The sequence below is a fragment of the Halichoerus grypus genome, chromosome 4 (genome assembly GCF_964656455.1).
Source record: "Halichoerus grypus chromosome 4, mHalGry1.hap1.1, whole genome shotgun sequence".
Lineage (NCBI taxonomy): Eukaryota > Metazoa > Chordata > Mammalia > Carnivora > Phocidae > Halichoerus > Halichoerus grypus.
In genome coordinates, this window is record NC_135715.1 from 46,870,444 (window position 1) to 47,014,622 (window position 144,179).

The window sequence follows — 144,179 nt, forward strand, 5'->3', positions numbered from 1 at the left end:
CTCATTTAGAAAGTCAATCTGACATTTTTTGGCATTCCACATATTACTTTGAAAGAATTAAAATCAGTATTTACGGTAGGAAGATGCCTAAGAGATCAATGGAAGCATTCATTCCACAGCATCCGGGCATATTTATGGTCACCTAGCTTCTGCTTGAACATTGCCATTCTTTGATCCGCCTCCCACCATCATCACCTTTTCTAGTATCTGGCTCCCCCAAACTCCCAGTGTCATGGTAGAGACAGATTCTACATACACATTAAGGAGAGATGACTTGAGGTTGGAGGCTAAGTTGGTCATGCCAATTGACCTATAAGGCACCAAGAGACAAGACTCTCAAGATGGTCCCAGAGGCATCTCTCTTCCCTCCCTATACAGCTGGGGGATTTTGTTTTAGCTGCCCTTCTTAGGAAATCAGTTTCCGAACGCTTCAAAGAAGGAAAGCAAATGGCCCTCCCAAGCAACACCTTTTCTTTTCATTCCATGGAGATTCCTCCAATTATCTGTGTTGTTGGTATTGATTGGAGTCTGAGATGGTATTTGCAGCTGCAGGAAGGCACCCTGCCCACCTCCCCGAGCAGACTGTTCTGAAGAAGCTGAGCATAAGCCCTATGCTCAGTAACTTAGAAGACTTTCCAGGACTTTTCTCAAAACTATGGAAGAAGATATGTCAATCCACTTAGTATTCAATGCCCATTATTCAAGGCCCAGTGTTGTTCACTCTTCTTTTCTTAACTCCGTCCTTTCTCTCCGAGGCAGGATTTCTCAACCTGGGCATTTTGGACATTTCGGATGGGGTAAGTCTTTGTTGCAGAGGTCTGTACTGTGAATTGCAGGACGTTTAGTAGCTTGCTAGGTGCTAGTAGCAAACCAACTCCCTTACCTTTGACAACCAAAATTGTCTCTAGATACTGCCAAATAACCCTCGGAGGCAAAACTGTCCCCCAGGTGGAAATCACTAATCTAAGTCATTATTCCCTATTTCAGTGTCCAAATAATCAGTAACTATAAGCTCCTCTACTGATATGCATAGAACATCATGGAAGCAATAAGACAGGATACCTCTGTCAGCCTGGGGGTTCCTGGGACAGCAGACATAGACAAAAATTCTTAGGAATAGAATTATTCTGCCCAACAGAATTCACACAGCAGATAGCCAGAAGATGCTTGGAGAATCTGAAAATGTTAAAAAACCATTTTTCCAGGGATGAAAATCATCCATGCTTTTGATCTTTGTCTTTCTCTGCTGTCTCTCTTTGTCTCCCAAAACATCCAACATGATTACAGATTTCAAAGGAAGAATTATTTCTGGGAAGTTGGAAATATACACATAAATACTCTGCTGAGGGCTTGAAGCTGAGAATTGCAAGATTCAGCAAAGCTGGCACTGCCTCTGGATAGTTGGATCTGCCCCAAGAACAAGGTGCTATTAGCCAGCATCTTATAAAGAATGGATCACCAGGCAGCAGCAAGCTGTCCCAATGTTTTCCTAAATTCGCATTCCCCTTGGCAAAACTTTCACAGAGCTCTCCCAGCTTGTGAACCTAATTCAGGTGTCCTCGAGCCTCCTCTTCCTTGGACTAGGCATTCAAGTGGTATCTCCTAAGCTCAGCATTCACTATAATTCCCAGCTTGACCTAACCCACCTTTCTGACCCTTCCTAACTTTCTAATCAGAAAATATTCCGACTTCATTTCGATGTTTTTGCACACACTGCCTGTCTTCTTCCAGAATGCATTTCCTGTACATCCCCACTGCCAAAATCCTGTCCCACCTTGCTCAATCCGAATGCTGTTTTCTCCAAGAAGCTGCAACGATTCCTTCCCTCCATGGCTCGAATTTTCCTCAGCTGAAAGTACTTGTTCTCTCTCTCTCCCTCTCTCTTTTTTTTGTCCACTGCAACTTGCACTTCTCTCATGGTACCAACTACAATCTGTATTTGGGTAAACATCTTCATTTCCCAGTATATTTTAAATTCTACAGAGACAAAGACCACATTTTATTAATATGTGTATGCTCCATTGTATTCAAAAACACGATACATGCTCCACAAATTAGTGTTGAATTGAATTGGGACATCACATTCTAAGGAGGAAAATCACCAGAGAAGCCACATTTGACCCATTCATTTATTTCTTTTCCTCCTCTGGACTATGAACAGAAAGTGAATATTAGTAGTCATCCAAAATGAAAGAAATGATGAAATATGTATAGTAGTTGAATTTCAGAGGTGTTTGGGGAATAAAGGCAGATTGAGAAATCATAAGCACATAATCTCAGAGGTAAGGGTCTTTTCTTATCTTCAATCAAAGCCAACCATTTCACATGAGATACTAAAATGAGAATTTCTTAGCGTATAGGAATTAATAATAATTGAGTGAGATGATTCACTTTCTCTTTTTCAACCTTTCAATGAAATAGCTAGGCAGTCTCACATAAAGCTTTTTAACTAAGATCCTGCATCTTAACCTGTTTACTACTTTACATATATCTGTTATATTTTACTATGCATTTTGTCCATTTTAACACTCCATGTAGGTTACATCTAAAAAATATTATCAGTTTTCTTATAAGTTCACTCTTGGCCCAAGCAGCTTGGACACTTTTCACATTGATATAATTATTAGGAACACATCACATCACTATTTCCATAGTTGATCCATAACCATGAAGACATATATATATATATATATATATATATATATATATATATATATATATATAAACCCTTTTAATGTGGAAATAATAGATGATTTTGAGAGAAAATTATGAAATAAGGATGAAAATAAGAGAATAGCCACATGCAAGACAGCTATTTGATACTATAATATTTGACACTACAAATATTGACAAAAATCAAATTTTAATAAGGAAAGGATAACAGTTTAAAAATCTTAGAACAAATTATTATATTGAAGACAGTCTCTCAACTTCAGTGTAAGAAAGAATATTATCAAAATATGATTTAATATTGCTAAAGAGGTAATACTGAGATAGTCAGCAGATCAATAAAACGAATGAATATTATACCCCACTTATTTGAATTTAGATTTTCAAAATATAAAATAGCTGATTAGTGTTAAAGGGCTATTAAAATTTATTTCTGGACCTCTTGAAAATAAAGCTGGTTTTCTGTAAATTGTAGAGAAATATTAAACATTTTAGTAAGTTAAATTCAGGCAGAATCAGAACAACTTCACTTTTGATTAACCAGCCTGAAAATGACTCTGATAGCAACTGCAAGCTCTCTTTTTCATCTGATCACATCCAGTGTGGATGTGGCAAGTCATAGATTAAAAAAGAAACGTGTTGTTCAACACTTAGCCATATTGCTACTGCTTAAATTCCCTCTCACCTTTATTTTGTGATACTGGCTTTTGAAAGTAGTCAACTCTCATGCCTTTATATGTGTATATTAATCCATATATATAGGTGTAATATTTTAAATGTCCCCTTAGTATTATTAGAGTTTATGTGATTATTTAAAAGAAACCAATTATTTTTCTCATTAGTTCAGTATATGCCAAACTTCATGATTCAAGGGATTCAATATAGTCTGTATCATTGTTTTTATATACCAAGTTGACAGAAAAACTAATATCCCATAATATTAGTTTAGAATATTTTGGAGAGGGGTGCCTGGGTGGCTCAGTCGTTAAGCGTCTGCCTTTGGCTCAGGTCATGATCTCAGGGTCCTGGGATCGAGCCCCACATCGGGCTCCCTGCTCAGCGGGAAGCCTGCTTCTCCCTCTCCCACTCCCCCTGCTTGTGTTCCCTCTCTCGCTGTGTCTCTCTCTGTCAAATAAATAAATAAAATCTTTTAAAAAAAAAAAGAATATTTTGGAGAACTTACCACCAATGTTGTGAAACATTTTTATAGATAGCAACAAAAACTTGAGAGCAATCTTAAGAGAGGCATGATTCTTATGATGTCTTTTACTTGGAGACTACAATCCCTATTCTCTGCTTTTCAAATCATTTAATACTGTTATGAACTATTAACATAGAGACTATCTAAATTACATGCCTGTCAACTTAAAGGGGAAGGTATATTACTGGAATAGTTTTATTTTTTCAGATAATAAATTTAAGATACTAAAGATGTAAGATATTAAATAGGGCAGGACTGCAGAAATCACAAAATCTGGAACAAGCAGAAGCACTGAACTTTTAGTTCAAGTGTGGGTTTAAAACTTCCTAGCTAATTGCCCTTGGGTAAGTCCTTTTACCATTTTGAGTTTTAGAATCCTTAATTCTTTAATGTCTTGTAAATTTGTGAAAGTGCTCTGTGAATTGGAAAGTTCTCTACAAACAGAACTTATCAGTATTAATTTAGGTTTGTGTAATCGTTCTTTTATTTGATTGGCCTGATCCTGTAAACCCTTAGGGAAGCAAGCACAATTTTCATATAATTAGTGCTGAATACCAATATTTAAAAATATATATGTAATGATAATCTGTATAAGGGAAACAAAGACTTCTAAATTTGGTTTTGTTTGTTATTAGTGATCTTTGAAAAATATGAAATAATTTGACTGAAGTTATGTCAAATTCAGGAAAGTAACTTCAGGAAAGTAGATTTTAAAATATAAGTCTTAATCAAAATTTAGTTTATAAAAATGCTATCAATAATGTAATATGTATAAGAAAAAAGGGAGTGGAACAAGTAATAAGTTGTTCCTCTCAAAGTGAAATGTTTCACTTGTAAGACAAAAACCAGAATACCTATCTTGACCTAATGGGTGATAAGTCAACCTCTGTGATACAAAATTTGTAAAAGTTCACTGAAACCTTCCCTCTCTCAATCAGTCCTTGTAAGATACTCATTACCATTTAAAGTAGTTCGAAAAAAATAAAGTTATTTTTTGATAACTCTTTCTGAAATATTTGATAACTCTTTCTGAAACAGTAACAGAAGCTGCACCCTCTTTGAAAAATACTGAGAATTTAATCCCTAGTGTACAATGGGTTGTTCAATACTATTAGTGTCTAAAATGAACAGAAAATGATATATTTCCTTGGCGAACCATGTGCAACCATCTCCAAAAGCACATAATAAAGAGTTTGAGGATGGTCCATTAACTTGCTGATCAATTTCTGTGTGCTGTATTGATGTTATAGTGACCTTTAAGAATTCATTCTCTTCATATCCTACAAAGAATCGTTCTCTACCATTGTCAAATAATTGTATTTTGTGGGCATATCTACTTAAAAAAGTGTAATTTGAGGGACTTAATAGCTTATTGACATGACGTAAGCCTGTAATATATGTCCCATTCATGACTTCCTTCTAATTGCAGCACTGCCTCATTTGAATGACTCGGTGTTCCCTCACCCCTCGTCAGATGGTTCAGGTGAGCCAATTAACGACTTGCTCTACCCTCACCCTTGAAAGCGATGAATGGCATGGTAGGCATATGGCTTTTGCTATTCTTAAAAGAAATTATTTTTGTTATGAAAAGATAATAGTGTACAAAAAAAGATAATGTTAGTGTATATCACCTGGGCACAAACTACAGGTACTCTGAGGGCAACGTGATCGTAATTGGCTTAGTTCTTTGTAACTTAGGATCCTTATATAGCACCTAAGTGGTGTTCAATAAAAAAGAAACAGAGAATTCAACAAATAAATGAGCAAAAGAATAAATATATAAGCCATTTAGTCTATCCCGATAAGCCTAAACCGTAAAGATCTGAAATGTGGAAAAGCCTTGCATGCTTCTTGATATATATTATGCTGTTAGAAGAAAATTAAAATAAAGAAAAATCCAAATGGGCAGATTGTTATGTTTTGTTCTGTTTTGTTTTTTAATTTAGGAGATGCCATTCACTGAGAATGAGACAGTGAAATAGGGATATATGGAGAAACTAAGGAAAGATGCAAACAACCCAATCCAATTTATATAAAGAGCAAGGTGTATTAGAACTTACCTATTTGTTTCTCCCACAAGACTGTGACCCAGGGACCACTGCTTTGTTTACTGTCTACTTCTGGGGCATAGTAGACAAGGGCAAACACACTAGCAATTCAGTAGATATTTGTTGAATGACTAGGAAGAGAGGCTTATTATTTTAAGATACCATGATAAATATGTATTTACTTTAAAATTCTATTTATAAATATGTGTTTTCATCAATCACGTGTGAGAAAGCTTTAAAAAAGGACTTTCCTGAAGTCCTTTCGGTCCTTATACCAAATTATTTTCAAACCAACTGTAGCTATTAGAAGTCACAAGTGTCGGGGCGCCTGGGTGGCTCAGTCGTTAAGCGTCTGCCTTCGGCTCAGGTCATGATCCCAGGGTCCTGGGATCGAGCCCCGCATCGGGCTCCCTGCTCTGCGGGAAGCCTGCTTCTCCCTCTCCCATTCCCCCTGCTTGTATTCCCTCTCTCGCTGTGTCTCTCTCTGTCAAATAAATAAATAAAATCTTTAAAAAAAAAAAAAAAAAAGAAGTCACAAGTGTCTAGGTCATGACTCCATGGTAATTATTTGACTAGCCAACTTATCGAAGCTATCTGAAAGACTGTTAACCCATTCTTGTTGAGAATCTAGTGACATTACTGTTAAACAAATTTTTAAGAAATCTTATTTTACCGGTAAACAAATAACTAGCAGAACTGTCGTGATGCCACAGTTGCTTTCCAAAATAATTATGACGAGGGTCCCTGTGGTACACAGTGCGTAACACACCACGTCTGTGTTAATGAATTCAAGGGAAGGCAACACCACTATTAGTAATAGCTTTTTATTCGGAGTCCTCATTTTCCAGATAGGTCACATTAAACACAGCCATTAAACAATAGCGTTGAGATAAATCCATACAATGTATGCTGCTTTTGTTGTTGTTGTCCTTGTTCACCAATTGCTTGGTGCAGCAGCTAAGAACCTTATAGAATGATGGGGCTGATACATGGGAATAGCCAACCTGCAAAACACTGGGGCCAGGAAAGTCAGACTTTAATCAGGTCTCATTCAATTATGTTTCAAATGAACACATCTTGATAGCCAAAACTCTCATTTGAATTAATGCTGTGATAAATGCTGTCTGTTGTCAAAAGAATATAATTAGACAATAATGAGTGGGCATATATATGCCAGACCTCAGTCTACTTGTTGACCTCAACAACTTCTACTCCATTAGGAAACAAACAGCTTTTAACCTAGTTCTAATAAAGCATACTGCTCTATTACTACATGACTTTATTTTTTATGGTGTTATTTTTTAAATTGAGCACTGCCTAGATCCTTTAAAGGGAAGTCATGTTTTACAAGATCTTGGGAAAATGAAACAAAGTCAATTTCCCAACCAGGAATTCAATTAATTCATGGAGTAGTGAGCCAATCCTTGTATATTGCCTGCAATAAAGATAAGTATGTAAGGTTAAGAAATAATATGAAAGCATTCCTTAAAATTGCATGATATGTCTCTTTAATGTTTACTTTGGTATAGGTATAACTAACACTGATTCTCACTACTTTTAACTTCGATGAAAAGATCTTTCATTAACATTTAATGAAAAGATTGTTGTGTAACTGATTATTTTTAATTCACCAGTAAATGATTTTTAGAACTTTTTGATTTTCTTACAAAAATGTCTATAAATTCTTATTCTGTGCTTGACTTCAGTTATTGAAGGACCTAAAAGACAAAGTATTATCAAATTATTCTTTTTTGAATGTGTGGGGTTTTCTGAGTGGTTAGTATTTGGAGGATGTGAATTAAGACAATTTTTCCACATTCTGAATTATGCTGAAACCCCCTGAAATATCACTGTTTGATCATGCATCACCCCTCAGAGCAAGTTGCTCCTTAGAGGGGTGATTTTGGCATCTCATAGACTTCCTCGGAAGCCAAGCACCAGAGGTCTGTGATAAAGTCAGTCGCCAGCCAAATGAATAAAGGCGAGATTCCCTCAACTCAACTATAAAAGCTCGGAGTCCTGACTGCTGAATTACCACCAACTTGTAAATAAATAATCACTACTAAATACAGATAATGTGTTAAACAGCTAACGCTAGTAAATCACCGGCGACAGAGAGCCTAAAGGTAAATCCCTCACACATTGGCACAACCAATTCTTAAAATCTTATAGTGTTTTAATGTCTTCAGACACATATAGTAAATTGAACAACTGGTTACTCAGTGTTAAGAATGTTTTAAAAATAAAACCTACTCTCTTTGTTGATTTCATTTACATACTGCCTTAGATTGTATCTGTCTAGTCAGAGAGAGGCAACACTTGGTAAGACTCAATGGAAATTAGTTTTCCATCAAATTTCAGCTATCAAGCTAAATCAACCTGTAGTCTCCTGGCAAAAAAAAAAATAAAAATAAAAATAACATCATATAACAGAGACAACACATTTCAGATACATAAATTGTCCAAAATATAGAGAGTCAATTAGGTTTCACGTGTACAAGATCCCTTCTTTTCTAATTTAAACATTGATGAGTAATAAAAACCAAGAGTAGAGCTTTGGAAAGGCTGTTACTAGGAACCAAATAGAGTTCTCAAGAGAATAAGGCTGATGGGAGTTGTCCACTCTTCCCTTTCAAAGCAGTTTTGCAAACGAGGTACAGTCTAAAATCTTGACGGCATTTGACGGAAATACTTTCGGTTGAATTTTTTGAGGTTTAGAATTACAAAACAATTCTAAAAGTTCAGTGTTTGTTTTTGCTTTTGCCTTTGTTTTTAATATAATGATTTTATGACATTTACGCTGTTTCTACACTGGTTTGGTGGCCAGAAAAGAAGGCACAGAATTCTCCACCAGTTTGCAAATAACGCATTTTTTCTGCTCCAGTGCACAAACAGCCTTTATTTAACTCAGCACCACATTTTCTAAGGTATGGGCTGGAAACTGTTTGTCATGAAGCTGTAAAATGCCAAAAATTTTAAACGCTGAAGGAAAACGTCAATCAAGGCATTTTCCCATCTGCTGCTACTTCTGCAAGTGCTAATTTTGTTTTCCCCAATTCCTGAAATTTGAGGTTTCCTAGCCTCATACGGAAGTAAGTTTGAAACTTGCTAAATGTCACAAGTAAAGGTGTAACCAAATGAAGGAAGAGAAGGTGTATTGTTCTCAAAGGACACCAATAAAAAGAGGCAGAAGAGTATTGAGAAAAAGGAAAAACATTTTGTTAAGACCCAGACCTCTTGAAACACACTACACAATGCAAGGAACCGGTGCTGGTACCACACATGCATTAAAGCATTTCTCATGGTTTTGAAATATAATGGGGGCACACATCTTGAACCACTTAAGATACTTTTGAGAAATCAATCAACATCATGATATCTACATAGGCAGAAGCTGGATGTTATTGAAAAAACGTGAACAAGTTTCAGGTATCGGTACAAATGTAACTCTTGTGATTTAGCGTGACTTTAATGAAAGCTTCTACAAGGACTTGCACATAACCATGACTGACGGATGTCTTTTTTGACCTTTCAGTTAGCTCCATCAGCTCACTCAAACACATTTTGAACAGATTATGTACTGTAGTACTTGGTAGACTATACATTAAACAAGAGACTCTGCTCTGAGGCGCTGCTTCCCACGCTCCATGGGGAAAAGGAAGCAGGAAAAAACAAAACTCATAGAGTTCGACAGCTACTGAGGCAACACTTGCCATTTACAATATAAGCCCAAATATTTTTGCAACACAACTATATATTAATTTAATAAAATACACAATATAGCTCTTATACACTCAACAATTTGGCTCATATGCACTGAATCTGCAATAAATCAATAAAAATATGTCATTTGATGTAAACACATTGAATCTTCTTACATTTGCACATTTAAATGGTCATGTGATTGGTGTATGTCTAAGACATTTTCACTTTCCTGAGCTATTTTAGTGTCCACAAATGAATAAAACATATTAATCATGTTAATTTCCTCTGCATATTATCATTCCATGGTAACTATTTTTCAGGTCAAATTTAAAACATATCCATCGTTATTTATATGTTTGTTGGACACTAAAACGCTGAAGAGGCATTTTAAACCTTTTTAAAATTTCTTCTCCTTTAATGAAGTGAATTAGTCTATGTGTGTGCAGGACAAAATGGACTATATCTTTTTACATTTAACTTTTATACGACATGAAGTGTCTTACAAATGACCAAGTTTTTTTTTTTTTTTTCAACTAATGATATGGAATGTTCTTTATGTTTATATGTGTGGCAGGTAACTTTATACAGAAATGTTTACCACAAATATGTGTTAATGTTTGGTGTAGCTTGGACTACTGCAAGGTCTTTTCGGGACTTTAAGTAGAAGCCTGTGATGACTGCTAGAAATCCACCACAGATCACAAATTATGACCCTGCTTTGTATGGGGTTTATAGGTAAACAGTTAAGTCAGCATAAATCACGGAGGACAGTCTTAGAGTGATCAGAAATACTTCAATTCTCACACTGCATACCTTCCTAACAGATTGTCAAAAGGTAACTCGCCTCCTCATCCTCCTTTTTCTTCTTTCTTTTCTCTTTTCTCTTTTTCTTTTCTCTTTCAGCATCGTTAATTCTGTCCTAATAGAAGTTTGGTCAAAACAAAACCATTGTTATCTCTGAAAAAGAAACAGCAGTGAAAAGAACATACTTGTGGGCACTTCAGATGTTCACTAAAAGCCTTAAAGCAGCATTGGTCTTTCTTCATCCCTGTAAAATGGGTTGTCACCAGGAGGGATCATTTTTAAATCAACAAAAGAGACAAGAAAATGCCAATGCTTTTTTTTTTTTTTTTTCACTTTCTCACAGCCACGGGGTCATTTCCCCGGCAGTCCTGCAAAAGCTTATCAATTTCTCTCACGACTTCCTCCGCATCCACCGATTCTCTGGCCAGATCCCTGTTGGGGTGGTCAAGCTGCTCAAGAACAGCGCCCATCTCGCTGGAATCCCGGCTGGCTCTGGAATGCACATCTGCAAAGACCCTTGCCATTGGATCGGAAGCCATGAATGGAGGGTCTCTCGGTTGCTTACTGGGTGACAGATACTGACTGTCAGTGGGCAAGTATTGGCTGCTTGCTTCGGCCAGGGCTCCTGGTTTTGCTTCGCAACCATCCAGAGAGCCTTTTGTTGAGGGGCAAGGCTCCATGCATGCCTTGGTTGGGCTGCTTGATGCTGAGGGGACCTCTTGGAGGAGAGGGCTCAGGGCACGTTTGGCTTTTAAATAAGGTTTAACATTGGCAATGAGAATAGTGTGCTCTCGCTTGTCTTTTCCAAATGTACAAAAAGTCTTTTTCCCAGTGGGATTCACAGTTTCGTAAGTCTCAGTCTCAACATTAGCTTCAACTGTGGGTACAAAGAGATTTGTGCGGTAATCTGCATTTTCAGCCTGATTGGCTGCAGGGAACTGCGGCATCCAACACCTGTCAGAATGACCAAGCACTCGGCATTCATCTGTGCAATTAATGCACTCTTCTGGTTCTGTAAAACAAAAAAGAAAACAGCAAATCCAATCATTAGGGTTGCTTTTAAATTTCTACTGAGGCTGCGATCAGCTCTCAGTGGGCTTGTTTGACCTCTGGTCTCTTAATTAAAAAGGAAAAGAAAACAATAATTAAAACATTTCAGGATGGTTGCATAAACCTGCTGGTTGAGACAATGGTTTTATTTAAGTCTATTCTCTAGATATTAATGAATTCCCATAGCCTGGGAAGAAGTAAAAAGTGGCCATTGGAGAATCATTCTCAGTAGAATAGAACATCACTGTAAACTAATCTCCTGCGGATATCAGTTAGTCTTTGTTCTGTACAACCCATCCTGGAAACAGTGAACTTCAAAAAGGATTACCAGGATTAATTTTTCAAATCAAATAACGGGGTAAAAACTAGATCGTGTACTTCCATAACAAGTCCTAAGCTGCTGCTTTTTTTTTTTTTTTTTTTTATGTTTTATCCCTATTTTGCTTGTAATTGTTATTTTGGTGACAGTCATGAAATAAAAGGTTTCCTTTAAAAGCCCACTTTTCCTACTGAGAGGAGCAAATGGAATTTTCTATCAGAATGTGTTATGAATAAACTTGTCAAAAAGTGCACATTCCTATTTTATTAGGTATGGGTATGGATCATGTAATCAGTTTTCTTCACTCCAGCTTTTTGTTTTTGGTGTAAGTAGGTGAAAATGGATTTAGTCAACAGATACAGTTCAGATGAATGACAACTCATGATTTCCTATTTTAAATGATAATGTTTTCTGTGAGAATGTTTGCTTCTCTCTTTTGCCAATAGGCATACAGAGAATCTAAATAAAGCATTCTTTAATGATCCCTATTTCAAAGATGCTGAACAGAAAATATGAAAGAAAATTCCTTCATTATGACAACAGCTGCATAATTCCACCACACCAATATTTTAAACTATAACTTTTAACTACATCTTCCCACTTGGCCCTTTCATCTACAAATGATTGTTTCCCTTTATGTTTAATGGTTCTTTTTAAATCAGGGACTTTTTTTTTCCAGGAGAGGATATTTACAATTTACCTCTGTGTGATGGGAATAGAATTCCCTACACATTTAGGAACCCTTGGGATAGCCATTTAATTGATGTGAGAGGATCCCTACAAATTCATAGTGTCCTGTGCAAGCCCCACCCCAAAAAAATACATGAGAGATATTTAAAATAGAAAGAACTGAATTTAACAGCAATTTATATAGTAAATTTATATAGTTACTTTGTAAAGTCAGATATAAAATCTGAGTTCATATTTAAAACACATAAATAATTCCTTATCCAAAAAAGAAAAAAAATAAACCACAACTTGATTTATCTCAAAAGGTTTTAGGATAAAAGAATTTCTTATGAGATTAAAATTTTTTTAGAAAGAAATCAGAATGGTGTCTTGACAGAACAAAAATACTGTGGTATTTCACACCATGTGTCATTCATATCTGTGAAATGTTAAAAATGTATTCAGGTAGCTCACCTCTATTTTAATTTTGTCATGTTTTCAAAAAAAATATATTTACAATGAATGAAATATGTTAAATTTATTATGTAATACAGGTAAGAATGGTGACAGGCAGTCTCAAGCTGAACTCAAATACTCACACCCAGAGACACAAATATTATCTGTGCCTTGGAAGATTGTTAGGCAGATGGACATAAAGAGTGGCAGAAAAATCTAGACATAGAAATTTTCTCAGAGGCTTTCCTGTGCGGATTTAAGGTCGAGCAGATATTTAAAAAACAAACAGATATAAGAAAATTTTAATATCAGGTATTTGTTTTCTCTACCTATTCTGAATGGGAATCATAAATATAACCTCTACAACTGTGTCAGTCTGAGTTAGAAAAGAAATATGTATCATTTCATTCAACCAATTTTATCCTCCAAAAATACAGTAGAAAACTTCACTATCTGTTTCATTTGATAATAATTTTGTGTCTTTTAAAGTCATGAGTTTTAAAAAACTTATTTACAACGCGTACACTCTCTTTGAAATATGCTAACATAGTTTTATATTCCAATATTGACTGGCCTTCAATTTCAGCAATTTGGGGAGCCTAGCACTGCATGAATTCAATATGAATTTAAGAAGAGAGTGAAAGAGATAGAATAATGCAGATGTATGAAAGTATAAATCGACCCTGAATTTGAAACCATCAATATGAAATGATTGTTTGCATTTCACAGCTGAAAATCTGCAGCTTTTTACTTGACTCCTTTATGTCACAACCTAGGGAGCAAATTCTACGTATTGATTATGATACATTTTAAGCTGTTCACCTTCTGATTACACTGTAATTTCGATGGTAGCAATTCCCAGACAGTGAAGAAAATCTAATGGATACTTTTGTACAAGCAGCAGAAACTATGAGCAAAAGGTGAACTATTACTGCCAAGGGTCAAATAAGAATTTATGAGAAAGTGAAATTATTTCTGGAGGAACATAAATAAACAGATGAATAGGTAGGTACGAAAAAGGGACTTAGGTAGTATATAATGAATGACCATCCAGACATAAAAATAAACAAAATGAGAAACATAGAAGAAAAAATAAGAGGGAAGACGGAAAGCTAAGTGAAGGGGGGGTAGCTGCGCAGGAGGGTTTCTCTCGTGTGTACCTTCTACTATATATGTTTAAGATCCCCTCAATAAACTAAGTATGTATCATAAAAATAATAGTGTGGAGTATTTTCTCAAGACCTAGAGCTACAAGGTAAATAATCAAACTTCTTCCTGTACCTTAGGCACAATGGACTCAGAATAGATATGTTGAATTATATGCCACAGAAATGAAAATGAAGCAAATTATATAGACACCCACTATTAACACAGATTAGATATTTGTATCAGAAAACAAATTCAGAGACCCTGGATAGAAGAAATCAAGGTAAACATAATTGATCCGAGATTCACTTTTTTCTTCCGGACCAATCTGGGATTACAAAGAAATTATTTATGCCCATTTTCACCCTTCCCTCATTATAACATGATTACCCTTTCACAGAATGCACCCTTTGCCAAAAAAGAGGGCATAATCCAAACGGTATGCAGATGAGAAACTGAGAGATAAGCATGCTTACATTGCAAAGAGAAAACTATCCTGAAGGCCAACAGCTGGGACTCTGGGCAGTTCTGCTTATAGGGAAAGTTTACAGTGTCTCATTTTTAAAATGTATGATTCCTTGAAGAATCATGTGACAATCTGATAAATTTAAATACTTGGTTAGTATTAAGAATTTTCTATACTCCTATTGCCATGTCTGACTATTACACAAGCTCTCAAAGAGAGGGATCTAAACACAGTCATCTTAATTATTTTAATTTGTAATCTTAATTTATATGATATTTTTGCAAAAGACATAAAGTCACTCAAATGACTATAGTGCTTGCAATTCAGCTGCATAATAAACCACACACACACACACAGACCTGTGTGTGGGGGTGGGCGGTAAAAAATTGAGCTTTCAGGCACCTGGGTGGCTCAGTCGGTTGAGCGTCTGCCTTCAGTTCAGGTCATGATCCCAGGGTCCTAGGATGAAGCCCCACATCTGGCTCCCTGCTCAGCAGAGAGCCTGCTTCTCCCTTTCCCACTCCCCCTACTTGTGCTCTCTCTCTCTGTGTCAAATAAATAAAATCTTAAAAAAAATTTTTGAGTTTTCACCAGGACATAGTCCAAACAAAATTTTAAAACTCAAATGTATAACCAATGCATTCCTGAAAATTTACTATCAGTAATTGTCATAAGAGAAATACAGATGAATCAATAAAATGCAAAGGAAAGTTCTATATTCATAGTTTAGGAGATAACATAAATACATATAAAACACACATATGTATACACATTTTATATATAGAACATTACATATATAATGTACATATATAGGTATAAGTCTTTTTATTTCAAATATCCAATGACATTTTAATCCTTCCCTTTGCCCTACTGTAGGTATGAAATCCATGACTGGATCAACAACTTGACTACCCCTGATTTTAGAATTTTATGTAATTCAAATTGATTAGACATAAAGATGTCTGAAATCTGCATATTTATATTTGCTGACATATCTGAAAGCTCTCTCTTTTTAACCTAGACTAAGCAGTTTAATAACTTAATCTTAGCGATATTAGGCAAGCAATCGTTTGGTGCCAAAATACACCTTCAAAGGAACTGTCATTGTGGAAGGTACATCTCTGTGAGGAAAGAAAATATTTAGGTAAAACATCAAACTCCCTACTCTTACATTATTGGGTTTTAACAATCTTCCACAAAGGTGTCCATAACTTAATGTTTACAATGTGATTTTCACCTTGTAATGTCACTGTATCATTAGGGGCGCATAGCCATCTCAACGACGGGTAAAAGGTGCCAAAGATTACTATGTGTAAGATTAAAATTTGAAGCCAAAGCACTATTTAAACCAGCAAGGACTAATAAAGATTAAGGGAGCCTTAGCTAAACATGATTATTTTGGGAAAAGTCAGGGGAAACAATCCTTGTGCGTTATGATTCAGTGGTGTTCACTGCAAAGGGAACATGTCAAGGAGCCAGTCCCCATAAAATTTCTTAGTCCAGAGTAAATCTACCTATTTATTCTATTCTCTCTCTCACTCAGGCAGGAATTTATCACAGATCAGAAATTAAGCTTATTTTCCCTGTCTTCAAAGCCCCATGCCACACTACCCAAAGAGAGATACTTGGCAACTAATTTGTTACTACTTAGGGGAGATATTAGAAAACATAAAAGGATTCCCTCCCCCTAGTTTCAACTTGCTTGCGGCCTCTGGAGCCCACATATTTGTACAAAAACATGCATATAGTTTCTAGCATAAGAGTTTCACATATGCATCTGATTTAATTTTTTATAGTGAAGAAATAAACGTCTGTGTCATAGAAATCCGAAAACCAAAATCCACAAGTCAGGGCATCAATGAGGAGGTTCTAAAATACTGTGGTTATGAGGGAGGGGCATTTGAGAGACAGAGTTTGCTCTGCTTTTTGACTGTCAACAAAATGGTTTTATTTCTGCTTTGTAAACAGCTTTAAATAGGAATAGTTTTATTCTCTTAGTGTGGTGGTTGCTACTGTTTCTAACAGCATCTTAAAATTAGAGTTGTTTCCAAGTAGACAACTCTATAAATGGAAGTCCATTTTTTATTCGTTCTCATTTTTCTTTTTTATTTCTAATTTACTTTCTTTCACCAGCGTAAGCTTTCATAACACCTAATTAGCTGTCTGGAAAAGCAAAGAGCAGGCACCCATCTCTATTTATGGCTGGCACTGGTGTTTTGGAGATTAACTCTACAGAATCTAAACTAGGTACCCATCACAGATTATCCACCAGCAAACAATGACAAGCCAAGACCTTCGACTGGCAGTTTCTGGGTACCAGTTTTCTACTGAAAGGTTTCACTGGTATAAGAACAGTTTGTTTTCGCTGTCTTTTTCTGTTCTTCAGCACACACACTCAGTTTCACACATGTACACATACTCCCTTATGATTGTGGCAAATTACAATTTAATCCAAATATATTCTAACATATCAGATAAAAAGTATTGATGCTAAAATAGAAATCTCATCAGAATACAGTCCAACAGATCTCTAGTAAAATTTTCCTTGCAGTGAGTTGATATAATTTGCACAATCCTGTGAACTGACACTTTTCTAATGTAAACAACTCTTTCTTTTTTTGGCGGTTGATTATAATTCACTTACTTTCCTTTACCATCCAATAAACTCCTTACACTTGTTATGATGATGGAGTGAATCATTCCATATAAATGACACCTTAATCTATATTCATTCAAATAATTTCCATTTATGATTTCTATGTCCCATTTACTAGCCCATTAGTTAAAAATAAACCTTTTGATTTCGCTCTATGAGAGGGGTAAAAATTTCACTTTCAATATTATTTCTAGATACAGTGTTGGAAAGTTGTCTCAAACTTTTTTCCCCTGTGTCAGAATAAGAAAGAAAGGAATACATTACAATTTTATCACATGCTTTTTTTCCTGCTAGTGTTCACATGACTGCCAGGCTTAATTTTAGCACAATTTTTAATAAGCTTGGTGCATCCCTCGTGCAGGGAAGGAAAAGGAAAGGGTTAGGGAAAATGTGGCATCAGAGAACCAACCACTTTACTTGAGCTAAGTGATCTTTCGTCTATTGCATTGTATTTCCCGTGCTTCTTGTGCACAGGAACCTAATTGTTTTTACTAATCGAGTAACTGATACACAAATACACACATGTAGGATGTGTTTTTGCTTCCTTTATTTTTTTAACGTAAGAGGGACCGTGAATCTTGTGATAATATGCTGATGTGCTCATCTTATGAGGATGCCTATTTACATGTTGGCAGCGATACAGTGAGTAAACACTAGGTATACAACTCCAGAAACTTAAAATTATTTCCTAATAATTGGCCATAAGGAATCAGAATTTGGAAACATAGTTCTCATAATAAAAAAACTCTGAGAGAAACGTATATATTTTTAGGTTGATCCACTGCCAATCAGGCTTGCAGATTTTACTTCAGTTGTGAAATACCATTCTGTCTGCTTTTGATAGGTGGAAAGCACATTTTGAAGAGGAAGTTATTATAATACCATCAAATAGTCAAACCGTGGCAGCTTTGAAGTAGCAATCCTCTAGCGTGCACTTGCATTGCACAATGCTTCCCAATGTCCTGCCACGGCTGCATTCAGACACAGGAACCACTGGCCTATATCATATTCAACTGCATCCAATTGCAGCTGGGTATTTGGAGCACTGGGAGCGTTTGCACTTACTATTCAGTGCACCTGCACGCCTTCAGGGATGGTTTTAAGTGTTTGTGACCCTTTGGACATAATAACATGTCTACCAGAGTGAATTTTCTGGCATATATATTAACAACATATAGATAATGCTCTGAGATGAAGAAAACTTAAATTAAATGGAAACTTATGTTAAGGAATGAAAGCAAAAGGATATAAGGAGATTTTATATGCAGGCATCAAGAATATTTAAAAAATGAGAATCCAAACCATGCATTGGGAATTTTTGCACAAATATAATTGCTTCTCCTGGTATACTTCTCTGGAATTAAGATTCAATTTTTATTTTTAGCCGCCCCTTCCCCACCAATCCCATACTGTAGGTGCAGCCATCACTGGGGGCTTACTATACTAATGAAACAAACTGTATTTTTTTTTTTTTTTTGAGAAAAGGACTCTGACAGAGCCTCTCAAGGAAAAACAATACAGCTCAAATGCGTCACCCGAGGAAAGATAGCTCAAATTCAGTGACAATATTAGATGTGTACAGTTCAGTAGCTAGTTTAAAGAAGTTATACTCAAGCATTCACAAGGTAAGAATGAATAAAACACCAACTTTGTGCTTCAGGCATGGGAAGGCAAACAAAGGCATCTTGAATAGAATGTTGTAGAATAGCAAGGTTGTGTCAAGGAAAGGTTTGTAGTAAATAAACCTATGTCTATCCACTTCTAAAATTCTCCAGCCTGTAAGATTTTATCTCTTCACTAAGGCATTTGCACTTTGACTAGAAATTAGAAAGTAGGATTAAAACCATCTAGGGGAAATAATTCATGATCAGTTACATTTTGAACTATGTCAAATGAGTGTCAAGGAACAGAAATACAGAGAAAAGTGTAGACTATAATATTGTGAAAGGCTTTGTACAAGAAGGGGTGCTTGATTTGCAATTCAAAGGATGATCAGAGTTTCAATAAATAGTGGAGAGCAGGAAAGGGATGATCCAGGTGAAGGGATTAGAAAGTGAAATAATAACCACACAGGACTGTGCATTTCACAGGGTAGTAAAAGACCAGCTTTAATAAATAAAATATTAAAAAAAAAAAAAAAAAGGGCGCCTGGGTGGCTCAGATGGTTAAGCATCTGCCTTCGGCTCAGGTCATGATCCCAGGGTCCTGGAATCGAGTCCCACATCGGGCTCCCTGCTCCGCGGGAAGCCTGCTTCTCCCTCTGCCTCTCTCTCTCTCTCTCTCATGAATAAATAAATAAAATATTTTTAAAAAGACCAGCTTTATAAGTCAAAGGACATATGCTGTAAAGCCAAAAAATAAAATAATAATGTACACAAAATTCACTAGGATTTACAAGAGAATGAAAAAGCTCTGAATAAAAACAAATGTAATGAAGCAGGCCATGAAGCACTATTATAGGTATTTGAGCAGTGTATTGTATGTCTCAGAAGATTCTTGAAATATTTAGGTGCTTGATTGAAAAGATATTAGACAACATGTATGAACACACAAAACTGAGATGAGCCACATGGCAAGCAGCATTCAAATCAGCATTATTTCTGGAAACAGATAGCTAGAGTTTTGGCCCCAACCAGGATAGCTCCAGTGGAGCACAATAGGACACGACAGGAATCACTGACATAGTCATTCTGACCTCACTGTGACCCCATTCTGCTCGCATCTCATCCTACTCCTTCTAAACTAAAGAAAGTTTTAATATATGTTGATTCAACTGGTATTTTATATTAACTGTATAAGTCCTGTATTTTATAATTCTGTATTAGAATAATATTTCTTCTTCCTACATCTATTTATCTGTCTTCACTCTTTCTCTAATTTGCTATTATTATTGACCAACTATAAAATTGCATATGATCACATATCTGAAAGATAAAATGATTCTTTGAGAAGGTCAAAGGGGAAAGGTTTGGAAGAAAGAAGATCCTTTGGTAACTAGGAAAGAGGTAATAAATACTCCTACAAGGCAAGGAGAAGAGCCGCAAATAAGGTAGATGTTGAATGTCAGAAACTGTTCAAAGTTGATTCTGGATATCATAAAGAATAAATTACTGCAGGAAATTCCTGAAAACGTTGTCCAAAATAAGCATTTCTATTTTTGAATGAAGATAATGCCACCATTTTCCCACTAAACTATATATTCTAGCATTAGCTCCCTAACTCTTATTCTTTTTTCATCTGTCTCAATGAGATCTTTATACCCCTTGAGGATCAAGATACTGATACCATGGTATATTCTTTTGTGCTCCATTCCTTGAGCACACAGAACACACTCATTAGTCACACCTGAATGCTGTCATTGATGTAAAGAAAGACTACATTAAAAAGATTTCAAATACTATTGATTATAATAAGCAAGACCATTCCTTACAAATTACTTATTTCAAAACCACTGAAACTAGAATTGTAAATAAAAACTTGAAACCAAACAATAAAAACCCCTCTCATTTATGAAGCTGTGATGTCGGCTTTCAGAATGATCCCAGGACCTAAACAAAGTTATGCATAGACGGGCGCCTGGGTGGCTCAGATGGTTAAGCGTCTGCCTTCGGCTCAGGTCATGATCCCGGGGTCCTGGGATCGAGTCCCGCATCGGGCTCCCTGCTAGGTGGGGAGCCTGCTTCTCCCTCTGCCTCTGCTTCTCTCTCTCTCTCTCTGACTCTCATGAATAAATAAATAAAACATTAAAAAAAAAAAGTTATGCATAGTGGCTCTCTCTTGCTATGAGATATATAGGATTTAAAGTCACATCAGCTCTGGGGCACCTGGCTGGCTCAGTTGGTAGAGCATGTGACTCTTGATCTCAGGGTCATGAGTTCAAGTTCCACATTGGGCCTAGAGCTTACTTAAAAAAAATAAAGTCACATCTCATCTGTCTGTTCAGTACCACATTTACATAAAAATTCAAAGTTCTCTAGTTATTATTGAGAACTTAAAAAGTTCTATATTTATTATTTATTTATTACAATTTTTAATAAGATAAACATCTGCCTGGAATACATCCACTGAAGCACAGTGGTCAGAATATTTTTTCCTTGGGGACTTTTTAAAAATCAGCGACTCCTTTATTGAAATCAAAGTCTATATTTAAATAATCACCTCTTTATACTTTTAAATTACAGAAAACAGTGAGTGTCCTAAAAACCTACATCTTAGCATCTATAGGGTTTTTTTTCACTCCTACGTTTCTCCTTTTGTTCTTTTTTGATTCTACTGCATTGTGTCAAATGTGCCAGTTTCTCTCTTTTAGTTTAAGTTAGCTGTGTCTGTCTCTCATTCTTTATCTGACAGCTACCATCACAGATGAAATAATTAATGAGTCCTTGTAATTTTAGAGTCTTGAAAGGGTTAATGCAGCTTCCCAAAGAACCTGATTTATATGCAGCGATAAACTTATGCTCCGGCCTGCAATAGTTAGGGAAAGCATGCAATAGTTAGTGAAAGCTGTTTGGTTTACAAGGACAAATTTAAAATTATAGCAACTTGAAAAATACTCTGAATTTCAGACCCAAGACTATTTAAATACGCTATTCTTCATCTTTATAGAGGATGTTTTCTTATGCTTTTATTGCCTGTGTTAGCTAACCCCATCTCAGATAATGACACCATTTTTGATGACATGGATGAATACATCTAAAATTCAAGTCATCCTCCCAGCAAAGTGGTAATCCTGTAAGGAAGGTCAATGAAAACATGCCTATTAAGCCGAACTCTTTGCAACAAGCAAGCAAGATAGTCTTATTAGCGTTTTTCTCTCAGGCTTGCTATCTGATTTCTATTGGGATGTATATCTACTTACCAGTTTAAATCCCATTGTTCATCTTATTTCTAGCACTTGTTTGTTTCCAATTGCTAGAGACAAGTACACAGAATCGGGTGTCATTTTTAGCATTCTCAGAAAATAGAGTTAATTCAGATGCAACTAATCCTCTCTTGCTTATTATTTAGTAATCAATACCTGCCAATAGGATTTGGGAGTCCCACAAGATAGATTTTTCAGAAAGATTTTTATATTTTTATGTTTTCAATGACATTCTAATCTCCAAAAGCTTTTCGTTAAATTCATAGAACTCTACTCTTCAGAGATAGATCCAAAGTTTCAGTTCAGTTACCTTAAATTAGATGGACATGGTTCCGAAAGAACAGAGGGGTACCTTGCTCAGATCAGTAGTTTTAAAAACATAATGTTTTTAAAGAAAGAAACAGTACAGAATACACAGATGGAAATGTATTATATGAGTTGGAAATATATATGAAACTATACTTCTCCATAAGTGATTCCTACAAAAATTTACTTATATTACGATTTAAAAAATAAACCAAAGCTAGAGGTCCTTGATGTGCATGCATGCACACACACAGATGACAATAAATATGTATTTTCACCAAAAATGCTTCTGTGAAATGAAGTTTGTCTGAAAGAACTATTAAAATTGATAGTGTCCCAGAGGTAACTTTAGAATGAAATAGAGATAGTTTGAACCTAAACAATTTGGCCTTGATCTTACTAAAACAACTCCCACCATCAAGCTGCTAATATTGCCACAATTATTGCTACCATTATTATGGATAGTTTTAAAATACATAAATAGTAGGAAAGGAAAGATAACTGACATTTTAAATAAAGCCTGTTCTTGGAATTACTTCTCTAAAACCATTCTGTTCTTGTTACCTTTAGTGTGCTGTAAGTTTATTGGAAGCTGATGTTTTTTATCCTGTATGATTGGGTCATCCTAAGAATGAAAATTTAAGCAAAATCAATATACTCAATATCATGTTCTAGAGTAAATACACAAAAGTGTTTCTTGTAATGGATTTTACTGGCAATGACAAGCTATTTTTTATGTAACAGCTTTAATATTTTGTAATCATTAAAGCATACTGAAGCAATGGAGAAATTGGGAAAAGAGGTCAGGAAATTCATATATAGAAAGATAGGAGGGACGTCTGGGTGGCTCAGTTGGTTGGGCGTCTGCCTTTGGCTCAGGTCGTGATCCCAGGGTCCTGGGATCGAGTCCTGCATCGGGCTCCTTGTTCGGCGAGGAGCCTGCTTCTCCCTCTGCCTGGTCCCCCTGCTTGTGCTCTCTCTCTCTCTGATAAATTAAAAAAAAAAAAAAATCTTAAAAAAAAAAAAAATAGGAGATGTGTCCCTCTGTATCACCTTGCTATGTAATCAAACCAAGAGTCAAAAAGCTATTGGAGAATGCTACCCTTCAATCAGAGCAAAGATAAAAATGTGTTTCTAAAGGATATGAAAGCTTATCCATACATAATGCAGTATAAACATCAAAAGGTGTCTACAGTGATGTTTTAAATACTTTCTTATCTTGGAGAGTACTTTCTGTGATTTAATTGATAATCAACCATACTTGGAGCGAAGAACAGATGATAAAAAAGTGTATTCCCCATGAGTAATACTAACAGGAAAATAAATATATGAAAACTTATTTTATTTTCAGACTTGTAGTCTAAATCCAATCTAAGAGGAAATTCATATTGACATCACAAGGAGAATTTGTTGAGACAGTCGTTTTTAATTTCAGGCATGTTATATTTGAATTTTCCCCCCTAAAAAATATGTATGCTCAATCCTAGAAGAAGATATTTTTGAGTAGCTGCCTAACAATTTCCATGGTCATTACTGAAAAATGTTATACAGTGGTCCTCCCTTTTCTACAGGGATACGTTCCAAGATCCCCAGTGGATGCCTGAAATCATGGATAGCAATGAACCCTATATACTATACGCTGTGTTTTTTCCTATACATACATACCTATGATAAAGTTTATTTTAAAAAAAAGTTTATTTTGTAAATCAGGTACACTAAGAGATTAACAACAATATCTGATAATAATATAATGCAATTATAACAATATATGGTAATAAAAATTATATCAAATGTGGTCTTTCTCTCAAAATATTTTATTATATTGTACGCATCCTTCTTGCGATAATGTGAGATGATAAAATACCTATGTGATGAGATGAAGTGAGGGGAGGGACTTAGGCACTGTGATGTAAAGTAAGGCTACTATTGACCACCTGGTTATATGTTAGAGAAAGATCATCTGCTTCCAGACTGCGCAGTTGACTTCAGGTAACCGAAACCATGGAAAATAAAACTGTGGATAAGGGACACTGCTATAATCAGAACTACTCAGTTTAATGTTCAAAACCCTCCATAATGTGGCCCAATTAAATTATTTAGGCAGTTCTGGCATATAAAAAATAATAAACTTAAATTTGAACGAGTCAAATTTGTACACTTTCTTTCACAGTAAATCTCTTTGCAATCCTTAGGAAAATGGCAGCAACCTTCTAAATGAACCCTGAAATTCCTTTAGGATGGTGTAATTACTTGAGTCAATTAGAGAATGTGGAACCTGCTAGTGGCCACATGGTTGGGATCACAAAACGTCTGCCCAAAAGAGAGAACAACTTGAATTTGAGAGAGTGTCATCCTAATCTTAAATTTTTAGGTGACTTATTTTAATTTTACTGGCTCAGATGAGTATGTTCCTTCATCTAAAATTAACTAGTATTAAAACCCAAGGTCCAATAAAAAAATGGAATAAAATTTAACTATTTGATTTGGCAAATTTTTAATAAAAGAGGTATTTTAGTGTTTATTTACTGAATTGATAAAAACGTACATGACCATAAAAGAAAATTACCTAGTTAATTATTATTGTAAATAAGGTCATTGTAATAAGTATTATAGCAAAATAGAAAAATTATTAAGTTAGAAGTACTCGGCAAATAAAAACTTCTTATTTATTGGGAATGATGCTTTTATGATTAAAAACATATATATCTGCACATAATTTTACATAAAATTCCAAATATAAATGATTCATTGTAATATTAATCATTTATTTTAAAATTTATAAATATAATAACTCATTGATCTACTTATCCATAAACATAAAGGTGGTATCTATGTGAACCATATATTTGAGAGATAACAGTGATTTAAACCAAAAAATACAGTTAGTATGATTACAAAATTATAACACACACATAAAATGATTATATTACATATAATCATTCTAGTATGTTAAAATTCCAAGAAATATATATGTGCAAAAATAGGAGAAGATTATGTTCAGTGAACTCCAGTAATTGAGTTTTAAACTGAAGAGTTTTATTGTAGTATATATGTGGATGGAAAATAGTCACAAGCTTCACTATCTTAATATTTTAAGTGAAGAAAATGTAAGTCTTGAAATGATAAGATAACTTATAATATGTCAGATAACTATCAACAAAGAACTACAACTAAAAAGGCAAGCATACACATTCTTATATATGCACCCTTTGTACCCATGATGAAAAAACACTTTCCCATACCAAATGGAAATGAATGGAAGGAGCCTTACCTAAGGACCAAAATCTTCTGGAACTATTTAGTGGATGTAAAAATAAAGGCCTAATCCGCCTTACAACAAACAGCCTTTGGGTTTCCTGATACTCAGTCCTAGTTCCCAGAGCTCTGTGTTTCCCGTTAGTAGACAGTCATGGTGAAGTACAGGTGCGTGCACCGGTGAGTACGTGCACCGGAAGCACACAAGTGCACATGAGCAGAGAGTCGATGGCAGATTAAGAGAAAGAGATTTTTAAGAACACACAAAATAATGTGCAGAAATATATATTTTAAAAGCCAAAATGTTTCTTTGGTATAAGGTTATCCTTAAATTTAAGTTTTACAGAATTGAAAAATAAAACTTTTTCCCAACTGATTTTAATTTAATGAACGTGAAATCACAACTATTTAAGGATAACAGGGATGACTGTATATAAATGTGTCAGTGTACGTATGTGTACATGAACTCATGTTGTCAAAATTTCTCCTCACTCCCCCAAATCAGAAATAAGTAAAACTCCTTCATTGTAACACAATCTGTTTAAGGACTTTACTTGTATTTTCCCTCCAATTTCCATTCATTTCCACACAGAAATAATGCAACCTCTTCCCTTTTTCTGGCATGAGTAAAGCAACACAAATAAATATAACAGTAACTGTTAGATTGCTATTACATACATGTATATTTTTCAAGCACCACAAAAACCTGATGTAATAATTTTCTCCACTGGCTTGTTTCCTTTGTGTAGAAATTAAACTGCTCAGAAACCAATCAAATCTCTCAAAAGCATTCAAATGACTCAGGCTTGGACAATATACAATCCAGACATAGAAAAATATAATGTGATGAACTAAAATTTCACCTGAGAGAGATATTTCTTTCTGTCTTTCACTTAATCCATCCAGTTATTTCATATTTCAATGTGTTTTCCCAGATCATCTGAGTCACATCCAGAGCATACTTCAAAATTAAAAGATATTGACAAAATTTATCAAGCTCAGGGGATTTTAATTTTGAGCTTCACTAGCTGTTGCAATTGATAGGAACTTGGTTCTGCCCTGCCTTTAGGAATCTGTATTAGGCTGATGTGTACAGATTTTACAAAGTAATGTACAAAGAAGCCTTTGATATATTTCCATAAAATAACACTTCTAATATGGAGTGTAATTGCCTGTCCAAAGTGAAAGAAGAATTTGGGGACCCAGTTTCTCAGGTGAAACACAGTTTCTTCTTTAGGCTGCACAGTCATACAGCTTGCTCTATACCCACAACCAACATCCAAGGAAAGTAATATTCCCCTTTCCTATACCAGCTTTCTCTCCAGTCCACCAATTTCTTCCCTAGCATTTCCTACATTCACTCCAAAGTGAAATTTGTGTCAGTGGTGATTTTTTTACAGTAAATAATTAAGAATTGGACCACTTAAACTCACTGAAGAACAATAAACATGAAAAACCTTGATATAAATGAATAAATATTTAGATTCTCTCTTCAACTCTTAATGTTACACATCTTTTCCTGAAATACTAATAGTAGTGATGCAGAGATAATAGAATAAATTACTTATTTACTATGCTACTTTCCTTTAAAGAAATAAAGTCTACAAGTTCTGCATTTATGTGTGTAGAGTCTTACAAGTGCCATCATCTAACAAGTAAAATTCGGATCACAGAGAAGAAAGCTAGCAGATGAAGAAATTGCTCACCTGGAGGAAGCAGATCAACAGACTGAAGTCTAGTTGTGATGGTGTGTAGGGTGAGGATAGCAAAGGAAAGCAAAGTCGGGAATGCTTGAAAAATAAAATATTTTTAGTTAACAAATAGAAAAACCAAGTGGGAAAAAAGGGCCAATTGAATCACGACTCCTCTATTGATTGCAATTTTTATATTAAAATCAGTTAGATTGATCAATCCCTAAAAGATACGGTCATTGGTATTTCCCCAGATATGTAAAACTTAGTGTTATTGGAAGAAAATTACTTTGGGGGAGTATTTCAGTTTAGATGAGAGAGAAACAATGCAAAGTAACTATATGAATGCCTAGGTCAATGGGAAAAATACTCTTGTGATGATGGATTCATTTATCCTACATAAAATAGAAACTTCCCTGTAATACTTGGTAGAAGATGTACATATGCATGCCACCAAATCAGCTGCAGACTCTCTGTTCTTTAATATCTCCAGAGAATAAGGCTTTAATAAAGACGTTCACTTCTAGTGAAATTTTGATGTGTTTTGTCTGGAACTTGAAACAACAGACTACTTGAAACTTAGCTCTTTACTCAGTCACTGGAAACCCTCAATTTTTAAAAGCATATTGACTTCCCTAAAAAGGTGAATTTTATGATTTGTGAATTGTATCTCAGTGAAGCTATTATTAAATAAATAGTGAATAAAAAATTAAAAAATAAAGGCATATTGACTTTAGTAATGAGAAATACATATATTTCTGTAACAATTTCAACTTTTTTTCACCCAACATATAAATGTTATTTTTATAAAATTAAAAGAAATGCTGCATTTTGTTTTTGTTTTGCTTTTTAAGCACCTCTAACTTAGGCATATATGGATGTATAATTGATCAGTTTCTCAGACAAAAAAAGAGAACACTTTGTTTGCATCTAAATGCACAGTGAATATATGAAATCGATTGCTATCTAAAAGTCCTGCCCAAAAAAAAAAAAAAAAAAAAAAATGCCTGTTGGTGAGCAAAGTAGCTTTATTTTTTAAATAGTCTCATTTTCTTATTTTCAACCTTTATTCAACATCTGTTGTTTGCCCCTCCCCTGGAATGTAATTATGCAGGATTCCAATGTAAAACAGGTTGAGTAGTTAATAACAGGCAGCTCAAACATTTTTCCACACTGTTGCCCTGCAGATGTTTTCTTTCATTTTTTTCTTTTCTCCCCGGCTTTGTGTTTAATTTGTGTATGTTTCTCTCCTATTCTTAAAGTATATTCCCACAACAGATGGAAACATCTGAAAATAAGTCTGCCTCATGCACATGTTTAAATGATGCCTATTGTGATATTTAACACAGAAAAGAGAATACAGAATATTGGTTTACAGAAAAAAATAATCAATCTGTAAGTCACCTTGTTACTGTTCAATTTAAAATTCTGAAGAGACAATCTAGTTTTTGCCAAAGACATATGAACAAAAGTTTATAGTCTACAACCTTCATTTATTCTTATTTTGTCACCAGACTCATTTGTCTTTTTTGCATTTGACATGATTCTCTTAAGTTCTCAGTCCTACCATAAATTGGACTTTTTTTCTATCCACTGACCATTTTACTATGCAAAAGGCACTTTACATTCACTTGATAATAATCCAAACTCAGTAATCAATATCTAACATATTTTAGATATGTTCAAAGTATAGCATATATTTTTAAAATAATATAACAAGAATCATATAAGGTATAGACCTCTTTTGTTCAGAAAAATACATTTCATTGAAATTAGAGGGGGGAAAAAAAACAGGTATAGGATGTTCCCTGGGTTGGATATTGTCCCCCTGTAGTCATATCCACCCGGAACATTAGAATATGACCTTATTTGGAAAGAGGGTCCTTGCAAATGTAATTACTTAAGATGAAGGCATACTGGATTAGAATGGGCCCTAATCCGAAGTATGATGTTCTTAAAAGAAAACTGAGGCACAGAGACAGTCATACAGAGGAAATGCCATGTGAAGACAGAAGGACAGACTGGATTATTATGTCGAGCATCACTGCAACCACCAGAAGTAGCTAGAGGCAAGGAAGGATCCTCTTCTAGAGCCATTAGAGAGCATGGCCCTGATGATACCTTGATTTTGGTATCTGTAAGTGATATGCTGTTGGAACAAATACCCAAAAATATGGAAGTGACTTTGGAACTGAGTAATGGTAATAAGCTGGAAGAGTTTTGAGATGCATGATTTTTAAAAGCCTAGATTGCCTTGAGGAAACTATTGGAAGAAATATAGACATCAAAAAACTTAATGACTCATCTCAGAGCTCAGTAGGAAGTGAGGCAAGCTAGAGAGGAAGTTTCTATCATCTCTGAGGATATACATGTGGCTTTATCATCAAGAACAGAAAGTACATAGACATATGGATGTTAAAGGTGTTTCTCATAAGGTCTCAGATGGAAATGTTATTGGACAGTAGAAAGCAATCCTTGTTCTAAAGGGGCAGGAAACCTGGCCACATTGTTGGGTGAAAAGGAGAAATTGTAACTGATGAATTTGGATATTTAGCTAAAGAGATTTCTGAGCAAAGTGTAGTAGATGCGGCCTGATTTCTCCTTTCTGGCTATAGTAAAATGTGAGAGCAAAGAGATCAATTAAGGAATAAACTTTCAAGCAAAAAGAAACCAACACCTGATTTGGAAAATTTTCTGCCTATCCAGATAACATGCTCTGGAAACAAGGACAAGGGTGTGGCTAGACAGCTGTTTGCTATAGAGATTAGGGTGTGATTTATGGATCCAATCATCCATCATCATAAGAGAAGTCAGGATTAGAGATGAGGTTACTGAGGAAGGATCTGTGGAGAGCACGGCTTGTCTAATGGTGTGGATCCCCTCAACCTCCACAGAAGGCAAATAGTCATTGAGAATTTTATGTAACACTGCTAATGTGGACTGAAAAGGACAGAGATGAGACAAAATGAAGGAAAAATTACTTTAAAGTACAGTCACAGATACAGGGACCAGGAAAGGTGGGTTACTGCCCCAGAGGGTCAAGAGGGCTTAGAGCACAGAGCACCAGGACAGAGAGAATTACTCTCAGTCCTTGAAACCTAATAAAATTTGCCCTGCTGCATTGTCAACTTCTTTTAGATTAGTAACCCCTTTATGCCTTCCATTTTCTCCCATTTAGAATGAGAAAGTCTACCCTATGCTTGTTCCACCACTATATTTTGGAAGCAGGTAATTTCTTTTCCAGTTTGATAGGTCTGTGAAAGGAGAGTAATGTTGCCCAGAGAGGACCATACCCAGAGTCTCACCTACACCTGATTTAGATGCTGAGATGTGAGACTTTTTTAGTTGATATTTAGATGAGATACAGGACTTAGAGTTATGCTAGAAAGGGTTAAGACGTTTGGATGATACTGGGAGGGGGTAGATGGATTTTGTAAATGGGACAGATGTGAATTTGGGGGTCCAGAGGGTAGACTGGGTTGAATACTGCTCCTCCAAAATTCATGTCCACCTAGAAAACCAGGTGACCTTATTTAGAAATAGGGTCTTTGCAGACATAATTACTTCAGATGAAGTCAGTTAATATTAGGGTGGGTCTAAATCCTACGACTGCCCTCCTTATAAGAAGAGAAACAAGAGACACAGAGACAGTCATACAAGAACACCATTATGACCATGGAAGTAGAAATGGGAGTGATTTGTCTACAATTGCTGGCAACCACAAAAAGCTAGGGACATGAAAAGAATCCTTGTCTAGAGTTGTGAGAGTATAGCCCTGCTCATACTTTTATTTTGGACTTCTAGTCTCTAGAACTGTGAGAGAATAAATTTGTTTTTTTTTTTTTAAGCCATCCAATTAGTAGTATTTTGTTACAGCTGCCCTAGGAAACTAATACAGATTGACAAAAAACAAAACAAAAATAAAAACAAACAACCTTCAAAATATAAAATACCCAGATGGCAAAACAAATTGCTGTGGAGAATGACAATGGGGCAAATTAAAAAGTAGGTTCTAGAAAAGTAAAACAAGATTGATATGAATGAATTAAAATGTTGTCTTCTATATTATGGTTCATAAATAAACTAAATTTGGCATAAGAGATGCGTCCATATGCCAGTAAAATTGATGCTGCTGAGTATAAGTCTTAACTGAAAATCACCTAGGAAAAATATATCTCGTGTGTATGTGTGTGTGTGTGTGTGTGTGTGTGTGTAAGATTATCCAAGTCCTATGAAGTACTTCAAAATAGAGTATTTTCTTTTTTTTTTTTTTCAAAAAGATTTTATTTATTTGAGAGAGAGAGTGAGAGAGAGCATGAGCAGGGGGGAGAGGGAGAAGCAGACTCCTGTCCGAGCAGGGAGCCGGATGCAGGGCTCGATCCCAGGACACTAAGATCACTACCTGAGGCAAAGGCAGACGCTCAACCAACTGAGCCACCCAGGCATCCCCAAATAGAGTATTTTCCTAAAATGAGTGCAAATTAATAGCTCTCTGTGCTTATTTTCTAAGATTGCTGAGACTTCTCTCTTTAGTTTCTATTTCTTTTGATTTTTATGTATACCAATCACATTTTCAGTATCATGTGTATGCAACTTTGCTTAAAATTTCCACACACACTAGTGGGGCTCTTAGACTGCAGGTATGGACACATACGTGCATGAGTATTTGGATTAACAAATAAGAAAAAGTCTCTTGTAAGGAGAAAACATATTTCCATATATGTAAATATGGCTTCAAATACATGTATGTTTCTAGTCAGAAACTAACTTAGCGTTATCTGAAGGCATATATTAATAAATTTTTCCACTCTTTGGGAGAGCGAATGCATAAACATTTAAATAGTCAATTTTTATACTTGTATGGGCAGCATTTGACTTGATTTTTCATTTAAGTGGAAAAAAATAAGGCAGAAATATATTTCCCTTAAGAAATATGATACTAGGGGTGCCTGGGTGGCTCAGTCAGTTAAGCGTCTGCCTTCAGCTCAGGTCATGATCTTGGGGTCCTGGGGTCGAGCCCTGCATCAGGCTCCCTGTTCAGTGGGGATTCTACTTCTCCCTCTGCCTTTCTCCCCTGCTTATACTCTCTCTCTGTCAAATAAATAAATAAAATCTTAAAAAAAGAAATATGATACTAAATTTCACCAAAATATACTGTTCATTAGCAAAAGTTATATGCATTAATAGCAAAAACATTTCTTTTTAAGTTAGTTTAGTATATACACATATAAACATTGTGTTTCTTTGGGGTTTTATGTCCCAGCATATTAATATTAAATCATCTTTTTTTCTGTAAACACTTACCTTAGTCCTTTTGGACTATTATAACAAACTACCATAGACTGGGAGATTATAAACAACAGAGATTTAGTTTTCACAGTTCTGGAGGCTAAGAAAAAGTCCAAAATCCAGCCACCTGCAGGCTCGGTGTTTGGAGAGGACCCACTTCTCGGTTCATGGAAGGCGATCTTCTCTGTGTCCTCACATGGTGGAAGGGGGCCTCTTTTATAAGGCCATGAATCCCATTCTGAGGACTTCACCCTCATGACCTAATCTTCTCCCCAAAGCATCATACTCAAGAGTAGGTTTCAGCACATGAACTTTGGAAGGACACAGCTATTCAGTCTATAGCAGCACTCTACTTCACAAAAGTATCCAGTATATACATAATATATTATACATAATATATTATATCTCAGTATATGTTAGTTACTGAGTATTCATGTGCCCTTTGCAAGTGCAAAGCCTAAGAATTGATCCAAGTTACATATCTCTCAAAGTGATTGAATCTAATGGTGTGTAAAAACTGACATTAGTATCTTTACACATAAATACAAGAAATTTATCTGTTATTGTTTTGTTATATCTTTCACAGTAGAATATTTCTGCCATGTTATTTCAGTTTCTTTAAATAAAAAAATCAATGCGTGCTTTATTGCAGCAGAGCAAATTACCCCCTGTCACTTTTTTTCAAATAATGTCTTCTAAGTACCATGCCTACACCTTAGGTTTCAGTGGGTTCTTGGTAGAGATTTGAGTCGCCGAGCTGGGCTCTACAATAGCAAAGAGCTATTAAATTAATTTTTCCTTGCTATCTGGCTCTCAATCATTATGCTGACCCAGAAAAAGAATGCAAAGTTAAATTTTAAAAACTGACTTTTATTATCAGAACTATAATCAAAGGGAAACAATACTTGATATACTTTGGGTTTCCTACAAAAGTTCAGCTGACTATTAGACTGCTTTAGTGAGCAGATTTTATAATCTGTAATGCTTACCAAAAAGCCATGAAGGCATAACAGGCCATGTTATCATCACTGTCTTTAATGATGGCTACAGAGAGGAGGAAATCATTTAATCCATGTTACTATGATGTCAAAACAAAATGGTACACCGAGAGGTACGGGCTGGGTTATGATCAAATTTCAGAGATTACAAACTACGTAGCTGAATTCTCAATCATTTTAATCTTGAAATCAGAGGATAGGTATCTAAGAATATTAAAACATCCAACTCAGTCAGAAGAAAATCTTATCTGAAAATTCTCTGTGAATATCCTTACTTCAATACCAATAACAATGACAGTAAAAAGTAAAAGGTAAGTCAACATTCTTATTACGACAGAAAGCAAACGTCACTAGAGCGCTGTGCACGCAAAATTACTGAGCTTACGCATATGCCATGAGTACAAATGAGTTACATTCTGAGAGTTTATTCCTTATTCTGACTTTGGAATTCAAAATGTATTTTATTACATAAAAAAGCCATAGTAAAATAGATTCTTAGTTTAGTTTACAAAAACCTGCTTAACTCGTAGGGTGTCTGACTCTAGTACTAAGAATACTAATTCTGGCTCTAATTTGAAGTCCTAGCAACAAGGAACAATAAAACATAATGGGCAGTAGAGGAGGAACAGAGCTGGTTCCCTCCATCCCAGACACTGGAGTGATTCTATGAGGATATATGAGTAAGACTTTGTTTTCTTCCCATTTCCTTTGTTCTCTCTTCTGCATTTTCCCTCCACTTAAAACACTTTCTCCCACCCTTCAATTTATTAGACGTCCCTTGTTTTCCCAATTGAGAAATATCACATTGGTTTATTTACTACCTCAATAAGTTTGCTATGCTCCCAAATTACCTAAAGATTTCTCCTCCCTCAAGAAAACTCTCTTTCCTGCCATGCAGTCATAGTGGGTATAGGTTGCGCATACAAACACGAAAGCAACCTGATTAAATTTATCCAGATCCATGTGACTCGATACACCCCTAAATCTCTCAAAATTTAGAGAAAAATAAGGCGCCTTTTATGACCTATCTTAATGAATTTCTTGGCCGAGGAGTCCATGTCTTTACAAAAATAGTAACCTTTACAAAACTAGTTAACGGTCTCATCTGTGAAAATTGATCAAAGTAAACTGGGGACAAAAAACACGACCGGGGTGGAACACACCCATGCACACGTGCACCTGCCTTCACACAGATGCATGCACACTTCTGCAGAGGGACAGAAAGGCTAGTGTCACATGCCCGCCTTCCTGGCTGTGCCCGCTTCTCATAGCTATTTCCTTTTCCCACTTTTTGAAGGCACAAACAGCAGCAGGGTCCAGAATGTGGCAAAGACAATGAGGAAGGGAGAGTGTCCTTCTGTGTATGTGGGTCATTTGTAAATCAGGCCCTGCCTGTCTTGCTACATGCAGCTGCGCATGACACTGCCGAGTTCTCTCACTACCCGGAGAGCACAATGCAGGCAAGGCGAGAACAGCCCGGCCAGCTTTGACTCGAGCTACCTGCTCTGGGTGGGGAGTTGAAAATTTCCATCTTTAAGACTGCATTCTCCCAAAATGTAAATAATATTTGGCAGTTAGAATAACGAGGAAGGGCAGAGACTGAATTTGGCAAACCCCGTGGCTGGATCTGACGTCTTATTGCATTGGTTCTGGATCTAATTGCCGAACCTCTGCGTTCTTTCCCTTCCTCATCTGCAAAATGGGGATATCCTCATTGGGCTGTTGTGAAGATGAAAGGAGCACGTGCATGCAAGGCACTTAGAACAGTTGACAAAAACCACTCCGTGAATGCTGCCATTAAGTTATAATGCTGGGGCAGTAATGGCAAGTCAAAGAAAGTATAATACAATTTGTACACAAACTCAGTGTGAATGTGGAGCCTGCTGGAAGTGAAAGCCACTCATCTTGGGACTCAATGTTGGAGCATTACAGAGCAAAACATACCATTACTGTTGTCGCTTTTATTTTTAATATGCTCAGTATAATACTTCTCACCGCAAATTCAAGCGTATAATGAATAAAACACATAATCTTTTGGGGGCGGTATTAATTTACCGTTGTGGTGAAAAGGCCATAAATATATGATTCTTTCCCTCTAGGGCATTTTTGGAGTGAATGGAATCAGAATTCCAGAAACACTGATGCTCTGTCTCTATGCTTCTCTAAGAGGAAAATGTATTCAAGATACACAAAAATAGATAAGATGCATTTTCCTGAAGAATAAGATGACTAGATGGAAAACAATTTAAATCATGAATTCCCTGTTAAAACAAACATTTTAAAACAGAAAGCAAAATTATGGGTATTTTAAAATTAGAACATGAGAATCCAATACCTCTAGCCGTTGTGAGAGGTAGGTATGCATTTCCTGTCCTCTGCCTTTAGGGATTCTTTAGTGGAAAAATCTGATAAATACAAGAAAGGTAAAGGATTTGACCTGGGCCACACACAAACTAGAAGCAGAATGAAGGTTGGAACGATGTCCCATGTCTACCATATAGGTTTTTTTTCACGCTCTACTTCTATATTTATGCAAAAAAATCAGGGATTCAAAGTAGTACTGTCACAAGGTAATTTGATTAAATATGAAAAGTGATGCTAGTTTTTGTTTTTCTTTGATTTTTTAATTAATTAAGTTCCATTTTTAACAATTCTTTCCATCATATCTTAATGCTGGGAGGAAATAATGAAGAAGGTTTATTTTTTGTTTGGCCTTCTTATTTTTAAGAGTTTATTTTTAAGTAATCTCTATACCCTCTGTGGGGCTCCAACTCACAACCCCAACCAAGATCAAGAGTTGCCTACTCTACCAACTAAACCAGCCAAGTGCCCGTTTGGCCTTCTATTCATTATTTACATATGGTTTATTAACATTCAAAGAAATGATGACTCAAAAAATATATCTTATTTAACTCTTAATTGAACATTGTGGAAAGAACCTCATTTTCAGAATTGTTTGCCTGAACTTTTCTTAGAGTCTTTTTCAGGTCTCCATGTATATGACTTACTGCTCACATACAGAATAATAGTTACATTGTTACACTTAGTTTATATTTTTCCAAAGATATTTGGATAATATCAATATAACTCCAAAGAAAAGAAAGCAAGTATCCCCTTCCACAATCAGGCCATCTCTTAAATCAAGCATCTAAACTTCTTTCCTTGCAACTATTATTTATATACATACACAGTCTTTGTGTAGTTTGAATCTCAAGGGAAATGTAATTATGTGTGGTAATTTATATTTTAAGGATGAGAGTTTTAGAGATCATGCAATAAAATGTCTTTATTTTCCAGGCAAGAAAATTGAAATTCAGAATAGTTAGTAGCAAAATAAAAATAACTCTCCTGATCCCAAGTATAGTTCTTTTCCCTCACTCTATATATCTCTATATTTTTCTTTTTATGTTGTGTTTTTGTAGTAGTCACCCATAAATAACAGGTGACCACAAACATATTGTCTAAGCAAGGGTATTTCTGAAAGTGATAGAGACCACTATTAATGATTATGTCTGGACAACAGGTATAAACAGAGATTTTTCTGGGTAAATCATGACAAATGATAATCTATCCAGAAAATAAAGGAAAACCAGGTTTAACATCCTGTGATTTGTTTCTGAAAAGTCATTTAAAAAATAAAACAAATAAAAATCTTATTTGAGATCAATAATCTTAACATTTTTTTCTAGAAACTAATATGAATTTTTATTCTTTAAAATTGGAGAACAATCATATATTTATTGACTGAATCAAAATATGTTTCATCTACATACATAGAAAAATGCAGTAGAAAATATTTACTGCTTGGGGCGCTTGGATGGCTCAGTTGGTTGTGCATTCGACTCTTGATTTCAGCTTCGATCATGATTTCAGGGTCGTGAGATGGGGCCCCGTGTCGGGCTCCGTGCCGGGTGTGGAGTCTGTTGCTTAAGATTCTCCCTCTCTCCCTCTCCTTCTGCCCCACCCCCTCTCTCTTTCAGAAAAGGAAGAAGAAGAAGAAGAAGAAAAAGAAGAAGAAAGAAGAAAAGAAAAGGAAAAAAGAAAAGGAAAGGAAAGGAAAAGAAAAGAAAAGTGAAAAAAAGAAAATCTTTACTGTTTTTGTGAGAAAAATCCACACTGCCACAAACAAAAATCAGGGACTGTTAGGGAAATCCATACAAAATATTAAGCTAATCAAAAACCTTCAAACCAAATTAAGAGTTATAAAAAGTAGTGATAAAAACATGCCTTGTAAAAAAAAATCTATAAATAAAACAGCTAGTAAAAAACAAATATAAAAATAAAAGATGAATAAAAAGGCATTAGATCTGGAATAAAAATGCAAGTATGCAGAGACTGTATGAATTAATCATACAAAACAGAAGGGAGAAATATAATGTGCAAATTTGATGAAGCGATTCTGGTGGTGCTCACTTGAGTAATCAAAGAATGACAGATCAATAATTAAAATTAGAAAGATAACTGAAGGAATAAGAATAGTTTCTTTAAAATTCAGGAAATTAATAGAAAGGAAACCTCACCTCTTTTTTTTTAATTTGGGGAAGAAATAAACCAGAGATATGAATTATTTCACACACACACAAACTTTAAAAACACAAATCAATGAAACATAACTAAATATAGACTCTAATATCTCTTTTGACACAACATCAATGCCTACAAGGGAATGCACACATTACAATAATGCACGCCGAAACCATTCAAATGTACCATGGCTAGTAATTATCTAGGACACTAAAAGATCCTGGCAAAAGTTAATCTAATAAATCTGCCATTATCTTTAATACTTCAAATCTGCGCCTTGAGCTAAACAGTTGTCAAAATGGAGCTCTGTTTACATAGAACTGAATCAGAGTGGGGAAATAAAGATGTTAAGGCTTTTCTATTTTTTTTCCCTTTCAGTTGTTGACATGAAATGATTAGCTGGTACATTTTATTCTGACTTTCCACACTGTGCCAAAGATCACTTTTTTCCCCCCATAAATATATGCTACATAACGTGAAGGTGACTGCTTATTTGATTTCTTTAGCTCTGAAAACTGGTTTTGGCAGTGTTCAAGGCCATTTTACAAGACAACATCTCTGATTATTATATCTCTATGACCTGAATGAATCAGCTTCAGAGTGAGAGACAATATGTTAGAATATTTTTTGAGGGGTTCACATTATTTAATGATTTCTATAAAACAGGTGAATTCATTTCACTAGTTAATACTCAAAATTAGTATTGTAAATTGTTCAAAACAAAATATGGTGCTCTTTGGTGTTTTCAGTAACATAAGCAGAAATAATTGCCTGCTGTTTCCCAGGAAGATTGAGAGAAAGCAGTATGATCTTTATAAAACACGAAAGACCAATGTTGGAACCCTGATTTTCCTTCACAATTGTGCCTCCTCACAGGTAAATGTTCTGTAACCTCAATTTCTCTATCAGGTCAACAAGAAAAGTTGGTTCCCATAAGTATCTCTCAGTAATGGTACTTAAAATAAGCATATGAATGATCCTATGTTATTTAAAAAATAAGCAAAACAAACAAACAAAAAACCCTCTCCTCTTATATGTATCTTTTTATACACTTTTCATATTTATACATATATATAGAAATATAACCAATTCAATCAATTCAGAACATTTTATAGGTCAATGATGCCACAAAATATATCAGATTAAGGTAAAAATCCACTTGATGAAATTTCTGTGTACACTGTTAACACCAAAATACACATTTTACTACTTTATCAAGGTTATGGATGTTCACTGTCGTGGAATTTAAATGTCCCATTGTTATGACTTGATTATTCATGGAAGAAACTGAAGAATATCTGGAATACTAAAGTATGTTTTAATATATTTGAAAGAATAATGGAAAGATATATAGGATTATGATCTATTTGATTTCAAATAACAAACATAACTTAAATTCATTTAATGTGAAGTATGGCAGACTTGTAGTCTGTTTTGTTTCTGACCCCCCTTCCAACTATCTTGGCAGCCTTAAAAAAATTCACTTTTGTTTTCAGCTGTAGGATGAGGATGCTAAACATATAGACTCTGTGTTTTATTTCATTATTAGTATTCTATGATCTTAAAAAAACATTCTAGGATATTTGACTTTTGATTCTACATAGAGAACATATAAAGATGGTCATTCTTATCCAAGCAGTGTGATTTGGTAACAAGTGGTTCATAGTTCACTTTTGGTAGAAATGTGTTTATAATAAACCTAAATAGCAGATAACATGGTAACAGAGCTATTCATGTTGGATATAAGAGACGGTTGGCTTCTTAACATTTTCTCTATTCTGCTTATTTGGCGAAATCTTTGCTTTTTTTTTTTTCTGTATGAGTAGTATATAATACATGTTACATTCACATAAATCTGAGAAGATAGCTTATAAAACTAATATCCCATCAGGAATAAGGAAAATCATCTTAGATTTCTAGCACGAAACACTCATGCAAAAACTTGCTAAAATGCTGTTCTGCAACATGGCTAATATGCATAAAAATAATTTTATTTTATGAATAAATAAGAACTACTCTGCTTAGCCATGAAGGTCTAGAAAGAGTAGAAAACCAACCTGAATTCATGGGTTTTCAACTTAATGAAAACAAGTGCATGCAGCTCAATGGAGAGGGGGCCTCTGCAAATGTGAGCGGGCGCCTAAATGAATGGAAGATTGTCTCCAGAAAAAATGGATTCTCTACCATAAAAAAAGCAAATAATTGCTCTAAAAAAGTAGTCTTAATAATGAATAAATAAATAAGGGATAAACGACAAAAGCCACACAAATGATCCCGCTTGATGCAAGTATTTCCTGATGATTTAAGTCTACTTAAAAATCCCCAAAACTTGAGAATTATTTAAAAAAAATCAAGTGGGCAATGATCAATTTGTTGAGTGTCAATCAACTGTGGATGTGGGAGGAATTTAAGTAGATGAGAACATTGCCAACCTTCATATTTGACTCCTTTCCTCTACTGACACAGATAAAAACTTTGGCAGTTTCACTGCCATTTAGAAGGCAAACTTTTTTTTCCTCATTGTGAATTTCAATTTATAATTCTTTTCTAATCTCTATTGTTAATACTCAAAATGCATAAAATCTTATACCTTATTTAAAAAAGAGAACCACTAACTTCCTTCATCTAACGTAAATGATAACAATAAATTTAAATCTCACTATTAATGCTTTGAAATATGTAAGACTAAGTGCAAGAATTAATTCTAAAACATTTAAAAACTGTCAAATTATTTCCCTTATTTTTTTGTTTTCAAAAAAGTATATACCTGTATTTTCTTCTGTTCAAGTAATCTGAAGTAACACTGACATTTTCTAATGATATTCTATTTTCATATGTTTTTCTATTCAATTAATATGATTTTCTTTCTTAAAGTGTTAGGACTAAATAAATTAGTTTATATGAAATTATAAACACACTCTTGAAAATTTACAAAATAAGAAGAATTTAGCCCTCAAAAACTGAGGATTTAAATAATTTTATACCATCTGCAGTTTTCTTTTTGTGTTCTAGAATGAAATAGTATTTTCATAAAGTGTTGTCTGTTGGAAGTTAAAAGTAACGGGTTTAGAAAACCAAGGTAATAGTTACAAATAAAATATAAAGATCAACCACCAATCCTTATTTCTTGGTAAGAACAATTGTTATAGTATCGTATATGTATAGAGTTTACAAGCTGTGTTCACATTTATCAATACACTTGAACTTCATCTCTCAAGAAGGTGGGGCATTGCTATTCCTTCAACAGGATCCTGAAATCCGGTGTTAAAGGGACAAGTGGCAAAAATAAACCGGAATCCAGGTTTTCGTCTTCACTGTCTACTTCTACATGAACCAAGATATCCTGAGCAGACTTAAAGTACAAGAATCCTAAAGTCATAATCCCTTTTTTAGTAATGTGGGAATAACATCTAAATTACAGAGGCTTCATCTGTGAGGGCAATGATGATATATGTAAAGAGTTTAATGCAAAGTAGAGATGTGATAAATGGCAAAGTATTCTACTGCATTGGTCAATAATTCTTAAATTTGGCCCAATTTTCCTATCCAAAATTAACTTAACTTCAGAAAAGCTTAGTTGGGGGAGGGGACTGATAATCAGCAGGCTGTAACTTAAAAATGGGTTGATTTTTACTAAAATGATTGGAATAAATACAATTTCCCCTGAAGACATAACTTATCTTTAGAAACCAGTCTTTTCCCTTCCTTCCTTCCCTCTTTATCCCTTCCTTCCTTCCTTCCTTTTTTCTTTCTTTCTCATTTGCAATCTTACTTTTATCTTGTATGTTTATAAATGACAGACTTGTTTCTGGCAGCATCTCAAAACGAAGGAGCTAAGCTAGTATTGATATTAAGAGGCGAAAATTTACAAAGTGAATGTGATCGTGCCCCTCCTTTTTGAGAATTACCTAATTTTTTAAGGTGTAAATTATCAACATATTTGGAGCCATTTTTTTTCTAAGATTTATTTATTTATTTTGAGAGAGAGAGGGTGCACGTGAAAGAGTATGGGAAGGGGCAGAGGGAGAGTCTTAACCAGACTCTGGGCTGAGTACAGAGCCCGATGCAGGGCTCAATCTCAGGACCCTGATTTCATGACCTGAGCTGAAACCAAGAGTCCACTGCTTAACCGACTTTGCCACCCAGGTGCCCCTGGAACCATTGTTTTATACCAGATACCTCACAACAGAGAAAAGGCAATTCAACTTCCCCTTCCGCATCCACTCAATTTTAACTTATTTGGAAAAGAAAAACATAGTTGATTTCATTTCTTGCAGGCAGTAACAACCTCTTCTAAAAATTATATTCAATTGGAGAATTGAGGCCTTCACCTACTGGAACAAAAGTGTGTCCTACTTAGCAGGTATGCTGAGCAGCAATCAACTGGTTAATAACATACAAAACACTAAAGTCTATATGGCATAAAGGCCAATATCTTTCTACTCCTCATCAGGGAATTATAGAAACATTCTGACCCAGCTCTCTGGACACACAGGAGCTGCCATCCTGATTCAGATCCTTGATTAATATACTCTAGAATGATACATCTGGCAATGGCCTACATAGGATCTCTCTGAGGACTAGGGAAAAAATAGACTCTATTAAAATGGAACAATTATACTACCCTATACTGTGACTGTATTTCGGTTTGCAGCAAAACAAAATGAAAAAAAAAAAAAAAGCTAAAAACCTTAAAATAATCACATGCAGATCTCAGGAGACTCCAGGATAATATAAAACAAAATAAAATTTACCTTTATATTGTTTAATATGGAGACTAAAACTCCTGCTTAGTGTGTTTATTCAACAATAAATAAATTCACATAGATATCACTTTGAAGGTTGTAAATTTGCTTTTAACTTCTGAATTAGCTAATGCTTCATGACACTTTTCTTAATAATACAGAACATTCAGTTCGACAGGGAATCCCTGCCTGGAAGAGGAAGACTGACACCAGGATAGTCCTTCGATCTTATTGACACCTTTTCATATTCATTACTTTTTGAATTCTAACAACTGCTTTCTATGATGGTAAGTATACAAGGAATTGCTGAACATGATTTTACACATAAAAAAGTAGCTATTATAATGTAGGAATTACATTGTGCTCCAAAAATATTGCAGAAAGAACCCTTCTCCAACAGGCATTGTTAGTAATAAATACCTTTGGCTGAGAAAACATAGCATGAAGAGTCATACACTCGGACTGTTTTACCTACTTCTAGATTTTACATCTTAATAACTGAGTCAAGATACAACTTTTGAAACATCAAAGTGGGATTGATTTCATTCGCATCTAACTTGACCCAGAAAAAATATATAGAACTTGGCTATGAAATATCCAGAACATGTTGCCATCAATTATCTACACCTTCCTGATATGCCATTCTTTGTGTAGATCGACTAAAAAATATACTTCACTGAGTGCTGCAATATGGTCTCTAAAATTTATGTATCTACAGTTTATAAATTGGAAGTATTCTTACAAACTCTTTTGACTTTAATTGGTCTCTGAAGACATGGCTTAAATTATTGCAAAAGAATATAGAATATGAAACTGTAAAAACATAATAGGTTTTTAGATTTTCTTCTTAAATCAGGGATTTATAAAACTGTGTTTTTTTTGCAATATATATATTCTCCAAAGACAATAAAAGATCATAAAATGTGAGAAAGTAGCATAAAAAGAAATATAATTAAGGAAACAATTATTTGATTGAAGTGAAGGGTTGTGTAATAATTTAATCCTTCTTATAACAGATATTGCTGTGTAGTTGAAAATTAAAAAAAATAAAGTGATCATCAGTGTTAAATTATTGTATTGCCACAATAATATTTGAAATAAGATACAGATGATTTTAAGCAATTTAATTCACCATTGCCATATAAAGTATATATATAGGATCCATCTCTACTCTGATCAACCTGTAATTCCTCTAATAATATGCCCAGACTTTAAAAAGATAAAATATGAAAGAGCAATGCAAAATTTTTTCAGTATACCTGAATTTGAGAATTTGAGTATTATTTGAGAAAATATATTTTGTGTCCTAACTCCTTGATATACTTATAAAAGTAAGAGAACATATCAGGTTCCTTTAAAAATGTTTTTCTTCCTCAAATACTATTTTAATTCACAATGAGTTTATCACACTGAAACAGAAAAAATTATTGATCTGTATTCAAGTGCTCCCTTTTTCTTATAACAGCAGTAATTTCCTTGGTATTTGAAAATTGTGGCCATATCGTAAGGTGGAAGTCCTGACAATAGTTATATCACTTGAAATGACGAATCAGGAACTATACCCTCTAATCGAAGCTGTGTCATGGATTTCCTTTGGCTATGGAAAAGCTGGGAAATTCTATTGCCTCTATTTCTTGAATTGAAGAAATCCTTAAACCTCTTAAGAGCTTATTTATTAGAGAAATGGACATGAAATGCTTTGATTGTAAAACAAGTTCAAATACATATAAAATCAGATATTGTATCATATAGATTATCTTCCCGCTGAATATGTATGTTTATACATACACAATGTTTGTTTTCTAATTGAAGTGGTAATTCGGAGAATGAGGTTTACTTTTATAAAATGAGCTAGAAAAATTAAATAAGCATTTTTTTCCCTCCCCTTTGAAAGGAACAGCATGAACAGGAGATTTAAAAAAAATAAAAAGAAAGAGGGGCGCCTGGTGGCTCAGCTGTTGGGCGTCTGCCTTCGGCTCAGGTCATGATCTCAGGGTCCTGGGATCGAGCCCCACATTGGGCTCCCTGCTCGGTGGGAAGCCTGCTTCTCCCTCTCCCACTCCCCCTGCTTGTGTTCCCTCTCTCGCTGTGTCTCTCTCTCTGTCAAATAAATAAATAAAATCTTTAAAAAAAATAAAAAATAAAAAATAAAAATAAAAAAAATAAAAATAAAAAAATAAAAAGAAAGAAAAGAGAAAAGAGAAACAAAGCAAGAAAAGTACTAATCTAGAATAAGTGAATATGAAAATAAAAATTAGTGTTCTTCCCTTCTGTTCTAGATTATATTAATTCATCGACCATTGTCACTTTTAGAGATGAATTCCCATAAACGGGTATGAAATACATACAACATTGTAGAATTCCCAGATGTAACTATTTTACATTAAATAAAATATTTAAATTATTATGGAAGAAACTAGCTGAACTAGTTTATGGTACATCTTAACTCATTTTAATAAAAGGCTTTGAAAGTTTTATTTCATTGTAAATAAGATTGCCAAAAATCAGCCTAGTTAACTTCAAAACATATTAACAATATTACAAAAGTAAAAAGTAAAAGTAAACTAATACAGATAAAATTAACTGTTGATAAATGAAGAGGGCAGCTAGTTAAAGTAATATTCAATCCTTGTGTAGAAATGAAAGCTTGCAGTATCCTTCTTGGACATGGCTGAGAAATGGAGAATTTCTCATTTATTTATCCATAAAATTGCAGACAATCTAATAATAAGCATAGAACTGTTATTCAAAGCATGAAAATGCTAAATATCAATGTCTGGATACCAGAAAATAGAGGATGAAAAGAAATAGTAACAAATTTTTATCAGTCTGCACCATGAAATATTATCAAGTTGAAATTATCTTCCTGAATTTTATAAGCCTTTTAACTTCCTATTCTCACTGGCATTTATTAAACCATAAGTCACCTTAAATTGGTTTACTTGTATTAAAATTTAATAAGCTCTAGTACACATTCAAAATAGAAAGTCATAGTCTCATATGCATTCAAATATAGTTTTGCCTTTAACTTAAAAATAAATACCTTTGTTAGTTGGCATAATATTAACATGTTTATTGACTTAGGAAAAAGTAAAATATGTAAGGATGATATATTTCACTTTGTAGAAACTAAAATTATTCTAGATTGGCTGTCTTATCTATGAATTAAATTTTAAACAATTTTTTTTCTTATGGATTCTCTTTCAAACTAAGCATTTCCACTTCAAATACACAAGGGAGGTGAGTAAAGCTATTTGTAAAGCTATTAAACTTTTAATTGATGTGTACACACTCCATCTATGAATAACAAAAATAGCTTGTATTCTTTTTAAAAATTAAAATGCAAATGTTAAAAGCTTTAACATTAAAAAATAATCACAGAGGAGCCAACTAGAACAATATTAGTTTTTATGTTTTGCTTTTTTTTGGTTTCACTTTTTATCTCTCCATTGTTTTTATATTTGTTTTCCTGCACAATCACTGCTTATTTTATTATATTTAAAACCTCTTTATAAGAAGCTTTGATTTGCCCTGAAAGATCAGTCTCAGAGAAAGTACTAAAGGTACCACTTTTACCCTAAAAAAGGAGCCACTTTGGATAATAAATCATATGGTCATCTGACTAAATTCTGTCACTAAGTGGTATTAAGATGGTTATGAGTTAATGAGTGAATGAAGTTTATTTTTTTGAATGAAGTTAATTTAAAATGAACAAAAAATGTGTTGCATTACTCTATATATTTTTTATTTAATAGAATTTTGGCTAAAATAATTAAATGTCTATAATTTCTTCATACCCAATGTTGGGAAACACTTTTGACTAATGAATTGGTAAATAGTCACCAAGAATTAATACCTTATACTTCCAGTGAGCAAGAGCAGATGAAAAAAAGTATATTGCAGACATTTTTCAGAAGATATAATTTTTAACTCAAATGCATATAACTTAAATGCCCGCAAAATGATTCTGCCAAAATGTTGATGCTGCATTTAAAAATCACAAGGGATACCATTTTCAAAGGTTATATAGTTATACTGTCAAATGAGGGCCATACAATATAGCCAGGTAGAGTAATGCAATTAGTGAACATGCTGTGGTTAGATTATTTTGAAAATTGTACCTGGCACAAAGTAAACACTACACAATTTACACATCATACATCATCAAACATAAATGATACTATAAAGGATTTGTAATATGGCTCATGCATTGAATCATTTTTTTTTACCCATGAGAATTTTCAGTTTTATTCAGAAATCATATTCTCTGATCATAGCTACATACTAAATATATTATTCCACCTACTAAAAATTCATGATTTTGCTCATTTTTGTCTTTTCCATTCAGTTTCAGTTGCATAATTTGATAAAACAAGGTATATTTCTGTGTGAATATTATGGTAATAATTTTAGGTTTTCTAAACTGCTGTATCTAAAACCTGAACTCTCTTACTTCATTAAATGATCTCTTTACATTCTAATTGGATAAAGAACCTTTGAGCACAATCCCCTAAACTCTTTTTTTTTTTTTTGCCCAAATAATGCCAATAGTATAATAAAAACCTAGTATGAATATGGTTAGGGTGTTGGACTAAAAATTAAGATAATTATTTTTTTCATATATGATTTCTGAAACCTAAGTATGAATATGAAAAACCAATTATATTTCCTTCTTAAGAATATCCCCTTTATGGATACTGGGCTAGTTATCCATGTGAAAATTTTGAGGAATCTATAGTCTATTAATTTTTTTTAAATTCCTGTGGAATTTATTTTATTAATCTGTATGCCTTCTTTGGAAAAATACCTATTTGCAATGACGTGGATGAAGCTAGAGAGTATTATGCTAAGTGAAATAAATCAGTCACAGAAAGACAAATACCATATGATTTCAGTCATATGTGGAATTTAAGAAAGAAAACAAATGAGCAAAAGGAAAAGAGAGAGAGAGATAAACCAAGAAACCTACTTTTTTTTTTTTTTTTTTAATTCATTCGAGACACAGAGATACAGAGAGAGAGCACAAGCAGGGGGGAGAGGCAGAGGGAGAAGCAGGCTCCCCGCTGAGCCAGGAGCCGGACATGGGGCTCGATCCCAGGACCCTGGGATCATGACCCGAGCTGAAGGCAGATGCTTAACCATCTGAGCCACCCAGGCCCCAAGAAACCTATGTTTAAGTATAGAGGATAAACTAATGGTTAGCAGAGGGGAGGCAAGTGGGGGGATGGATTAAATAGGTGATGGGGATTAGAGGACACTTGTGAGGAGCACTGAGTATTGTATGAAATGTTGAATTACTATATTGTACACCTGAAACTAATAATACACTAATGTTAGCTAACTAGAACTCAAATAAAAACTTAAAAAAATTCCTGTGGAGTTTTAGTTTTTATTAGGTACCTTAAAAAACATTCATGTTCTTTGAAACATTAGCAATTTGCTTCTAGGATCAATTCTTAAAGAAATAATAAGATATTTTCTTATAAATTCAAGAGTGCATTATTTGTAAGAGTAAAGTAAAACAGCCCATTGTTTATAAAAGTAATTATAAAGTATATGTATATGTGTATGATACAGAATTTTCCCCAAATAGAGGCATGCATCAATAAAGACTTATTCAACTACAGTTTTGAATACTGAGTTGAATGCAACCAATGCTTTTGAAGATTTACAGGTTGGGGATTTGCTCAAGATACAATGCTAAGTGTCAAGGGAAATGCACAAATTATATATTTGGGATGAATCCAATTGCAATATATGTATGTGTGTGTATACACCCATGCATGCTCACACACAATACACACACACACACAAACACGCACACAAAATACACCCAGAGGCACTAAAGAAACATACAAACATGTTTACAAAGGTTGTCTCCAGGGAATTACAATTTAGAATTCCCACAAAGTTGGATATTTTAATGTAAGAGAACCCAATTTAGATGATTCTTTCAATAAACAGATCACAAGCATCACCAGTAAGATAATTAACCAAAAATTGTGTCCTTTCAATTTTCTATGACTATATGGTGCTATACTACCTATCTACCCCTTTTCTCTGCCCTAATGCATTCTTCTACCTAAAACTCACCTCCTCTGCCCCCGAGCCATGCTGGAAGTTGTGCTTTTATTCCCCTCACTACTTCCACTGCCATTTATTTATTTATTTATTATGTTCAATTGGCCAGCATATAGTACATCATTAGTTTTTGATGTAGTGTTCAACAATTCATTAGTTGCTTATAACACCCAGTGCTCATCACCACAGGTGCCCTCCTCCTTAATACCCATCACCTGGTTACCCCATTCCCCCAATCCCCTCCCTTCTGTAACCCTCAGTTTGGTTCTTGAAGTCCAGAGTCTTGTGCTTTTCATTTAATATGCCAGATAAGCAGGGAGCACTGGTCATTCACTGCTTGGAACTCTCTTCCCCAGAGAGCAATCTGGCTGAACCTCCTCACTACCTTCATGGCTCTCCCGCTCATGACTTCATGTTGACTAGAATGCATATTCTCCATGAGGAATCCTGTCTCCCCTTTCTACAATGTATCTGGCTTAGTGTAGACAGTCAGTGAAAAAGTACTAAGTGAATGAACATTATTGCCCAGAAATATTTTTAATTATTAATATATCATCATCCATTCTTATTATGAGCAACAACAGGACTGCTGAAAATTTGGGACAGCACAAATGAATTCCCTTTCAATGAATTTTTAGTTATTGATATTACATGTATAGAATTAATCATATTTCTATACTGAGGAAATAATTGGTAGAATTTGCGTAGAGGCTGAAAAATCAGTCTTACAGTGGCAAAACCTTTCAGAGTCCATATGTCTGTATACATACAGCGTTATAAAGGGTAAGGCATGATAGAGATAACCTAGTTTGGTCCTTTCATTTACAGGTAAGGTACTTAAGACCTAGCAAGTTAAGGTCCTAGTAAAAGACAGAGATAATTACTGGTATTACTTACAGAGCAACTGGACTCTGGACTCCAAGAGCCAATACCAGAAATGAATCTACAAATTCCAGATCTGACGTTCACTACAATGATGTAAAAAGTTTCAAGTCTTCTTCCATGTATCTGATGATACATGAAAGCAACTTTATAATGTATAGCATTTCTACAAGTACTCATGCAACCACCTCTGATACTTAAGTATCAGTAGGTGTTTGTGAAACAACAAAACAAAAACAAATCTTGTATTAAAGAGAGATCAGCCTATATATAATAGTCACTAGCCTTGCTTTTATTCTCACCAAGAAATAAGACAAAATAAAAAATGCATTAGTATGTGCCGATTAGTATAAAATATAAGTTTTATTATACTTGCTATACCAAACACAATTTTTCCTAAAGAATTTTTAAATGGACTAACAATCCAAAGAGAAAAGCCCATGACCTCTAAAAATTTCAGAGAAAATGGATTGGAGATGGGAGATGATTGTATTAAGCTTTTTTCAGCAGAGAAAAAATTTCCAAAGATGCTTGTAGTATGCATTGCAGTATGGGTAATCTGAATGAGCAGTCAACCTCTACACGGTTTATCCCGACCAAAATACTCTCACAGGATTCCAACCACCCTGAAAATATTGTACCTGATCGGAAAAAATAAATCTATCATGTTCCAGGACTTCACACCCCTGAGGGAGCTCCCTCCTCAGTGTCAGCCTTAGACAACAATGACAGTGGGATTTGAGAGAACAGTTCATCACAGGAGAGTTTGTGGTATCTGTCCCCTTGTGTGACAAAAACTCCATTATCATTTTCTGGTACCCATGGCAAGTTGGTGGTCAAATATATACATCTTTATCTATTTTAATCACAAAATTATAAGTCACACTTTACTGAATCCAAAGAAAAGCATTGTACAAATCAACAATGAACGTGAGTTCCCTCTCTCCCACCCAGAGAACTATTTCATAGCAATTCTTTTGATGATGCAATGTTAGACTTTTTTTTTTTTTTAATGAAAGGTGGTTTCTTTAATAAGAATGACCCTAAAGAGCTGGTCACATCTATAAAATGAAAATTTAACTCCAATTGAGACTGTGTTTAATCTAATAGTTATTTCTAATTTGAACATTTCAAATTGCCTACAAAAACGTTCTTAGGAAAATCCATTGACATCAAGGGGACTGTTCCACACAATGGGAACAAATTCAGCTCTCTCTCATTACTGGTATTTTGTGGGTCACTTTCAAATTTGATAGTTTCAACCATTTACACTTCTTTAAAAGTTTCAGAAGTAATTTATTTCGCACTTGTGAGATATGGAACATAAAATTACTTTTAATAATCAAAAGTAGAAATGTAAATGAGAATAAAATAAAAATTAACTACCTAAAATTTCATTTTATCAAATGAATTTGGAATTGTAGCCATGTGCCATTTTTAGACTTCTATTAAAACTATTAATTAATATTCTGAATACATATTAAAGATTACTGATTAAGTGGTAGCCTGGCAGCTAGAAATTTTCCTATTTTACTCCCAATTCTTAGTTTATGCATTGAGAGTATGACTCACTGTGCACTTAACGAGAAAATATTAATATTTCAAATAAGAATACAATCATCATTACAAAGATTGTGAAACAGACCACAGTGACATTCTAGAGGTTTCAAGAGAAACATTCTAGACTATCCAAGAGGTTTCAAATTATTTAAACACAGGACATTCCTGGAGGAAATGATTAAACTTCATTTAGCCTTGGGAACTCAAATATATCTTCTTTTACCCTACATAACAGCAACTGTAGTTTCTATGTCTAAAATTATATGTTACTTTCCTATTCTATATCCAGTTTATTATGTTATAAATCTCTTTTCGAAATCACCCAGACTGTGTTTCTCTGATAGACTTCATGTCCAATAAATTGCCAAATATTGTTAATTACTTTATCTGTACTGTGTCCAATCTTTGACTTTCCTTCACACCGACCACCATATGAATTCTGGTCTTTATCACTTTGCACGAAAGTACTGAACCCAACTGGTCTCCCCGATGCCACCTTTCCCTTTCTATAGTTTGTGCAGTTACAGAGAAATTTTCCCTACGTAGCTGCATTACTTTTGGTATGCTCCCACCCACATATTTTTAATGGCTTCCTACTGATCATTAAAAATGCCCAAATTCTTAGGTTAACATCTAACATTCTGTACAATTTTGTCTCCTCAATTTTTTCTACCAAAGTTAATAACATTTTAAACAAATATTTAAATTTCAGAATCATTTTAGATTTACAGAAAAATTGCTAATACAGAGAGTTCCATGTACCTCACACCTAACTGGCCCTATTATTAACATGTTATATTGATATAGTACATTTGTCACAATTAATGAACCAATATTGATGCATTATTGTTAACTTAAGTCCATATTATATTAAATTTCCTTAGTTTTCACTGTTATGTCCTTATTTTGTTCAGGAATTCCATGCAAGATATTGTTCCTCAATAATTTTATCTACAGGAAAGAGATGAAAATTCCATCCTACAGCTTTCACAGCTGCAGAGAAGATAACATTTACCCCTCCCAATTTTTTTTTTTTTTTAAAGATTTTATTTATTTATTTGACAGAGAGAGACACAGCGAGAGAGGGAACACAAGCAGGGGGAGTGGGAGAGGGAGAAGCAGGCTTCCTGCGGAGCAGGGAGCCCGATGCGGGGCTCGATCCCAGGACCCTGGGATCATGACCTGAGCCGAAGGCAGACGCTTAACGACTGAGCCACCCAGGCGCCCCCTACCCCTCCCAATTTTTAAAGTCAACTCATATATTTGTTGATTTCACATGGTAGATCTAAGGTGTGTTTTTCAGACTTGCATGCTTCAATAACAAAAAGTCAAACTAGATGTTGCTCCAAGAGCTTTGATTGGCATAGACATTTACTGGGGTAAACTACCAGAGATCAGTACTTAGGTTTGTTTTGTGCATGATTTTATTCCTTAGTGTCTATACAGTGTCTGGCATAAATAAATGTTGAATCATCTATTGCAAACTATATTTGAGAAGATAAAAAAGAATGTATGCCACTTTGAAATATCACTAATGCTTTATACATCAGTATAATTATTACTAGTAGATTTTTTTACTTTTTCCAATATTTTTAACAGATATTGCACATTAAGAACACAAACATAATTTTAAGGGAATATGTATAGCACCAAGGGAACAAACTACTTTTAGTCTCCTCAAATAAATTAGAAGCAAATTATAGATAACATACTAATTACTATCTGTAATATCTATTCATCATTGAAGATTTCAATAAGGATTTATACGGCAACATACTATTGGCTCAATTTGAATTTCAGTTGTCTCAGAATCAAAGCAAAATAGAAATCTGACATATTTTTAAAGCAATTTGTGATGTAGATAGGTCCCCCCGGATAGAATTAATGACTGTGCTGCATTATTAAAGTGAATTTGAGCAGTTTAACACTATTGAGCTGATATCAGAGAAAGATTGGTTACATCTGAAGAAAATAAGAGCATATCACTCAAACATTGATAGTATTAATAAATGTATACAGAGTGTTTAAATGAACTGATGACATGTGAGTAGTACATATACTGAAATGAATGTACATATTTATATTCATTAACACCATAGTTCCAAAAAAACAAATTAGACAAAATGTGTAACCTTTGTTTATAAAGCATATTGCTCATAATCTAAAACAAATAACTTTCCTTATAGCTGTTACAATGCTGTTTCTTTCACTCTTTTCAACATTCAAAAATTTTGTAAATGATCGTTAATAAAATATTGTCATGTGAACATGAAAATTATTAGATTGTTAATGGGTTTTCAATATTCTTATGCTAGTAAATCTATGTGAAAATGTATTATTATATATTGTTTAAACATTTTGTAATTTCAAGGAAAAGTGTGTAGTAACCTGGCAGAATTTCCAGGCACAATTACAATATATTTCAGAAGTTTATGATATTCTGATGGATGTAGGCTAAGTGTAATTTAAAAAGCTTTGCCATTCAAATTTTGAAGATAAATAATATATGTATGTAAACTCACAGATGTTTCCATACACATATGTGTGGGTATAAAACAGAAAATAAGTTTAGCAATCAAACATATAGAAAATCAAAATATCTAAAATAAATCTAGATGTATTTTCTAAACTCTGAAGTTCTATGTAGCCTAGTTTTTAAAAATCTCAATATTTTATAGAAGGAAAGAGGAGCAGAAATAGTATCCTCTGTAAAATGCAAGGAAGAGGGCGCCTGGGTGGTTCAGATGGTTAAGCGTCTGCCTTCGGCTCAGGTCATGATCCCAGGGTCCTGGGATCGAGTCCCACATCAGGCTCTCTGCTCCTTGGGAGCCTGCTTCTCCCTCTGCTCTCTCTCTCTCTCTCTCTGTCTCTCATGAATAAATAAATAAAATCTTTAAAAAATAAAATAAAATAAAATGCAAGGAAGAAATCCGGAAAACTCTGGCCTCTAGACGGTTGTTTCTTTAATCCTTACTATTTTAAATATAAGTTCTTATTAAAGTGTAAACTCAAGAGGATTTCACATCATGTTCTGGAGAGGTCCACTTACACTTTTCTTTGGAAACTCTTCAATATAGGAGTACTTTCCTGCTCTTCCTTTTCTTAGTGTTGTCTATTACTCCTTCTGACAAATCTTTCATTTTCACCATTATTTTCCCCGCTCCTCTTTCACTTTAAATAGACTTATCTAATTATTGAGGTTTTTTTTTAAATCAGTACATGGATATGGCCAACTGTATCACTATTTCTCACAAATAAATGATACCACTTTCCTGGGTATTCAAACCTAATTATTTTATTGCAAAAATGGCTTCTGGGTCTAGTAATAGGAAGGACCACTTCTGAGCTCTGTGGAATCTTGACCTGACTCATCTAAGGTTCAAGATAAGTTTTCATTTTACTAATTTGTCTCCTGTGTTTCCTAGTGACAATTCACTTCACTCTTTACCTGAACATGTCAGCTTATCCACATGCTTTAATTTTTGTGTATACTTTAGAGTTCAATATTAGTAACAGACACTCAAAAGATAACACTTAGGTCACTAAGTCACCTACTGGGATGCTGGAGAGAAAGAAAAGGAGTCCCTTTACCTGTTTCTGACTAGGGTGAGTAGATAGATGGTGAGAACCCTTACTGAAATTAGAAGGCTGTTGGCTGGGCAGAGATTATGAAAGTAGATAGAAAATATTGACAGGTTTGGAATGGAGGGGAAAAAATGAGGTAAATGGAATTTATTCAAACTTTTTTGCTCCGTTTTAATTGTGCAAAACCTTCGATCAAATACCTAGAGAACTGTGAAATGTCTTACTACATAGGGACTACAGTGTCTTACAAATTGTAGATCATTAATAAAGTGGAATTAAATTTGTGTGTGTAATTTCGATATCTCCGAGTCATCTGTCATAGTTCTAAAAGTAACACGGATGCTAGAGCTTCATCCATGCAGCATAACTGCCTTGGGGATTCTTCTTTGCACATGATTATTGAAGACTAAATAAGCAGAACGGACTAGAGTGGAAAGGGCACAGACATGCCATCAGACAGAGAGCTGCTACACTGCTAAGGGCCTCCACTGTGGGCAAGTTCCTGCAGTTCTCTGACACATAAGCTTCTCATTTATTATAGGAGATAAGAGATCTCATCAGCCTGCCATTAGGACAAATTTGTTTAGAAGTGCTTGGTGTGGTGCAGGAGCACCTGGGAGGCTCAGTCTGTTAAGCACTGGACTTCTGATTTCAGCTCAGTTCATGATCTCAGGGTCGTGAGATCCAGCCCGTGTGGGGCTCAGTGCTGGGCTGTGGAGCCTGCTTAAGATCCTCTCTTTCCCTCTCCCTCTGCCCCTCCCCCTGCTCTCTCTATCTCAAAAAAAAAAAAAAAGAAAAGTGCTTGGTACAGTGCTTGCCATATATAGGTGATCCATAAGTTTTTCTTTCTTTTTAATTCCTTATTACTAGTAGCTGATCTTTTGTTATCTGAAAAGTTCACGTAGTCAGTCAAATACCTATAATCTTTTAATGGTTTTGTTAGGATTTATATTTAAGATAGGGTTGCCAGCTCTGCTGTAAAACAAAAGGGAAAGGGCAAAATCAACTTTGCTTATAATCAACAAATATAAATAGATAGTACTTTGAATTGAGTAATCTTCCTTTTGAATTATATTGCTCAGAATGATTTCAATGAAATTTTGTGGGCACAGCAATTAAATTGCATGGCATGATATATAAAAACTAGAAAGTATTAAACATGCCCCTGCCTTTTTGAAAAGTGATGATTGATCGGTTTGGCCATTGGGCTCCTTTAATTTCCAACTCTCCTCTGGTTTATTGTTAATTGATCACTCTAAAACAAAAATGTGATCAGTTAACTCCACTCAGAGTTTTCAATTGCCTGTAGGATATGATTCAAACTCATTAGTATGGCATTCGAGGTCTTTCAAAATCTGATCCTAACCTATTCATCTGGTCCAATTTCTTTCCATTTTAACTCTACACCCCATATTCCAATAAGAATATTTCTACTTTTTTTTTTTTTTGCCATGCTTGGAGTTTGCTATAATTTGCCACATCTCTAAATCTTTGATCATGTTATTATCCAAGCTTCAAATATTTAATTCACCCTGTATCTTGCAGTCCTACTCCACTTTTAAGACCTTTTTAAAAGCACATCTAATATTATTCCCTACTTATTTCTTAGCAGAATTAATTTTATTTATACATATCATTGTTTTTAACTAATGGACTTATAGCTAGATGGATGGAGGATTGAAATCTTCAAAAACTAAACACCTTGAAGGTAGAGTGTCATATACGTGAGTGCTAAAATAATATTTATTGAATTAATGTATTCATGTTTTAATTAATGGTTATGAAATCTGCTCCTGAGCAACAGTCACAATACAACTCTATGAGTTAAAAAAATATATATATATATATCAGATAGATTTACTTAAGATTCAGTCTACTGTCTATTGTTTTCCAACAGTGTGGAGCAACGCTTATGTACATCACAAAGTCATTCTGCATGTATTTAAATTTTCTAAAGTTTTCTTGCCAACATTCTCTTAAATATCTTTAAAAAATGTAACTTTGTAAGGGCAAAAGATCATATGTCTATATAAAGGAAATTATGTAATAAACACAGTAATTAATATTAGGAAGGAAATGACTCAGGACACAAACAAAACAAAATACTTCCATCCTTCAATATGAAGTTTCAAAACCTCAAAGAAAATAAAATCCAGGGCAGACAAATCAATCTCCATGAAATATGTATTTTGTTTCAAAAATATACTCTGTATCAGAATTGTGGGGGTGCATTTGTTACCTGTCTGCAAATTCTGAAAGTACTACTCACAAGGAGCTTATGAAGTGGTTAAACATTTTCATGTTCCCAGATTACTTTTTAGCTTCCCAAAGTAAATATATATCACATTAAAACTATTAGACTTTTTTTTTTTCTACATTTGGTCTGAAGCAAGACCCCCACTGCACATTTCTATTATGATTTAATAGATTGGATTAAATAATTTCTCTGGGTGGTAGATAATTTTTTTCATTATGTTACTACTTGAATCATCATCAGTATAACTGGTTGTCAAGAATGTAAGGAAGCAAAAGCCCCAACATACAAATTAAGTACAAGTCTACAATTCCTTGTCCATAATTTAGAAATCCAAAAATATTTCAGATCTAGAAATAAATGGTGGTTACTCATATGGTGGTAAAAACTGACTTGAACTGACACGAACTATTTATAGTTTTCATTTTTCCATTTTGTGTAAATATTCAGACTTCTTTACTACAAAATTTAATGTGTTTGATTGTGAGTACTGCCATCGATTCCAGTTAGATAATATATGATTTATGTATTACATCACCTTTCCAAAACCTGAAAAATTCTTAATTCTGGAAAGCATCTTGTTCTAAGAATTTTAAGCATACACAACAAAACATCAGCTTTCAAAAATTTATTCAAGCTATGAGACTGGAAAGTACAGGAGGAGCAAATTTGAATATGTTAATATATTTGGCTATATAATTATCAAATATAAATCTATACATTTATTTTTTGATGTGATATTTGATATTCCTATTTCTTGTTTTTTTAAAACAATTATAAATATAAAATAACAGCTACATCTGTTTTTGACAGGTGTGTACCTTGGAGTAGAGTATTTTGGTAATTTCCTGATCTCCCCTGGCTTTTCACAAAGCTGAGGTCATTTATATAATATAATATATATATATATATAAATGCTTATGTGAAATAATGTGAAATAATCAGATTGATGACCTTTGCCTTGCACTTCATAGAGAAGATTGGACCTACCTATTATGAACTCCCCATAATTATTTTCCCTTTACCTCTACATTGCTGTTGATTTTTTAAATTTATTTCTCCTTTCTTTCCTTTACAGAAAAAGAGTTGATTTTACTTTAAAGCTAGCATCTCCATTACGCTCCAATGAATATCCTCTATCTAGCCCAATCCTTCAATATTTCCTTCTAATTGGATCCTCTGCCTCAGTACATTAATAATTAGTTACCCTAAATGATTAAAGCATTTTCCATTCATAATACCATCTTCCTTAGCTACTATTTTCCCTTTCTTTCCCTTATTCCATTATTTGCTGGTCTTGAAATAATAGAGAAATTTCTGTCTTCCATCCCTGAACTTACTTCTTGGTCATTCTTTTGAAATCCTTTTTCTTTTTTTTTTCATTACTCCCTTATAACTCTTCTCATGGAAATCGAGTGATGTCAGTTATCAGATTCCATAGCTGTTCCTTGAGCCTCATTTTCTTGGATTTCTCTAAAGAATCAAAATGTTTGTTCTTGTCTATCTCTGGCTACTGTGATGATATGTCTTTCCTACTTTATCTCTCCCTTACTGACCAACTCTTTCCCGTTTTCATTGACATTTCTCCTTTTGTCCCTTCTCCTCTGGACACATTGGACTATTCATTATCACCCAAATATTATATACACTTTCCATATTCCATGTATGTGTTTATGTACTTGTTGTGTTTCTTCTACCTCTGAAAGTAAAAACCTTTTTCATCCCTTAAGTCTTAGCTCAAATTTCAGCTCTTGTATGAAACTTCATTGAATAATTATCAGTATTCTACTCCTCCTTTTGAAACTCTCAGACCTTTTTATATGTACCTAATCAATAACATATTATTTTCTACATTTTCTTATATTTTTGGTATATGTATTACTTCCATTACTAGACTATCAGTTCTGTGAAAATGGGGGTTTTGTGAGTTTCAAAAGAGTTCACTTGAGAATTTCATCATTCGAATGTAAGCTCAATGTGAACAGAAATATTTGCTTTGCTTACTGTTCAATCCTCAACACTTGCGGGAGTGCTTGGCACATACCAGAAACCCAACGAATATTTGTTGAATAAATATACAACATAACACCTAAGATATATGATGATATATATACATATATATGCATATATATGTGATGATTTATAATGATACTATACAAAGTGTTACTGAATTACATTAAAAATTCAAAACATTTGATTCCAAGTGAATATTCCTTCCTTCAAAGCGAGTGAGCTCTGGAAGTTATATATTTATGCCCACGAGGCCAGGTCACATATGTGGGACTTTACTCCAAACTCGTTTGTTGAATCATAAAATAGAACTATCTCAGTATCACCCTGTTTTTAACAGAAACAGTATTATCCAACTTAATGTATTGTTTTAATTTGGCTCTCAATTATATGTGGCTGGAGATGAAATCTAAAATCTCTAACTTTTAGTCACATAAGTCACCTACAAGGTCTCTGGATTTGGGATTGTCATAGAATATACTGAACATATTTCTTGGCAGGTGGAACAATTATTGAACTTTCTCCCTTCCCAACTTCTAAGTTCTGGAGGATTTTGTCCTGGATCCTTTCCTTACAATAATCCCAGATTCCAATCTCTTGAATTCTTTTCTCCCAATGATCTTTCTCATTGATTTACATACTTTAAGTATCATTCTATATCAATGGCTTCCAAATTGATACCTCCTAACTTCTATGTGGACTACCAAACTATAATTTCTAGTAGCCTCTTCTGATATTCATCTAAGCTCTTTTTACTTCCCAAATATTTTCCCAGTGGTGACCTCATCCTGTCTTTGCCACTTTAGTAAATTGAACTCAGTCACCCAAGTCATGATGCTAAGATTCATTATGACACCATGCCCTACACTACCTCACCATTTTCTAAAAGTTCTCTCAAAGACCTGGTTAACTGAAGTTTTTTCGTTTTTGTTTTTTCCTATCATCTTTGAATGGTGAAATTTCTTTAGTAAGTCAATTCCAGCATACAAATAAGCATTGTTCATTTAGAAAAAATGCTGAAAGTTTCAAATATTTATGTGGTAGTTTAACATATGTGGTATAAATTACACATAAGTGTACTTAAATAATTCAAGTTATACTCCATTTATTTGGGTATCAAATGTTTATTTTTTTTCCCTTTAGAAACTTATATCCCAAAATCAATTTCAAATGAATGCTAAGCAATTTATTATAATCATAAAAGTAGTGTCATTTACTAAAAGTTTTTAATCTTTCACTTAGTTCCATTCCTGCTAGTTCTTTACTACTCTGGGCCTCATTTTGCCTTGCCTTGGACTACTTCCCAGCTTCCTAAGCGTATCCCTGTCTCCCCAGGCATTGACATAAAAATAATCTCTTTAAAATGAGACTTTGAACTGTTAACTCCTGAACCTCCAATGGCTCCTGGTCAGCTGTCCCATCACTGGGCTTCTCACAACCTCTCAGTCTCATATGCCCCGTTCTTAGTCTCACACCTTCCTACTCACATATATCCAACACGTTGTTTCACTTCATCTGTGTTTCTGAGAGTGCCCGGTCATCTTCCCTCCCCAAACATCACTGGGCCAAGAGAGATAAACATTTTCTGAAGGAACAGTCGGCTTAAATGTCTCCTTCTCCAAGAATTTTCTTTGATCCTCCAAATCCTGTCTGGGTTTTCTTTCTCATGACTGCGTGAATACTCAGGGCATATCTCTCACTGCACCAACCTCATGGTATATGTCAAGTTTTCTTACTACAGTGTGAGCTCCTTGAGAACCCAGCCAGTGCATTAACTCATCTTTGTATCCCTGGCACAGTTGTTCATTAAAAGAAAAATAAGTGATTAAATAAATGAGTGAATGAAAATCTCTCCTGGAGCCATCATTCCTTGGTATGCTCAGAAAATATCAGGGACCCACACTTAGGAGAAGTGTAGATCTTGTGCCCAGACAAGAAATATATGCACCCTTGTGCTTGATGACAAATAACACAGTAGAGTCGATGCCTACATTTGGTATGATACATTTTTTTGAACTTTTAGAGCTTCTATTCAATATAATTATTTAATATATATAATATATAAACATATTAAATAGTTATTCAATATATATGAAAGAATCAAGAATTAAGCTCTCAAGCATAACTGCTTACATCTTTAGATTAATAAGTCAACGAAGTGCGATGACAAATCTGAAATACCTGCTTGGAGACACAGAGGTCTCTCTATCACATGTTATAGGAATGGTATGAAAAGATGCAAAAAGCTCCAGACCAGCAAATTATAAACCTGGAATTAGTACTACCTCTAACTCTAATTGAAGACTCCTATTAAAGTCATTGAATCTGTCTGTTTTCTTACAAAACAGGGGAATTATACTTCAGGAATCTTTCTACCCTAATGTTTTGTATATGGCTTTCAAAAGAACAGAGAACCTGCAATAGTAGAACATGTGTTTCAAGCGAAATAATGGAAAATATTTAGAAGAAGCTTAAGACCTATTAACATTATTTTCTCACAGTTCTTAATTAACAGATGAACTGATAACCATTCTAGATTGTCGTAGGTTACAGATTTTTACTCCAATTTTCATAGAAGTGTGCATAATATTAATATAGAATTTTATTTGTAAAAGTGAAAAAAAAATATTGTCCTTCTAAAAAACCATTAAAGGAAAATCCTCTGGTTGTATCGGAGTGTTTGAAAGATACAGTAATTCTGGGAAGGGTGCACCTGCCCCAAGGCAAAATGAGTTCTTAAAAGTTTGGGAAATACTGGCCCAACATTCCCAAATTGGAGTGTTTTAGCAAAAGTCATTGCTGTGCTTACTAAAAGCAAGAGAATCTCAAAATCACATTGAGTCTATAGTAAATCATGCAACACTTGTTAGGGAGGCTTTACGATGAGAACAAATGTGAGGGTGATAAAATCTCTCTATTTTCATGATACCAGCTGCTGGATTCTAGAAGCAGATGTTTGCACACGACAAAAAGAGATGTCATTGAAACTTTTAAAGTTAGGTGAACTATGGGACATTTGCAAAGTTTGGTAATCAAAAATAAGCTGAAGCTGCTCACAGTTCGGGGAATATTTTATCCAGTAAAATGTAAAGCCAAATGAATTCTGCGAGTCCTAAAAGACAGCATAAGAAGGTGAAAAAGTTGATATTAAGGTGCTCTTAAAAAATGCAGTCCAATAAAAACTTATAGGGCTTGAAAATAATAATTCTTGGAAAATAATACAATTTCTTAAATGCCACATATCTGAATCATAAAGCAGCAGTGCCTTTAAAAATTTGTAAGTGATTTCTTCCTGGCATTAAATATTCAACAGTTCCTTCTCCCCACCCCCATATATGGCAGTAATTTTCCATTTCCTTCCTAAGACAAATTGACTATTAGTAAGTTTACAGCAGCATTTCTTTAAAAATTATTTTCAGAGATTGCGAGATGGCTGCTGAGGGGATGGACGTCGCCATCACCTCCGTGTCCTTACTCAGGTAGAAGCGATTTGCTGTTGCCTGTCATGGGAAGGTCTGGGAAAAGACACTGATGGGTTGGAAGGGTCCGGGCTGCAGTAACCACAGTGCAGCATAGAAAACAGAATGGAAGCTTGAGAATGAATAAAAAGTACTATCCTGGTACTTTCCTATTTCGGGTCAGTTCTAGGGGAAATTGCAAAGTAGGTCAAGATTGTGTTCAGTGTCCTAATCCTGTCTCAGTAACCCCCTCCCAAATCCTGGGTGCATGGTTCCACTCCTATTTTGGTGGACAAGAGCTTCACCTTCTATTCTCCCATTTCCCTGCTACTTCTTTAAATCATTCCTTCACGGCAAAGTATAGGTTGTAGAAACTTTTTTTTTTTTTTTAAGATTTTACTTATTTATTTGCCAGAGAGAGAGAAAGACCCCACAAGCAGGGATAGTAGCAGGCAGAGGGAGAAGCAGGCTCCCCTTCCCTCTGAGCAAGGAGCCCGATGTGGGTCTCAATCCCAGGACCCTGGGATCATGGCCTGAGCCGAAGGCAGACCCTTAACTGACTGAGCCACCCAGGTGTCCCTAGGTTGTGGAAACTTTAAACTCTTTCCTTTCTGGACATAATTAGAAATATGGTGAAACTGCAGTCATTCTGCAGTAAATTAGGGAGGGAGATTTGAAGGAGTGGGGCTCAGAGCCTTGCCAAACTCTGAAATCACCTAACAAATACCGCAGTCCTTTAAACTAGCCTAATCCTGTTTTGAATATGGGGCCCACAAGCAAAATTCAAGGACTGACTTGAAGGGAAAAAAAAAAAAAAAAAAAGGAACAACAACAACAAAAACAACAACAAAAATCCATTAGCTTTACTTTTTGTAGTTTTCCAGAATGTCCTCTGGGAAGAGGGAAGGCAACCCTTAAGATGTAATTTAGTTTTAAAACTGAATTCACTGGAGCAAATCTGGCTTATTTGGTATTTCTATTATTCTCAACTTTCTACTGATTTTATATTTATTAGATTTTAATCACGGATTCATTGTGAAATGTTTTGTACCCAGAATGTAATTTAAGAAGTCAGGTTTTCTAGCAGAAGCAAAAGGACTGGGGAAGCACAGAATTGAATAGAAAAAAAAAAAAATATATATATATATATAAGGCAATTAAATAAAAGGAGAAATGAGAGAGAATTTAAAAGAAGCAACTCCTGAGGATCAGAAAAGTCCTGGAATCCAGTTACAGAGGAAGGGACCAACAGGGGTCCCCTAAGAGGAGCGTTAGATTCCCTAATGGTGATCCTTCCACTGCCATGGCTAGCAAAGGCTGTCAACACTTACAATGTGCGATGCTAGTCCACTAGCTTCTGGCTTCAAGAACCTGGTTTCAGTCAACTATAAAGATAGCAGAAGACTGATTATCTTTGAAAAATTGAGAACAGTCCTAAGCTAGCAATAAGGAGCTCAGAGAAATCATCAGAGAAATAAGGAGCTCAGAGAAATGCATCAAAAATGCGTTTTGAACACTGCACATTTATTATTTGGGAATCAGTACAGACTATTGAATTTTAGGGAAGGCTTACTAAATCTTTTTAAAGAAGAAAAAGTTATTGCTAACAAGCAAAATACTTTGCCAAGTGGACGGAAATTCAGAGGTACAGGTACTTCTTTAAAGAAGTCAAAGTGGATTGCTTTACCTACCTACCTACCTACCTACCTACCTACCTACTTACTTAGAATTAATATTTGACAAAGGGAGTATGGAGACAATCTAATTGACAAATAGAGAAGCGGGCACAAAAATGCAAACAAATAGAAAGAAACTAAGTACATTCTTTGAGAATTTTTTAAATCCCAATAAGAGAAACTAAAATAACCTCTTTCTATTAGAGGATTTATTAGTATAAAATCCTTAAAGCTATTCCCAGTTTAGTGCCGTGTATCACCCCTTCAATTAACATCCCAAATTCACCTATTTGCTAAAAAAATGAGTAACATATACTAGTGTTGTATATTTGGGATGATGGAAGCAAAAAAACACAGTTATCAGGAATAGAACAAATGGGAAGAATCTGCGCAAAAGAGAAGAAAAAAGTAACATTTGAACTAATAATGTGAAATCTCAAAGGCCTAAGTCATTTGCAGAGAAAAACCATTATTAGCACAGAAAGTTCCATTGAAAATGTGAAGATTATTTTTGGAATGATTCTAATTTCTAAGTTAAAGAAATATTTTGATTTAGAAATAGAACGTTATTTTTCTTAATAGAAAAAAATTAAACAAGGAAAGAAGCTAACTAAATTAATATAAAATTGTAAAATATAATATGCTACTGATTTTTTAATTGAAATGTGTTAAAGCACTACTACAAATTTTTAGGAAGAGAAAAAGACTCATAAGCAGGTTTCTTTTTGTTTAGCTTTTGGTTTCTTTCTCCTAAGAGGAAATTTATTTTTGTTTCTTAGGAGATTTTTAAAAGGTATTAAAAATTAGGTTTAATATTTGAAATCCGACATGAGATAATTGCTTAAATACGGCTGTCATCATCTTTCATCTGTAAAGAAAATTATTTTTTATAGGTGTGCATTGAATTAATTTGGCATTGCTTCTCATGACGCTTTTCAAATAAATTAACAGAATACATTGACCAAGACAATGGCTGATTGCTTCTTCAAACATTTTAAAATTATTTCTGAGTAAACTGTTCATTACGTGAATAGTATAAAGCACTGGGTAAGAGGGGGGCTCTGAAGGCATATCATTTTATTTCTAATGCCGACTTCACTACTTACAGCTATAGAGTATTGAAAAAATTTCTTAATATCTAGTAAATGTGAGAGTAACACTATTTACCTATTTATGAATGCAATGAAAACTAAATAGGCTAATAAGTTTTAAGTACTGAATAATTCATTCCATGCATATGAGCTATTTTGATGTTCTCCCCTAAGGTTTGCATACATGAACTCAGGTTTTAACTTACTCTTCAATGTTTATTTGATATCTAGTCATAAAAATGAATCAGATTGTCTATTTGGAACAAATTCTCCCATTTGGAGACAAAGTTGTATAGAAAAGACACAAATTTTGGCTATATCTAGACCTAAGATAAAACTCCAACCTGCTGAGCAGGCTAATAAATTTCTCATAAGCTCAGTTTTCTTACATGTAGGATAAAAATGATAAATATTTTAGAGTTTGCAGGTTAAATAAGCTAACATTGAAATGCAGCTAGCACTGTTTATAGTAAATAGTAAAAACCCAGTAAATGCTAGTCTCCTCCTCCAATCTAGATAGGTAGATAGATAGGTGTAAACATGGATACATGAAAGAAAGAAAGAAAGAAAGAAAGAAGAAAGAAAGAAAGAAGAAAGAAAAAAAGAAAGAAAGAAAGAAAGAAAGAAAGAGAAAGAGGAAGGAAAGAAAGAAGGAAGGAAGAAAGGAAGGAAGGGAAAAAAGATGATGGACATAGAGATAGATAAGATGAGAGTTGGAGGTAAATGAGAGAGAAGAGAGATGAGAGAGGGGAAGGCGGAGACAGAGAGAGAGAGACAGAGGAGAAGGAGAGAGCGATCTCCCATCTCTACTAGTTACATACAGTTTCTTGAAGGCAGGCTCCAAGTCAAGTTTATTTTTGATGTTCCTAGAGAATCTAACTTTCCTCACGTATTGAAAGGATTTATAGATATTTATTAAATAAATGAATTAATAAACAGTCAAACAACCAATGAAATACTACTTTAGCTAATCCTCCAAAATCGTATTTTAAAGTAGAGGTCAGTATCTCTCCTATAATTCATAGATTATCTAAGTGTGGCTTTCAGGTTCCTAATAACTTTCCCATATTTATTAATAAGGACGTGTGGAAACTACTTGTTTTAGAGGAGACATTTGCATTAGCATTCTCACTCTTAGACTAGCAATTGTTTTATATGTAACATTAACTAAAATGTATGACAAATATATGTTCTTCTAAGAACAACAGCCATCTTCCTAAGGTATTATTTTCTAATATCAAAATTGAAAAAACAGATTTTCAGTATAAATTACATCTTCAGACATGAATGAAACCCCTTCCTTTTTCTATAAGGGTCCTTACCCCTTCCCATCAAATACATTGCTCACTTGGTTGATGAAAAAATTTAGAGTTAATGTGAACAGCATATAAGCTTTTTTTTGATTCAAAAAGTTTCTCATGAAGATATAATAAATGCAAACTCTTTACTTACTCTATGCGGCTTTACTAAAAGTAGTCAATGCATTATCTGTCAATCACTTTATTACACACATAAATGAGTCTATGTTAGGTTCTGTATTCACATATCAAGATCCAACAACCCATTATTTAAAATTTGTCTAAAAAATTAACATATTATAATATGACATAGTCAAAACCCATCAAAATCATTTAAGTCACTTCGAGTAAACATTCAAATTTGTAGGAATTATGAATATTCCGTAAGCATTCAAATACCTTTTACTGAAAATAATTTAAAACGCAATATTGCATTGTTAGACAGAAAGTTGCTATGGTATATTTGGCAGTTACAACTTATCAAAAGAAGGCTTTTTGGGAGACCAACCTTAAAATAAATCCAGCATAATTATATTCAGTGCAGAAATTTAAATATATATTATACTGAACATATGTATTTATCTCTGTATTGAATTTATATATGTGTGAACATGTGTATTAAAATTTCAACATGATTTGAGAAATTAATAAACATGGTATCTGTTGAAGTATGTGTGATATGACAGACTGCACTACAGGCAAAAATTTATTTTCTATGAATTGTCAATCAAGAAACGACTTAGAAGAATAAATGACTATGTCACATAGTTTAAATGTAGTTTCTCATTAAAAAACTGAAATAATAAATATTAGGTATATTTAAATACCATTAGTATTTTGAAAACTAATATTAACAAATATAACATACATTTGTAATTCTGAAATCTGGTTTATACAATAGTTCTTTTCATTTTTTATAATGAAACATAAAAACTTATTTCCAGGGTCTAAGTCTTACATGTAAGAGTTCCTTATTTCTCTTTGGGTGAATCATTAGCAAATATTTCATTGTGTTTGAAACAATAAAAACATCAAAACTAATAAAAAGGCATATCAAACAAATAAATTGAAGATAGATTTTTAGAAAAAAAATATGTATTTATTAAGAAGTGTTTCTTTTTTATATCTCTATCAGGGTCAACAAGTACATGTTTATTTGACATCCATGCAGATTTAGATGTAATTCCAAAACAGGAGCCAAAACTCTGGCTTCGCTGTAATTTGACTCTTGAAAAACGACTCTGAAGCTCAAATTCATACTAAAAATAAACAAACATTGCTAAGAGCTACAAAATTCCAATCAGGTTTTCATTTTACCTAAAAGTGGTGAATTTACTAAATTTAATCTTGTAAATTAGTATATTAAGATGTGCATATCTAGCTAATACATGCCCTATTTTCCTTGTTAATAAAACACAAAATGGGAAAGGTTAGGAAATGTCCATAAAGATCCGAACAATCTAGTGACTTTGGTCAAGTTCTCATTTTTAGAAGATTACAGACTAATATCCATGGTCTTCCTTTTTCTGTTGTTACTGAGGTATTGAATAGCTGCTTTCTGTCTGGGACAAGCTCGGGATTTGCTGTTTCTTTTGATATATTATCAATGGTCCATTCCACCGTGATAAACTGCAACTCTAGTACTAATAGGTTTATAATGACTGCTTAAGCTTTACACTTTGTAAGCATTGGAAGGCTTCACTCACCTTGTTCAAGTGGTTGGCTTTTAGCTGAAGTCGTTTTCATCTTGAGTGCCTCCCTAACAGACATGTCACAGCAGGAGCCTTTGTTAGTGTCTTGGTCACTGTCAGCCTGATCACTGTCCCCGTGCCCACTGTCTCTCAGGCTGGCTCTTTCTGGGTCCTTAAACGTGGAGCTACTGAAATACATATAAAGAAAAAGAAGAGAAAGTGTTGTCTCTACGAGTTTGAATCTGAAGGGTAGTCTCTTGCAAAGCAATTTTGACACGAATGCAAATGGGGAAGCCGAGAAAGTTATTTAATAGGCCTTACCTTTGAACAAACTGCTGCCTGCTGCCCATGTAATTGGGCTCTGCGGGAAAATTGTCTGTCTGCGAAAGAGAAGGAAAAAAATACGTATAGTTGTACACTGGACAAATCTCCTGCGGAGCAACAAGATTTCCTAGTGGAAAAATGATTAATAATTCAAAAATTCCCTTAATCTTCAGATTTGTACATTTTAATTAAACTGGAAATTGCTGACATGTAATTATGTACTCAGAACAATTAAATGATTCCGGTCCACAAATTACCTGTTAAAGTAAACAATGAGCCTGTCATAACTGGCATTCTCTGTTCCTACCAGGATGGATCACACTGTCTGTGTAGTTTCATTACTTAGATATTAAGATTGAACATTTGTGGGAGGTGTGGAAAAATGACCTAATTTCTCCATATTAAAAGTGTGAATTATTTAATAATACTCATTTTTAAACATAATGACATCATCTGCTGGGATTCTATGCCCTCCTTGATGTAATATCACTTAAAGTCATCCATTCCTGAATTAAGAGATACAGGGCCTTTACTTCAAATTTTGCCAAAAACAATTACAAGCATGGCACATGTGGCTGAACTCATCTCTATAATTCATCCTCATCTACACTCCTAGTATGGCATTGAACTCGAACTAGACAGTGGAAAAGGGTATTACTTCTGGTTATTAAAAACAAAGTAAAACAAAAACAAGAAATAAAATGTTACTTAAAATATTGAGAGTAAAGACATTGAGAAACCAGGCTTGTTTTTGTGGTTGTTTTTACTGCTTCCAAACTGATGTGGAGGGCTGCCAAAAAGAACTGAATTCTCCTTGTATCATGGAACAGAGTCTTTTGGGAGAAAGATACTAGATCTTTCATAGATCTCCCTATACTGTACATTCATACACATCACTTCTTCTTGCAGCTGACTCAGCGACAAAGGTTCTCCTGTTTTCTGCATCACTTCATATCACACCATTGTGCTCTGAAGCAGCTACGGATTCGTGCAAGATCATCCAGCATGCAAGTATCAGTGACACCGGAGCATGCAATTCATGAAGAAGAGGGCCCAAGGTAAGGCTTAATGTAGTACAATATGTATTTTCCTTATAAATAAAGCTAATTTAAACTAACAGTACCCTTTTTTCTTCCCATGTAATAATTTAATTTTGTGGCTTTCTTAAACTATTACTGGAAAGAAAAAAAAAACAGATATGTTAAGAGTAATAGCTAAAAGTACTACCTAAGTTTCACTGTCTGTTAAAAGTTGGGGGACAGGAAATACCCTCATAAATTTCTTAATCTATAATCTTTTTCTGTTGTTGTTCAAATGACCTTTATCAAAGTGCAAAGATGAAGGTAAACAAGGTCAATACATTTCTCACTTCTAATCCACTTTAACCAGTAGTTGGTAGCAGACATTTTTCATTAAAATGTTTTATTAGTTTTTAGATTCTGTGAAGCACCTTAATTTTTCTTTCCATAATGGCAAACTATCAATTCTTAAGGATAATGATCTTCTAGTAAAAATAATAGTGGAGGGGGTGGGGGAGGGGCGCCTGGGTGGCTTAGTTGGTTAAGCGTCAGACTCTTGATATCAGCTCAGGTCTTGATCTCAGGGTCGTGAGTTCAAGCCCCACACTTAAAAAATTAAATTAAATTAAATTAAATTAAATTAAATAATAGTGGAAAACAACACTGGGGCAAAATGTTTGTAAAAGAATTTTGCCAATTTTTAAAACTACAATTACTTAAAAACTCCACTTTTTAACTTAATAAAATCTGTTGAATTGGTCAAAAACATGTATGCAAACCATTATTGTTGTCAGTTAAAGACTAAGCCATGAGTATCTTAGAACAATTCAGAAAAACATAATCATGGGTATTAAGGAGAGGGTAAAATGTGAAGTGAAAGTGGAAACTCTAGTTTTCATAAGTGCTATTATAAGTAACCTTGTGACTTTAATGGCTTTAATTAGGTGGAACATCACAGGATATGGATCCCTATTCAGTTAGACACAGGGAGACAGACTGGAAACTTCCCTTCCTCTGTTCTAATAGGGACAGTATCTGAAAGTGTTTGCCTATTGCTAAAGTTCTAAACAGCTCTGATAAAATACAGGACTTAAATGAAGAAATAGAATACATTTCCCCACTGAATGAAGAGTTATTTTTAAATTATGTGTATGTGTGTGCATGTGCATGTGTGTATGTATGTTTGCATGTATGCATCAGAGTGTTTGATGAACACTGAACAAGAGTATTGCTATCAAATGTTATTTTGATGAAAATAGAAACATGAGAGGAAGTCATAAAAAAAGGGATTTTAGAAAAAAAGAAAGATGAGAAAAATAAAAGTAGGGAGAAAGGCAAGAGAAAAATAGAGAAGAGAAAGAGAGAAACAAAAAGGTATATATACTGTGGAGGAATGAGGGTGGAGAGAGGTAAAAAGGAATGTAAAAGAAAAAAAAAAGAAAGAAAGGTTGGTTTATTATCGGAGAATTTCACAAAGTACAACTTTTAAAAATTTGCAGCTTAATAAGTAGCAGAATATCAGAAGTTTACTAATAATGCCTGCATTTACCCATTAAAATAGGTAGAAACATGAGAAATTGTATGTGTGTTTATAATTACTGTAATGAAATAGCCATTTGGCCTTTAACAAACATATAACTAACTCACTATAAAACCCACACTGGTTTTAATATAGAAAATAACATTTTCATTATCCAGACTCCAAGGGTGTCAGAAAACTCATTTAAAATAATCTGAATATAAAATAACTGTATTTGCATAGAAAAATGAAAATAGACCCAAAACAAAAGCCATATGTACCACAGCATCATTTAATTTAGAAATAGAAGGGCTTTAAGATATTTTCCAATAATGTACTCTAAAAATTTAGTTCTACCTTGCACATGTCTAAATCTTAACTTTTAAGTCTAAGAAGAAAGTAAAATTCAAGGTCAGACATTTGAAGCTTTTTAGGTCTCAGCAGAGTAATTAAATATGAATATTTGTAACTCTTGAAAACTTTATCCTCTTCCATACAAACTAATCATACAAACTAATGTTTTCCCTTCAAACACAACTTGAATGCAGTAACCTTTACTTTTAAAACATATAATTTGTTTATTTTTTATTTTTATTTTTATTTTTTTAAAGATTTTATTTATTTCTTTGACAGAGAGAGACACAGCAAGAGAGGGAACACAAGCAGGGGGAGTGGGAGAGGGAGAAGCAGGCTTCCCGCGGAGCAGGGAGCCCGATGCGGGGCTCGATCCCAGGACCCTGGGATCATGACCTGAGCTGAAGGCAGACGCTTAACCGACTGAGCCACCCAGGCGCCCCTGTTTATTATTTTTTTAAAAGTACCTGGAATTAGTAGGTCATTACATAAAAGTTCCAAAATAAACACCTTAAAAACTTTAGAATATGATGATCTTTTTAATCTATTTCAGTCAAGATACAAAGACAGAAGTTGGGGGATTTTTTAGTGATTATTTGCTCATAACAAAACAGATATGAACTATCTTATCAAACTGAGTCCACCCTCCTAGTTTGACTTCTTTGTTTTACTGTTATTTTGTTTGCTGAATATGAAAACTTAGATATTCTTTACTTTCCTTTGTACAGAAAACACAAAGAAATAAGCAAGTAATCACTTAAACAGACACACAAAGTGGATAAGTCTGCGTGATATGAAGGGTTTCTTTGATTATTTGCCTCTATGTATTTCTCCAAAAGTACTCAGTAGATTGTAGTCAATTTATAAATGATATTGAAAATCAGAATTTTTGTCAGCAGTAGTCAATAACAAACTATTCCTAAAGTATATCAGAATGTATATATTTATATGGTCTACAATTTGCTCATCCTATTATAACTCTAGAAAACAAATCATAAAAACAAGCGTCCATGAGGAAGACCAAAAGGAAGCACCTACTGAAACTGAGCCATGTTGGCTGAAATTAGGTAAGTTCTTTATTTGTGGAAGTAGATTAATTTGATATGACCACTTACAAGTGCCTAAGAAAGTTGAGTTGAAAATGGATAGTAAAAGGAGTCAAAATAGATTTTTTTACTATTAAAATAGTAAAAATAGAAAATTTTAAAATATATAAAGCATTTGATAAAAGTCATCTATTAATGATAAAAATTCTCAGCAAAGTCAGAGTAGAAGGAAACTTCCTCAACTGTATATAGAGCATCTAAAAAAAAAAAAAAGTATAACTAACATCATGCTTACTAGTGAAAGACTGAAAGTTTTCACCCTTGGCTTTCACCACTTTTATTCACCATAGTACTAAAAGATCCAGTAAGTTCAAAAGGCAAGAAAAAGAAATAAAGGATAAATTAAAAAGGAAGGGGAAAATTTTCAGTTATTCTATTCACACATAATATTGTTTAGGCAGAAAAAAAGAAGGAATCAAAACAAACAAATCACAAACAAAACTTCTTAGAACCAATAAATAAGCTAAAGTTGCCATATTCAAGGTCATCACACAAAAATCAGTCATATTTCTGTATTCTAGCAACGAACTATAGAAAACCAAAATTTCAAAAGCAATACATTTATCATAGTTCCCTTAGAATCAAATGCTTAGCAAAGAAATATTCTCAAATAACAAGTACAGAATCTGTATCCTGAACATGACAAAAAATGATGAAATAAATCAAAGAAGACCTAAATAGATGAAGAGATATATTGTGTTAGTGGAGTGGAAGACTCAACATGGTAAAGATGTCAATGTTCCTCAAATAATCTATACATGTAACATAATAACATTCACATTTACAGCATGATTTTATGTAAATATAGACAAGATTCTGAAATTTATAACAAGAAGCAAAGTGACTGTAATAGGCAAAATAGTTTTGAAAAAGAATAAAGTTGAAGGAATTACACTATTTTGAGACTTACTATGAAGCTACACTAATCAAGACAATGTAGTACTGTAGACAGAAAAGACACATAGATCAATAGAACAGAAGAGACTGCCCATAAGTAGCCCATAGAAATATGGCCAATTGATTTTTGACAAAGTTGCAAAGGCAATTCAATAGATAATTCAATAGAAATAAACCTTAACCTATACCTCACATTTATATACATACATATATATGTGTATATATACATATGTCAAAATGGATCATAGGCCTAAATGTAAATGCAAAACTATAAAACTTTAGAAGGAAACTTAGCAGGAAATCTTTGCCACCTGACATTTGGCAGAGTTCTTAGACATGATACCAAAAAAGCATAATCCATAGAAAAAAAAAGACCCAAACTGACACAGCAATTTGGCATTTACCTTAAAGAAATGTAAATTAGACTCACATGAAAGATTTGTACATAAATATTTACAGTAGCTGTTTTTGTCAAAACTGGAGTCAGCTCAGATATCTTTCAATAGGTGAACAGATAGACTGTGGTGCATGCATGCAATGGAAAACTATTTAGCAATAAAAAAATGAACTAGTGATGTAATAACATGGATGAATCTCAAAAGCATTTTGGTGAGTGAAAGAAGCCAGTCTCAAAAAATTGCATACAGGATGGTTCCATTTATAAAACTTCTCAAAAAAGAAAATATCAAAAACTGTTATGACAAAGAACAGATCAATGGATGCCAAGGTTTAAAGTTGACTACAGATAGAGCATAAAGAAGCTTTTTAGGGTGATAGAACTATTTAGTATCCTGATTATGGTGGTGGTTTCATGAAGTTTTATATATACATGATTAAAAATACATAGAACTCTACACTCAAAAAAGGGTTCATTACTATATGCTAATAAAAGGTAATTCCAAATTAAATCTAAAATGACATCTGCATGTCATATATACTGAAGATCCTTCTATCTCAAAGAAGATTATAAAACTACAAGCTCTTTTATTAAATAACTACAATAAAGAATGTTTCTGAACTTTGTCTTTTAAAATTACACAGAGCCAACTTTTAAAACCTATGTAGAAATTCCATATTCATTTGGACAGACTACAAATGGATTCAGATATAAAGATGATTTAGCCACACTAGCAAACCCAAGCAACAGTTCTATAAGACAGCCACCTTAATATGAATTATTTAGCTAAATTTTCATTTATTTCAAAGATGTTTTTCTTGTGTGCAGTTCCCGTTTTCCCAGCCATAACATAAATACTTCAAATGAAGTTTGCAGACTGCATTTATTGCAAAGGAACAGCTTTTTTTTTTTCTTCTTTTAAGTAGGCCCCATGTCCAATGTGCAACTTGAACTTGTGACCCTGAAATCAAGAGTTGTATGCTTTACCGACAGAACCAGCCAAGCACCCAAACAAAGGAACAGTTTTTAGTTTAGTTTTGTTTTGTTTTTATTTCAATGCAGGAAAGAAACATGGCTACATTTTGAAGAACTGGGATCCATCCTCAGAAACAGTGAGTTTTTAAATTTAGAAAATGCCTTGTAAATTGATTCTACATTTGGAAGTGAATAGAATATCTTTGTAAAGACTCTAAAGACATTTAATTGAAATGATTAGTATCTAAGATGTACTGAAGTGTATGCAAAATATCATCAAAATAATTTTGCAACTTTGGTGGTAAAATTAGGATATACTATTTAAAATGTGTGGTTTTATATTTTATATGAGATAATATATGAAAATTTCTTAGTTATCGAATACAATTCTTGTTATAACTTTTACATTAAAAAAATCCTACATGCAGCACTGTAATAATCATGAAATAATGATAAGTGGGTGTAAGTCTGGGCAATTTTAAAACAATATTTGGATTTCTAGAAAGTGAGACAACTGTGGGATGAGAAAAATAAAGACCTCATCTTTTTGAGTCTCATTTCTAATTAATTTCCAAGAAAAAAATATCAGAATACTATTTTCCAAAAGTATTCCTGCAAAAGGAAGAGAGAAAAATAATTCAAGCATTAGGAAAATGGATTGTACGTTAGTTTTCACCATCGTAGATGCTATTTCAGTAAATTCTAGAATTCAATCTGTGATTAGTGCAATCACTATGTGATATATATATATATATATATATATATATATATATATATATACACACAATACCTTGGTGCTAATTTGCCAGTATTCTCTTATATTCCCCATTACAGAGTCATGGGGCAGTCAGGAAATTTCTTATGGAGAAAACAATTTTTGACAAACCAAACAGCTCTGGCATTTCCAGAATCACTGATGTGGAAACATAGGGAGCAGTGGTTCCTAAACTGCTGGTATCTTTGATATCCTTTTACCTTTTTATGTCTGTTTCTTTATCGAAGAGGAGACCTTTGAGACAGAGGCTCAGTGGGTAAATTAATTCCACAAACATACCTTTAGCTTGGACCCTAGGCAATATTTTAAAAATCCAGCATTCAACAATGTAAAATTCACAGTATCTGAGATCTGATCAGGAATTATAAGGTATGCAATAAACTAGGAAAATATAATCCATGGCTAGGAGAAAATCAATAAAAACAGATCCAGGCACGAAAAATATGATGGAATTAACCAAAAAGAATCTTAAAAATCTGTTAGAATATTAAAAATATGGTCAAGAACATGAAAGCATGAACTTGAGAGTGTCTCCTTAAATTTTGAGCCCTCAGTACCTCCCCTGTATCATCTTCATCTTGGGCCTCAAGGAGAGAAATAGATGATACAAAAAAAGACCCAAATGTAACTTGTAAAAGTGAAAACTACAATATTTGAGATTAAAAAATACACTAAATAGGACTGACAGCAAATTAGATACTGAAGAAGAAAAGATGCAGTATTTTGTACCAAGTTCTAAAAGCCTTTGCCTCAATAATTTTATATATATAATACTAAATTTATCCTTTGCGTTTGTACAAGTTTTACATATTTGTGTCAACATTGTCTTTTTAAATTTGTAATATACTAGAAAGTAGAGACAGGTATGTCAAATACAAGAAGGATCTCCCAAAGGTTGCAATACAAATATGAAGAAAGTTTTAATTCTAGAGGTATTGATTTAGAATACCTTCTCTTTTTGTTAAAGAAAAGTGAAAGCATGTCCTTAACTCTTTGAAGTCATCATTAAGAGAGAACTTACTTCTTGCAAACGAATTTGGGGGTGGATGTGTAGTTATGGTGTTAAATCATATCATTATAGCTTCAGCTATACTAAGATGATCAGCGTTTTCCTGCTTCAGAGGTATAGGGGAGTGGAATTTTGAAAGTTCTTTTGAATTAGGGACATAAGGTTGACTGCATATATTGATGCCATTGGGTTGAAAACAAAGCCAAACAAGTTGAACTTTTCCCTTAATTCAAAGGCACTGCTTTTCACATTGATAGTGAGCATTCTCTTTGCAGCAGACTGAACACAAGGGAGAGTTAAGAGGTGAATAATTCACTTTAAGCCTTTTCATACCGACATTGCTTCTGATAGCTTTGCCTTCAACAGAATATATGGTGTGGTTCTTTCTACATTGCTGAAGTAGGCAACAGCATTTTAAGCCACCACTTATAAAGTTATCTGACAGCACCTATGGCTTTGGAATTTTCGAAGACCATGAGGTATGGCAATAACTGTATTTATCAATGACTTCCAAAATAATCCTTTTTATACAAGTATAGTGTGGTTGACATTTGTGTTTTGCAACTAAAGGCATAATAAAAACCCAAGGAATTCTTACCACATTTAGCAAAAACTAGCTTTGCTTTGAATTAAAAATGAGAGGACAAGAACAGCCACATCCTATATGTGAGCATTTTAAGTCTACTGCTCAATTAGGATGACTGGGATGATTTTTTTTTTTTAAAGTAATGTGGCTGTATATTAAAAGCTCTTGCGGGGCGCCTGGGTGGCTCAGATGGTTGAGTGACTGCCTTCGGCTCCGGTCATGATCCCAGGGTCCTGGGATCAGAGCCCCACATCGGGCACCCTGCTCCGCAGGAAGCCTGCTTCTCCCTCTCCGACTCCCCCTGCTGGTGTTCTCTCTCTCTCTCTCTCTGTCTCTGTCTCTCTGTCAATTAAATAAATAAATAAAAACTTGAAAAAAAAAAAAAGCTCTTGCAAGTGTTAACTCTTTGGTAAATGACACTGATAACTTTAATAATAACTTGTGTGCCAGAATTTAATTATGTAATTTATGAATCTTAAAGAAAACCATCTTTGACAAGAAAGAAGAAAATTGAGATAATCAAAAGGTGAGAGGAGTGCTATTTGTTATTTATAAAAGCACACAGAATAGAGAATACTGTACATTCTTTTTTGATATTTGCTGAAGCTTGGAGGCCATAGGACACCAAGGTGCCACTGAATGTTAGATGTGCTTTCTCACTGGCAATGCCATAGAGTTATGCCATGAGTTGATGTCTTAGGGGAAAAAGTCCAAAATTCGAGTTGCTAACTTCAACATCTCCAATTAACCCATTCTCTTCAGGACAGTCAGCCTCTCCATGTCAATCTTAGCTAATACTTAGTCTTTTCTTTTTCTTCCAGTGATGGTAGTGGTCGTGGTGGGGGGGCGGGGAGGGGTTGGGAGTTCTATTCCTTTCTGTTTTTTATTTGTTTGTTTGGTTGGTTTTTGCCATCTCTCAGCCAGATATGTTGTCTTAGAAGACTCTCCTCTGCTTTCCTCTTATCATGCTCTTTTTCTGTCTCTATTAAGAATATGGAAGGATTATCCCACTGGAGGGAATACCTAAAACTGGATTCTCTGCAAATGGGCCTCCAAACTAAGCAGTCAAAGATATATGTAGCCAATGAAAAGTCATTAGAAGTCTGAACTTCTAGAACTCTGACATATGAAGAGAAAGAGAGAAAAGGGAGGGAGACAAATTGGTGACTTACGATTTTACTTATTATCCCCATGAATGCCGAGTCTTCTGCAAGATACATTTCCTTAAAATCTTATTTTATTAGGGTTAAAGAACTTGCTAAAGTAAAAGGAATTTTTTATAAATTGATTTATTTAGATTCAAACCAGTTTTCAGTCTAATTCATTTAGCTAATATGGACTTATTTTGAAATCTTACTGCACTGAATCTAAATTTATGTAAATCGTGTCATTGTGCACTTTCTGGGGTAGGAGGCTTGGAGTATGCTGCCCTCTATTAAGATCCACAAAACAGTATGAATGATATTTATTATTCATTCTTCCCAATTGCCCTAGAAGTCATAATAGTCTTACTGTCTACGTGGTTTCTTTAACAGAGAAACTACAGCTAACTAATTTTCATAAAGTTACCCATCATATAACCGATTTGTTGCAGAACAACAACCCTTGCCGGTGACTGCCAGGACCAGTCAGTTGCTGCACTGCCTCTCTAAGACACAGAGAAAAATAAGGCTCCATCCCAATATTTTCAGAAGTAAGTTAATGAGAAATTAATGTAACTTGCCTTGAAGTGCTTTTAAAATTTTTTTTTGTTACACACTAAGAAAAAAGAGTGCTACTATCGCCCTAATAATAAGACAACTCATTGAAAAAGTCTGCACTTTTACCTTTTTACACTTGCATGTTAAATTATTTGAATATGCTGAACATTATGTATAACTCCAATAACTAGATTTCTTTTCCTTTGGCCAATAACATAAAAAGGTGATAATGGCCGTTTATTACCAAATATTCTAATGCATGCAGTAGATTTAACTGTATGATTACTTACCATCATGATAGTCATATAAATTGTCAAAATAGGCACTTTTGAACACTTACCTTTTAAAGTGTAAAAGAAGAAATTCAAGATATTACATTTAGTCAATCATTATGTAAAATTCCAAAAAAACAAATAACTAATTTAAAAGGTGAACCAAAACGTCTGTCTGTTATCCATTTCATCAGCTTATTTTTTCAAAATACACTCAAATTAAAAACATTATGAATGCAATGATTTTGATACACACAGTTCACCAGTCTTCCTCCCCCAAATATTAAATTTTTAATCATAAGATAAAGTCAATTATTATTCAGATAATTCATTTTGCAAATGAAAAAATTATCAGCAAGATCAGATTCCTGTCTGATTTTGCATCTGTCTTTCAAATCATCACCTGTATAGGTATATTCCAGTTCCCAATAGGATTAAAAGAATAGAAGGAATTCAAGGTGAAACTGAATGATGCAACACCTTTCTCATTTTTCCTTCCTCCAACTCTTGATAATTTTTAACTCTTTAGAAGCAATAATGCAGGCAACCAGCTAACCAACCAGCATATTTTACAATAGTTAGTAAATACCTTGGGGGAATTTTGAAGCCCCCAGTCTTTTGCATGGGTTTCAAAGATAATTTACTATGCTTTCCAAAATAACAAAAATCATATACAAATTTAAATTTTCAAAAAAATTATCCATTGTATTTGAATTTCTGGTTTGAAAAAGAAAAGAGTAATGTGAGAAAAAAATTATGAAAATTTAGGAGATAATATACAAAGAATTTGGAAGACCTGTCCTCAGAAATGACTATTACAAAGTAAAAGGCATTCCTAAATTTGAAGAAAAAAAATTAATTATTAATCAAATTTATGACTATTAGATTACTAGAATATTTATCATTTTCCCTCTGAAATACAGGAATAAGTATCACATTCAAAATGTATGATTCAATGGAAAGAGTCTATTTTAGGTTGGCATTCATACCTGAAATTAAAATAAAGCTAAGTGTCTTTACTAATGTTAACAGATTTTTAATTAAACATTAGCACAAAATGAAATGAACTATCTCTACTCTTTATCAGACTGACACTTAATACCTAATTCAAGTATCCCCAGCTTTCTTTGCTTGGAGACTTCAATTCTAAGAATTTTTTCTCCTGTAGTAAAAGCAGCAGTCTTACCTACACAATCGTTTCATGAGATAATAGGCCTGCATTCTTCCATATCTAATTTTGAAATAATGGACAAATACCTTGATCTTGTTAGAGACTATTTATAATTTACATGGTACAGTTTTTTTTAAAAAAAATACACAAATGGAAAGAAATGAAGAAATGTTAACAATTGGTAATGCCTTATAAAAATAGTTGGTGAACTCTGGCCTGTGGCCCACTATTTTTGAAAATCAAGTTTTATTGGAATTCAGCCATGCCCTTTCATTTATATGTTGTCTATGGCCACTTTCATGGTTCAATGGCAGAGTTGAGTAGTTGTGACAGAGACCGTATGGCCCATAAACCCTAAAATATTTACTATCTGACCCTTAACAGAAAAAGTTGCAGGCTCCTGGCTTAGAAAAACTAAGTCTCAGTTCTTAACCTTAAAATTAAAATTTTCTCTCTATTCACTCCTGTAGATAAAATACTAATGAGGCATTTTCACATAAGCACTCTTTTTAATTAGGTCATAGTTTAAGAAAAACAAAAAACAAACCACAAGTCATTTTCATCCTCTGTGGGACAGACTTCTCTCACAGAGTTTGCATTTAGAAAGTGCCTTATGGAAAAACTGTTCATTTTTTTTTTTTAAGTGGATTTCAATGTTAGGTGATTTGTAGCATGTTTATATTCAATCCCAAACTACTTAAAACTGTGGAAACAGTACCATCACGGGAACACCTAAAAACAAAATGCACTTAGACACATTAAGTTTCCTGAAGTGTATTACAAGTTCCTCTAGAGTGTACTTAGAATAAGAGTAAGCAACCTGTTCTTTCCCAGAGAAAAGAACTCTTCTGTTCTTGGTCCTTTGTCTCCTGTGCTTCCTTATGTTTTTTTACAGGGTGATTTTTGTCATTGTTTCTCAACCTCTCCAAATCTATTCCTTCCTTTCAACCTCACCAGCTGGAACCATTATAATTTCTATTTTGTGGATGGAGAAACTGAGGCCTGTGGAATTCATGAAAGGCTAGCTGGAGATCCCAATATGAGTAAGTAAGAGGAACGAGTTTCTTTTGACTTAAAATTTTGCACTCTTTCAAATAAAAAGCCTGCAAGTGCTGTAATGATCCATCTTCCTTTTGTGTGTATTATGCTTTGCTTTCTAGTCTATTTATCATTGTCTGATGTATTTTACAGATTTATTACTTTCATTCTAATAATGCTTGTTAATCAATGCTCCCTACTGAGTTCTAATACCAGGTCACACCCCCTTGAATGGCTTTGTTCCTGTAATTGTTCAGCTCTGAATCATCTTAAACACAGATAAAAGCAATGAGGTCTACTGGACAACTTTGATTCAAATAAAAGAATCAAAGCCAGTTCTATGATCAAATCTGATGATCCTGGGCTGCTTCTGGAGTCTCCAAAATTTGGCAATATTGTCACTTTATTTTTTTTATTATGTTATGTTAATCACCATACATCACATCATTAGTTTTCGATGTATTTTCACTTTATTGGACCAACTTACAGAACCTCTTGAAGCTACTGCTGGTTGTCAGACCCTGTGACAATGTGTCATACGTACATAGGTCCCAGCAGAGTTTCTGAAGCTTTGTATATGGAGGCCTTAAAGAATTCTTTTCCAAATTGACCTGCATTCCAGGAACTAAGTTGTAGTAACTCATAGTAGCAATTATTCATGCTACACAATGTTTTCATACTCCATAGATACCTCAATAGAAATGCATGTCAAACATGATATCCCAACTGGTATAGGAACAAAAACCCTAAACTCTGAGTCAGATGACATTAATTCTCTATTCCTAGCTAGCTGTATATATGTGAGTAACATTTCTGTGCTTCAGTTTTCTCACATGAAAAGAAGTGTAAATGAAATCAGATGTTATCATATGTCTCTAACTTTCTGGTATTCATTGCCCTACAACAGTTCTTTTGTAGAAACTTTTCTTCAGTTTCTACCCGGTGTGAGCTTTTCTTCCCACAAGGTCTCCCTGAATAAAAAAGCACAATTCTTAAGGAAGACTTAATAACATCTTTCCACTTCAAAGTTTACTTTGGTTGTGTAAGAAGTTTAAAATATCTGGAAATTATTTTTTTGGAAGATGTTTTATCAAAAATTGGTCACTTTTTAAAATGTCTACTTAATACTAAAGCAAAATCCAAAAAAACAATCCTGGTTTAGAGAGGTCAAAATGGAAATTTGTGATAAAATAAATTAGCATTCCAGTAAAATTACTTTTTTATAATCATAAGTATTCTGGAATGAAATTGTACTCTTGTACAATTGCTAACATTTGGGCCAACTGAAATATTGTTTTTATGGAAAATATGCCTGCATATCAGTACCCTAACTGCTTCAATGTTTTATGTCATTTGCTGTAAGCAACAACAATAACCATATGTGTTATTCAACATTTAGTATTGATTATATCATTTATATGCATAATCATATTTCGTCTTGAATTCTTATGATAGCTCTATGAGTAGCAAATAGTATAACACTTAATAAGAAAACAGAAAAAAAAGTTAAGCAACTTGCTCTGGACTGAAAACTTTTTTTTTTTTTTTTAACCAAGAACCTTGGGAATTGAGTCTCAGTGTAAAGACTCAAACTGTCCATCAGGGAGTAACTGATTAAATGAATTATCCATTAATTGGCCCAGAATTCCAGCATTGTTAAGATAATATGAAACTACATCACTGACATGGAATGATGTCTATCTATGATATATTTATATAATTTTAGGCAAAAAGCAGCGTAAGATATTATGTTTAGTATATACCTATAAAAAATCTAGTTGTGTGTCGTGCATGTGTGTGCACTTCACAGCATGGGAAGATAGACAGGTTACGATCCCTTGTTAAAAATCCTTGCACTCAGACATGTTTTGTAATCCCTAACTCTTTCATATTTCAGAATGACATTTTGTTGTACATGTCATGTATTACCCATCCCAGCAGGGAATGGTACAATACCTCAAATTTAAACATCTTAATATTTCTTCAATAAAAAATGTTCATATTAACACTAAGTGGAACAAGTAAAGGTTAAAAATAGTCTTAGATCAGTTCAGGTCCGAGAAGGGACTGTGGATCCGAACAACAAAAGGTTAGCAATAGCCCCCTCTGAGTACTGAATTATAAGCAATTTTATAACTTTTTAAATGCAAATTTCTCTATTTTCAGTCCACAAATATGTAACAAGTTCTTATGATACACCAGGTGCTGTTTTAGGTATGGATTTTCAGCAGAAGTTTTGCAGTAAAAATTCTTCTTAAAATACAAAATGACTATAAACATAATGACTATAGTGACTATAAATAAATAAAAACATAATCATTTAATTTTGGAAAAAATAGAAACTCAAAGATGCATATACTGTACAAAAAAATCTGAAATTATTTTAATGCAAAAACTTGGATTTTTTGCATATAAGAGTTTTATAATAGTTGTTGTTATTCCCAACAGTAAAATCTCTTCTAGGGAAACTATTGATTTGGTGAAAATCAAATAGGAAAGAGGTAACTGGCCTTGCAGTCAAATGTAGCCAATTCATCCCTGGGGGCTGACTACAAGTTCAATGTTAGAGTAGTTGAAATCCAAAAGGCAATAGACTAGCAGTGCCTGAATCTCAACTACACAGGTCTAGAAGCACAGTCTCAGTGGAGCAGCTTCATCTTTAGAATATCTGTCATGGAGCACAAAAACCAAGGGTCCAAAAATCTCATATATTTACCTTTCAATTGTCCTTAAAAAACTCTTCTTTATAGATTACTTAATTCCATGTTTTTTTTTAAATATTATGTGCCCTGCTTATATGTACATTAGGCACATTTTTGTATGAATATAAAACACAAAGTAGATAATTTTTCCCAAAAAGAAGTGAAAAAAATGGAAGAATTTTTCCCTTTTCTGATAGCCTGCTTTCTCCTTCCTTCTTTTAAAAACGGAATCAGGTTGTCATATATAGTTTGAAAAAGTAGGTTTTTCCTGTCTCTGAAGGACCATGAGTTTATTCAAGCAGAGTTAGGTAGTTTATAAAAGCTATCCACATAATATAAAAAAGACAAAGTATAAAACTCTTCCTGTAGCCTAATTTGATTTAAGGTTCCCGATACCCCTTTTCTTAAGAGGACAGAACATCACAATATGAAATGGTGCACCTAGTAGCATAGTACATAAATAGCTCAGGCTGAAAGCATAACAATAAACTCTCCGTCTATTATTGCAGAACCAATAAATAAGCATAATGAAAATTATGACACATTATTACATTACTCTGTATTGCCTCTATTCATTAAAAAAAAAGATGAGTGCATTTAAAATAATTTCACATGTCAAATGACAGTAAACCTTCCAGTTGAGATGATATTGAAAGGAATATTTGTAAAGAGCGGATGCATGGTCTTATGTGGCTTATATCAAGATTACAATAGAAGCACGGAGAGTCTGAGATGTAACTACTTCATTCCAAACTGGTAGTAGCATAGTATCCCAAACAGTTACATCATTCACCTGCGCTATGTGTGTTCTGATATTATGAAGTCAATAAAAAACACATTAAAAAGATTTAGAAAAGACTTCCCTGTCAATTAGCCCTTGGATGGATTCTACTTTTTCAGTTTCCCTGTTGATTTAATATACTAGATTATATTAGCAGCACTGGCTTGTAAACAAGAAAGATCTGAATCCTATTAATGGAGATATGCTGCCAAAATAATCAGTTTCCTACTTAACAAGTTTCCAAGTATTTGGAAAAGCTGTGAAATGGGATTATAAGGTTAAGCTGTGTACATCTGGCTCATCACTATATAAATATTTCAGAAATTTGATCTCATAGGCGAAGAAACACCTGTCTAATCATGACTCGTTTCCAAGTTACATGAACTTCAGTGAGCGTAGCAATACACAAATGCTGACAAGAAATGATGATCAATTTACATAATGTATTTCTTGTGTTAGGCATATAATTTTATCATATATCACTCTTCTGAGTGAAGACAAGAAATATTTGGGGAAGGTTCTGTGGCATCCTATTACGTTGGCAAAAAAGGATTGAGGGAGGTGCAAAAATTTTTAAAATTCAGGATAACCACCTAAAGTACTAAATATGCTTTTTTTCTTCTTGTGCCATGGTATATAACTTTAGAGTAATTGGATGTTGTAAGTATAAAGTAGTATAATATGGACTCAGAGAATAATTAATGAGAGGCAGGAGTTCGTGCATAAAATAACAGTAAAAAGTTCAGCAGTCCCTCTAGTTAATCGAAACCTTAATGAATTTGAACATCAGTTGCTTTAACCAGATCCAGGATTAAATAACTATGCTGACTCTTTGTCAAATATACACCAGCCCATTAGGCCTGATTTTATGTTTTCAAATTTTGTTCAAAAACGTAATTGGGTTAAAAATGTACCGAATATGGCTCTTATCAAATTAACTTCAAATGTCCAACTTGAAAACATAGATTTTGAAACTGTGGTCCAAAATGGCAGCTAAAGGTCAATGAATCAAATTTCCAATTATATTTCCTGGGAGCAGATGGGTGCAATGAAACCTAATGATTGAATTTTAAATGCTTTCATGCACCTTTTATCTGTTTCCCAACATGTTGATTCTACCTTAATGCTCTAACAAGATAATGGGTTTATTACAATTAACCAACTGAAATGATATCTCCATTTTCCAATTATTTATATCATATTACCTGGGGATATTGAATCAGAGCTCCTTTCCTCTCCTACCCCTAGTGCCTTTCCATCACCATCCTACATTTACACCAAACAAAACCCAAACTCTAATATCATTAAATAACAGATGTGTCCTGGGAGATCTGACTTCTATAGTTAAATGATGAGTACTTAAAATGAAGCCCAAGTTCACTGAGGCTCATTAGGAAATCTGTAATGAAAATACTTCAAAGGTATTTGTTGAGTAAGTTTAACTATAAATTTCCTTTCCTTATGTTATAAACTGATACATTAGTCTATTTCTCTGACCTGCATAAGCTTAATATATAAAGAAGGTTTATCAAGTGGTTAAAAAATCGTATGTTCTAGGGGCACCTGGCTGACTCAGTTGGTAGAGCGTTAAACTCTTGATCTCAGGGTTGTGAGTTCAAGCCCCAAGTTGGGCATAGAGTTTACTTCAAAAAAAAAAAAAAAAATTAAATGTTCTATTTTAGGAACGGCAAGTGGAGGATTTTATCTCTACTATATCTCAGTAGAGCACATCCCTGCCCAAAGAATAAAAGGAGGGAATTATGCAATTTATTGCTTTTATATAAAAGAAATCCATATGTTATCTCTTAAAGTCTAGATGAAAGGAAATCCAAAAAGCTTTTTATTTTAACTAATAAACAAAAGTTTCTCATCTATTAAATGCATTTTAATAATGCTAAACATAATATTATTTAATCCAATCCTTCTCAAATTCAACCCACCCATCTATAGCTCTACTATAGGAATCAAATATAGGCATCTGAGGTCTGAATGTACATATAGTTAAACACAGCTTAAGGTGATAAAAAACGGTATCTGAGTTCTTTAAAAGTATTTACATTAGATGTAAATGTACAATGTTCTTAAAGTATCCCTGTAAAAATATATTTTCTGAATGGATATCACAGAAAAGAGACCAGATGAAAAGAATAAGAAGAAAACAATCAGAACAAGTCAGCATAAGACATAAATAATAATTCCCTTCCTTTTGCTTCAAACTATGTGTTTTGATGATAATTTTCAAATATCTAAACAGCTTTTTGAAATTTCTAAACAAATAATATATTTTCAGATTATATGGCTTTATGTGAAGACTAATATAAATGCACAAAACCTGGTATATTTATTGGACATTCACATTTTTTCCAACATTGTTTAGAAGTCATATTTCCAGTAGATTTCTAAGCTGTATTTTTTAAAAGAAAGCATGTATGATAGTTCAAGAAAAGCACATTCAGAGAAATGAGTAAAATTCAAACAGATTATGGACGATTACAGGCCTAGTTTCTGATCTTCTGAGAGGGTATCTGCTCCCAGTACTCAGGCTTCTCTTAGTGACAGGAAAGCAAGACCAGCCTGGCATCCTCTGGAGAGAGCAGCATCCATTGTTGCTAGGCCTTCTTTCCCCAAAATGCCAAATATTCCAGAGTAAATTTACAGAGGTGCTCAAATTACAATGTTTGGATAATTGTGGATTTAAATGTCCCCACTGAGAACTTGCTATTTGTTGGTGTATGTTATATAATATTTATTTAAAATTTTCGGGAAGTCTTTCTCTTGTTTTTGAATGTTAACTGACAATGAATCCTAAACTTCTTAAATTTGCATTTCTATGCTCCTTTCTATTATTTTTTCTTTCACTTTGTATCCCAACTATATGGCAAGTGGAGAGGATTAAATTTTTAATACGGTTTGAAAGTTCATTCTGCTTGAAAACTTTACTCTATCAAACCTCCTTATTGTTTGATATGGATTTTGCAGTTAAAGTTTAAAATTTAGATAAATAGTAATTAAGTCCTAGAATAGCTTAAAAGTAGTGAATGATTTCAATTAAGAGCTTTTTAATTTTTTTTATTTATTAAGTGAATTTATGATTATGAATTGAACAACTCTGTAGGTTGTAGATGTGTTTTAAATAACAATACTGAAATGGGCAACATACTGTTTATATAAATGCTTAGCTTATGTTTCCTCAATATGTGCATAAAAATTTCATACCACCTACATGAAATAGATTTTGAAATTTTGAGAAAAATTTTGTAGGTTGGATTATTATTATAATGCACATTGATTATTGCCCATGGTGATATTCTTTTCCCATTATCAGATGGTAAATGGTTGGTACCAAAGTGATTAAATCATAAAATTATATATTAACAAATACAAATAAATATAATCCCAAAATTACTATTTATGGTTTATCTATAATTTCATTTCATTAAAATGTCCCATAGATAAAATAATCACATTATTTTCTTAATAATTTACTAGAGCTGTATGATTCTTAAAGCCTTAACAAAGAGACATAACATTTTAATTGTGCAGTTTTAATACTGTATAAAGCATATCAAGGAATAGGACAAAAGACAAAAGATATACTCTTACCAACACTACTTGCTCTTGATATACAGTATATATATATATACATATACATATATATATAAATGTAGACACATTTTTATGTGTGTATGTGTGTGTATATATATATAAACAAATTCACTGAAAGTTTGATGTTCATAATCGTGAACTTTGATCATTTTTTCCCATGAACTTGTAATAGTATCAATATAATTGTATAGGAATTTTCATTGTAGTTATTAAGAAGGTAACTATTATAAATAAAAATTATCAAAATATGCCACCTTCAAATAAATTGTTTACCAGGATGTTTATATAAATAATATCTTAGACTTTGACCTCTGTAATTTCTAGGTTTGGATCTAAACTCCAGCTCATATCTGATCAGTGATCAGAGGATTATAAAGAATCCATATTTTTAAGTCCTTACTATGTATTAGAAACCATGCTAGGTTCTCCCAACTACAGAGACAAGCAAGATGTTATATGGTCCCTGTCCTCCAATATTCAGCTATTTAAGCTGCTTTGTGACAAATTAGCTTTGCTAATAGTTATAACATTGATCCAGAGTTTTAAAACTGTTGAGATTTAATAATATTCATTATTTTGTGTGTAGAACAATTAGATCTTTACAGAAACAAAGTCTACATACCACAGCCAAAGAAGGAATGAATGGAAATAGGTAGGGTGTTAAACCTCTCGTTAGTCATCCCAGTATCAGTATCTTTATTATGGCTCTTTAAAATTCCTATGCATTATGTAGCTTTAGGATGAAGCATAGAAGAAAAAATACTTGCACTGACTTCTGCTGATTAAATATTATTTTATAGTTCAAAAGACTGCACTTTCCTTTTTACCTCCCAGTCTGTCCTGCTTTTTCCAACACTGCCAAATGGTCCTACTACCATGTACTTCAAACTTAACCAGGCAACAGAGGAGCGTGATGGAAAATATTATCTACCCCTTTGCTAAAGCATTACATGTCAACTTTTCGCCTAAGGCAAAATTTAATGGCTGACTTGTGGATCTTTATTTCTAGAGATTTACTATGGAAACACTGACATAACCTTTAACCAGAGCAAACAGAGCCACTGTAATAAGCAGGAACACCAAACCTAAAAATGAACAAGGAACAGAAAGATCCTGGCAGGAATTAATCTGCCATTTTCACACATCTGCCCGAGGGAGGTATTGTAATTGCAAAAATTTACTCTAAGACTGCTGAGACTCATAGTAATTATGTTTTTTTTTTTTTTTTTTAAATAGAAATAGCCACAGGTGGTAACAAATTGGGTTTTGAGATGGGGAACTGGGCATGCATTCTAACCCAAATTACTATGTAATTGTCTTGATTATAAAAAAAATCGTAGAAAGTCTTATTGCTCAAGACCAGAAAAAAGAAATTCTCCTTAAATGTATTCCTTGTCTTTTAATTCTTTTAGTTTCTCTCCACTTAGGCATATAGCTTTGTTTGTTGATATTGGCACATCTGATATCAGGGCCACACTGTAGAATAGGCTTTTGCCAATAACCCTTAGAAATTCCTCTGAGTGGGATTTGTGTAATAGGATAGTTCACTTATTTCCTGCCTTATTACCATCTAGAGATAAATAGTAGCTTTCCTAGAAGGTCAGGATCTGGAAATGTAGCTAATAATTACTATTATCCGTGCATCTGCCAATGTTAAAAGTGCAAGGTTATAGACTTTTTATTTCAATCTGTTGTATTAAAATGTTTGTTATTTTTCTTACACACACACACACACACACACATAATTTCAATAACCTGCTATCTTACTCTACACTTAGATTCATGCATTAGCACCAACATATTATTGTTTTTTAAAACTGCAAACATATTCCAGGCATACCATGCCAAGTAAGATTCAATTATCAAGTGTACCTCCAAACTTTCTTAATCAAACAAGATTAAAATAAGAGATTAGGTAATGACTTAAAACAAAACAAAATACATTAATGTAACAGGAGGTCACATAAAGCTTAAAATAATAATAAAAATAAAGCAATCAAGTGTCTTGCCTTGAAATTATATGAAGATAAGTTTGTATGTAATCTTTAATTCCATCTTAATGATAATGATAATAAAAATAAATGATTGATTTTTCTTTTATTTTTCATGACTTATAACTCCCCTTATTCACATTCTTAATGCAATAAGTTGATTTGGGATAAATGTTTTTAAAATAGATGCAAAACTGCAAAAGCAAAATAGAAAGCAAGACTTTTGTGTCCCAAGAAGATACCACAATAGAATTCACCAATATTTAGACAATATTCTATTTTTGGTGACAGAATCATGGAAATCAAAGTAACTAATTTTTAAGGATGTTTGGAAAGCTTTTCTAACAAATGTTTATACAAAGATGTATCATTAAGCAATTATCGGGTTTGAGATGGAAAATACCCCTTTTGGAACTAACTCCCTTTTTTTTCCCCAAAAATACTAAATGATAATATTTTTTCTTAGTAAATTTTGCTGAGATTTCAATAATATTATGTCTCAAACATTCTAATTTCTTATTGTCATATCATCCACTGAAATGGAAATATTGGCAATAAAGCACATATTGGCCACTTTACACTCTGGTAAGAGAATGCTTCTCATGGTAATTGTAGGTGAATTTCTTTTATAGATATCAGTTCTGCATATTGGAATTGCTCTGGTGAAATAGCAAAAAATCTATTGAATATTCAGTCATAAAACAATCTCAGTTTACTCTGATAAATTAGTCTATGTGAAAGAGAAAATAAACAGATTTAAGCAAAGGCATTTATATTGGGGCCTGTGAATTGAAAAGACATTTATCTTGAAGGTAAAAACTATCATTTTAGGTTTCAAAACTGATGCAAGTGGCAAATAAATATTTAGGAATTTATCTAAGACAGTGATAGTGTAAAATTGGGTTATAGAAATAAGAAAGATATTTAAGCCACTGTGACCATTTCTGCTTATAATAAAATACCTGTTGCATTTCTACTTTATAAAAGTAAGCTATTAGAATTTAGGAAATATGTGTATATTTCAACTTGAGTTTTATTGAATTGGAGGGCATGAAAATTCTAGGTGTAATTGTAATCCAATCACTGTTCAGCAGTGATTATTAATGATTCAGGCAGAAATACTGGTAAAGAGGTATATCAATTGCTGACTTACGCCTAAATTATATTTTTTAAAAGTTATCACTAAAAGAAGCTGAAGAAAATATATCTAAAGAACCATACTTGTTAAAAGAAATTATTTAGTCACCTTGTAAGTTAAATCTGTTATTAAAAAAAAAAAAATATATATATATATATATGCCACCAAAATAGCATTGGAATTTTTCTGAATTATCCACATTATGCATTAATATAATTTACAAACATGTAACTAGTGTCTCTTAAAAACAATATGTATCTACAAAAACAATTATAAAGTTATAGCTTTGAAAACTTGAAATAGAGTTTTAATGCTCTCACTTTCAAATTCTACAAAGGCTGCTTTTAGCTGATAAAGAGAGTAAACAAGAAATTGTCCTTTATATGGTCTCTTTAATGTGTTCCAATAATTAAAAATCAATCAAAAACATTATAAGTTTAAAAAATAATAAATACTGTTCAGAGTGTATTCCAGAGCCAAACAAGCTTACATGATTATACTTATCTGTACCTTGCCCATTTTGCATCCAATATAAATATGGTTCTTGAATATATTATTGAGTAGAAACATAAAGAAAATAACATGTCTTTAAATATTTCAAAATTACTAAAACAAAATGGATTTCTAATACCATTAAGTTATTTTAATATATTCTATTCCTCTAATCAAACCAAAGTCTATTTATGTAGATTCGTTACATCTAAAGTCTCATTTATCCAACCTGTATTTATCCTTTGATCACAAAGCTTGTTAACTTAAATGGTCTTTTATTGTTATGATTCATTTTCCCATAATTATGCTGTTTAACTGCCTTATTTTTTGAATAAATATATGCAAACGTGCCAATCATATTTAGCACAGTTATGCTAGATGCTCAATGAACTGTAAGAGCCATTTCACTACAATAAAACTGCCTGGAATAGATCCAGGGCAAGGCCTACAAATACCAGTAATCAGAATGTCACTAAGACCAGAACGGATAGAAGTGTGTCACATGTATATCAAGAGATTCTCTCAAACACTGTCTGAAACCGATTTTACAGTCTATCACTGGAAGAACTTTGTGCATACGAGGGAAAGATGCCACCCACACAGCCCACAATTTTGCATCTGTCTTTTTGTCTATTTTTTTTTTTCTTTTTTGGCTTTACCTAAAAAATATTGAACTTCTACAGCAGCAAGGAAGCACAAGAAAACTTCTGCTTAGTCACAGCTGGGAATGTTGATGTCATTACGGACTTCTTTATTATAGATAATTTATTTCAGGAGACTAAAGGATAGTAATATATCACTGTCAAAGCTGGTGGTGAAAGCTATGACTAACCATAAAATACTGTGTACCACTGAAGGAAACTCTTGTCAACGTCTCCTCTACTTAAATAGGTTGACAATAGATTAGTGTAGGTCTGATGAACTTTAAAAGTGTTTTGTAGGTGGGTGGCAGAAGTCACAGTATCTTCAAACTGATGGGCAAAATGAACTTTATGCCTTCTCTATCAAATATACAGTCATTGGTTAAAGGAATTCAGTACAGGGGAAAAAAAAAATGACTTCCCTGATGACTTTACTAAAATATGACTTTAAGATACTGCCCTGTGGGATTTATTAAACAGAAGTATCACTGAGGGGAATACATTCTGGAGCAATGACTAATATCATAATTAGCAGGTGCATTTGTAAGAATTTACCCACTATTGAGTGTATTGCAAGGCTTATCAGCATAAGGAAGTTAAGTTTTACTTCCTAACTGGCATGAGTTCAGTTCCAGCGGCCTCATCTTACCCCTGTGGTTGTTTCATCATCAGGATCAAGGTATATATTCTCACAATACCTCCAGCCATCCCACCATCCTCCCGAAAGAATCAGAAACTTGGATGAAAATTTTTTTCTCTTCATCTACATAAACTCCAACCTATTGTCCACTGAAGGCCAGTCGTTCCTCAACTTCTTCTCTGCTCTAGAACAACTGGCTCTACTTTAAGGAACTTGAAAATGTGTGAAGTTTGAAAACAGCGCAATCATCAAGTTTTAACATATTTTCAAAGAAAAAATGAAGGTTTGAGGTCATCCTTAAAATGAGGAGAGCTGGGGCGCCTGGGTGGCTTAGTCGGTTAAGTGTCTGCCTTTGGCTCAGGCCAAGATCCCAGGGTCCTGGGATGGAGTCCCACATCCAGCTCCCTGTTCCGCGGGGAGTTTGCTTCTCCTTCTGCCTGTCATTCCCCCTGCTTGTGCTTGCTCTCTGTCTCTCTTTCTCTCTCTCTCTCTGTGTCAAATAAATAAAATAAATAAAATCTTTAAATTTTTTTCATTAAAAAGAGGAGAGCTGCCTTGGAACTAAAAGGTATAAAATGGGCTAATATTTGTGCTTGAGTATTTATATACATTATATGGGAGATATATATACATGGATACACATACTTTAATTTTGCCAAGAAGTTTTATGATTCACATTTTCATAAATATAGGCAGAGCCAAACTTCACTGCAATAAGTGCATATAACCCTTTATTAATCTTAACATTAAATATTTTCTTAATTTATACCTTTTATTTTTATAGATATATTTCTATTGCATTGTACTACATAAGCAGCACTAACAGTAAAAAATGTGAAGCCTGATAGTGGTAGTGAAACATAAGAAAATATAAATATTATATTTGTAAATAGTATTAGATACTTATCTGGAGATTTTTAAGTTTTTTTTTAAATTTTAAAATATGTATATTTCTTAATCCTTTAATGAGGTATTTGAGATTATTTTAAGAGTAACCAACTTATTTTAACCTCATATATAAATCTATATGCACTGTAAAAAAGTGAATAATATATAACTTCAAATTTATTAAGAAAAGTTTCTGGAAATTGTTTGTTTTTATTTTTTTAATGTTTTTAATGTGTTTTGAACAATATGGTCACAGGTGATCAATAATGTTTTAGAACCTAGAAATTTTTTTCTTGACTAAAAATGATGTTCAAGCAATTGAGATTGGAATTTTAGGACATACTTTTCTATGATCTGATAGTTTTCATGATCACACACAGCCTTAAATAACATGAAGATGCCAAGAATAAAATTCCAAAATCCTCCAAGTAGACTTGGATATGATAATATTTATTGAAATTATAAAATTCACTCATAGAACTTAAGTAAAATTATAAACTCACTCATACGCTCAGAAAAATGTAAAATTATCCTACTCTTACATTTTTAAAAGACTGATGAGTTATCACCTCAGTGGAAGGATGATGAAATATTTTACCTGGCTGGTATTTTGGAAATTTTGTTGAAAACTAAAAACTAATGGATGAAGAGGTTATTACCTATGAGTAGTTATATCAACTAACTGTAAAAACAAGGTTCTCAGGTTTCTAATTCATCTAATTAAAAAAATTATACTTTTGTGTTTTCATTTATTGCAAAATAAACAAATGCACCCAAATTTACATTGGAGCTGAGATTTTCATAGGTGCACACAAAACTAAGAATGAAAGTAACAATGTATTAAAAATGATGATAATAATTTGAATTTTGAATTCTTCTCCAAAGAAACTCAAAATACCTTGATGGCTGATTATCTTTTAGGTTTTTTTGTTCCTTATTTATACTATTTTTAATATATGGTAAAACCGAAAAAATGCGTTATGATTATGTACTCATGTTAACTTAAAGTAGGAATTAATCCTTCCAACTTTTAAAAATTAAAAAAAAAAAAAGGCAAGTGAAGAAGACACTCTTGGAGGCCTGCTATAGGAAAGAGACATCCCCTTCCTATTTAGCCCATCATTCCTCTTATAAGTAGAGATGTATATAATGTTTATGGAAATGAGTGCATGTAACTAATCAAACTATGCTATCTTAGAACAACATTGTGGAAAATTAACCTCAAAATTATATATGAAGAAATTGTTCAACATTTTATGTTTGTTATTGAAATCACTAACATACTAGAATATGAACTTTTAAAGATCACCATCTTGGGAGCTCATCAGTCCCTATAGTCAAGAATCTCTTGTGTTAGAGAAGTGGGACTAAAGGCAGACAACGGATAATGTTGCTAGTAAAGATATACTTTTTCTTTCACATTTTAATTCCAAAATACTGAGTTTATTGTCTACGGTATGCTACTTTAGTCCTCTATGCTGCAATCTCATTTTTATATATTTGGATTGACTGTATTTACCATGTGTTTAATTCCTTTTTATTGAAAAGGCCATGCACATATATCAAAAGGATTTTCTCTTCCTAGCATAAAAAGTCTAAAGTCAATCCTAATGTGAATCTTTTAAAATTGAACTATAAAACACCACATGAGAATGTATTCTTTTGTAAAATTTATTTTAGTAGATCTTATTCTGGCTCTATATATTATCTTCTATGAGTTCATATTGAAATGACTTGCAGTAGTGCTACAAAAAAATCTGAAAACACAGATGTTCAAATAAAACTGGAAATTCTCCCAACACTGAAGAAGTCCCCAGCCTCTTCTCAGCCAGGCCTTCGTTGAAAACACCTGTTGAGAAGTTACCCTGAGACTGAACAAATAATTCTTGATAAGCCTCGATATGCAGTAACTCGTGACAATTAGTAATGATCTCTACTTGATTTTAGATTCTCATATTAACATACAAAATAATTCACATGAAAATTACTATGAAAAGTGCTTTTATAAATTTGTATAACAATTTATTTGCCTTACCTACCACAAAATCTGTGCTCCTATTTTTCAAAATCAGTGTTATAGCTTTAAAATGAATAAAATATTTCATTAACACAATGTTATATTACGACTCACATTATTGAGGATATTTTAATCACTAGTCTATTATTTAAACATTTTACTTCATCTGAGAAACTTGAAAAAACCCTGAATAAAATCTCTTCTCACAAACCACTGTTTCTACATAGTGGTTACATGTGTAACCAGCTTACAGGATTGTTCTGCATTCACTTTCAATAAAAATGCTCTTTGCCCAAGAACCTACAGATCTTAACCTTAAAATTTAGACCCCCGTGACTCACACAATATCATTTGATACTTTAAAAAATCTTAATTTAAGCTGCAATATGAGTCTTCTACATCCTGAAATTCTTAAATTTCATACCAGTGTATCTCAGAACAATTACGAAATACGTTTCATTCCATCAATAGAAATACACTGTGCACCTTCTAAACAGCACAAACATACTGGAAAATAAAGCTAAAGCAGACCTAGTAGCTGCTAGTCCAAGTGCACTCCGTGGATTAAAATACTACTTTCAGAAATACACGTGAGATTAGTAGCGTGTTTCCTCAGCAGACTGTGTTAAATATACACACTGATAAATGCACTTTGAAACAAGGTTTTGGATACCTGAGCACTTGAATTTAAGCATGTCACTTCAGCGCAAAGTGTTTGCAGCATTCTAGTTTAAAGAAAAAGAAGAAAGGAGGGTCACTATAGTTAATTTACTCTGTTCTCAACAGTAGGTACTGAGAAAAACTTGGTATATTTAAGAGGAAATTAACATATTAGGAATTTACAAAGCATCCTTTATAAGACTGCAAAAACTCAGGAAAAAAAAAAGAGTAAGAGATTGCCTGTTTTAACAGTTTATATCGAGGATATTTCTAGGGCAAGAGCAATCTGCAACATTGAGTCACCTTGGAAAAAATTTCAAGAACTTAAAACTGAAAGTTTTTCTGTGTTTTTATGGCATGGATTTAGATTCTAGAAGAAAGGGAATGACAAGGAAGTTTGTCTTTTGTTTTCTTTTTAAATTATCTGTCTCTTTCCCTGCATGTGTGAGATTTGCTTTGGCTTAAGTTTTACTACTGAGAGGAATCATCATCATCATCATCATCACCATCACCATCATCACCACCATCCATTCCTCAAGCAATGAACAGCTTAAAGAACAGCATGGTGTAAATACAATATAGGCACCCCTGTCCCTCGAAACCTTCTGGATACTTCCATCCAAATTTGTTCCTTACTAATCTGACCAAGGAATCAGGCTTGCTGATATTCTACTGCACCAACTTCATTTTTACTGGAACCTAAATAAGAATTCAACTAACAGCACTTGAAATGGAAGATTAAACATTAACTCTCTGTGATATCTTTGTAGTTGTCAATGGTAAAAATAGAAGAAAGGTATTTAACATATGTGTATATATAAAATGACTACAAAAGATCTATAAATACAGATATTAACATATCTCCCTAAAGAGATTATCATAAATACCAGTTTTACACAGTCACAGAAAGACTTTCATAGAAACCACAATATTTTTTAAGGGAGATACTACTTGTTCAGTCTTTTATAGACATCAGAAAATCATGATTACTGGTATACAGTAGACACCATAAAAAGTGGGATTTAATACTACAATCGATACTTCAGTATTCAGTAGCACCAATTACAAGAGTCTGTTTTACAAGGACATTACAATATTATAAGAAAATATGTTTTGCTAACTTTTAGCATTTGTTATACTTCTGTTAGAAAGGATAAGGTTATGAAGTTTTACTATTCATTTTAATAATAAAAACATTACGGAGCCAAGTGTCATTAAAAGGTATTTGCTTTTCAAAGCATAAAATTATGAACAAATTAACTTCATTTGCCCCAAACTAATCTTCCTCCCAAAGTGTCACTTTTAGTTAATCTCAATTTTGAATTTCAAGTAGTGCTCATCCAGAGTAATTTGTAGCAACATGCATTTATAATAAGCAAGAATTAAGTTTTTCTGTGACACAACTTAATAGTGGATAAAAGAAGCTAGGCAGTGACTAGACAAAGTACAGTCACCTGCTATTGTTAGCATCTACGTCCACGATGGGTCAGTCATTTAGGTTTCTTTTTTTTTTAATATATCAGTAACTTTGGATTATACTATCTAAAATATACTAAATATCACTTAGACATACTGAAAATATATAGTATGAAAACTAAATACATCCTGAAACTCCTTTTGGTGCGTCAAGTGCCTTTAATGCCAAATATGCCTCCTGTTTTCAGCCATATAAATTGAGTCTGTGACCCTCTGGTGCACTCTATTCCTTCCTCAATGACTCCAAGAAACAGATCAGGACAAAATAAATATAAACTTTTCATAGACAGTTAACGGTCATTATCCAAAGCCTACATTTACTCAAACTTTTGAAAGAGCTTCAGAGCATAATTCACATATTAAAAGTTTAAACTACACTGAGACATCATGATGCAGTTTCTACTGTAAAAAGTAAATCAGATTCATATTCTTTAAAACACTTTTTAAAATATAAATCTGACTTTTTTGGTGAGGAGTGAAAACTTAGCTCAGATTCAGGCTCTGGAATTCTCTGACTAGTTGCTGTTTTGTACCTGAAAAAGTTAACTTCTGAGTATTTGAGTATACATTTCTTTCATTTTTGGCATCAGATTTTTTTAAGCAGAATTAAAAAGCAATTTAACTAAAACATTTTTTTTTTCCTACTCTGGGAATCCTTTGTTATGGAGAGAAATACAGACCCACGAATAAAAATAAAGTAAAATAAACTCTAAATACTGAACACTGCTAACATTTTTAAGCCTACAAAAATAAACTTTAAAATACACAAAAGTAAGACTTTCACATCTTTTTAGACTTTAGACTATTTACATGGGAGAGGTTATGTATGGAATATGTCCTACACGTAGTGGCAAGAGTGTGAACCATTTTCACTTAAAAAATTTTCCTCTCTCACTGCTGCTGGCCGTGTGGCTTTGTCCTGTTCCCAAGGTTTCAGGACAGCTCCCCAAACCAGCAATAAAGTAAAGTCCCAGTTAGGCTAAAAGTCTCTTACCTGAATTATGGACATCCGAGTGGCAGGGGTCTCGCTTGCATTAGTCCCTTGCCCGGTGAAGCTGGTGTGGCAGCCCGCGTGCCCCTGAGGAACAGTCAGGTTGTTGGAGGCCGGTTTGAGATACATCACCTCCGACCGGGGCGAGCTGAGGGGCAGCCGGGTCTGGTAGTCGAAGTACATAGGGGAGGTGGCCAGGGAGGGGCTGCTCACCACGTTCATGACGTTCATGGCGTTCCTCTCCTCCACCTCGCTCTGCACCAGCATAATGTCATTTTTGTTGATTTTTTTCTTCTTGCCCTTGCCCCCGCCCAGCTGCGGGTGGCTGTACTCGGCGATGCGGCAGTTGTAGGTGCGAATCTCCTTGTTCTCGCGCTTGCACTTGACGGCAATGGTGATCATGGCCGCTAGGAGAATGATGGAGATAGTGCTCAGAGTCACGATGAGCGGCAGCGACATGTCCCAGTGGTGCTGCTCGCCGTTTACCCGGGGAACCCCTTCGGGCAAGGAGCCGCTCACCGAGCGGATGATGAGCTTGGCCACCGCGGACAGGGTGGGCTTCCCGTGGTCCGTCACCTTCACCACCAGCTCCACCACCGGCGTCACGTCCTCCCAGAAGGGGTGCAGCGTGCGGATCTCGCCGCTGGAGGGATCGATTTCAAACAGGTGGTCGTCGTTTCCGTCTACGATCTCGTAGGTGAGGCGCCCACTCTCGCCGAAGTCACTGTCAAGGGCGCGTACGGTGCTCACCAGGTAGCCCAGGCCGGCGTTGCGCGGCACCTGCAGCTCAGCGGTGTCGTTCTGCAGCGTGGGCAGCACGATCACCGGCGCGTTGTCATTCACGTCTAGCACCGTCACCCTCACAGTTGCGTTGCTCTCCAAGTGCGCGGGCGCCCCCGAGTCCTTAGCAAGCACCTTGAACTCAAAAGCCTTGGTCTGCTCGTAGTTAAAGGAGCGCAGGGCGTAGATGGCCCCGTTGGTGGGGTTCACAGACACATAGGTGTAGATGGACACGTCGCCGATGTGCGAGGGCAGGATGGAGTAGGACACTGTGCCGTTCTGGCCCAGGTCGGGGTCCTGGGCGAGCACTGAGCCCAGGTACTCTCCTGGGATGTTGTTTTCGTGCACCTGCAGCACATAGAGTCCCTTGGTGAAACGAGGGGGGTTGTCGTTCTCGTCCAGAATCTTGACAGCGAACGACTTGGTGGAGTTGAGAGGAGGCGAGCCCCCGTCCCGCGCCACGATTGTCACGTTGTACTCGTCCTGTGTCTCGCGGTCCAGAGGGCGGTCTGTCACCACCGTGTAGAAGTTGTCGTAGTTCTCCTCAAGCTTGAAGGGCACAGAACCTCCGGGCCCTCCCAGGCCGCCGCCGCCGCCCGTCCCCCCTCCGCCCAGTACCCGGCACTGCAGCTGCCCGTTCTTGCCCGAGTCCCGGTCAGTGACCCGCACTAGAGCTATGACGGTGCCGGGCGGGGCGGCCTCGCTCAGCGCCCCCTGGCGCACGGAGACGAAACCGATGGACGGCGCGTTGTCGTTGCGGTCGATGAGCTTGACAGTGACCTTGCAGTGGGCCGGGATGGGGTTGGGCCCCAAGTCTCGGGCCTGTACGTCGATCTCCAGCATCCCATTCTCCTCATAGTCCAGGTTGCCCTTGACACGGATCAGGCCGGTCTTAGGGTCGATGGAGAAGAGCTCTCTTACGCGGTCAGGCACATAGCTGCTGAAGGAGTAGAGTACTTCACCATTGGGACCCTCGTCGGCGTCGGTGGCATTCAGATCAATGACCACGGTGCCCAGTGGGGCATTCTCTGGCAGCTCCACCAAGTACGAGGGCGCCTCGAAGACCGGGCTGTTGTCGTTAGAGTCTATCACCTTCACGTTGATTTGCACAGTGGCCGATCGCGGCGGCTCGCCGCCGTCCAGGGCGGTCAGCACAAGCGTGTGGTGGTTCTGCTGCTCGCGGTCCAGCGCCTTCTGGATAACCAGCTCTGGGAATTTGGTGCCGTCGCCGCGGGACTTGACGTCCAGCGCGAAGAGCCCATGGTCGTCGCGCGTGAGCAGATAGGTGCGGAGCCCGTTCTCGCCGGCGTCCGGGTCATGTGCGCTGGTGAGAGGGAAGCGGGTGCCCGGCGCCGCGTTCTCCGAGATGTCCATCTCAATCTGGTCCGAGGGGAAGGAGGGGGCGTTGTCGTTGATGTCCTGGATCTCCACCTTGATCATGCAGATTTCCTTGTCGTTGGCGAACACCTCGAGGGACAGCTGGCACTTGGCGTTGTGGCGGCACAGGGACTCACGGTCGATGCGCTGCTTGGTGTAGAGGAGCCCGCTGTCCGCGTCCACGTCCAGCAGGTGCGGTGCTGAGTTCTCCAGCACCCGGTAGCTACCCGACTTGCTTCGCCCGCCGCCGACGCCGCCACCGCGCTCTGCGGGCGGAAGCCCCGGCTGCAGTCGAGCATCCTTGCCGATGTTGCCGATCACGGTGCCGGCCCCTTGCTCCTCCGGCACCGAGTAGTTGAGGTTTTTGAGCGTCAGGGCAGGGGCCCATAGGAGGAAACAGCAACAGATGGAAAGGTACATCCCAGACCGGTGGGGTGGGGGCAGGAGCGGCCGGACTGGAGGGGCGAGCGAGTGGGTGCGCGCCAGCCTGGGGCTCGGGCGCAGCGTGCGCGCACGACACGAGCCACAAGTCTGTGGGTCCTTCCTTCCCTCTGCTCCTAGGCTGCGGCACCCGTTGGTCTCCTTATTCCGCTCAAGTTCCCCGAACCTGTTGATCTACAGCATCCGCACTGGGCGAGAAGCGGCGGCGCAGCGAAGCTGCAGGGGCACGGAGCAAGGCGGCGGCTCCCTGCGGCTGGGGGCGAGCCCGGGGCTTTGTCTCTTCCGCCGGGACTTGGGGCGACTCAAAGTTGAGCGATGAGGCCAGCGATGAGATGGAAATCGCGTCTAGAAGGGATGGTAAAGAATCCGTGGATTTTCCTGGCTCCGCTAGGGCGCTGCAAATCCACTCCCGCGGTAGCCGCCGGAATACTCTTCACATCGGGTGGGGGAGGGAACGGGGAGGTGTGTCTTCAGGCAGATGGGAAAGTGAAATCCTTACTTGTTTCTCGTCTCCTGCGATGAAATTGATGGGGATGAGGAGCAACGGAGAGAGAGTCAGATATATTTTGAAGCTTCGCTGGAGCCCTGTGAAATGTCTGCTGGCTTCGCGGGCTGTCGGTTTTCAGGCAGTGTTTTGCTGCATTTAGAGATCTAATCTTGCATTGCTGGCTGAGGCAGAGGCGGCGGCGGACTGCATCTCCCAGCCAAGCGTATTTTTTCTCTCTCTCCTTTCCGAGCAGCCAAAGGGAGGGGAGGAAATGCAGCGCAAAGAACTAGTGTCCCGATTTGTAGTTTCCTCCCTCCACCAGGCTCCTCCCTCTCTTCCTCGGAAAAGGCTCTCCCCCGAAATCAGGAAAGCCACAGCCAGATCAGCGTTTGCGGTATGAGTCTATGGGGGGGGGGGGGGGATATATAGCTCTATCTCCGCCTCTGTTCGTAGAACACACACTCTGATTTCTCTATGCCAAGCCAGTAGCCGCCGCTACCATCCCATTCTCTCCCCGAGAGCAAGGACTTCTCTCGATGCAGTTTAATTCCAGTTTGCTTTTCTTCCCAGGCGAAAGGAAATCAACAGGCAACTCATGGTTGGATGTGCAGATTTGAAGGGGGAAGGGGAGGCGGAATAAAAAGGAAGGGGGAGCCACCCTCCCAGTCCTCGCACACACACTCTCCCTGTCTCTCGCTAGAAGGGAAACAGTCTCTGCATTCACAGGGCTGGGCTGTCAAGTGCCTCTCTTTTCTTTCTATTCAGCATCTCCTTCCAATGGCCCTGCCTCCCAGTCCTCTTCATCTAGAAAGGAAAACCTTGGCGAGGAATAAAAGTGGTGAATATTTGAAGCGAATAAAGTGCGGGGTTTTTTTTCCCGTCAATTTTTTTTTTTTTTTTTAATAGTAGGAGTGGGCTGGATGAAAGAAACACATCAAGGTTTGGCGTGATGCATTCTGCAGTCTCGCTCTCAAACAGTCTCTCTGGGCGACTCGAGGAGGGCAGGGGGTGAGGAGCTGCGGCCACGGGGGCCCAGCCAGGGACGCCCACCCCTGAGAGCTACCTCCGAGGGGATGTTAGGCACAGGTCTGTCTACTCATTATTTCGGGTTCTTGAGGCGCCTCGACATACGGGAATGACACATCCAGAAATGCAGGTGTTCCGATCTGCCCGATGAGTCAGAAGCAGTGGAACGAATCGTATTCACTCTCGCCTCATGGTCCTCCCTTCACAGACATTAGTTGCGGCTTCTTCCTAACGCTTTCTCTGACTCACTCTATAGAAAGAAAAGCCAGATTCATGTTTTGGAGGAAAAGAAAAAGCGAGAGAAAAGGGAGGGAGGGAGGGAAGGAAGAAGGTGTAGCTGAATCCAGCAGCACTTTTACTCTACCTCTTTCTGCCGGGGTCCGAGGGTCTGGAAAACAAGGCGTCTGTTTTGCTAGGTGTATTTATTTATTTATTTACTTATTTTTAAAAAACCCTTCCTTTTGGTTAGACGTGAGGAACCCCCAAATCTTTCAGAGTCCTGGAAAAAAAGAGAAAAAATCAGGATTCCAGTGACTGTTCACAGCTTAGCCCCGCATCATAGTTCATGATTTTCCTCTCAATGTTCTCTATTCACAAAGTCCAGCACCGGTGTGCATAGTTAATTGTGCAGTCCGTTGTGGAGGGCTTTTTTTTTTTTTTTCCTCCTTTTCTGTCACGGGTGGTCTCTTTTAATCTGGTGCCTGTCAGGATCAGCGCATAGCCTGCGAAAGACGTGCGGATTTCAAAGCAAATAAATCCATCTCCGCAAGCAAAGCATCGGAGGAAATGAAAGGTGAAAATTCAACAGTTGGAGTAGCGTCTCCCCAGCCGCCCTCCGCCGCTGCCGCATCCGCCGGGCTCGCAGTCCCAGCTCTCTCCCCAGCGCCTCTTGCTGACTGACTCTATTCACCTCACGCCGCCGCTTAAACATTGATACTGATTCCCTGCCAGCCAATCCGCGTGAGGAACAAGGCCCTGCCTCCTCGGCCCACGCCCAATAGAAGGCGGAAAAGAGACTGGCGGGGGCGGAGCCAGGAGCCCCAGCTCTTCAGAGTCATTGATTAGATCAGTTAGATGGGAGACCAGCTGGGCTACTCGAGCCCCGCGCTCCGCCTTGGCAGCGGCGCCCAGGGCCTCGTCGCCGGGTCTCCCGAGTCTTTAACTACTGCGAGAAGCTCCTCCACCGTCTTCCTCCAGAAAAAGGAGAATTAAAAGAAAAAAAAAAGTTTGACAGCGATTTATTTTTTTTTTTTTTATTCCATGTACACAGGAACCGGAATCGCAGCGTGCTTGCAGAATAAAGTAGCTGCGGTCTTCCCGATGGGTTTCTGTACCCCCACACACACACCGGCACCAAACATACACCTATGCCAAGAGAGAAGCAGATCTTCTGGCTGCCTGTGAATCCGTCTGAATGTGGTGCAGAGGGATGTGTGTGTGTGTGTGTGTGTGTGTGAACCCGCGTGCGTGGTGTGTGTGTGTGTGTGTTTCTGGGGGGGTGTAATGTGTATTTCAGCGAGTGTGTGTGAATGCGAGGGCGCTCGCGCCCCGCTTCTGCCGGAGCTGGTGCAAACACACCCGGAGCAATAGCAATCAATATGTAACTTTCTTTATCCTCGGAGAAAAATCAGCTGTCCCCAGGCACCCATGCAAGGAAAGTCACTTGATTATGAAAGTGTTTCAGAAGAAAAGCAGAAGCCCAGTGAAGGAGAGGCGTGTCTTCCCAGAGGAAAAACTCCTCTCCTTTAAGGAGAAAAGCTCACTGTCAATTCAATCTTTGTAGTTTGTTAAAACTCAAATCTGGCTAAATAATACTTAGGACTCTACCCTTTTTAGTCACCCTCAGCTAAGTCCTGATTTAAGGTAAAGCGGACACCCCACCCAGTACACACACACACACACACACACACACACACACACACACACTAGTTTTTGGGTTTTGTTATTCAATCTTGTTACTGAAGTTCTATAAGGCAATCTGAATTTTATCTCAACCAAATAAGTGTTGATAATCACATTTGCCAAAGCTTCTATGCATAAAAGCTGAGTGGAAAGCAGAAGGCAGATCAGTGGGGCATCTGTTAAGATTCATGTTTTGTAAGTAACACCACCACCACCACTACTACTACCATCTCCCTCTCTCTCTCTCTCACAAACACACACACACACATAGGCTCCTGATTCATTTACTTTGTCAACTTCAGTTTCTAATCTCAGAGATTCTTTCTTCCCAAACTATTATCACAAACATCCACAAGTGAAGACTGGTTTGCTCCTGATCCTGCAGTTCTGGGAAAGAGTTAAGAAGGAAAAAGGAAATTGAAGTATTGAAATAGAAAAGGTGAGTGTTTTGATTGCTAGAATATTGATCGCAATTCATAAATACTAAAGTTGCCATTTATAAATTGTGAATGACTAACGTACAAGTCTGTTACATGAATCATTCAGGATTCAAAGAAAATCAAATCCAGGCCAATTACAGAAAGTTCTGATGATTGTTGTTGGGATAATTGCTTAAAGATTCAAGTAAAGGAGCTATTTATTTCCTGGAGGATTCAATGAGATAACTTATAGTCTGAGTTTACAGTCTGATCTGGATCCAAAATTCACCACTCCCTTAAGAGATTATCTTTAACAATTTAAAAATTCAAAGAGGAGCTCTTTATAGCTAGACCTTCAAATCCTAAAATGTCTTTGTATTTTCTAAGTAGGTAGTTTGTGCATATACCTTTGCTAAACAGGGAAGCTAGAGCTTTGTAGAAATCTGGGTTGTTTTGTTGAGTGAGTGCCTAAACCTCACCTTTGTGAGGTTTGTGAAACCTCACCTTTATATCTCCTTAGGCTTGGTACCTCTGTCCCAATATGTGTACCTTGGAAGCTGAGGCTTTGATGCTTTAAAAGCAGCAGCTAACTTAAATAAAGAGTAGTAATTACACATTCCTTTATTAATCATTACTTTTTTAATATGACAAACCTATGGCTTTTTTTTTTGCATTATATACTAATTCAAGCAAAGTCATAAAATATCCTTACTTGAGGTTTACAATAAGGCAAAAACAAGAGAATGAAAATATTTCAAGGACAGGGGAATATGGCTTATTGATTATCAATGATTAATTGTGCTATTACACAAATGAGGGGAGAAACACAGTGTCTGGGAAGAGACCCATGATAGGAAATACATCCTCATAGACAATTTGACCACCACCCTTTCCAGAGTAATTATGTTACACTTCCCCCTAGTGTATAGAAAGAGAATACCAGGCCACAGGGCATCTGCCAAAGGGAGCAAAATGGAAGTATATCAGATATCTACTTATATTTTATTTAAACTGTAGTATTGAGTTCTGTTACTAAAGACTGACATGTACCCAAACTAACTAATTTTTATTCTTATGTCTCATCCCTATTTTATTTTTAAAGGAAATGGAGTCAACTGATATTTTCAATTCTTTTGCTTCCCCTTAGCCAGACACAATTTATTTTTAAAGATTTTATTTATTTATTTGATAGAGAGAGAGAGAGCACAAGTAGGCAGAGTGGCAGGCAGAGGGAGAGGGAGAAGCAGGCTCTCCGCTGAGCAGGGAGCCGGATGTGGGGCTCGATCCCAGGACCCTGGGATCATGACCTGAGCCAAAGGCAGCCGCTTAACCGACTGAGCCACCCAGGTGCCCCCAGACACAATTTTTAAAGCTATAATCACTACTAATTTTTACCATCTCATAAATTCTATTTTTTCTCCCCAAATATTTTTGTTTGATATATAGTTATTAAGTAACTTCTTTTTAAGTATGCTTAAAATATTAAGTTCATTTAGTTCAAAGATTTTATTGTATTCTATACCATAGTAGGCAATGATGTATGAGATCTGGTTGAGGAATCTAGAAAAATGTAGTGTTATGCAGAACTAACAGTACCTACAATCTCGCATTTCTCAAGAAGAGACTGGTTGATAATCATGATTTACAATTACAGATGGTAGTCTCAACCTTAAACCGAAATTTAATTATTACTTCTTTATTAAACGTATATTGAACATCCAAAGATTTCATTGATTTCATCAAAACACAATATGTATGCACACTTACTGAGAAAAGGAACTTGGAAAGATATACAATTAATATAATTATATAATATAAATATTAAAATATTTAATTAATAAATATAAAATTATTTAATTAATATAAATATAATATGAAATTATTTAATAAGATATGATAGTCCAAGTAAGTTTTAAAATAAATTGATTATTATGTTAGAATAGCTACCAACAGAAGCATTATGGTCTACTTTATAGACTAAGAAGGACTGATTAATGCTTCTACATTAAATCAATAGCTTAATTAACATTATTAATACATAATCTTAAGGATGCTTTTTAATGAAATCGCATGATATTTATTTTTGTCTTTGAGAGACTCTTTGTATTTCATTATGTACTAGTTGGAGTTGGAGTTCTGAGAATTTATGCCTGCAGTCATAAAGGCAGCACTTACAACATTCTTCAAAAACTTGTCCTGTTTACTGTGTTCTTGAGTTCAGTACAGTACTTAAAAGAAATTTTGATGCTGATATTTTCAACATAACCACTGTTTATATGAATGAAAAATTCCCTCTCTACTGTTACCTTTTCTGTCCTTCTTACCATTATTTCACTGCCTGGTTTCATATATTTTTATTTGTTAATAGAGAATCTTCAAAAATAATTTTAACAGCTAAACTATTTTAGATATAAGTATCAAAAAAGTTTCCATATCACATTTGAATCCTAAAATGAGTGATAGTATTTCATTCACAGCTAGTTCTCTTAGCTTCCGTTGTCTTTTAGAGATACTGTGGCTCACCTCTAACACACAGCTATTGGCCATTTGCTGACTTTTAACCAAAGCTTTCTCTTTTTACAAATGACAAATCTATGCTACTAATAGGACAATCACTAAAACATCTCTTTCTCTGTTATGATAAATATGAATTATAATAAAGATGTAAATTAACTATAATTTTTAAGCTTCAGGAGAAATGTTTTGTAATTTAAAAAGTTTTTGAGAGCTCAGTCTCTCATACAACAAAATAAGAAACAAATATAAAATATCTTCATAAACAAACAGTAATTTAAATTAAATATTAATTTTTTCTAGCTTTTATTAAAACTACAAAATCTTGCTATTAGAAAAATATTTGCAAAGAAATAAAATATTTTACTTTTCTTCTTTATTATATGTATATGTTGTTATGAAATGATTATACATATGCATGTGACTCCTCCCACACATACGAATGAAGTGCATTCCTAGAGAAAGTCAAAAATAAAGTTACAGGATTTACCCTACAAAAACATACAAATTCTATTAATTTGAAACTCACACAAGAAATGAACTAAATTTCCAACCGGTGTTCATGTATTTTACATATATTTCTGAGTATGTTAGTCAAAAGGACATATTCATAAATTAGTCACGAATGATCAACTTTTGAACAGTGGCACATATTTCAGCCATTTATTTTAAGTATCGAGACAAATTTAAAACTTAATTTAACATTTTTATATTTAAATTTGATAACTTAAGGTTATTTGGTGTGGTGTAAATAAATTGTGTCTGAAGTTGTGTGTGGAATACTTGAGAGACACCACACAGAAACATGATTGTCAGATAAAAAAATGTTACATCTACTGTATTAGTTAGCATATAATTAAAACGGCGAGTTGGATTACATTGTGAAAAATGTAATCCTGAAAAAACCTATCCTGAGCTTCATAAATTCCAAATGTCATATTCATGTCTTCTCCTGACTTAGCCAGAAATAAAAAGGTTCAATTAATTATGAAACCTCAACTCTCCTGCCCCATGAGAAATTACATGCTGGCTCCCCCTTGTGGTCACTTCAACCATAAAGAGAGACATTCAGGCATTTGTTTTGGAAAATTTCCTTCATTAAGAAAGTTAGGCTTGTTCAATCTTTGTCTACAACTTTTTAAAAGAAATGAAAAGTTTATGAATGAAATAGTTAATTCATATATATGACTGCTGGATGGTTAAAACAAAATGGCTTAAGCGAGAAGCAAAGATAATAAGTATTTCATGTATGGTGCAGCAACCCCATTGTTTCTTACAGGGAAGCAAGTAGGACAATTCTAAATTTGCAAGGCCAGCCCTTGGAGGGAACCCGGGCAACTTGATTCAGTAGGTGGCACTCTTTCCTCAGAGTCAGTTTTGCTGTGATGACCTGAAATGTTTCAAAAAGCTTTGTCACTGGAGGTCCTGCCTTTCAGGTGAGGCAAAACCCAAAAGCTTATAATCACTTATTGGTATAACAGGTCACACATTTCTATCTATTATTCTGAGATATTTAAATGTCCTGTTATATAGCTATCACATAGAGAAGTATGAGAAGAATATGCGGGAAGTACACTGAGCTCTTCAGAAAGCAAATAAGTGCTCTACAAATCCTCTGCATTTTAATTATCATCATAATCATTAACCCTCCCAAGTCTCAGCGACAAGGTCTTACTTGGATAATTATGTTCTACTTATGTAAATTCCTCTTTTCAGTGAGCTAAGCATATTATTTTCTCTTATCTTTAAAAATTTGGAGCAGTTCAATTGAAAACCAAGCTCTATTAAACAGCTATTGTCCCTCACCCCGGGAGTCACAGGCTTTTGTTTTAGGTAAAACACCTTTGTTCAGTTCTCCCTTACCCCACAGCATGCATAAACAAGTGCATACCCAATAAAATTATTTCTGTTCTTACTCAAGTGATGTTTTAAAAGCATGTTAAATGTTAAATAAAAGGAATCACTGGATTGAATCATCCTTAAAATTACCGTGGCTGGACTGATTCGTGGAGCTATGAAACCTCATTTCTTAGAGGGTCCACAGGTTTCTGAGTCAGTGTCAGCTGTTTCTCAAAAAGAGGAGAGCAAAATATGCAGGAAAAAAAAAGGCCATGGTCATTTACAAGTTGCCAATACTAAAAGAAATATAATGATTTATAATATTTTAAATTAAACATTGAAGAAGTCCAACTTTGGTAATAAATGAGTGAAGTTTATTTATCAACAAAACTAGTTATTATAGCATAAGCTTGTTATGTGACAACAACAGATATACTATGAAAACAAAAAGAATTTAGATACTTGAGTACTTACTTAAATGTTTGTCTGCTCTGGGGCGCCTGGGTGGCACAGGCAAGCATCCAACTCTTGGTTTGGGCTCAGGTCTTGATCTCAGGGTGCTGGGATGGAGCCCTGCTCAGTGCCGAGTCTGCTTGAGATTCTCTCTCCCTCTCCCTCTGCCCCTCCTGCTCCTGTTCTCTCTCTCTCTCTCTCTCTCTGTCTCTCAAATAAATAAATCTTAAACATAAATAAATAAATAAATAAATATAGGTCAGCTCATCTTAGAAAAACACAAATAAATCCTGAAATATATTGGCTGTACTAATTAGATGAGTTAGGATGATCTATTTTGCCCTTTTGTAAGATTTGATTGGGGCACAGGGATCAGAGAAAAGCCTAAAAAAGAAAGCCTTTAAATTTTACAGTATTGCTCAGCCATTTATATAGATATAAGTTAATAATATTCTGAAGGTATATCAATAACAAATAGTGGCAATTAAAATCTTTTGTGACAAGGATCCCTTCAAGAATCTGCTGAATGCTACAGAATGCCTTTCCAATAAATTTGATGGTGATCTATAAATTCAGTCTGTATAAATATTTTCATGAAAACTTGTAGGAATTGTATATACTTGATTAGCATACTCAGGTACAAACACTGAAGTAACCATTTTGGAAAATTATCAAAAAATAGCTTTGCTCTGCTGATACTAAATTTTTAAGAGAGGTGAGATGAGTTTGTGTGATGCACTGCACTGTATGAGATATATTTTAATAATTAAAAAATCCATTTTTTAAAAGTAAAAGCTTCCTTTACTATGATCAGAAGCTTCATCTGCAGTGGAAGCTTAATTGACTATAACTACTGTGATGCAAGTGAATCTCACAACCAGCACAAACTCATTCTACACTCCTACCTGGAACCAGGAGTGGTGCTTCAGTATTTTATAAAATCTTGACTCCATATACTCAAAGTCCTTCTGCATTTTTGGTTCTTTCCACTCCTATACCTGAGTAAATAAGCAATTTCCATAGTTCTGCATGTTTCTTCTCCTTATTTTGTTTCTCTTTCTATAAGATAGCTGAACAATATAGTATTTTCCTGATTTTCTTGAATTATTTCTATCTTATTGAATTATTTCTACCAAAGTAACTCACTTTGGTGCATTTCTTTCCTCCTATAAAATAGATTTCTCTTCCAACTTTCTTATCCTTACAGGACTACAAATGTAATACAGAACTTCTAGCTCCTACAAATCAAGAAAAATTGAATAATTTCTCAAGTAACAACAACAACAAAAAAAACACAAAACCCTGTTAAAGTGATATTAGCAATCTACAAAATCGGAAATATAATTCATTCATTCTTGATTTAGCAAATGAGATATACATTTTAGTTTCCAGAATTATAATGGACAAGGCATACAAAGGAAGTCCTTTGTCCCTGATCCAGGATTGTTGGCCAAATTCAGTTGTGTGTGATTATAGGAATGAGGTCCCTATGTCCTTGCTGGTTGTCGTCAGGAGATTTTCTCAACTCCACAAGGCTGTCTGCATTCCTTATCACATTGCCCTCTCCATCTTCAAACTAGCAAAGTCAACTTCTTTTCAAAGTTTGAATCTCTTTGACTTCTCCTTCTGCCACATTTGTTTTGACCCCAGCCAGAGAAAACTCCCTGGCTTTAAGAGTTCATGTTATTAGATTGGGTCCATTCAGAAAGCTCCGACAAGCTCTCTAAATTAAAGCCTGTAACCTTATTTACATCTGTGAAGTCCCTTTTTCCCATGTTCTGTAATATATTTGCAGATTTCCAGGGATTAGGATGTGGACATCTTCGGAGGGAGCATTTTGCTTACCACAGAGGACGTGGATAAATACATTATGCAACAGCTATCTCAAATGTTAATATAAGAAAAATTAACAAAAATGGGACAACACTTAAAATTTTACATTAAACAGCATTTAATAAAAGCAGAATATGCACTATTAGAATTTTCTTAAAACTTGTGTATATACATTTGTACATAAAAAATAAGGGGGGACATAAACATCAAGCATTTATAAGGCTGTCGTAAGCATTTATATCTGTGTGGTAGGGAGGTGGGTGACTTCTTTAATTTTATAAATTTTCTATTAGGAACACATAATAATCTATGTTAAAAACATATAAATAAACTAATAGTACCATTTCCTCTCACTAACACTTTAATTTCAATCACTTCACTATCTCTCATATAAGCAATATTAATTTCTATGTTTGCTTTTGTCCTTCTTCCCACCAGGCAAGTCTTTTTATCATAGAGATCACTCAGTTTTCTAAAATGTTAGAGTTCCACAAGAAACAGTTGATTGCTTATAACTGCTTTCTCTTGTTTTTCATTGTTACATTCACTGTAAATAATTTATTCCCCAAGTAGAATAACAGCATCCTTGGTGTATGTCCATGACTAACATTCTTTTTTATTTTAGTGCATTGCTGGGAAACCAAACAATGCTAAAGAGAAGAATTAATTTATAGGTAAATGAAATAAGAACCCATCAGACTTGGTACACCTTAACATAACATTTCAAAAGGAGAAGATTTATTAGTACTTCCCACTTTTATTTATGTGACTTTACTCTTTAGATAAGGCATACAAAATTGTTATGTTTCAATATTGCTATGTATGTAAAGTCCAGTATCTGATAGGTTTCTTTAGTGGTTCAATTAGATTGGCTCAATATTAATAAAATACTATTTTTCTTATAAAAGTGTGGATTAATTCTTTGAAACTTACAGTTGTCCTCATTTCTGTCCAATTGAATACATTGATCATTCATCCTGATGGGTTTAAGATATTTATGACACAAGAACAAAGTTAATTGGTTTATGTGGACTTAGTATGTTCAATGAAAGCATAAATAAATAAATTTATTCAACAAAGCATCTATAAATATAATCCTTGTACAAAATAGAGTACATAGGATCATTAGCAGTCTTAATAATACCTAAAATTTTCTGTCAGCCATGATGTGGGGTAGGGGTGGGCTGTTCAGGGTAGGATGTCTCATTAATGATGTTGAAAATGTTATTGGAAGATTTTGGTTTCATCTGGTCCAGTAGGCAAGTAGGTTAACCTCCAGAGACTAAATTTTACCATCTCAAAAATACTAGTAAAATATTAGATGTTCCACTCTCCCAAATTTGTAGGGACTAGAGGACATTTGGGAAAGATTTGCTGACTCTAAAAAATAGCTGTCATATTATTATAGTACTAGTCCATTTTGTAGCTAAATTATGATAAAAATGAGTATAACAAAAATTTAAGAATTGTAAGTTTGTTTTAAGAAATACAGAATTGCGTTTATTTATAATTACTAATCTCTTGACCGTCGTATATGTTATTTGCTCTCAAATATTCCAAATGTTTAGAGGTGTGCTTTCGAGGTTGATATTTTATTTATTAATCTATTAAGTATTTTACATATTTGAAATTAACTTGCTTTTGATTTATATGTTTATCTGACAATACCAAACTAGGTCATATTTTTACTTTTGTTTACTTTTTCATTTGTTTGCTCCTGAATGTGTGGCAGCATAAACACAACTCTAAAGATCACAGATAAGCTCTCAAAATGTTACATGGCATTTTACCCAAACATCTGTCAAGTAAAAGGTTAGAATTTTCACTTCCAGAAGAAAAACATATACCAATTAGCAGCAATATTCTGCTGTGTATTGCATGGTCTGGGGGAGGGCGGGGATTGACATGCTTGTTGATTATATGGAGGGCATTTCTACATGGGGCTTTTTCTCCTGAATGTCTGTAAGTTGATTCAAAAGGTAACTTCTGCACATTATTTAGATGGTTATTTGATACATAAACATTTAGCTTCAATGTGTATTTGACTTTATACTGGATATATTCTCAAAAATTATCAGTTAAATTAATAATAATCTTACATATTCCAAAACACTAGTGGGTAATGCTTTTCTGAATATATCAAGAGAATTTGCTATCGAAAGTCCCATACTGAATAAAATACTTTTATATATTATAAAAATATAATAATATTTTCAGATGTCATTAAAATTCTTATAGATATCTAATGTCATAAACCTGCTAAAAAGTAGAAATTCTAAAATTTTTTAACAGGAGAGATTTTAATTATTTGGATTAGCACTAAAATATAATTTGGATAATATTCTAAATTTGTGTTTGATATGAAATAATATTTTGTACAAAGGTAATATTAATATAATGTTTTCAAAATGTAGTTCAGTCATAGAATTTATAAAAGTACCGATACCTATATGCCATGTAAGTGGGGTATGTATGTGATGAGATTACTAATCACACTTTTATGTAATTTATTTTTTTTCAGTAATGATAAATCAAGCACATCTTTCTATACCAGGACATTATGTTTTTTAATAAATATGTAGAATTTTATTGTGTAGACACATAATCATGTATGTAACTAATTTCCCCTCAGTAGGTATATAGATTGCTTCTGATGTTTTATTTATAAAATATTGAAATTGACATTACTATTAGCATATTTTATATATATGTGGAAATATCTTTCACATGAAATTAACTTATAAGAAAGTAATTAGCTATGCCAAAAGAAATACATATTTTAATAACAAATATAGATATATTCTACTAAAAAGTTAGAGCAACTATATTCTTCATAAATGTCAATGTCACAAGGAAAGGCTTTGGAAATATTTCAGATTAAAGGAGACTAAAGAGACATGGCAATTAGTTGTAATACCTGATCCTAGACAGAATTCTGTACCAAATTTTAAAAATGCTATAAAGGACATTATTGGATAAAGTGACAAAATTGAAATACACACAGTTGATTAGACAAAAAAAAAAGTATTAATGTTACATTTTAACGCCAGTAACCCTACTGGGGTTATGCAAGGCAATATTCTTATTTTAAGAAAATATACACAACAATATTTAGTAGCAAATGGCCATGGCATATGAAACTTACTTTCAAATGATTCTGGAAAAAAAATGTGTGTATACACAGATCCGATGTATATGCATGTGTGCTTACGTAGACGCATATGTATACAGACACCGCCATACAGAGAACAGAGAGAAGATGAGAGAGAGATCAAGAAAGCAAATGTGGTAAAGTCTTTGTAAAAGGTAAACCTAGTAAAGGATTTATATGTGTTCTTTGCACTACCATTACATTGCAACTTTTTGGTTAAGTGTGAAATTATTTCTAAGTAAAAAGTTATAAAAATCAATAGATATTCACAAATTGCTCTCACAGAAACAGGGCTGTTTTTCTTCCTTTCTTTTCCCTTTCCTTTTCTTTCAACAATATTTCCAGCTTTCTCCCCTCTATCTTCTGCTCTCCTTTTTCCTTCCTTCCACTGTCAAAAACCCATCTGGCAAACTCAAATGAGGGAGGCAGCTCTGGGGTAGGAAGGCTTAAGTCAGTTTAGGGGTCCCTGTGGAGGTGCTGCAGCCTGGCAGCAAAGGGAGATTGGCTACATTCAAGACGCTCGAGGTGATAGGAGCAATATTTCACACTCCACCAAGGGAGGCACAAATTTGGAAGTGGGTAGAAGTAGTGTGAACTCTGTAATTTAGCAGTCGAACTGGAAATACTTGAATATATTCATGGTTATCAACATACATGCATAGATACAGAAATACATAGAAATGTGTGTGTGCATGTACTTACATACATGTATTTTCTGGCTGTTTCCACTGAAAGAGCCTGGGACACGTGACACCCCAGTAGCAATGAACTTATCTAGTCCTCACATGCTTTTCATATATCACTCTCCAATTAAGGAACCAGGGATCCTTGAAGAAATTGCTGCTTTTGGGCTGAGGTAGAGAAAAGAGTAAAATGAGCCTGAAAAAGCTTGTTTTATAAGAAATTAAAAAGATGATCAAGAAATGATAGGAATATTGTTAAAACAGCCTGAAAATGTTTCCACAGGCCAAATTGACACATTAGAGTATCAAAATAGTGACAGCGGTAGATTATAACCCATTGAATAAAATAGGAAACTACAAATACTCAATGATACAAATATATAAGTAAGGAGAAGAAAAAGTGCTACTTAGCAAGCCAAATAATAAATAGGGAGGAAATAATGGTGTTGAAGATCAGCATTTGCAATTATCTGAATGATCATTGATTCAAGCAAGGTACATAAAAGGATTCTAAAAGTAGTGAATGAAAGTCAGATGAAGATGGAATATGTAAATAATTCCAAGAATTTCACCACAAAAATCGTTATTAATTGTAAAATGGTAATAAGTAACATTACAGTGGAAAAACCTGGCTGATCTATTATCATCAAATGATTAATGTTACCACCAATAATGGGACAAATAGACATTGTGTGCTACCCATTGGTATGCAATAAAAAGAAACAGCACCTGTGATATTTCTGCTAAAAATAATTGGGGAAACATTGGAAAAACCTAAAGTGAGAGGCTGTGGTAATCAAAATAATGGCCTCCCCAAAGACTTCCATATCCTAATCCCAGAATCTGTTGGTATGTTTGATGACATGGCAAAGGAGAATTAAGTTTACAAATGGAATTAAGTCTGTTAATCACCTGACCTTGAGATGGAGAGATTACCTTGGATTATTTCAGTGGTACCAATGTAATCATATGTGTCCTTAGAGGTGAAAAAAACGAGTCAGAAGAGAGAACCAGCGAGGTGGCAGTGTAAGACTTAGTGCAAGGTTGCTGATTTCAAAGATAGAGGAATGGGAACACGAGCCAAAGAATGAGAGTGATGTTGAGCTCAAAGAGAAAACAGAACAGATTTTCTCCTTGGGCCTCTAGGAAGAAACAGTCAGATTGGCACTTTGGTTTTAACCCAGTGAGACTCATTTGGTTCTGACCTCGGGAACTATAAAGTTTGTGTTGTTTTAAGCCACCAAGCCTGTGGTAATTTGCAACAGCAGCAAGGAACTGATATAAGGGCAATCTAAAAAATGACTGACATGTAATATATATATATAATACACAAACATGCCGAATTTGGAAAAATCAAAGAGAAACTGACAGACTGTTCCCAATTGAATGACAGCAACACATCACGGGGTGCAATGGTAATTCTGGATTGGATCTTTGACTGCAAAAAACTTTACTGTGAAACCTGGGCTTACTGGGTAAAGGTACAGGGTAGTTCTTTGCACTCTTCTTGTAATTATTCTTTACATTTGAAACTGTCAAAATAAAATGTATAGAAATAAAGCAGGCCAAATTATAACCTCATCAGGTATTGATTGTCTGTTTCCGCATATTTTTCCATTACTGGATATTATAAAGTATTTTTCTTCGTTGCCAAATAGGCAAATGAAAAATTATAATTTGATTATTAGCAATTAATATTTTTACATATAATAGCATACATTTTTAAAAATCAATTGTACACTTGATTTTTAGGAAGCTTGTTTTAGTTTAGCAAAATGTTTGTCTATGTAAGACAGAATACCTTGCTAAAGCAGAAAAACATAACCTAAATCAAATGCTTTGCTTATATACCACTAAATTTATTGAACTAAATACATAAATTTATTGAGTTTAAAGACATGAAATAGGAAAACTTTAAAGAGTTCAAGAGTAGATTGTTTAATTTAATTTAAATATATGCTTAAATGCACTTATTTACTTTTTAAAGCCAAAATGAAGTATTTTTTCCCCCGGAGAAATTTAGGGTTGGGGTACCCGGCTGGCTCAGTCTGAATGAAGACCATGCAACTCTTGAACTCGGGGTCATGAGTTGGGTGTAGAGATGACCAAAAATAAATAAACTTAAGAAAAAAAGAAAGTTGGGGTTAAGTTGCAATTGTCTGGGTCTAGTGACCTAGTTTTTATTTTTATTTACATATTTATATTTAGAGGTGAAGAAAATGACAAATATAATACTAACTAGAACTTATATCCTGTCTGGCAGTTTATAAAACACTTTTATACTTACTTTATTCTAATTACACAATACCCTTCTAAAATAGATATGCCAGAAATTATCTTTCTCATTTCTCAAAGAGGAAACTGACTTTCTCAGGGTTTTAGGGATGTAAAATGGCAGAGTTAAAACTGTATTCAGTAAGTATGACTATGTTAATATCACCAAAGGATCCATGGTCCTTTGACTCTATTTTATTTATCTTTACTGTGTATTAATAACGTAAAGCCATTTGAGTACTGGAATATGTGACAAGACAGCTGAGCTTTGCATTTGAGAGTGAAGGTTCCAAAGTCAGATTTCCTTAGTTCAAATCCTGATTCCTCCATCTACTTGCTGTACTCTATGCCATTTAAAAAATTCTCTGTGTCTGTGTGTTATTTATGCAGCTAATGAGCTAATAGATGTAAATCCTTGATCCAAGTCTTGACAAGTAATAAGTGTCAAATAAATGTTTTTATTATTACTGTTGCTATGATTTAAAATAAAAGTAAATGGCTTTGATCTTCTTTTTTTTAAAGATTTTATTTATTTAATTGACAGAGGGAGACACAGGGAGAGAGGAAACACAAGCAGGGGAGTGGGAAAGGGAGAAACAGGCTTACTGTGGAGCAGGGAGCCTGATGCGGGGATGGATTCCAGGACCTGGGATCATGACCTGAGCCGAAGGCAGACGCCTAACGACTGAGCCACCCAGGCTCCCCTGTAAGTGGCATTGATGTAATGAAATAAGTCAAATCAACACCATTGGGGAAAAAAAGTAGCTTGTGATCTGTCAGTGTTAAATCAGCTATTGAATGTAAATCACCTAGCTCAGGACCCTGGGTGGTTTAGTAATGAGATTTATCTGCATTTGCAAATTGTGGAAGTTAGGCTCAGTTTTCATCATTATCATCATCATCATCATCATCATTATCATCATCATCATCATCTGTTATCATCTTTTAAGGGAAAGGTACATAACATGGCCTAATGCAAAAATGTCAAATCAATTCAAGGGAAAAATTTACACACACAGAGTGCTATTTAGATCTCTTTTCTGTCTTCTATTTTCCAAGACAAAAAAACACCCCCCCCCAAAAAAACTACAAAGTCCCAATTCCTTTCATTGTTGATGCTAATTTTATCATTTGAGTGATGCTTTTACTCTTAAGCCCAGAAATGTACTTGTGTTTTGTGTACTACCCAGGTTTGTACATAGGTTTAAGCAAATGCTAGATGTTTGACTTTGGGCAAGTTACTTAAACATTTCTATACTTTCGTTTTCTCTGCTATAAAATGGAGATAATAGAAATATCTACTTCAAGGTGGGGTTATGAAGAATCAGTAAATCTGTGTCAAGTGATTATTACACCTGATCTAGTTCAGTTCTGGTGTCATAAGAATCACAACTGGAAGAAGTCTAATATTTTAAAAATTCTGGCATTCAACATGTATTAATAATTAAGAGACTCATTGGAACCCAAAGTGAACAGTAGAAAAAGTGACAAACTGTTATTAGTATCATGCCCCACCTCTTCACATAAAGCTCATTTTAAGTAAAGTTGAAACAGATCATCTGACCAAGATGGCCTTACATTTCCTCAGCTTAACTAAACTTCAACAGGCTTCTTCCTGACTCCAGGCCCCTGACCTCTTTTTTCTTACAGCATTTACTTTAGAAAGTTTGCAATTGCAGTTTCTTTCTTTGCCCCTTTGAGTTGTTATTTTCTACATTCAAAGGGTATCTTTCTCAAGGATTTGTGAACCATATCTTTAAAATGTAATCACCTAGAAAGATAAGGGTCTCCACCATCCAGTTTCTGTGAGAGTTTAGCGTCTAACTTCCACAAGGGACAATGCAAATGCAGAGAAATCATGTTGACCAAACTACCCCAGGAATGTCCTCTAGTTATTTCGCGCTAGCTCACATTGGCATTTAAAAACTCTCCTGCCTTTTGTTTCAGTGAAGTTGAGTTCAATCTTTCTCTCCTATTGCAATAATCTTTAATAAAATCTCCATGGCCTATTTAACTAGTCTGGTAGAATTTTTCTTTTATACATCTGATCACAGAAATTGTCTCCAGAATTAGAGAATTTATTACCTTATTGTGTATAAAATAATTATAGCGGTCTGTTAAATTTTCAAAGAAGAGACTCATCAAAATTCAGTAAGAATTTATATTTATATTTTCATTTTAGGTAGATAGTTATCAGTTTTGACATCATATGCTAAGTACTTGACAGGATTAATTTTGGAATCATTTTATGATATGTCTTTTAACTTGCTTTATTGTTTCAATTATCCTTATGAAGTTAATTTCATTTTTTACTGAAGTGTCAGATCCACAAATTTTAGCAAACTGCTTTATTCATATAAGTCATACATATAAATGACTCAATGTTATAGTTTAAGATGTGTTATGATGATTAATCAAGGACTTAATTCTATTTTAAGATGAAGGTTTGAGAAAGCATTTCTATTTCTTTAGTTATTAGCTTGATCTTAGAATCAAAAATAATTTATGAGACACCAAATTGTCATAAACACAACAGCTTGCTCTTAAAGTTTCAGTTACATTTTATATGGTTTTAATTAATATAATGAAAAATATTCCACTTTTCTTTATATTCTATGTGATAAATATACAAAATGAGTTTTTATTTAAAGTATGGTGAATGATTTAATTGGTAGATTAAATGAAATGCTTTACATTAAATACCACATATAGGGCAATAGTAGACACAGAATGAATGCCTTTGATCTTCCTCTCCTCAACTTTTCTTAAATCCTTCCCTTATTCATTCATTTAGAACAACAGAAATGATTGGAATGATGCAGGTTAGATTAGAATGGTAGATGAAATTAGCATAAGGTTGGTTGGATATGGATAAAAACAATGACCATGTGGGTTGAACTATAATAATAAAACACTGTATTAAAGATTAGTTTGTCAATCAATAATATTAAATCTGGAATGAGCATTGTGTTATTGGATTGCGTATGGTTTAGATACTAGTCATCAAAATGGAGAAAAAACATGACAATTAAGTACCTCCTAGAATATGCCAACAAGCCTTTGTCTTTGTGTCCATTTACGATTATACATACCTATTTTAATGACCTAATTAGAACAACCATTATCTATATCTAAACCTAGGAGAACTTAGCTAAATCTAACACTACGATCACAAAATAAAATAAGTGCAATGGAAAGCAATATATAAAAGAAACCTGAATTTACAATCAGTGATTTCAATATACAATAAAAGACAATATGCCTTCAAACATGAGAAGTATTAAAGAAAAGATGTGGGAATTATAAAAAATTATTTGAGGGACACTGGGATGACTCAGTTGATTAAGTGTCTGGCTCTTGATTTGGGCTCAGGTCATGACCTGAGGGTCATGAGATTGAGCCCTGCATGGGGCTCCAGGTTGGGCATGGAGCCTGCTTGAGATTTTCTCTTTCCTTTTCCCTCTGCCCTTCCCCTTCGGCTCTCTTTTAAAAAAAAATATTCAATTTTGAAATATTTCTAAATATAAGCACAAAAGATGCCATGATGATTTGACCCAAATTTGCATTTTTCTCAGAGTTTTTCTACTGATTTTTTAAGAATGAGGCTACTCTCTTTAATTTCAACTTCAAAACATATAGTTGGTCCAAAATATCCTTATTAGCAGATTTTTATAAATCATAGATAAATTTACTTTACTCTTTCTATTTCTTAGTTAGTATATTATTTAATGAAAAACAAGGCTTCCAATTATAGTTACAAAAAGAGAAACAATATAAAAATATAACTTAGGAACAATTTTCAACTTTTAAGCAAACCATAGTGATTTTATATAATTTGCAGGTGTCATTTTAGACAGACAATATACTATGTACCCAATTACATTCCTTTTTGAGACAACAGTTTGCAATCAGGAGAATGTGTGATGAGGTTTAATCAAAGATTAGAACTTTTTAATTAAATAGGGCCTTTTGTGACTAGTCATTTGACATTAATTACTGTTTTAGTTGGATTCCTTTTGATTTGTAAAGGGCCCTGAGCACTGCAAAAATTATATCACATCACAGAAATTGTTGATAATTAAAACAAAAGCTTGTCTTCATCAGCCCATCACATACCTTAAAAAGGAACATCATTTTAAATGTTAAATGGCTGCCTTAGATAAACAGACTAGAGGGTTTTAGAGGAAAAATAACAGATGGCATGTCAAGCCAGTTGCTTTCGATGGGCAGTTTAAAAGTTGTTAATTGTAATGATTTATAAACTGTTTTAAAATGTTCAGCCACACTTTTAGGGCTAACTAATGGTAAGAAGTATATGTGGTATTCTAAAGCCTCAGCACCCCTATGGGAATCATAAGCCTAATGCCCACCGCCAACTATGAATAGAGGTCATCATTCAACCTTAATGCTAAAACGGAAACTGACCTAAAAGTTCAAATAATTTTTATTTGTGGACCCATGAAGAATGAAATGAAATTTGAAACTATTTTTGTAAGATGATAATTCTAAATCCAGATAGAATATTCACACTAAGAACTACCATTCACCTCTTTGTGGTTTGGAGTTTATATGCAAGGATTAATCAAAATAAAAAGATTTGAGGGGCGCCTGGGTGGCTCAGTCGTTAAGCGTCTGCCTTCGGCTCAGGTCATGATCCCAGCGTCCTGGGATCGAGCCCCGCATCGGGCTCCCTGCTCCGCGGGAAGCCTGCTTCTCCCTCTCCCACTCCCCCTGCTTGTGTTCCTTCTCTCGCTGTGTCTCTCTCTGTCAAATAAATAAATAAAAAAAAAATCTTAAAAAAAAAAAAAAAAAAAGATTTGAAAACCAATGAACTAATTTGTTTCAAAAGAATCTGAGAAAAAAGTAAGAATTTATACATGAAAAGGTAATTTAAAAAATAATAATAATGTGCTGTGTTTATGTAAGACTATAGTGATTTAACTTGTATAGACATAGACACTAAATTGTTTTTCCAGATGGAACAAAAGAATCACACATTTCCCTGTGCTGGCTGCTTTATAATGGAGGGTGTTCAATTTTTGTACAATTTGCCTTAGGTTAGGGTTATAGTCTGTGGACAGAGTAAAACTAATTGGCCCGAAAACGGATATCACCCATGCCCTTGGCTTCATTAGCAGCATGCACTAACCAACTGAGTTAAATAGACATGATAGTAATAAAACAGAACTTGAAAAATGCATGGTTGTATGAAAAAAGGATATACAGTACTGAGAATGGAACATGTGATTAATTTTGCCTTTATTAGACCATGTGTAAAAGTTAGTCAGCTAAATTGTGTTTTATATAATTGTACTAAAGAATCTTAAAGATAATAATCTCTCATGACAGTAAAAACTACTTTAATAATATCAATAACTGAGGCCATTTCAGTCTCCATTAAAATAAAAATTATAAAAAAAATTTGTAAGAGAAGATACTCTATGTTGTCTATGGATGCATATTTATTTAGACTTTTTATTAGCTAAAATTTCAAGTTTAAATTTATGCTCTTTTCATGTCCAATGGAGACTTACTATGAAAACATCCAAGAGTGGAAATTAATTGCTCATTATAGTGAATAGCTTCGGGGTGTTGAGGAGACTTTATTGACCTCACCCCTCACTTCTCCAGCACTAGGATAAAACAAACCGGCACCACAGTAAAAGACAGCTACGATGCCAAATTGTCCAAGATAACTAGGAAAATGGGCTATGCCATTATGATATGCCCAAAATATTATTAAAACCAACTTTATGCCTCGGGTTTTCCTAGCAAGCTGAAGAATTAAAGAAGTGTAAAATTAAGAAACTGGATAGAACTTTACAATTAATGATAATAAATATCATGTATTACTGCTGACTACCAGAAATGTGCATGTGTCATATCATTGAATCCTCCCAACAACATTTTGATGCATGATTATCCCCATTTTACAAGTGAAAAATTCAGAGAGGTTAGAAAACTTTCCAAGATGACACAGTTAGTAATGACCTGGTTAATATTTAAATCATGGTCATACTTGGAAAACAAATCTAAGATTAAAAACTAAGATTACAAAAAGACTTAAATGCTCTATTTGGTATTTTAATAAGGAAATCCCATTTTTCTTAAATGCAGAGATATCATGGAAACTATGGAAAACTAGATGTTTGGCAAGAAGAGAAAACATGAGTCAAAACAGTCATTGGAAATGTGTTTTTACATTGAAGTTCCACAAGTACAGACCAAGGATTTTTCATCTGAGTATTTATGTGTGTATTTAATCACATTCTGTCCAGTGTAAACTTTGTCTCAGTACTTCTTGGCCAACCTTAGCCCTTCGGCTCCATTTTGGCTTTTGGTCTAGTATGACAATCAAGTATGTACTCTTTCAAATCTTTCTTTCTCTCTCTCACTCATGTAAACAAAAATGCTTTTGGAAAAACCAAGCCTCCAGTTCTTTAACCTTTAACAAAAAAAATCCCACAACTCAATTTGGTTCAATATAGACCCTGATATGAACGGAATTCTCCATCCTTGGGGTCTCACTTCCAGCCTGCTGCCTAGACTCTCCCGGGTCTCATCATTTGTGCAAGTTCCCCTTTGTTTAAACAAAACCAAAGCTTTTATATCAATATCCCTTAAGGTCACATCCCCTTCAATAACTATTTTCAGGAAATTTGTCCTCTTCCTTAATGCTAGAAACACAGTTTGTAGGCCTCCCCAAGGGCCCTTTGTCCTCTAGATTAAGAAGCTTGGAGACGAGAGTAGCAAACTCAACAAAAATGTCTATGCAACAAGACCAGGGTGCCTGGGTGGCTCAGTCGTTAAGCGTCTGCCTTCGGCTCAGGTCATGGTCCCAGGGTCCTGGGATCAAGCCCCACATCGGGCTCACCGCTTGGCGGGAAGCGTGCTTCTCCCATTCCCGCTCCCCCTGCTTGTGTTCCCTCTCTCACTATGTCTCTATCTGTCAAATAAATAAATAATCTTAGGGCGCCTGGGTGGCTCAGTTGGTTAAGCGACTGCCTTCAGCTCAGGTCATGATCCTGGAGTCCCTGGATCGAGTCCCGCATCGGGCTCCCTGCTCGGCAGGGAGTCTGCTTCTCCCTCTGACCCTTCCCCCTCTCATGTGCTCTCTCTCTCTCAAATAAATAAATAAAATCTTTTAAAAAAAAAAAAAAGAATAAATAATCTTAAAAAAAAAAAAATACCAGTTCTCTGACTCCTGTTGTCTATAGATAATCTGTAGTTTGATATTTAGTCTTAGTCTCTTTCATTTCTGTTCTAAGTAAAGGGAATGAATGATACCAGAGTTGCTCTATGACAGGAATGATCTTTGGCATGGCATTAATCAGACCAAGTTTGGAGCCTTAGAAAGCTTCATCTTGGTGTCATAGTTTACTACTACTAATTCTCTTTTTTTTTTTCTAATGAAACCAGAAGAATGCTAATCACCTTAAACTTTTTCTTACTTTATCCCCCAACAAATGAACAAAAGTTAAAAAGTTTCTTTTTTTACAAAAACCTGATTCATACTCCTAAGACATTGATGTTTTAAATTTACAATTGAAGTTAATTCTGTTCCTTGTACCCATAAAAGGCTCAAATTTAAACCATGAGATTTAGCACATCAAACATGAAGGAGTTAAAATTACAATTCATGGTTAAAACTATGTTTGGTATTCTTTGCATTGCTTATTTTCCCATAGAATTTAAAAGAAGAAAGAAAGAAGAAATTTTTTCATTCAGTGTTTTTTAAACTCAAAAATATGTCTTATTAGAACAATTAAATATAAAATCAATAATTATCATAAAAGCTTATTTACAATTAAAGTAATAAAATTATTTTTCCCCTAGAAAATGTATTTGGGAAGACTATAAAATTAAATCTATGTTTGGTATTCTTTGCATTGCTTATTTTCCCATAGAAAGCCTATCAGTTAAAATGATGAATTTTAACCTTTTCCATTTCTCCCAGAGAACATTTAATTCATATTCTCCAGGCTTTTGAAACTGGTTCCCCATACTGATGAAGAAGCTATTGTTTTTATAATATTTACTAAGGCCCAGTTATTGAACCTTCGTCAAGGACATTTCATTTGCTTTTGATGTGTACATCTCTGAGAATCATTTTGGGGAAAAAGGCAGGCAAAAAAATATTAATATATGCAGCTAATTGTATGGTTTAATGAATTCAAATTAAGTCATAATATATTATATTAAATACAATGCATGTGGTGAATAGGAAATAAAAAGGTCATGACATCTAAGAATAGTAGGAACAAGAACTAGAATACTAATGGATCAAAAATGTCCTGTATAAAATATTCTTTCACTCCAAGTCCTAGTTTTTTTTTCTTTTCAAACTAACTGTTCTCAAAACTATTAAAAAAAAGTCAGCAATATGATTTATCAGTGTTCTGTGACTTCAAGTTAAGTGTAGGATTATGTTATACATTAAAATATGCTATTTTCAGAAATAATTCATTAAATCATAATGTTCTGAACATTAATTATCTGAAAATGTGCACAATAAGCTATAATTTAAGAACAATGTCTTGACACTCTTTACAATGACAGACATTCAAACACATTACTCAGAAGATGTTGACTCATCTAATTGAAAGAACCACTACTCAAATGGTTGTCCCAGAATTGTTACCTTACAAGGTATACGTAGAACCATTCTAGCTGTGGTTGGTCCACATGACTTATTCTAGTTCCTTCCAATCTAAGGAGGTTGTCACTGAGGAACAAAGAGAAAAACTAAAATCTTTGCTTTATGATCCTTCAGTTGTATGATTTCATAATTTCCATTGTGTATTTTAGTGATACAGCACCATGCTACATATATTAATTTTTTCTTTAAAATCACTTCCATAACCTTATTATGGTAATAACTGACTAATTCATGTTTATTGCCCTATTCATAAATAGTTCGGTAATGTAAATTTTAAGCTCTGAAAGTGAGTTTAGAAATTTTAAATATTCCAACTTACTGTCTGCTCTGATGATGCTCCTTCCCTGTTTCCTTTACTGACCTCTCCTCTTGGCATAAGGGTATGAGCATGGATTCTGGGAAATACTACTTCAGTCAAAACATGGTTTACCACTTATGAACTATGTGATCTTGGATAAGTTACTTAACCTCTCTGTGGCTTGGATTCCTCATCTGTAAAATGTGGATGTTAACAATAGGTAAGTAGCAATTTTTGTTACCCAGTGTATAAAAAGGAAGCCAGATCTCACACAATTGATATCAAATTCACAGGTTAGCTGAAATCAAATAACTGGTATAAAATTATAAATTTCTGGTTAGTAATTAGTAAGTGGCAAATCCAAGACTTGAAAACAGAATGATTTTTTCCTCCTTGTTATTGGTGAATTATATTTATTAATTTTACAAATGAGTATAAATTCTTTAATGGAGGTGGCGCCTGGGTGGCTCAGTCGTTAAGCGTCTGCCTTCAGCTCAGGGCATGATCCCAGGGTCCTGGGATCGAGCCCCGCATCGGGCTCCCTGCTCCGCGGGAGGCCTGCTTCTCCCTCTGCTGCTCCCCTTGCTTGTGTTCCCTCTCTCCCTGCCTCTCTCTCTGTCAAATAAATAAATAAAATCTTTAAAAAAAAAAAATAAAAAAAAAAAAATAAATTCTTTAATGGAACTCTTCCCCCATGTAATATAAACATTAGCTTAGCAAGGGATTAGTTCATATTTAAGTAACATTTAATTTTGATTCAAATACATTTGTCTCAGCTTTCAGAGCAAGTCACTTAAATCAAGACCCTTTGAAAACTCAGTGGTCTTTAGGAAGTGAGTAGTGGACAAATGCAATGGTTAGTAGTAGCAAGAAAAGCTTTCTCCCTTCACTCACTATGCTTGCCATTGTCCTTCCTGGATATGACGGCAGGTAAGGGGCAAACACAGGGGCCACTTGAAGCCTCTTTGATGTGGCCAAATTTTTAGAACCTGCAGAAATAACAGAGCTTCAGGATTTGAATACTTTAGGGATCTCTGAATAACCCTGCACTTAACTTTGTCATTACTTTATCAGGATGGGGAATAATAGTAGGGTTCTAAGTCTCCTCCCTTAATTACCAGACAAGGTCCTTTCCCGATTAGGGTGAGAGAATGGTATAGGCAAGGACTGCTCCGCTCCCCTTAATCATGTCCCTCATTCACTGTATCTAGTAGCTACTCATGGAAGTTTCTAAAAAGTACAATTGACCCTTGAATGACAAGGCGGTTATGGGTGCTTACCCCCACATGATAAAAAATTCACATATAACTTTTGACTACCCCCAAATCTAACTACTAATAACCTGTTGACTGGAAGCCTTACTGAAAACATAAACAATCAATTAACATATATTTTGTGTGAATCATACTTTATTCTTACAATAAAGCCAGAGAAAAAAATATTATTAAGAAAATCATAAGGAAGTGAAAATGCATTTACAGTATTTACTGTAATGTTATATTTTTATAAAAAAATCTGCATATAAGTGGACCCATGCAATTCCAACCCATGTTGTTCAAGAGTGGACCCTTTCAATTCCAACCCATGAGGTTCAAGAGTCAACTGTAGTGGGCAAGTAGTTGCTACTCTTCCATTTATATACTTTATTTTTTGGAGAATTTGTGACACAGAAGTGTGGATAAATCGCTATTATCACATTACTATTGAGCATGAAAACTTACCAGAATACTAAGTATTCATATAGTTACTTCAGGGATGTAGACCTTGAATTTAGGGTTGGCATCATTAAAGAGGTTTTTCCTTTACCCCCCTGCACCGCCCCCCCCCAAGCCCTAGAGGACTGTAGTCATAGAATTGAGGAAGGATTATATATCTGGCCCATCTTCCATAGGTTTTACTTCTCAGATGGAATTTTGCTTCTCTCAAGGTAATAAAGAATCAGACAGTGAAATAAAACAGTGATCAGATAATACATATTGTGCCTACATGCATTTCTGACTCTGAACTATTTGCTATTCCTTAAGTAAGCATTCTGTTTTCCTATTTTCCTTTTATTTTATTTTATTTATTTTATTTATTTTAAGATTTTATTTATTTGAGAGAGAGAATGAGAGAGAGAGAAAGCACATGAGAGGGGGGAGGGTCAGAGGGGGAAGCAGACTCCCCGCTGAGCAGGGAGCCTGATGCGGAACTCGATCCCAGGACTCCAGGATCATGACCTGAGCTGAAGGCAGTTGCTTAACCAACTGAGCCACCCAGGCGCCCCACCTATTTTCCTTTTAATTAGAATGCCTTTAGCACCTCACCTCTACCTGTTGAAATCATATTAATTCTTTATATCCCATAAAGTCATCCCTTAATATCCTTTAAGGCCCACTTAAGAAGCCCACATCTATGTAAATTCTCTTTTGAGTCCTTGCAATTGGATGTGATTTCTCCTTTTTTAGACCATTACAGCAATTTATTTATAATTTCTTATGACACATACTTTATTCTGTTTTGTATTGTCATTTCTGTTTAATTGCTGTATCATTCTCCTTTTGAAAATTATGAAGACCTAGAGGAGAAAAATGGTTTACCCATTTCTGTGTAGCCCACAGTATCTAGTACAATGTTTTGCAAATAGCATCCCCTCAATAAAAATTGAAATAAATTATCCTATCCTTTTCTGATAGCGCTTATTACTGTGTTTTGTTCCCTCTAACAGAATACTCTGTTGGACATTTGAAATTTTGGGAATATGAAATTTCACTTATCTTAGCACACAATAAATACAAGAGAAGAGCTATGCAACTGGTTTCAGCTTGTCCAGATACCAAGTCTGAACATCACTTTGTGCAGCTGAGTTAACAACAGACTGAGGAGGAAATGTTTAATAATTGTTGAGCATAATACGTGAGCCTATAAATTAAGAAAGAAAAGGTATGCAAAGCTTATCATTTATAAATCATCATAAACATATGGCATCAAATAAATATGAATACATCCAGGATACATAAGTAAATTTGTTTATTTATATAAATATTTTACTTATTTATATATTTATGTATATATAATCTCCAGGATACATAAAAAAATGAGATATACAGTGATCAGTAAAAGCCATTTTCTAAAATCATGGCTCACATAACCCCTATTTGTAAGTGGGATGTCCTAGTATATTACTTTATTGTCCTAAAATTATTGCTTAATTTTAAGGGACTTCATTTAAGCTTCTTAAAATATGACATGGTAATCATTAGCATAATTTGTATGAATAACAAATAACAATGATGATACTGCAGTTCTTTTAATAAAATAATTCGTTATTTAAGCTGTCTAAGCATTATGCATGACAGCTACCCTATCAACAGAGGAGTTAATTCAATGCACATGGAAGAACAGTTTAAATATTAAGCAATCAATCAATCATTCTCTCATCCTAGTTAATGAAAAGACTATTACTTCGGTTGTTTCTTCTCTGCTGAAAGGATGAACATAATCAAATTGGAATTTTGTAGAAAATGAGGAGTATTAACATTTATACTCCATATTCACATATGCATATCATAGCTTCGACTTAGAAATAATATTAAATAGATAAATAAGTTTGAAGATTCAAACTTGTAAAAATTATTTTAGCTTTAGTCAGTCTTTGGTAATAATCACTGAAACTGTTAACATATTTTTTTTTTTTTTAAAGATTTTATTTATTTATTTGACAGAGAGAGACACAGCGAGAGAGGGAACACAAGCAGGGGGAGTGGGAGAGGGAGAAGCAGGCTTCCGGCTGAGCAGGGAGCCCGATGTGGGACTCGATCCCAGGACCCTGGGATCCTGACCTGAGCCGAAGGCAGTTGCTTAACCGACTGAGCCACCCAGGCGCCCTGAAACTGTTAACATATTTTATTAACAGGCAGGCTTCTTTCATGATTAACAAGTGAGTTACTGATTTTTACAAATATTGTAAGTAGCAGAGAAATTTTACTGTGTTTCACACCATGAAAGAACAATCTTTGTTACCACTTGATTATGGGCTTATACTAAGGAAAGACTCTGGATAAAATATAGAACAAATTCATCTGTGTAAGAGTAGGTTATGAAAACCGAGTAGCTAAGCCAAGATCCTTACCGCACTCTTGCAAATATGTAACCAGAGAATACCTGTTGATCGGGACAAGATGTACTTTAATTGAGTAAAACCTAAAAAGATTTTGACAAAAAGAGATGGTATGTTGTTATATCCTGGGCCTCCTAAAGCTGTGCAAGAATTTGGCAAATAGAAAGTAACAGACTAATAAAGTATCGGACCTTTTGTGAATTGTTTGTGGGCAAGAATTAGAAAGTCTTTTGGAAAGAAGACTTTTCCAAAGAAAGCAACAATCATTCAGGCATTGTCTTATCAAAAAGAGCTTATGAAAGGGGTGCTTGGGTAGCGCAGTTAATTGTCTTGACTCTTGGTTTCAGCTAAGGTGGTGATCTCAGGGTTGTGAGGTAGAGCCCTGAGATGGGCTCCATGCTCCCCAGGAGTCTGCTTAAGACTCTCTCTGCCTCTCCTTCTGACCCTCCCACTCATGTTCTCTCTCTCTGAAATAAACAAAGAAACAAATAATTCCAGAGAGAGAGACACAGAGAGAGAGTGCAAGTGCAGAAGCAGAGGGGAGAGGCAGAGGGAGAGGGAGAAGCAGACTCCCTGGTGAGCAGGGAACCCTATGCGGGGCTGGATCCCAGGACCCTGAGTTCATGACCTGAGCCAAAATCAAGAGGCTGCTTAACTAACTGAGTCACCCAGGTGTCCCAATAAATAAATCTTTAAAAAAAAAGAGAGAGAGAGAAAGCTTATGATGAGCAAATGTATGGGAAATCTTTTCAATAAAACAACATCTTAGTGTGTATCTTCCTGAAAGTAAGAGTGCTTTCAATTAAGAATTGAAATTGCATTAAAGAATATGTGTATATATAAGACATATACAGAAATTGTAAATAGTGAACATTGATGCGTAATTAATGTGTTAAAATTAGGAACCACTGTAAAGAGTTTATCTCTGAATTCTTATACTGAAAACTTATCATTTGTTTAATTTGAAATTAGTATTATAAAAAGGATTGTAAGAAAAATATTCAACAAGATTTAAATAATTAACTACTTAACTAATAACTATTTGAGATCATTGATTTTTATGGAACACAGAAAAGAGATTGTGATCTAGAAAAGAGGAAAATGTCACCCAAAATTTCAAAACTAAAAATAAAGTGTACAAAAAAAAATGTTTAAAAGCTCTTTCATTCTATTGAATTGATGAAATATATACATAGGTGTTCTTCTCAGAGTTTTCACTGGTGGACCCCCGGGAGGCTGCATGTGGAAGCAAAATTTCATAACAAAAAAACTGCTTAGAGTATATGACTCCAAATATTACTTTACATTTAATATGGGCTGTTCTTTGGTTTATTGCATCAAAATTTTGTCAGCTATTCTCTCCTCCACAATCCTATATTTCGAACATTCCACAATACAATGCAAAGCAATCTGTGTATTTTTAATAGTAAAAATTGAAATTCTGAAGAAAAATGCAGGATTTCATGAAACAATGGAAGCTAGAGAACCGCAACTGCTGGAATCAAATGCAAAGTAATACAAAGCATGTTGGTATTAAAATAATTAACCACAGATGAAGGAAGTTTTACAAAGGATCTTGACAAGATTTATTTTTTTACTTTTAAGTTAATCTCTCAAACTTTATTTTGTGGTTTCTTCATATAAAATTTTGGTCATTGCTTTAAGTGGATTTACTTTGAGTGACTTTTTTTTTCTAGAGCTGATTATCCTTAGGTAATGAGGTTTATATTAAAAGAAAATACAGTGCAACCATAACATGCTAAAGAGAAAAGGGCATATGGCAGTTGATCGGATAGTTCCTTGAACATATAAAAAAAATAAATTGGATTTGGATTTAGAAAAATGAAACAGAAAAGCAAACAGCACCTGCAAATACCAGAGATAAAGTTTCCTTCCCAAGCAACCCCAGACAAGCTCTAAGTTCAGGGTCAATAAATCCAAAGAGCAGGAGATGAGAAGAAGAAATTGTCTAGGTAATTTGTTACAGAACTTTAATTAAAACATCTGAGCCAGCCTGAGCTTTCCTCCTCCCATCCCTGTGTCCTACATAGAAAGCACAGGCAGCAACTGTTGTGGCCTGATTTAAAACTGAGATACACTCTTTAAATTAAGTGACAGATATGCCACAGGAAGTTCCAAATGTTAGTGTCAGGGCCTGAGGAAAAGAAATAACTTCTGAAGGGAAAAATTTAAAAACATTGCAAAACCATCTTTGCCTATTTTTATTAAATTTACTGAACTATTGCAGTCAAAGAGTAAAGTCTTCCCTACCTTGTGAGTGGTTCTATGTTGAGGCATTTTGCAGGCAAGCATCCTGTCTCGCAGGTATCCCCCTGTGTGGAGCCCCTCATCAGCCTTCCTTACTAAGGAAGTCATCTCCTGTGGAAAGAGACCTATAGAACTGAAAAAGACGGCTGTATCAACTGCTTATATTAAACAACATGGTCTTTTTCATAAAAATGAAACAAAAAGGGGCATCTGGGTGGCTCAGTCTGCTAAGCATCCGACTCTTGATTTCAGCTCAGGTCATGATCTCAGGATTCTGGGATCGACGCCCACATGGGGCTCCACACTCAATGAGGAGTCTGCTTCTCCCTCTCCCTCTGCCCACCCCCTGCCCTGTGTGCACACTCTCTCTCTCTAAAATAAGCAAATAAATCTTTTAAAAAATGAAATAAGGGGCGCCTGGGTGGCTCAGTTGGTTGAACGTCTGCCTTCTGCTCAGGTCATGATCTCAGGGTTCTGGGATAGAGCCCCACATTGGGCTCCCTGCTCAGTGGGAAACCTGCTTTTCCCTCTGCCTGCCGCTTCCCCTGCTTGTGCTCTCTCTCTCTGTCAAATAAATAAATAAAGTCTTTAAAAAAAATAAAAACAGATAAAAAAATTAAAAAAAAATGAAATAAAAATACAAAGATTATCAGACATGTATAGAATCACACAGACATGAAAAAGCCACACTGATACCACATTATTCAGGAAGAAAACTTGGAAATAACAATCATAACATTACTTTTTAATAAAGTTCTATGGAGAGATTGTATAGGCTAAAACCTACATTGAAAAATAGACCTAGCTGTAACAAAGTACAGAGCAAAGAGAACAAGTAAAATTTACTTGACTTCTGAAATAGGAAAAAATTAATGAATAAACTGAATAATCTATTACCACGGCTAAAACCCAACTCTTTGATCGAATAAATAGATAATGTTTACTTAGTGGTTATAATAGGTTAGGTATTATTCCATAAACTTGATATATTCTTAACTCATACAATTTAACAACAAACCTATGAATTTGAGACTCTTACCATCACCAGTTCACAAATGAGGAAACTGAGGCAGAGAGAGACTAACAAGCATAAGACTATACAGTTGGTAATGAGCAGCCACACTTTTTTTATTTTTTTATTTTATTTTATTTTTACAGTGCTATATTAGTTTCAAGTGTGCAATGTAGTGATTCAACAATTCCATACATTACCCAGGAGCAGCCACACTGTGAATCCAGGTAGTCTTGTAACAAAACCACACACCTAGGGCGCCTGGGTGGCTCAGTTGGTTAAGCGACTGCCTTCGGCTCAGGTCATGATCCTGGAGTCCCTGGATCGAGTCCCGCATCGGGCTCCCTGCTTGGCAGGGAGCCTGCTTCTCCCTCTGACCCTCCCCCATCTCATGTGCTCTCTCTCTCTCTCTCTCTCTCTGTCTCAAATAAATAAATAAAATCTTTAAAAAAAAAAAAAAAATAAAAAAAAAATAAAAAAAATAAAAACCACACACCTACCAGTTGGGTTTCAATGATCATGAAGACAAAAATAAGAGAATATCTAAATGTTTAGAACCAAATTATAGACTATAAAAATACAAAAGAAGAAAAATATGGAGTTAAAAATACTATATATATTTGACTTGGGTATGTTTAAGATTGAGTTTTCAAAAATTTTCTTCTGCTTTTATTCAGTGGTAACTTTTAATATAAAGATATAGCATGAGCAATTTATCACTTGGGCCAAATAAATCTTTTCTTTGGAACCAATCATACCACCTGGCTCTGCAGTAACTTATAAAAATGCAATGCTGCAAATTCTATGTATGTATCTTATAATTGAAAATTGACCTTTAAACATTAATAACAGAGCTACAGCTACAGAGTTGAATGCAGTATTTATATATAATATAAACATAACAAAATCACTTCATATCCTTCTGTACAAACAATTTTCTACCATTATTTTAATTGAAGCAGGTATTAATTAAAAGAGTTGTATGCCTTCTTTTTCTTCTTCTTCTTCTTTTTTTTTTTTTCCAAGAGAGAGAGCATGTGGACAGGAGGGGCAGAGGGAGAGGGAAAGAGAATCTTAAGCAGGCTTCATGCCTAGAATGGAGCCCCATGCAGGGCTTGATCTCACGACCCTGAGATCGTGACCTGACCGAAATCAAGAGTCAGACACTTAGCCAAATGAGTCACCCAGGTGCCCCAAGTTGTATGCCTTCTGAATGTTCATATTTAGACCCCCTGAATTTTACTTGTGTTTTTTTTCTATATTCAGACACAACATCATGTAGTAAATATTTATTTTCTTTGTCATATATTCTTTTTATTTTTGAGGATTTTATTTATTTGTTTATTTGAGAGAGAGCACACACACAAGGGGGGCAGGGACAGAGGGAGAAGCAGGCTCCCCACTGAGGAGGGAGCCCCCACGCAGGGCTTGATCCCAGGATCCCAAGATCATGACCCCAGCTGAAGGCAGATTTTTAACCAACTAAGCAACCCAGGTGCCTCTATTTGTCAAATATTTTATGTATAACTATAATATTCTGATATTTTTCAACATATTGATATTGAAAGATTTTGTCTACTAAAATACTGCAAGGCTTACGTGGTATTTATACATGGGAAGAGCTAAATTGCTGGTGCATTTTGGTTCCATTGTGATTTCTTTCTCTATAAATGACTAACATGCTCTCTTCCTACTCTCCCTTTAACTCTCATTCCTTTCCTTCACCCCATCCCCACACCCTAAGTTAGGCTAAAATGATGTAATGAAAGCCATGCACATGAAAAAGTTGGTAGAGAATGCTGTTGGTTTATTAATTAATTAATTAATTAATTATATTCCTGACTTCTTAGGTAAATTATCTCAATTACCTTTAACTCTCCAAATTCAGTGCAAATATCCAAGATCAGGCAGTTCTCATTCTATTTCAGTTGTCAACTGATAATCTGTGATTTCTGAAAAAAAGATGTATCTCTAGTTGAGGGATTAATTGTAGTAATGGAAATAGTAAATATTAAATGGGATAAATTGTTTCAAGAAATCAAAAAATGGTTAGATGATAGAAGGAAAAATGAATCTAATCATTGTTATGGTCACCTACACATTAGACCATGTTCAAAGCTGATTTACCACAAAATCATCTGAGAACTGTGACATCTTTTGGTTGTCTTTTATTTTCAGCTCTATTCGTAAATATGCAGTCTGTTTAACTGCCAAAAACCAGACGCTCCTTGCGTTTCATGACTTTAAAACTCTAGGATATAAGTAGGATTCTGTCAGGTAAAATAAATGTAGGAATAAACAACAGAATCTACACCTTTTTAGCAGCTACATATTGCCACATTAAGCATTCCAGACCATCCCTCTCCTCACTCAATAAAGTTGAGTTTAACATACCAAAACCCTTTGACTGCCAGAGGCATTCGAATTGCTCTGCTGCAAATACTTTCAGAATCCTCAGGGGGTCTAATATGGGGTGAGCTCCCCGGTGGTTGATTAATACTTTGTCTCCTCACATCCTGCAAGGCTTACATGGTGTTTATACTAGCCATTCCGCAAAAACAAAACAAAATAAAACAAAACAAAAAAACAATGCAGAATCAGCAGTGAAGTTTTGTTCTGAATTGCTACATCCACTTTACAATAGTGGTAGTGACGTAGCTTCCTAACATTTCAGCAACAAACAGTCTACCATGGGGCACTATTCCATTCACAAGTAAATGAGATTACGTTGTTTTCCAGGCAGTCCATAGCTAGTTTGTGTTGTTTTTGCTGTTGTTCCCTTTGGGAGAGGTAGGAGATTCCCTGGGAGAAGCACTCACTAGAGGGTAACATCTGTACTACCCGCCATATAACCATTTATACAGAGAATTAGAATTCCCCTGTTGTGGTTTGAACATAAACTGTAATTGCAATATGCCTTTAACGGAGCTTTCAACTATATCTTGTTCCAAAAATGAAACTTAATAAGTACGACTCTAAAGTGGTGTGTGTGTGTTGGGTATTTTATGTTTTAATGTAATGTACAGAGATTCGTATGTTGGCATCTTATTGTGCTTGCATCTAAGAAAATCAAGTTAAAAATAGTGAATATACTTTCCTGTCAAAAAGAAAAATTAAGCTTATTTTAGAAAAAGAGCCTCACATACACTATAATCATAATAAATTCCTCATTAGGTATACCAACTCTATGTGAAAAGTAAAAGTTTGGTTGGTTTGTTTTTTCGTTTAATTTTTGTTCATTTGTTTTGAGGAAATAAAAGCTTGTGTGTAGTTTGGAAAGTCTTTGAAGTATTTTCTAAAGATAGGAAGTTTCTGTAATGCCATTACTTTTTGCTGTAGCACCACTCTCCTTGTTAAATCACGTGATTCTCTTAACTTCCTAGCTGCAAAATGGAAGTCATGGTTTTCACAAGAGGAAATTCATACATTTTCACATTAGCTGATCAGTTGAATGGATCATAAAAATACTGTATGTGGACTATTTCATTAGTCAGTTTAGGGTTGCAAAGGGGGTAGTTAATTACTTTTTTATTGTGGGAAGAAAATTCTCCCTAAATTTAAAGCATGAAAGATAAAGACTATAGTGTATAAAGATGCCTTAGAAGTTGATAGAAAATGTGTACAGAAATAATAATAATGTGTCATTTATTTAGCACCAGCTAGACTTCAAACACTTTACTTACTTATTCTTTCATACTGCAATTTATTCAAATAGAGATAAAGAACAAAAAACAAAACAAAATGAAATCCACCGTCTCAATATGGTCTGATGCAGACAGAAGCACATGAACAATTGATTTTAACCACTGAAGTAGCGTAGTAGCTGCAAATTAAAAAAAAGTACAGTTGGAGCTGAACCATGATTTGAACCTAAATCTTCTCATGCCAATCCAACTTTAAAAAACTATACTGTGCCAATATTCCATAACACAAATAAAGTGAAGAATAATATTGTAGCTATTGTTGGATATCATTCAATTTTGGTTTCAAGTATTCCTTAATTAAAGTCTCCTTTTCTTTATCAAGAGAGCTATTTTATTTTATTTTTTTTTTAATTTTTTTTAAAGTGATCTGTCATTTGATTTATTTTTGTTCTGATCTTTTTCTTCTTTTTTTTTAAATTTTTTATTGTTATGTTAATCACCATGCATTACATCATTAGTTTTAGATATAGTGTTCCATGATTCATTGTGCATAACACCCAGTGCTCCATGCAGAACGTGCCCTCCTCAATACCCATCACCAGGCTAACCCATCCTCCCACCCCCCTCCCCTCTAGAACCCTCAGTTTGTTTTTCAGAGTCCATCGTCTCTCATGGTTCTTCTCCCCGTCCAATTTCCCCCCCTTCATTCTTCCCCTCCTGCTACATTCTTCTTCTTCTTTTTTTCTTTCTTAACATGTATTACATTATTTGTTTCAGAGGTACAGATCTGAGATTCAACAGTCTTGCACAATTCACAGCGCTTACCAGAGCACATACCCTCCCCAGTGTCCATCACCCAGTCACCCCATCCCTCCCACCCCACCCCTCACTCCAGCAACCCTCAGTTTGTTTCCTGAGATTAAGAATTCCTCATATCAGTGAGGTCATATGATACATGTCTTAAGAGAGCTATTTTAACAGAACTACCTCTGCAGGCGAAAAATACACCCCTTCCAGTTTTATAAGACACACTTGATTAAAAATGGTTTTTAATTCTAAGAAGCTTTGAACTAATTTAAATTTTGTTAAATAATACAGCTGAATTTATACTAATTTTACTGAATCGTATCAGGTCCTTGATATAATTCTTATTCTTTGCTCTAGATCCTTTAAAAAAAAAAAGATTTCTTTTCTAAGTGTTTACAAGGAAATGCGGTTAACTCAAGAAAAATTTCATAAAATTTTTTCTCACTTTGGTTTCTTAAAATGGAATTTTCCTTTTTTTTAGCCTGCTGAGGGGATAATTAACTGATAACTCAGAATGGAATAATTATAACTTGATGGTTTCAAAATATCACCTACAATACCAGCACCATCCTGCCAACATATGTACTCATCCATAGCCTTTTCTGTGTTTCCTACAGCAACTATTCTAAATTTTTATTCTGCACATTTTCCTTACTCACCTTGGCACTGAGCAAATAGACAGAGCAAATACAGTGCTCAAAGCTTTAACTTCCTTCAGTGCCCTGAGATCAAATTTATCTGTTTCTGAAATTTTCTTTACATTCCTCTTGCCTCAGCCTCCCTCCTTACCTATTATTTTCTCTTTTGGTTTCTCTTCACTTCCAAACTCTGAAAATAACAAAAACAGGAACAAAAAGTTTCCATTTCCTCAAATCAATTCACATCTCGACCACAGCTTTTGACTGCCAATCCAGAATTCTATCTCTGCTGAAGTCCCCCACGCAAAGGCTTATCTTAAGTTTTCATTTAATGTGCTCCTGTTAGCTTTTGACATTGCTACTGGTATACCCATTGTATTTGTGAAACTCTCCTCTCCCTAGCATCGTAGGAACTTATCCTTCTATGTTCTTTTATCATGAATATAACTACTTCTCTTAGGGTTCTTAACAGATCTCTCTCCTTCCACACAATAAATTTTGGTGTGTCTGTTAAACATTGGCCAATCTCTTGTTCCAGATGCTGTTCCTGAGTGGAATCATCTTTAGAATCATCCAGTCTTGTGATTTCCAGTCTATGGATGATCGCCATATCTATGTTCTTCCTCTGTTCTGAGATCCATTATCTTCAGTGTATCTCATAGATGAATTGAAATTGACATGACTCAACCTAAATTAAGTAGCTTGTACTTTAAGTCTTACTCCTGTACTGTCTTGGTTAATGATGTCATCATTTACTTAATTTTATAAGTAAAAAATACTGGAGTCAACCTCAGCTGCTTTCTTTCCCTAAATCTCCACTACTTGTCCTACAATCAATCCATCAATATGTACTATTATTTTATCATCTAAATAGATTTTGGGATAGAGCTTAGGTTTGCCATCTAGACATTGTCTAGACATTGACTTCAATTTAGATTTTAGAACACGTAGTCAAGAATAAAGCAAAATAAGGAACATAAACTTGGAAGGAAATCACATGATGCATTTGTCTTTTAAAGAATTAACATGGGGTTAGGGATGCCTGGGTGCTCAAGTCGGTTAAGCGTCTGCCTTCAGCTCAGGTTGTGATTCCAGGGTCCTGGGATCGAGTCCCACATCAGGCTCCTTGCCCAGTGGGGAGCCTGCTTCTCCCTCTGTCTGCTGCTCCCCCTGCTTCTCTCTCTCTCTGACAAATAAATAAATAAAACCTTTAAAAAATTAACATGAGGTTAGATAAAATATTTCATTAATCACATAGTCACTATTTTTATGATTTTATATTAAATTACAAAGCCATATAATTAAAAAAAGAGTTAAAATATTAGAATCCATTTTCAATCCATCTATTTTCATTATTTTTCCTGGATTTTTTTTTTAGTTCAGATTCTCATCACAATGTACCAAATTTCCTAAGTGTTCTACCTGCCTTAGAGATTTTCCATTCTGTTTTTTTCCTCCTGCTTTTTGTTTCTCTTTCATTCAGGTTTAGTTTTCTAAAAGTCAGAATTGTATAATCAACTACACAATACTGAAAATATTCACAGGCGCAAAGAAAATTGAGCTTTTGTACTTGATCTATAACTGATTCAATCTTGTAAGTCTTTCTACCTAATATGTAATAAGAAAAAAAATACCTAGTTTTTAATTCAGTTTTGAAAATTCAGTTTTGTAATAATTTAAGTAGTCTATTTTACATGTTCATTCTTCTTAGGGAAAAAGTGATTCGTCTCTTAAATTTGAGTCATGAAAACCTTTCCATCCTTCCTTTTACCCTGTCACAAATAGGTGTGTCAGAATATGGAAGAGGTATGGTTTAGCTGACTTAGTGGACTCTGCTATTGTGAGTCTAGTAACTCTTGTATGTTTTCTTTCACAGCTTACGCAGTTATTGCTGCTGCCTCCTGATGGACTCAACTCTACCTTAGTTGACACATGTAGATGTTTTAGGGAGTCTGCCATGTTCTTCTTCTGAATCCCAGAATAATCTGCTTGCCAAGCAGTCTTGACTTTGGGGTAAACTTTCCCTTTGAAATAGCAGGCTCCAGGTAGGCTACTGGTCTTGATATCAACTACCTTCTCAGTTTTCTCAGTGGAGCACCAAGAGGTTCTACAGACTATCCAGTCCACCTGGGAACTCAGGCAAGGAAAGTCAAAACTGGATTCTAATCAATCATGATGTGTGCACCCCCATACTGTGATGAAGCCATCTTCTGAGCTGGTGTGGGGGAATAGACAAGAAGATGATCTCCCCCTAAAGTCTCACACTGTGGAAGAAAGAACCCTTGTTTCTGATACAACATTCCTTTTTTTCTGAAGGTCTAATGGACATGTTCTAAGCACCTAGATCTGCCTTCTTTATTTTTAATACAATCCTCCAGGAATGAAAGGGGCTAATTTTTTATCTTCTACTTCCTGCCTGACCAGGAATTCCCTTATCTAAAAGTTTATTATCAAGTTTGCCAGTTCAAATCATTATTTGATAAAAAAGAATGATAATGAAATTTAGCTTACTTACTATTTTTGTTACAGAAGGTAATGATTTCCTCTCCTGAGATAATAAATTTCGTGGCTTGTGGAGGTGGAAACCTGCAAAAAAGAATGTTATTTAATGGGTTATAGTGTAAACTCTGACAGTTGGTTTTTCTTTTTTGTAATGCAAGTGCCTGACATAAGCTTTGATTTCCTAGGCATTCACTTCAAAGAGGCATCCACTTCAAAGACAGCTATATCAAATAACACATTGCCAGCCACAGGACTAGATAAAGAGCCAGCCTCCCTGCCCTCTTCCTCCCTCCCCTGACTAACCTTTTTTGTTTTATAGAACTTGGTTGATTCCAATCATTGACCATTTAGTCCCCTTGTTTTTCTCTTCCAGGGCTTCAATTCCCACTTCTAAGTTTTCAATTTACCAATAGTGAACCTGAGAAAACCGAGCTCCCCTCACCCCAACCATCTTATACCCTAATAAAAGCAGAACCCCAGGTTTGTGCTTCTTCTCTCTTTCTCCACCCGGGAATTCACACTGTGGCCCATTGTGTATCCTCTAGAACTTGTAAATAATAAAATCTTGTTGTTGTTTCTACAGTTTACTCATAGTTACTGCTGCAGACATCTTGCAGTCATAGAACCACAAGGGCTGGTCCATCCACAACACTGGTTATAGATAGGCTGAGATCAGCACAAAACAGGGGTAAAGTGAAAGATCGAGTGAATGTTTGCAAATTGTTTTCCACATAATACTTAATAAAATTTGATGATACTTTTTTTACACAGATGTTAAAGCAGGGCTTGGGAAACTACAGCCCATTTCTTGTTTTTGTAAATAAACTTTTATTACAACAGAAACACATCTATTCATTTACATATTGCATGTGGCTGTTTCACACTACAGTGGTAAAATTGAGTAGTTGTGAATGAGATCACATGTCCCACAAAGCCTAAAATATTTATTATCCAGCCCTTTAAAAAAGTTTGTTGAGCTCATGCTAGCTAGAGATTAAAATTCAAAAAGTCTTTTGTTGTCTGTCTCCAGATGATCAATCCAGAACTATCACTTGTCCACATTCCTAATATTTTTCGTAAAAACTATTTTTTTTCCCTGAACATGCTATATTCCATCATACCAGCATAATAGTTTCTTTTATTGTGCTTTTTGCCTAAAATATCCTTAACTCCCCTCCCTACTTATACTTTGAAGTCTATTCATGTATCACTGGCCTCTGAGAAGTCTTCTCTAAGACTTCCAGGTCTAGTCAGTTGTTTCTTGTTCTGTGCTTTTTTTTCACCCCAGGGATGTCATTTTAAGACTTATCACAATACTTCATCATTCCATAATAATTTATCTCCCTCTGTAGTATGACCTTCTGGTAAATAGAAAGAGAGTCTAATTTACCTTACCACTTCTTGGTAGGCCCTGGCCCTTGGAGCACAAAATAAACCTTGGGTTAATGAATTAAACATTTTAA

General features: G+C 34.8%; 1 protein-coding gene and 1 long non-coding RNA gene across 5 annotated transcripts; one reads left to right on the forward strand and one right to left on the reverse strand.

The window, feature by feature from the left end:
- Positions 1–6,727: 6,727 nt before the first annotated feature.
- PCDH17 (protocadherin 17) lies at positions 6,728–104,607 on the reverse strand. 4 transcript variants are annotated; one of them, XM_036094732.2, is made up of 5 exons: positions 99,614–104,607; positions 68,767–68,825; positions 68,461–68,630; positions 27,319–27,402; positions 6,728–11,440 (listed from the first exon to the last, which is right to left on the reverse strand). In XM_036094732.2, the coding sequence occupies exons 1-5, from the start codon at positions 102,185–102,187 to the stop codon at positions 10,758–10,760; spliced, it is 3,570 nt and encodes a 1,189-aa protein (XP_035950625.1). In that variant the 5' UTR covers positions 102,188–104,607; the 3' UTR covers positions 6,728–10,757. The 4 variants fall into 4 exon arrangements, with proteins under 4 accessions (XP_035950625.1, XP_035950622.1, XP_035950626.1 ...); XM_036094729.2 differs by having other exon boundaries at positions 68,461–68,633; XM_036094733.2 differs by lacking the exon at positions 27,319–27,402 and having other exon boundaries at positions 68,461–68,633.
- Positions 69,737–77,635, forward strand: LOC144381568 (uncharacterized). Its single transcript, XR_013446930.1, has 4 exons — positions 69,737–69,827; positions 72,646–72,728; positions 75,124–75,173; positions 77,547–77,635. It is a non-coding gene; the product is annotated as an uncharacterized LOC144381568 (long non-coding RNA).
- Positions 104,608–144,179: the final 39,572 nt, after the last annotated feature.

Coding starts and splice junctions, on each gene's coding strand:
- PCDH17 (XM_036094729.2), bottom strand. CDS start 102,187: ATGTACCTTTCCATCTGTTGCTGTTTCCTCCTATGGGCCCCTGCCCTG. Junction 68,826..99,613: donor CTCGGATGTCCATAATTCAG/GTAAGAGACTTT, acceptor TCTCTTTCGCAG/ACAGACAATTTTCCCGCAGA. Junction 68,634..68,766: donor AGGCAGCAGTTTGTTCAAAG/GTAAGGCCTATT, acceptor TATGTATTTCAG/TAGCTCCACGTTTAAGGACC.